At 43.0% G+C, this 144179-nt stretch overlaps 5 protein-coding genes across 10 annotated transcripts in view; 3 read left to right on the forward strand and 2 right to left on the reverse strand.

Moving 5' to 3' along the window:
* Window positions 1-3164, forward strand: part of slbp (stem-loop histone mRNA binding protein) — an 8093-nt gene extending 4929 nt beyond the window's left edge. For both annotated transcript variants that reach the window (XM_084430048.1, XM_084430049.1), the window contains exons 7-8: window positions 1-106; window positions 2689-3164. The exon at window positions 1-106 is cut by the window's left edge and continues 6 nt beyond it. In XM_084430048.1, the coding sequence (XP_084286174.1) occupies window positions 1-106; window positions 2689-2748 (166 nt within the window). In that variant the 3' untranslated portion in view covers window positions 2749-3164. The remainder of the gene's footprint in view (window positions 107-2688) is intronic.
* A 2187-nt stretch (window positions 3165-5351) lies between these two features.
* Window positions 5352-26340, forward strand: ccdc142 (coiled-coil domain containing 142). Of its 3 annotated transcripts, XM_084430012.1 has the most exons (14): window positions 5371-5681; window positions 5801-5829; window positions 5921-5977; window positions 11587-11645; window positions 11779-11842; window positions 13080-14516; window positions 17160-17246; window positions 17331-17474; window positions 19129-19292; window positions 20143-20262; window positions 21473-21587; window positions 23712-23889; window positions 24326-24537; window positions 25953-26340. In XM_084430012.1, the coding sequence occupies exons 3-14, from the start codon at window positions 5926-5928 to the stop codon at window positions 26207-26209; spliced, it is 2889 nt and encodes a 962-aa protein (XP_084286138.1). In that variant the 5' UTR covers window positions 5371-5681; window positions 5801-5829; window positions 5921-5925; the 3' UTR covers window positions 26210-26340. The 3 variants fall into 3 exon arrangements, with proteins under 3 accessions (XP_084286140.1, XP_084286138.1, XP_084286139.1); XM_084430014.1 differs by lacking the exon at window positions 5921-5977 and having other exon boundaries at window positions 5352-5681; XM_084430013.1 differs by lacking the exon at window positions 5801-5829.
* Window positions 26341-27159: 819 nt separating this feature from the next.
* Window positions 27160-88907, reverse strand: LOC311303499 (E3 ubiquitin-protein ligase TRIM35-like). 2 transcript variants are annotated; one of them, XM_084430018.1, is made up of 7 exons: window positions 88260-88900; window positions 73969-74064; window positions 73535-73765; window positions 50860-50882; window positions 50660-50778; window positions 36837-37377; window positions 27160-27711 (listed from the first exon to the last, which is right to left on the reverse strand). In XM_084430018.1, the coding sequence occupies exons 1-7, from the start codon at window positions 88653-88655 to the stop codon at window positions 27651-27653; spliced, it is 1467 nt and encodes a 488-aa protein (XP_084286144.1). In that variant the 5' UTR covers window positions 88656-88900; the 3' UTR covers window positions 27160-27650. The 2 variants fall into 2 exon arrangements, with proteins under 2 accessions (XP_084286144.1, XP_084286145.1); XM_084430019.1 differs by lacking the exons at window positions 27160-27711; window positions 36837-37377; window positions 50660-50778; window positions 50860-50882 and adding exons at window positions 70592-72813; window positions 73195-73313; window positions 73395-73417 and having other exon boundaries at window positions 88260-88907.
* A 5233-nt stretch (window positions 88908-94140) lies between these two features.
* Window positions 94141-105852, forward strand: LOC311303525 (coiled-coil domain-containing protein 142-like). 2 transcript variants are annotated; one of them, XM_084430053.1, is made up of 4 exons: window positions 94141-94270; window positions 100005-100182; window positions 100877-101088; window positions 105550-105852. In XM_084430053.1, the coding sequence occupies exons 2-4, from the start codon at window positions 100067-100069 to the stop codon at window positions 105804-105806; spliced, it is 585 nt and encodes a 194-aa protein (XP_084286179.1). In that variant the 5' UTR covers window positions 94141-94270; window positions 100005-100066; the 3' UTR covers window positions 105807-105852. The 2 variants fall into 2 exon arrangements, with proteins under 2 accessions (XP_084286179.1, XP_084286178.1); XM_084430052.1 differs by lacking the exon at window positions 94141-94270 and having other exon boundaries at window positions 99802-100182.
* Window positions 105853-128331: 22479 nt separating this feature from the next.
* LOC311303514 (zinc-binding protein A33-like) lies at window positions 128332-135369 on the reverse strand. The gene is made up of 6 exons (XM_084430036.1): window positions 134724-135369; window positions 130379-130474; window positions 129945-130175; window positions 129805-129827; window positions 129605-129723; window positions 128332-129224 (listed from the first exon to the last, which is right to left on the reverse strand). The coding sequence occupies exons 1-6, from the start codon at window positions 135114-135116 to the stop codon at window positions 128680-128682; spliced, it is 1407 nt and encodes a 468-aa protein (XP_084286162.1). The 5' UTR covers window positions 135117-135369; the 3' UTR covers window positions 128332-128679.
* Between the last annotated feature and the right edge of the window lie 8810 nt (window positions 135370-144179).

Raw genomic sequence — 144179 nt, forward strand, 5'->3', positions numbered from 1 at the left:
GATTGACTTGGGGGAAATCATGGACTTTGAGTTGGATGTGGAGTGTTCTGCGGATCCTGACTCCCAGTGTCCATCAGCCAACGCAGCGTCACTGTCTCTGACGGAGGTAAGATTCCCAGTCCAGTTCCCAACACTGAAGTACATCACATCACAGCCACCAGGAATACACTTTGGTGTGATTTAAAAAATGGTGGTAATTTCCAGGATTTGGTGAAAACCTCATTATATTGTGGCATACGACATTAACTGGGTTCCTATGGACGCTGGTTTCCGCCACAGGAAAATAAATAAAAAAGGTAATTGCGAGTTTTTGTATCGGGATATAAAGTCAGAATTGTGAGACATAAACTGGGAGATATAAACTCAGAATTGATTGATATGAATATAATCGTGATATTCAAAGCATGAAAGTGTTCAGATCACAGACTCAGCAACTATTGTATTTAATTGTACAGTATAATCATAACATAGTACAGACATTATCTCAATTCCATAATGTCCTTAAACATAATGATATTGCTGGCCATAAACTGAGAAAGTGCGTGTCCGGTGTGCAATACCTCGAGTTGTCATAGACGCGACGCGGATATTATTTTACTAGTCATCATGGAATGGGAAACGTGACATTAACTGTTAACAGGGGGTTTCTGTGTTCATATATTTAATAAAGGGTGATTATTAAGAACCCCGTTTTCTTTACTCCTCTTATTTTTGTATTTGTATTTGCACTTGATTTTTTTTTATTCAAATCTGCTATCTGCATGACTTTATTGGTGCCAGTGCAACTACAGGTTTAAAGGAGTCATAACCTAGTATTACATTGGATACCTACTGCTGTATTATAGTCTTTCAGGCCCTTCTAAAAAAGAAAAGTGGAAAAAAATAAACACAGACCTACTTTTACCCTTATTTCTGAAGGCATTATTGTCTCGCGAGATCAATGCGATGTTTTGGCTGTCGTGGACACTCATTTTAATAATGCAAATGAGGGGCGCGTTGATTGGTTGAAGGAAGGAGGGGGGTTGACACGCAGGTAACATCATTACAAACTGACATCATGGCGCAAGTGGTGAAAGAACCCGACTCGGCCGCGACCTACGGGATTCAACCCTACATGTTTGAGCCGGACTCTGAACCAGAGCTGGAAAGGGAAGATTTAGAGTTGTTGGATGGACGTCTACATGAAGATGTCTCTGAATGGTAAAGACAATCATTTTGACTGAGACATACATTAACATCAGTTCGAGCTAAATAAAACGTTTGTTGCTATTTTCTCCCACATAGGTTTACCTTTTATTTAATGTCGATTACATTAACGGAGATGTAGTCTACTTATTTTATCAGCTTACAGTGGTTATTGAGATGAGACGTTTACTATCATGATGGCACCTTTTCCCAAACGGAGCTTCGAGGCCAACTTCGCCTGATATTGCCCCAAATTTGTAAATGATTCAGCCATTCAGGTGTAAAATGTTTAGCGCACACACATAACGATACGCCAGTTGAAAGGGTTGTTGGGACAGCGTCATTACAAATGAATTTCATCCACTGGTCCCTGATAGTTTCGTCCGATTTTGGGAGATAAAACACATTTACATGTTTTTTATGGCAATCAACCACAGAGCAAGTCCGGTGTGCACTCGGTTTCTCCATCTTTCCCGACTGAACTGAATATGAGGGGGAGAGGGGAAGGGGGGGCTTCCTGCTGCGGTGTCCATATATGGTATATCCTACTACCTCATGACGTCAAGAGGGAGCTGAAATCAAAATCTCGTATTTGAGTGCGCGTGCACGCGCGCTGGTTTATTTACCCTGAGGTAAACAAACGCTTCACTTTTAAATATCGGCTTCCCGGCCAGTGTATAATCGTTAGTCGATCATAACATACATTGATTCTCGTGGAAAAGTGAAAATTGCAGGTTATGACTCCTTTAAGAGCTTTTCAGTTCTTCAGGAAACCTTCAGACAGTGTTTGGCTTCAGTTTGAAACCAGATAAACACCACATGCTTGTCTTCCTTCACAAAAATTTGCCATAGATTTTGCCCCCCCCCCCCCCCCCCCCCCCCCATAGATTCTATAGATATCGCGATATATCGATATCGTGAATTCTTTTGGCCACAATAACCGTGGTGTGAAAAATCTAACATCGTGACAGCCCTAATATATATATATATATATATATATATATATATATATATATATATATATATATATATAAAAAAAAATCTTAAATCAAGAGGTATTTACTACATGAGTAAAATGGCTAATTATATCTTGTTTTCTAAAAAAAAAAATGTGAAAAGTATGAAAAATGTGTATGAACCCTATGATGTATGACACTAGTTGTACAATAGTCATACATGAGAACTAAACGGAGAGAGCTTGTTTATTTTTTTTTCTCATTCATGCATTTGTTTCTTTATCACACCAGTGCACCTTTGAGTAGTACTGCACTATTTTGCAGTTAAATGCGAGTTATGCAGGATTGCAAAATGTGGCATTTGGTTGATTGTGTTGTGTGATCATGGCCTCAAACTAGAAAAGGTCAAAGCGTCACTAACATCTATAATGCGATCGTTAAACAAAAATGGCCATGTGATAGGCATGAGTACTCAGGAGAGACGTGTCATTACCAGTTTTAATTTGAGGTTTTGAGTTTTCTCTAAGCATGTGCTCTTGTCCTGCAGGACTCGCTCACAGGAACCCCTAAGAAGATGATGAAGATGGAGGACGCGGAGATGTCCTGAGATCCCGAGCATCTGAACCGTTTTAATGCACTGTTCGTCTCACTGTTCACTTGAGGATTACTGTCGAATGCTTCAGGTTCTGCTGTGTTCGTGATGCCACAGGGTTCGACAGCTTCTTGAAGAGGAGGTTTCGTCATCGTCACCGGATTCCTTTTCCTTTTTTGGGTCTTTGAAAAGAAAATGTAAATGTGTAAATGTTGGAGTTGTTTGGCTCTCTGTGGTGGTGATCCAGCGCTCAGTGAACCGTCTCTTGTATTTATCAGTTTGTTGAAACTCACAGCGAATTTCCAATGCTAAGTAGTTTGTGATTTTTAAATGTGTTTTTTTTTTAAAAAGAATTTCTTGTTTTGATTTGTTAATTTCTATTTTATTAAGAACCTTTTGAAAATAAATATTAAACTGGAATGAGGAAATAATATGTGAGTTATTTGTCTCGCTGTAATGAGGAGAATGTGTTCATATTTCCAGGGCAATCATGAGCCTGAGGCGTTATTACAGGAGAACCACTGAAGATGCTGGACTTTCTCAAGACCTTTTGAATGAAACTAAATGCAAGTCCACTGTTTGCAGGAACCCTGTGGATTCCAGTGTTTGTAAAGTAAACTAATGCTTTTACTGTCTAATGTGGGTGTCTTCAATCTTTAAGATCCCTAAATATGATTATCCTCATGAAAGGGACCCCATCCTAAATTTTAAAAGACTTTTATAGTTTTTAATTCAACTTAAATTTTAATTTTAATTAGTCTTGGATTTTAAAATTTCTTGTATAAAGATCATTGCTCAAAAATATTATTTTATGCAGTTACATCATTTGCACCTATTTTGTATTACTCAATATAATACTGTACTGTTACACTGCATGTATTTATTCACTCATTTACTTATTTTAATCTATTTCTTTTAATCAAAAAAACGAGATATTCTCCATTCATTTTAACCAATCAAAAATCGATTGAGATTCGGGAAGCTCTCTGATTGGTGGATCGTGGGTGAGTCCTAGCATGACGCTACAACATAACAACCTATCATAAAATCCTGTGCTCTGCGTTTTTGCATGATGATACATTGAATTTAAAGTAATTAGCTCCAAAATCATCAGGCAGAAACATAAATCGGCGCCTATGCTGGAACCTGATTGTCTTTATTATTCTGTCATAAAAGTTTAGGGGGGATGAGACGGGAGGAAAAAATAATAAGATTTCTGCGCTCGTTCGCAACATGTTTGCGTTTCCCCATAAAAACTTTGCCCTCCACCTAAAAATTTTGCGTTCCCCCGAAAAACTCGCAAAACTCTTTGCAAACGCGAGAGAGAAGCTACAGTTTTGGGGTGGAACCAGACCGATCTCACGCCTCACGGTAATGCGTAAGTATTTTACGAGGTGGCTATAATTCGTACGACTTTGTATTTGAAAAGTACGAAATATATATCCAACCCTAACACCGAAACTTGCCCGTCACGTGGGTCTATAAACAAATCGTACGAAAACGAGTGAGGGTGTACGAATTCGTACGAATTGACCACCTCGTAAAATACTTACTTTTCTTCACTATGTCACTTTAGAGGCTTCATAATATTCAACTCAATATTTGTAATATTAGGACACACTCAAGGTTCACATAAGGTGAAATTCCGCCAATATCGCTAAAAAAAAAAAAAATCCCGAAAATGAATAAAAACTATTTTTTAAATTATTTTTTTTATGATAATCTAAAAACTTACACCGTTAAAAAAACGACACCTAGTCCATTTATCAGAGTCAGACCTTTACCAAATTTTGCGCACATCAGTTCTAGCCTACTTCTATGCTGACAAAAAAAAAGAAAAAAAAAAGGTTATCAATAGAATTTCGATCTTAAACAGTTTAGGAGATACAGTTTTTATGTTTGTTAGGTGGTATGATGACCCATTATGACTATTGGGCTATATTTTTGTGTGCACAAAGTCTAACTCCTCAAAAACATCTGATAATAAGTCATTCTGAGCAAACACGCTTTAGTTTCATAAATTATGATGTGCGAGAGTTAAATAGCGAATTATACTACTTAATATTGTCTACTAGACTAGAGGGAGCCACAGGATCAGGGTTACCGAAGATTCACGCTGTAAAACCACATCATAAGACACATTTGAATAGATGACAGTTGTTGTTACTGTTCTTTCAAGCATTTAATAAAAAAATAAAACTAATAATAATAATACTAAAAAAAAAAAAGTCTTAAACAAAGATTCGATACAATTCGAATTCAATTTTATTTGAATTTAACACGGTTTCTCTCTACATTTCCACGGACCCGTAGCCTCTTCAACCACACTTTTAAACCCCCTGAAACCAAAGACTTTATATAAAATGACTTTATGAAGCCCGCTTTCTCTTCAGTGCTCCAGTTCAGTCCATCCGCTTTTTGTCTCAATCCTACGGATTCTCTTCTGTCTAGACAGTAGTGTACCCTCTCCTTGCTATCCAAGTCTAATGGGGAAAAAAGGTAACATTTTAGGTAGGCTACATCTGAATATTATTTACGTAAACAAAACTTTTTAGAAAACACTTCTGGGCATCAATAGTGTATTTTGGGCGTCATAAACGCTGCTGTCTAAGTAGGCAGCTCGCTAGGTAATGAGACAGTCAGAATCAGCGTTCTCTCCTCTCATTGGCTGATCTTCTCATGCTATGCTAAATTCGGGAAATGTGCTTAACTGAGGATTAACTAACCTGTTGCCACCAACATACCCCTCGAAATAGGCGTCTTCCTATAATAGGAGTTGAACTGAAGGTTTGTCGTGTGCACTGATTAGCGACTGTTACTATTAGCGGGCTGTACTGGCCAGTTAACTTCAGCTAGCCTGTTAGCATCAGTGTATTATAATGGAGGACTTTAAACCAAAACACTGGAATAAACCACGACCTGGAGCTTTACTGTGGGTTCAGTGACAGGTGTGTATCGACCTAGTCTTGTGTTGTTCCCGTGTAATGTTATTTATACTTAGCATGGCTGTGTGTTGAATCACTCTTCTGCTCAATATTAATAATTTGCCTTTATTTACGCGGACTAGAGATGAAAGATGCCCGTTGAGATGAACAGGTAAGCTGTCAGATGTACTGTTATTATGATTGTGTTGTTTCTGTGGTTTATTATGTGATATGTTTGTGTGTGTGTGTGTGTGTGTGTCCAGGAGAGATGGCTCAGTCGTCAGGAGGATCTCAGGAGGAACACACTCACACACACACAGGTGTGCCACCATCACCTTTTAATCTCTCTTATTGCCTTTAAAACTGGCACAGTCTCGCTAATACCAGCTTTATAGGGTGTACATGTAACCTGCCAAATTGCCTTGGATTTTCTTTGGCTAATGTTGACTTTTGATTGTTGCGTAAACTACTACCTGTCAAACGTCACCTACAATACCGGTCAAAAGTTTGGGGTTGGTAAGATTTTTTTAATGTTTTTGAAAAAAGTCTGACATATGAAATAATAGGCAGGCTTTTATGGTATAGTATAATAAAGCGTTTTTTTATCCAGAGACTCAAACTGAGCTAAACGCATGCATTTTGGTGCAGATGCGAATATTGATATGGACTAAAAGATTAAATTCCGATGGGACTGAACTATATAGGACCTTTAAAATGAATATTTTAAAAGTAAAGTTTATTAAGAATGAGAATCTAGAAGGATATCTTGAATACTTTTGGACTTACAAGCATGACAACAACTTTAGAAAATGAATATTTATGGGACTCGGACAGGAATGTTTTATGCAAGTGAGTTGATAGAAAAACACAAGATATACATTTCTAGTTTCAACATTGTGTTCTTTAGATATTCCTCTTTAAACGGAATAAGTATCTTCTGTATGAAAGTGACCCACATTTGGTATTTGACCACTGAAAATGTGTCAGATTTACTCACTGAGCCGCATTAAGATCTCCATATCTCTGGGATTGAACCATATAGGGCCTTTAAAATGAAGATACCTAAAGAAACGTCTGATAAAACCAGAATCTAAAAGGATGTTAAGGTATCTTTCATTTTTCTTGAGTTACAGGCGTCCAAACGTGAGCCAAAAAAAACACAAGAACTGTCACTGTTGGCATATAATGCAACAAAGATTGATAAAGTCAACAGATCCTACTAATAGATCTACCAATCTCTGTGTGAAAATGAAATAATGATGCCGCCATCTTTCTAAAGTAATTTTTACACCCCTGTAATTTGGCTCCAAATCTCAGGTTAAAATGGTCATTTTGACCCCTCTCTACAAAATAATGGATTACTCAGTAAAACTCAGTAAAGTCTGTGACTTTTAATATTTTGGCTTTCATCGCTATTTATATTTGTCTTTCTACCGAAAATATATAAACAAAATAAAAAATTTGAGCATAAAATGCATATAAATAACAATATCTGCCAATAATGTCTTAGTAAGATCATATTTAAATGATCAAAGCTCTGTAGTTTTAAAACATATAATGCAATACATTACAGTGATGATTGAGAGATGAACAAATAAACCTTCCTCAAGAGCCTGATGATCACATTTGACACACCAGGCGTTTATGGCTCATTTAGTCTGATATAGTGAGAAAACGGAGGAAAAAACAGCTCAATTTTATTCAGAGGCTCAAACTGATCAAAAATATGCAATTGTGCAGATGCTGTTTTATTTTTATTTTTTAATGGACAAAAAGTAAGATGAAATTCTGACGCTTGTAATGGAAATCAATGAGATCTTAAAATGCATATAAGTATCAGTCGTCACTCTGTATCTGCCTATAATAAGATGTTCTTGAAATGCTTAGTTTTATGATCAAAGCTCTGTAGTTTTAAAACATATAATGCAATGCAATACTGTGATGATTGAGAGATGAACAGATAAACATGCTAAACAGTGTGAGCTATCGGATAGATGACAGAAGGCTTGTGGAAGGGTTTTCTGCAAAGTTTGGATCATGTTGATCATTCAGTATCAACATGGATCAACATGATCAACATGATCATTGATGTTGGTACAGTTTTAAGGGTTAAGCTCACCAAAGCTGCATTTATTTGATCAAAATGCTGGAAAACTACAATTTATTACCATTTTAAAACATGAATATATAGTAAAGTGTAATTTATTCCTGTGAATATACTCTGAAGTATACTCTATAAGCTGAATTTTCAGCATCATTACTCCAGTCTTCAGTGTCACATAATCCTTCAGAAATCATTCTAATATGCTGATTTGATGATCTCGAAACATTATGAAAGAACACAAATGGAAGTAGTGACCAAAAATACAGCATTGAACGAGAAGGACACTGCTTTTCGTCTTGGAAGATTCTGATCAAAAGATTAAAAGTTCAGGGCTGGGTTTCCCGAAACCTTCTTAACGCTATGTTGTTCTTCTTAAGTTACACCTTAAAAGCTGTACCTTACCGTTTATGTGTTTCCCGAAACCTTCTTAACGCTATGTTGTTCTTCTTAAGTTACACCTTAAAAGCTGTACCTTACCGTTTATGTGTTTCCCGAAACCTTCTTAACGCTATGTTGTTCTTCTTAAGTTACACCTTAAGCTGTACCTTACCGTTTATGTGTTTCCCGAAACCTTCTTAACGCTATGTTGTTCTTCTTAAGTTACACCTTAAGCTGTACCTTACCGTTTATACGTGTTTCCTGAAACCTTCTTAATGCTATGTTGTTCTTCTTAAGTTACACCTTTAGCTGTACCTTACCGTTTATACGTGTTTCCTGAAACCTTCTTAACGCTATGTTGTTCTTCTTAAGTTACACCTTAAGCTGTACCTTACCGTTTATACGTGTTTCCCGAAACCTTCTTAACGCTGTTGTTCTTCTTAAGTTACACCTTAAGCTGTACCTTACCGTTTATACGTGTTTCCTGAAACCTTCTTAACGCTATGTTGTTCTTCTTAAGTTACACCTTAAGCTGTACCTTACCGTTTATATGTGTTTCCTGAAACCTTCTTAATGCTATGTTGTTCTTCTTAAGTTACACCTTAAGCTGTACCTTACCGTTTATACGTGTTTCCCGAAACCTTCTTAACGCTATGTTGTTCTTCTTAAGTTACACCTTAAGCTGTACCTTACCGTTTATACGTGTTTCCTGAAACCTTCTTAACGCTATGTTGTTCTTCTTAAGTTACACCTTAAGCTGTACCTTACCGTTTATACGTGTTTCCTGAAACCTTCTTAACGCTATGTTGTTCTTCTTAAGTTACACCTTAAGCTGTACCTTACCGTTTATACGTGTTTCCTGAAACCTTCTTAACGCTATGTTGTTCTTCTTAAGTTACACCTTAAGCTGTACCTTACCGTTTATATGTGTTTCCTGAAACCTTCTTAATGCTATGTTGTTCTTCTTAAGTTACACCTTAAGCTGTACCTTACCGTTTATACGTGTTTCCCGAAACCTTCTTAACGCTATGTTGTTCTTCTTAAGTTACACCTTAAGCTGTACCTTACCGTTTATATGTGTTTCCCGAAACCTTCTTAACGCTATGTTGTTCTTCTTAAGTTACACCTTAAGCTGTACCTTACCGTTTATATGTGTTTCCTGAAACCTTCTTAATGCTATGTTGTTCTTCTTAAGTTACACCTTAAGCTGTACCTTACCGTTTATACGTGTTTCCTGAAACCTTCTTAACGCTATGTTGTTCTTCTTAAGTTACACCTTAAGCTGTACCTTACCGTTTATACGTGTTTCCTGAAACCTTCTTAACGCTATGTTGTTCTTCTTAAGTTACACCTTAAGCTGTACCTTACCGTTTATACGTGTTTCCTGAAACCTTCTTAACGCTATGTTGTTCTTCTTAAGTTACACCTTAAGCTGTACCTTACCGTTTATATGTGTTTCCCGAAACCTTCTTAACGCTATGTTGTTCTTCTTAAGTTACACCTTAAGCTGTACCTTACCGTTTATACGTGTTTCCTGAAACCTTCTTAACGCTATGTTGTTCTTCTTAAGTTACACCTTAAGCTGTACCTTACCGTTTATATGTGTTTCCTGAAACCTTCTTAATGCTATGTTGTTCTTCTTAAGTTACACCTTAAGCTGTACCTTACCGTTTATACGTGTTTCCCGAAACCTTCTTAACGCTATGTTGTTCTTCTTAAGTTACACCTTAAGCTGTACCTTACCGTTTATACGTGTTTCCCGAAACCTTCTTAACGCTATGTTGTTCTTCTTAAGTTACACCTTAAGCTGTACCTTACCGTTTATATGTGTTTCCTGAAACCTTCTTAATGCTATGTTGTTCTTCTTAAGTTACACCTTAAGCTGTACCTTACCGTTTATACGTGTTTCCCGAAACCTTCTTAACGCTATGTTGTTCTTCTTAAGTTACACCTTAAGCTGTACCTTACCGTTTATACGTGTTTCCCGAAACCTTCTTAACGCTATGTTGTTCTTCTTAAGTTACACCTTAAGCTGTACCTTACCGTTTATACGTGTTTCCTGAAACCTTCTTAACGCTATGTTGTTCTTCTTAAGTTACACCTTAAGCTGTACCTTACCGTTTATACGTGTTTCCTGAAACGTTCTTAGTTAAGTACACCTTCTGTAAGTCATGCGTTCGTGAGGTTGGTCTGGACCACTCTTAGCTTCACCTTATCACTGTTGATCTCAGTCTATACGAATATAATTCTGAAGTTTTAACACACCCAGACAGTTTTCAATTAGTCTCATTCAAGTGTTTTCATGCAAAGAATAAAATTGTCATTACACTGATTGTTGTTAGATTTTTATTATATTATCCAAAGGTACATCAGCTGGCAAACCATTAAAGGCTTAATAGTCTATTTAAAGGGAATGATAGTGGTGGGGAGTTTGCTCAAACTATGGCAGCGATACAGTGAATAGTTGTGCTAAAAGACGGCGCTGTCCAATGAAAGCATAGGCTACTGTCAGTTAAGTCCTATTCGGACGGTTATTGTTTCTCATGGGCTCGTACGGTATTTTAAACATTTACAGGGTTGAGTCTATGATTTTAGTGCCGTCTGAATTCATAATATCAGTGTTTTTTTTTTCACCCAACCTGCGTAAAAATCCCTGTCCAAATGACCTACAGTTTTTTGACAAACAGGTCGTGTGGTGATTTAACTGCCGTCTGAATCCACATCTCTGAGTTTACAAGAAGAGATTCAAAATCCACTGTTTAAATCCTTTTTGATCACTGCCGAGCACCGTACGCAAGATGTACACTTTTATTACTGAAATGCTGGAAAGTATTTACAAGAGCAATATTTCATCGCAGCTCCACCTCAGCGAACAAACATGGGAAAGAGAAGAAAGCGTGTACAAATTTGAAATGGTTATTATGGCAGCAATATATGATACAATTTAAAAATATGTAGGCTAGGCTATTGTAGTTTGGATTATTTTTTATAATATCCCATGTCCTAATAAATGCAATTTCTGAAGTGCTTCTTGTATAAAGAGCACCGCTTTCTCACATAACGCAGTGAAACAGCCCCTGCGCGAGAGAATAACTGATTCTCGAGCCGTTGACATCAGCAGATTCGGCACCATCGCCACGGACAGCACCGGGAAACGTCGCACGCAAGACGGTGTATCTTAAGCAGCTTCCTGAGGTATGGTTTGGGGAACACGCCTGGAAATGGTATACCTTTAGTTAAGTTATACCTTAAGAGTCGTCGTAGCGCGCTAAGAGACAACGCTATCGGGAAACGCAGCCCTGATCATTCAGTCCAGTACTGAGAGTTGAAACCTTTGACCAGTGATGTCAGTTTATATTAAATGATCAAACCGGATCAGTAGAAGCCAGTCAGTACCATTGAAGTCTCAATATTTGCTTGTTTTCTGACTTTCCTGATCCCAAACAGACAAAACGGACAGCTGTGCTGCTGACAGTCCTGAAAACCAGCGTTCGGATCATGGACAGGTCAGACCCAACGCCTCTCAAACACACCTGTTCACATCATTCACAGCATAAATCTCTCTCGAGTTATAAACCAGCTGACAAGGCGTCCTCACTCATGTGTTTTTGATAATCATATCTCTGTGTGTTTTTACAGAGTAGGCCAAGTGACCTTTCAGAGATACTTCCAGAGGAGTACATATCAAATGACAAATATGATGGTAAGTGAGATGGTAAGCCTTCTTGCACATTCAGGAAATACAAATAGATTACAGAGGTAAATATCATTTGAATGCAGACTCATTATTACTCATTAATACTCAATAAGAGTGCATTAGCCCAACTTAAGCAGTTTTTCATTTCTCCCATAGGGGTTTAAAAAAAAGTCTTAGTCAAAGCGTTATAAGCCATGAACCAAACCAACCAGCTATGAGGAGAAGCATAACATTGCAAATTTTGATTTGAAAGCAAAAAAGTATTTGAAAATCAGACAAAAATACAAAGGTACAAGACTGATCTTAAAGGGTTAGTTCAGCCAAAAATGAAAGTTCTGTCAGTAATCACTCGCCCTCATGTTGTCCCAACCCCGTAAGACTTTCGTTCATCTTCGGACCACAAATTAAGATATTTGTGATGAAATCTGAGAGTTGTCTCACTCCAGAATTTCATTCTGCCGACCCAGAAAAGTTAGTAAAGACATCGTTAAAATAGTCCAAGTGACTACAGTGGCTCAACCTGAAGTTTATCAAGCGACGAGAATACTTTTTGTGACCTTTTGCAGGTTCGAGTCCTTGATTCTGATTGGTCAATAGCTGTGTTTTATTCACGATAAAAGGGTAAAACACACCCAACGGTTCTATGTATCACTACACAACAGCCCTAGCAACCACTCTTAACAACGTAAACAAGTGTGTTATCATTGATATTGTTCATTGAAGCTTATAGAGTAGAGTATTGTGAGAGATCGAGTGAGCTAGTGTACCTGCATTTACAGTAGATATAGCATTTTCCTTCAGGTCAGTCCTGTATTCGTACAGTCCGCTGCGATATCTTGTCCTTTTAACAGTTTTAAGGAGTTTTCCGTGCCCTGACATGCTAGTCATTTGTTAGTTTTCTTCTCCACGTTCACAACAGGTTTCAGTCCTTTCAATATAAAAGTCTCCTCTACTTGACAGACTCACTCATAAAGACAGTCTTTGCCGCCATTTAATGGAGAAATAATGTTCTTCTGTTGCTGTTCACGGTCAGGGACTATTTTTCCAGCGGAAGGAATGATTTTACCTCATAAAAGTTGCATTTATACATATTTTTTGGCTTTAATATTTGTGTTGTGTGGTAATACAATACTCCGCTTCGCGTCGTGCCTAACAACGCCCTTCAGCCGTGACTTATTCACGACACAGCACTAGCCTCTCGTACCTTATTGCTAACTTATTGTGCCTCTCTCTGTCCTCCCAGCTTCCTGGTACCAGGGTCCGTTCACCAGATCCCTCCAGAGGGCAGAGGCTCTGTTTCGCACCCGTTTAAACCCCAGCCTGAAGTGGCTCATGGGGCAGAAGAGCAGAGACGGCAGCTGGGACTCGGAGAGCGAGAGCTGTTCCTCCAGGAGTGTCCAGCGTTTGGGTCAGGCATTACAGAGCCTCGGCTCTCAGTGCCTCACGCTCCACGACCCGGCGTCAGGAGCCCGTCCCTTCGGCTGCGTCACAAACCTCTCTGTCTCCTCGTCCCCTGAGGAGTTTCTCCATCACCCTCAGGCTTCAGCCTTCACCCAGCATTACTGCCAGCTTCAGCACCTGATGGAGCAGAGAGCCCAGCTGCTGTTCCTCAGCGAATACGCCCGGAGAACACATCTCGCCTCTTGTTTTGTAACTCAACTAGGCTCGGTTTTAGAGCGGACTCGTCTCCTGTTAGCCGACAGAGAGCAACCGAACTCCACATGGAGCCTCAGCCTTAAAGCTTTATGTCTGGAACTGCAGGTTCACGTAAACCATTGGGATCTGCTCAGGACTAAAGCTCGAACTGATCGCAGTCTCCGGCGTGTGCTTTTCACCCGAGTCGAAACGCTCGCGTCAATGCGGCGAACGCTAAACCTGTTAGGCTCACAGGCGGTGTGGTTAATGGAGCAGTGCATTCACACGGCTCTCCGCGCCCTAGCCGAAGCCCAGCCGGATCGTGTGCCTCGGGACGCTCTAGTGGACCTGCTGTGTGCCGTCGAGCTCTTCAACCAGATCCTTCAGGACAAGAGGAGCTCAGGGCTCGACTTCGGCTCAGACTGGCTTCGAAACATCAGACCGTTCCCCGTCGAGCGGCTGATGATGGTTCTGGCCCGGAGTCAAGCGAAGAAAGCCGCCGAGCAACTTTACACATGGTCTTCCCATCAGAGTAACCTCCTGCATATCGCAAACAACCCTCGAGTTGTATCCTCACCCGCTATAAACACACACATCGAAGCTGCTGTTGACGAGGCGTCCCGAAAACCCGTTCACAGCCTCTGGTCCTCGAATCTTCCCTTCGCTTCCTTCATCTCTCGAGACCGAGAGTGTCTCGATACTCTCTTTCAAGTCCTAGTGACGTCCACCAATCTCTTAGCTCCGCATATTCCCAGGAAACCTGCGTTGGATCTGGAGGACTCTATGGTGATCTGTCGACGGGCCAGTGAAGGAGAGGAGCGGCATCTGAACCGGCCCAGAATGCCCTGCAGGACGGTCAGTGTGGATCTGGGGCAGATGAAGCTCTTCTCTCACTATAAGGAGCTGCTGTGGAGGGAGTTCGGGGAGGCAGTCGCACGACACTTTCGTTATCAGTCGTGCAACAGCGCTCTGGGAAGCCTCAACCTGTGGAACGATGAGGCGCTGGTGCTTTTGGTCTCGTGGCTCAGGCATTCGTGTGTGGAAGGTACTGATGGGGTTGAATGTGTGTCAATCAAATGTGTGTAATGTGTTTTGAGAAGATATGAAACGCTAATGGTTGAATCTTTTGCAAAGAAATGGCTGGGTCATATTTCACATCATAATTGGTTACACTTTATTTGGTAACACTTTGTTTTAAGGTGTCTGTGTTACAGTGTAATTATACATTTAACTACGGAGTAATATTAATTAACATGTACTTACTAAAGGTTTAGAGTAGGATTAGGATTTGGTTGAGGGTTAGTTGCATGTAATTATGCATAATTTACTATTATTACTATGGTAAGTACATGTAACATGTAACAAAGACACTGTAAAATAATGTTTTTACCTCAAAATCAAAAAAAAAAGAAAAGAAAAAAAGATGAGGTATATTTTTGCATAAACTACAAACAGTCATGAGTGTACACTACCGTTAAAAAGTTTGGGGTTTTGTAAGAGCTTTTTTAATGTTTTTGAAAGAACTCTTCTGCTCACCAATACTGCTTTCATTTGATCAACATACAGTAAAACAGCAATATTATGGTATATTATTACAATTTAAAATAGATGTTTTCTGTTTAATATATTTTAAATGTAACTGTTGAAAACTAAATATTTTTGTGAAAAACACATTTTTTCCCTCAGGATTCTTTGATGAATATAAAGTTCAAATGAACAGCATTTATTTAAAATAGAATATTTTTTGTCTCAGTAGTCTTTACTGTCACTAGCTACGTTTACATGGACACAGTCGGAATGAAATCAATCTGATTGATGAATCCGAACAAGGTGTTTACATGAACGATAAATAAAGTAATCTGGTTGATGTGCGCGTTTATATGTCACAAGTTTCAAATCGGATCTGATGTTTTGACATGCGCACACTGCACGAATATACAGAGTTTCCCGCTTTTCGCGCGTACATATTCTCATTGGTTCTTTATTTGTTTTAAACAGCAGACGTAATATTAATTCCTCTCTGATCATAATTTAGAGCATATTAACCGTTTTGCCGTCCTGCTTGATCACGCAGTAAGCCCCTCCCCGCGGCCAAAACCAGTCGTCTGTGGATGAGAATCCAAAACAAGGACTGGTGGGACGTTGTCCTGCTTCATTTCACAGACGCGCGAGTCAAATGATAATTTTAGAATGACGGGAAACTTATTAATATGACACTTTATTCAACAGGAAGAACAGCTCGTTCCGCGCGTCATACGTCATTACGCTATTTAACGTCATTGCACATGCGCAGTCCTTTCAGTTTCGGTTTTCAATCCGATCAAGTGTTTACATGTTCTCTCGATCGGATTACAAAAGGGATAAACCACCCCTTTCAATCCGATCGAAATTTCATTCGGATCGAGCTCAATCGGATCAATTGAGGTGTTTACATGAAGGTTTTTTAGTCCGATTGAGCCGTCAATCCGATTATAAGTGTCCATGTAAACGCAGCTAGTTTTGATCAATTTAATGCATCCTTGCTGAAGAAAAGGAATTTTTTTTTTTTTTTTTTTTTTTTTTTTTTTAATCATACTGACCCAAAACTTGCTACTGACCTATATATATATATTACATTTTTTATATATTTTTACTAGTGGGTGCATGACACTATAGTTCATTTATGTAGTTGAAGAAAGCTGTGACATATTATTCCCAAAAATTCTTCATACAGCGACTACCAGTAACATTTATAAAAAAATTGGGCCAAAAATGACTTTCAGACACAAAATAAAAATCAGACACTTTGAGCTGATCATGTTTTGCTGAAGTGTGTTTTCTCTTTAATAACTAATGCTCTTTTTACACACAGACTGAACACAATGAAGCATTGCTTGGTGATTGGTTGAGCTAAACTGGTATTATCTAATAGTGTAGTTAAATTTAACAGCTGACAGATATTCAACATAATTCATGTGTGAGACAGTCTAACAGAAGGACGGACAAAACCAGTCAAATATCAGCTGATCTGAGAACTTCTGCTCATATTTTATCACCATTATAGCGAATAAACTGTGATAATGTGAGAAATGTTGAAGGTGTCTGAATACATTTTGGTTTGACTATATATAATTACTTGATGTATATCTCAGTTTGTTTGTTGACATTTGGGGAGATTTGCTTTAATGTTCCTAAAAATTATGTCTAATGAAAAATCTACATTCTCATTGGCTTAATCTTCTTTACGCAAAATATTATGTGTTTCATTTTGATGGACATATTTGACAGTTTTTATGTGATTCTCTCAAAATTCAAATAATATTCATTTAATTTCATGTTGTTTCCTCAGGGATGCACTGATTTAAAGTTTTTTGCTGTGTGTTTTGTTATGGCCAATAACAGATATGATGTCTATGCTGTGTAACTTTTCTTACTTTTATAGATTGTGTTGTTTAAAATAACAGCCGTGTTCACGATTAATCTAGAACTGAACATGCTTCAAGTGAAACTGGCCATTAAAATATTTTAACATCCAGCAGAAAATATGCACAGCTGTTCTGAGACCCGCCATAGGAAGTATTAACTGACACTAATATAGTGACTGATACTGTATATTGTGCTCAACTTTTGACTTTTTTGTTATTCTGAAATCAAAGTTGTTGTCAGGGTTTGTTTAACATCTTTTTCCATTCCTTTTGTGTCTTTCTAGACCTTGTTCCAGGAGAATGTAAAGAAAGTTTGAGCAATTTCTGCTCTCATGTTTCGTCGACTGCCGCCTTCACACGGTGGGATGAGAGTGAGTAGTGTTCATCTTCACATTATGACCCCTCAGATGAGTCTTCGGAGGTGAGAGTGGTGTTGTTGTGTGGTTGTGTTGCAGTGATGTGTTTGTCGCTGGGCTCGGGACTGAAAGAGAAGTGTGTTCCTGCAGTAACGCATGAGAGATGTGCGGTGAGAACGGCCACTATGGATCTGATCCTCCAGCTCTTCCCTCCTCTACACACCGTCCTGAAGCTCCTGCCCGGTAACTTCACACACACACTCCTGTCATCTTCAGTCTGATCAATGTCTAGACTAGGGTTGTCATGATGCTACACTGTAAAAAGTTTAACTATTATTTTTACACATTTTTACATTTTTACACTCAAAAAAATGGAGTAAATTTTAAAGCTGTGAAATCAATGAAATATACTGAATGAATTGAGTAAATGCAAGTAAAAAAAAAAAAGTAAATCTGAGTAACTGCATCTGGTACATTAACACATAAAATTGAGTAGAAATAATTTAACATTTAAAAAAAATATTTATGAGTAATATTAACTGTTTTTATTTATGAGTAATATTAACTATTTTTATTTCCTCTAAACCTTTGTAAAATAGTATTCCATGTATACATTACATTGGCTTTTATTGTCGTTGAGTACAGCAATGCAGCATATTTTACACTGTTTTTAACATGTATACAATATTTCCTATTTAAACTCACTTAACAAACATTTTAGAAGTAAAAATTAAACATTTAAACATTCAGGTAGCCTAATTCAGGTGTAATCAATCGGTCTGTTATCCAATGTCCACCGGATCAGCGCTGGTTCTCGTGCCGGAGACGGACTCGCGCTCTGCGGGTGAACTTAGAACTTCATACCGCCGTCCTGCGTTTCACTCACAGCCGAAAGATACTGCGAGCGACTGACTCCATAACCTGCCAATAAACAAACAGTGACAGTTCTGAGGACATTTTATCATCCAAATTAATTATATTCATTATCATTAGGAAATTTATTCCAGTGATCAAAGCTGAATTTTCAGCATCATTACTTTTTCACGATTCTTTGTTGAGTAGAAAGTTTTCAAGAATAGCATTTATTTTAAATCTTTTGAACGTGTCATAATAAATGTCTTTACTGTCACTTTTGATCAATTTAATGCAACTTTGCTCAATGACAATATTAATTTCTTAAATAAATCTTACATATGCCAAACTTTTGAATGGTAGTGTACATCATAATTTCACAGCAAAAACTAAAATGGTATATAACTAAATAATATAAATATTATCAAATTACATTAAAATCAGTGCTGGGCAACGATTAATCGCATCCAAAATAAAAGTTTGTGTTTACATAATATGTGTGTGTACTGTGTATAATTATTTTTTATATATAAATACACACACATGCATATTTAAGACATTTTGCATATATACTTTATATATATTTATACATAATTTATTTTATATACAAATATAAATATTTTATATTTATATTGTATATAAATGCATGTATTTATATATACAAAATAATTACACATAGCACACACACATATTATGTAGACACAAACTTTTTATTTTGGACGTGATTAATCGTTGCCCAGCACTGATTAAAACATATTTTGATAAATTTTTCTATGAAACATTGCTTAGTTTTTCCAGATAATTATTTAACTATCATTAGTAAAATAAATACCAAAGAAACAAATTACAAGCAATAATACAAATAAAATAGATAGCAAAAAAAAATTGTGTATTGTGAAAATAATTTCCTATATTTTAATATATTATGATTTTAATATTGCTTCTGTAACGAAGTACCAGTATTGTTTCTATCCCTGGTTTGGCCAGTGTTGAAGGTGCATGAGATCCCCTGAGCTCATCCCGTTGGCACTGATGTGTTCCCCAGGTGAGCGTGGATCCAGGAGTCTTCGGGAGACTCATCTGGGGCTGTTGTGTCGGTCAGTCGTCACTGTCCAGGCCTCGACTGTCTGGGTCATGAGTAAAGCCTACCAGTTTCTGGCCTCCTGGTCCCTTGATAAGTTCCTGCTGATCACACAAGGAGATCTCAAGGTAAATGAAACACTCACCTCCATGCATTTATACCCATCTTTTTCTGATAAAGGATATACGTTTTAATCTAACATAAGTGTGTGAATTAAATAGTCACTGATTCTTATTAAAGCTATTGAAGTTATTCAGTCAAGATCAGTGAGTGATTTTCTCTGTCTTTTGTTGTTTGATTAACATTAATGACAGACGGCAGCATCTGTTTATTAGGCTGCTGTCACTTTAAGAGCGAATGCACTGATCTAATATACTGACACGCATCCGAACTGTTTCCATTCACTTAAAGGGATAGTTCACCCAAAAATGAAATTTCTGTCACTAATTAATCGCCCTCATGTCGTTCCAAACCCATAAGACCTTTGTTCATCTTCAGAACACAAATTAAGATATTTTTATACATAGATGCTCATCTGCGGTGATGTGTGTTGCAGTAGCGCCGTCATATCGGACTATAACATGACATTTAGCCTATAACACGCTCTCACACGTTTATTTTGTAGCATTTTTGGGAGGAGTACAATTTACTTGTGGTTTCAAAAACCAGATGCATTTACACTTGTACAGTTTCGTCTGGAAAGCGGCCCAGACCTCCTCCTGAAGTGGTTTGAGCGATCGGATTCAAATCCGTCCCGAATGCGTTTCGGAGGGCATTTACACCTGGTCTTTTCACGATCGGATAGCTATCCCATCACAGAAACACATGAAGTGGCCAGGTGTAAACAGCCCCAGTGTGTTTGGTCACAATTCTATAATCCCTCTTCAAAAGCAGATCGTGGAGACATTTTCATCGTTCACAATCTAAATCATCATCTCACACACCCCTAATGTAGCATGTGTTTGTGTTTGTGGTCAGGATCTGAAGGACTCGGTGGAGAGCCTGGTCCAGCTCGCTGGAGCCGTCGGTAGAGACTCAACTCAGCGTCTGATAGTTCAGCACACAGCCTCGCTCTCTCAGGCTCTCACACATCTACAGGTGAGGAAGTACAGCATCGGTACACAGTTCCTGCATAAAGGCCCGTGCACATCGGGACGATTATCGCGTGCGCTTTTCACCGACGTTTAACACCTCGTGACTAAACAAAGGGCGCCAATGTGAGTATGCACACTGACGCACAAAACGGCAGGTGTAAAAGCGTAATTTTTTTATTTAAGCTCCTTGGGTTTGTTTGACGCGCCACGTTAAAAACTGGTCAACCAATGAGATTAGAGCTTTTGTTCATGTGCCTGGAGCTGCTGAAGTTACAGTTCTTGGCATAGACGTAAATATTATGTCTATGGTACTTGGTGGAGCTCAAGCACAAAACAATCTTGCCGAGCACACACTGATAAAAGACGAAGAGGAAGATGCAACGAGGTCAGATGAATGTAGAGCTGCTGGTGTCTGAACACAAAGAACTTTATGACAAACGCCCCAGCGACTACAGAAACCTCGAGAAGAAGGAGATGTTATGGAGAGGAGTCGCAGATCAAATATGATTCAGAGAGTGAAGCATCACTCGGCGCATCGCCAGTGAAAATCGCTTGGGTGTGAACACAAAGACGCGCCGAAAAACATCTCGAAAAATGACAATTCTCACATCTTTCCAAACTTGTATGACTTTCTTTCCTCTTTGGAACATAAACAAAGATATTTTGAAGATTTTTTTTGTCCATACAATGAAAGTCATTGGTTAATAAAATTGTTTGGTTACCGTCATTTCTCAAAATATCTTATATGTTTCACAGAAGAAAGAAATTCATGCAGGTTTGGAAAGATGTGAGGGTGAGAAAGTGATGAAAGAAATTAAATTTTTGTATGAACGATCTATTGGTATCATGAGAAATTGAAACATGTAGGCCTGGTTTCACAGATGAGGCTTAGATTAAGTCAGGATTAGGCTTTAGTTCAATTAGGACATTTAGGAAGCTTTTATAAACACAATGCCTTAGAAAAAAATATCACTGGTGTGTATCTTGAGACAGAACAATGGCACTGACATTTAAGATATATCAGATCAAGTTGATTTCAGTTAAAACAGCTCGAACATACATTTTATTCTGGGATTATCTTCAGCCTTGTCCATGAAACTGGGGGCAAAATTGCACTACCATTCAAAAACAATCAAAAATTGATAAACGCATTTTAACAAAATGCCTTTTGAGAAAAATCTGTGCTTTCTGACTCAGTTTGTCTCGTATTGCAGGATTTCTCTGATCTCGTCCTGAGGAACTTTTCTATGGACTGTAAGAAAATGTCTGTGGAGATCTTCGAGCAAACCATGCCGTCAGCAAAACACTGGAGGATCAGTCACAGAATGGGTACAGACGCATGAGTGAATAGGGGCTTTCGCACCGGATAGTTCTAGGAACTTAGTTAAAGGAACGAGCCTCCAGGATGGCTCCCCGAGAACTAATGGTTTCCTTAGGAACGTTTTCCTGGTTGCGTTCGCACCGCCAGTAGGAGCTCTGGAGTGACATACAGGGTTCGTACGTTTTGAAAAAACCTGGAAAAGTTATGGAATTTGAAAAATGCAAATTCCAGGCCTGGAAAGGTTTTGAAAAAATAAAAAGACCCAGAAAGTTTTGGAAAAGTCATGGAATTTGTTTTTAACACAGCCTAATATGTGATTAATACAAAAACTGTTTAATAAAAAATATATTTCTCGTTGTCTTAACGTCCATATTCGGGCGGCATAACGTTCAGTTCACGTATACGAATCCGATTCACTCACTGGTTGCGATGTTGCCTGAGGCGAAGTCGGTGCTGACAGAAATTTTATTGAAATGCCAGGAAAGTGGCACGAGCATGCTAAAGTTTTGCAAGCACCGGTGGGTCGAGAATGTAGCGGAAAGCTCCGCATGTGAAACGATACGCAGTAGGCTATTTCAGCCTAACTTACGTCTGTCTCCTGCACGCGAGAGGAGGGAAGAAAACGAGTAAATGTCAGTTCAGTTGTAAGTTCATTCTTTATGTGCTTAGATGTGTGCGATATTGTCTATGAACTATGATGATATTGTAATCATTGTTTTAACTATGTACGAGGCACTGCGAGTGCGAGCTGACATCGCGTTTCTCTCATACTTGCTTTAACTGCGTGATGTGTCAGTGCAGTTATAGATGTGCCCAAATGAGTTTTTGTCTTATATTTATATCATATTATGTTGTTATATTAGAATATCACATGAGCAAGAGTGCCGTTTTCCTTTGCATATAATTGCAAATGTGCTATTTATTTTATACAACAGTTAAATTAACAATAAAGTTAACATTGTGAGTTACTTTTTGGACACAATATTGTCAATTCTCACTTTATATCGCCGACGAGAATTTCATAATGAAGCCGTAGTCCAACAGACAGCGATGATTTTTTTTATTTATTTAATGAAATCCGCGTTTTGAACGAATCAACGATTCAATGAACAATCACTTGTTTTTCTGAATGAATCAGCTGTTTGAACAAATCGGTTGAAATTACTCCAACAACTCGCTTATTAAGACAGTGACTTGCCGCCACCTACTGGTGGTTTTAGTTTCATATTTAAAGTATCTTTTAATTAAAACGTTGAAATTATAAATAATTTCATTTAAATATTGAATAGCTTTATTTATGCAATTGTAAATGAAGTGTAAATATAGTAGGCCAATGCCAGTTTGATGCGGCTTCTGTGTCAGCTCTAATGTCGACTGACATTTTCAGGAATACATAGTCATGGAAATGTGCCGAAAAGTCATGGAAAAATCATGGAAAAGTATTGGTTAAAATGTGTATGAACCCTGGACATAAGACACGCTCGTTGTTCTGACCTTTATATTGACGGCGCTGAGAACGGCAGAGTCTGAGCTCACAGCGCTCACATTCTCACATGATCTGTCTAACAGTCTAATACGTTATTAGCTAAACTGTTATACATAAGTAGACAGTGATGAAGAGTTATTAGCGTATGCCGTGTGCTTGATGTCCAGTGTTGCTGAGCAGAAACACATGATCATGTTTCTCTTGCTCTCCTCAAAGTCGCGTTGGGTTTTCTCCTCAGCGTAAAGGTTAAGAGGCTCATCTATCACTGTTTTACATGTAGTAGAGTTAGTTTCTGGAGTAAATATAGGCTATAGTCTGTGTGTTCACAGCCTTTTAAAAATGGCGGGTGCTGGTGTTTCAGTGCGTTCGGCCAATCAGCGAACACTGACATCACTGTAGTTCCTGTAGCGCTGGATTAGACCGACTCTGAAGGAGGAGTAAATTAGTTCCTCCTAAAGAGTTCCTAGAGCTAACATCATTCATAGTTCCTGCGGTGGGAACACGCCGACATCCGGGATCTTCTGCCAACAGTTCTAGGAACTATGAAGAGGTTCCTCCGGTGCGAAAGCCCCTCATGCCAGTCCTCAGTGTATTGTGTCTGTGCTTGTGAACCTTTAAATCCTCCTGTGTGTGTGGATGTCTTCAGAGTTTCCCAGCAGGCCGAGTGAGTACGCAGCGTGTGCGGCTCAGAGCGTGATCGGCCAGGTGATGGAGAGCATTCAGACCCTCCCCGATGAAGCTCGTGTTCCTGCTCTCGCCGAGGCCATGACCGCCTTCATGGAGGCCTGGATGGAGCACATACTCAAGCAGAAGATCAAGTTCAGGTGGGTGGACACACTGCCAAAAAAAGGTACACTTTATTTTGATGGTCCAACTACAAGTAACTACAGGTCAACTAGTATTAGTAGACTGTGAGGTTAGGTTTGACATGTACTCTGCGGTGTAAACATTGATATTTTCAACATTTGATGATTATCATAAATGTTTTTTGAGCATCAAATCATCAAAATCGATTTCTGAAGGATCATGTGACACTGAAGACTGGAGTAATGATGCTGAAAATTCAGATTTGATCACAGGAATTTTACATTTTTAATAAAATAAATGCAGCATTTGTGAGCAGAAGTGACGACTTTATAAACATAAAACATCTTACCGATCCCAAAGCTTTGACTGTCAGTGTGTGTGTGTGTGTGGTGGAGTAATGGACTGGATGCTAGCGCTTCACTGTGTGTTTACGTGATCTGATCCTTCGCACAGCATTCAGGGAGCTCTGCAGCTGAAGCAGGACTTCGACTCGATCCGAGACCTGGTTCGCTCAGAGGAGTACCGTCTCTCGGAGGAGCTGCTCCAGAAGCTTCTGTCCCTGCGTGTGTTTCATCAGGTGGATAATGCGATCGTGTGCCTGCTTCAGCAACCAGTGGCCAAACCCTACCTGCCCTCCCGCAGCTGGGAGCCCTTCAGGCACTGCTGTGAGTTCACTCACACAATCATCACTCAACACAGAATTAAACGGGTGGTTGATTATGATTTGACTTTTCTAACTTTAGTTAGTGTGTAATGTTGCTGTTTGAGCATAAACAACATCTGCAAAGTTACAACACTCAAAGTTCAAAGCAAAGGGAGATATTTTCTTTTATACAGAAATGGCTTTTTAAGGACTACAACAAACGGCTGGTAGAGACTACACAACATTCCTCCCGGGTTAGTGACATCACCAACCCTAGAATTTACATAAACCCGCCCCCGGGAACGCGATTTATAGCTTATCATGACAGAATATGCTAATCAATGACTAGAAGATAGTTAACTCCACATCGGCAACATAAATTCATCAGCTAACCATTCAGAAATGTCCTGTTGCTTCTACATTGTCACTTCTTCTTGAGTCTCTCCATCGTTGTCCGACTCAAATTTTCAGTGTGTGTCTGTGTGAGGTAATTGGAGCTGCTAACACACACACACACACACACAGACACACACAAGCTCTTGAAGCTCCGCCCTCTGTGCCGGGAGTAGCAGCTCATTTGCATTTAAAGGGACAGATACAAAAACGGTGCGTTTTTGCTCACCCTCAAAAAGTGACAATTTTAACATGCTATATGACAATATAACATGCCCCTTTAACATTCATAATTCACTCACCCTCCTGTCATTCCTAACCATGTGAGTTTGGTTCATCTTTCATCTTTGAAACCAAATCAATCTATTTTTAATGAAACTTGAGCAGTCTCTACTTTGAAAGTCCAGGGGTCTCATTTATAAAACCGTGCGAACGCCAGAACCTGCACAAAATTCCCTTTATAATCCCAGTCAGTGGAAGATTGTGGCAGATGCATCTCCTCCCAGAAATAATCATATATGAAGCTTACAATGCCTCGTTTTACTATGCATATCCTCATCTGCATATCATTTGCATATGCATATTCATCCACGTGATACCACGTTTAACGGTACAAGACATTAGGACAATAAGAGATACGGATGTGCGTCACATTATATTGATAAAAATAACTTGGTAGCCGATCCTTGCCTTGTTTTTGAATAAATAAATCAAATAGTATAAAATACATTTCAAAGAAAGTTTTTCTCACTCTTTTCCAAGGGCCAAATAGTATTTTTTATGGAAACAGATAGGCTTTATTGTGCATTATTGATCATTATTTGCACAAAAATATTTTCTCAGACCATTAATTCTGCTATTATCATGCGCTAAGCAAACATTAAAACACAGCATGCCACAGAAAAGGAGTGTTCAAAAGCACTACAACTATTTATTTATTAGATTGTTTTATATTAGAAATATATTACAGTTTAAAGTAATTACTGACAGAATTGTCATTTCTGGGTGAACTAACCCTTTAACCCCGTGTGCCGTGTCCCCCAGGCCCGAGCAGCGCTCAGGTGATGGATCAGGCGGCGGGAGGTCTCCATAATCTGGAGAGCATGGATGTGCAGGCGGCGTGGCACCAGGCCCTGACCCGAGCCGAGAGCTCGCTGACCCCAGACCTGCTGACCCCCCCGCCCGAGTCCTGCGAGCCCTACCTGGCCTCGGCGCAGCAGGAGTGGCTGGACCTGCGGATACACACCGGCTCCCGCTGGAGGCTCCCGGGCCTGCAGTGCTTTACTAGATCTGAGCCCTAGACAGGGGCACTGAGAGCGTGAGGGGAGCTCACACGTGGAGCGCTCGTCTTTACTGTGGAAAACTCAGAGAAACAATGTTACTGTTCATGCCTTTCTGAATAAAACATATTTCACATATATTCATTTTTATTTTATTTTATATTTTGTCCAATGCCAAAGTACCGAAAGGCTGAATAATTGTAATTGTAATATTTGATTAAGATTTTACTGATTTTTATTTTTTACACATTATTAGGGGTGTAACGATACCCTCATGTCATGATTCGATGCATATTACGATACTGAACTCACAATACTATATTATTGCGATACTCCAAGACATGATAGAAGATTAACAAAAAATGCACTGTTGATTAAAAAGCTAAATTTGTGTGTTTAAATGAATAGTCTTGGACTTGGTGCTGGAAACCCAAAGCACAGGACAATAGAGACGCCAGAATAACAATATTCATGATTCTGAAGATGAAAATACTGAATTATTGCAGATGAATATGCTTGAACTCTGTCACTGACTAGATATATTTAAAATAATGTCGGCCACTTTTACTGGTAACATCAGACATCTGGCATTATCAGGACACACCAAATATTCCCCCAGTGCATTATTATACATTATATGCAACATTATATATGACAAGATAAAGTATTGACACATTTTAGTAATCTTCTTCCCAGTGAAATCCTCATATGTTCATAAGTATATTATCCTATAACTCGAGCTCTGAAACATATAAATGCACTGAGGCAGGAGCTGTTTATATATTCATGTATAATGATTGACAGAGTAACAAGACAAACTACATACTTTCAAACCGTTACTTAAAACAGTTTAAATTTTTTGAAAATTGTAATCTTTTCTATACTTAATAAATATATATACACTCACCTAAAGGATTATTAGGAACACCTGTTCAATTTCTCATTAATGCAATTATCTAATCAACCAATCACATGGCAGTTGCTTCAATGCATTTAGGGGTGTGGTCCTGGTCAAGACAATCTCCTGAACTCCAAACTGAATGTCAGAATGGGAAAGAAAGGTGATTTAAGCAATTTTGAGCGTAGCATGGTTGTTGGTGCCAGACGGGCCGGTCTGAGTATTTCACAATCTGCTCAGTTACTGGGATTTTCACGCACAACCATTTCTAGGGTTTACAAAGAATGGCGTGAAAAGGGAAAAACATCCAGTATGCGGCAGTCCTGTGGGCAAAAATGCCTTGTTGATGCTAGAGGTCAGAGGAGAATGGGCCGACTGATTCAAGCTGATAGAAGAGCAACTTTGACTGAAATAACCACTCGTTACAACCGAGGTATGCAGCAAAGCATTTGTGAAGCCAAAACATGCACAACCTTGAGGCGGATGGGCTACAACAGCAGAAAACCCCACCGGTTACCACTCATCTACTACAAATAGGAAAAAGAGGCTACAATTTGCACAAGCTCACCAAAACTGGACAGTTGAAGACTGGAAAAATGTTGCCTGGTCTGATGAGTCTCGATTTCTGTTGAGACATTAAGATGGTAGAGTCAGAATTTGGCGTAAACAGAATGAGAACATGGATCCATCATGCCTTGTTACCACTGTGCAGGCTGGTGGTGGTGGTGTAATGGTGTGGGGGATGTTTTCTTGGCACACTTTAGGCCCCTTAGTGCCAATTGGGCATTGTTTAAATGCCACGGCCTACCTGAGCATTGTTTCTGACCATGTCCATCCCTTTATGACCACCATGTACCCATCCTCTGATGGCTACTTCCAGCAGGATAATGCACCATGTCACAAAGCTCGAATCATTTCAAATTGGTTTCTTGAACATGACAGTGAGTTCACTGTACTAAAATGGCCCCCACAGTCACCAGATCTCAACCCAATAGAGCATCTTTGGGATGTGGTGGAACGGGAGCTTCGTGCCCTGGATGTGCATCCCACAAATCTCCATCAACTGCAAGATGCTATCCTATCAATATGGGCCAACATTTCTAAAGAATGCTTTCAGCACCTTGTTGAATCAATGCCACGTAGAATTAAGGCAGTTCTGAAGGCGAAAGGGGGTCAAACACAGTATTAGTATGGTGTTCCTAATAATCCTTTAGGTGAGTATATATATATATATATATATATATATATATATATATATATATATATACTACACTTAATACTATTTATTACATGGCTTGGTTGAATTCTAATGTAGAATGTGATCTGTTATTTCTTGATAACAGACCACTGCTAAGGATAACACACCGTTGCTATGAAAAACGTCTCGGTTACTAACATAACCTCGGTTCCCTGAGATGAGGGAACGATATTGCGTAAGTAGCTTACGCTATGGGAAGACTCCTTTTCTCGAGAATATTGAAGCCAAAATTTTTAAACGCAGTGCAGCTGCACAGCATACACAGATAAACGGCGAGAGCGGTCATTGGCTGTGCTTTGCTGTGGGAACCTATGCCGGGGCCTGACGCGCCAGAGCCCTCCAGAATGGGCATGGCCTACGGCTATAATTGAGCCCATTGTCCGCCTGGGGCTTCAGATTAAATCGACTGAAGCGATCCCTTGATCAAAGCACAAGCACGGCGAGTTACGCAATACTCGTTCCCTCAGGGAACCAAGGTTACGTTAGTAACCAGGACGTTCCCTTTCGAGAGGTCTCTTCTATTGCGTAAGTAGCTTACGCTATGGGAACCCCCTTCAAAACGCTGTGCGTGCTTAACTTCACTCTAATATTAGCCCGAGGCAAGATACCTGAGGCTGTAAAGAGTAAAGTATGAACCCAATAAGCTGGTAAGTAACAGGCTTCATAAGAAAAAAAACAAGGAGTGGGCCTAATGAGGGCCAAACCCTAATAATGACATATATAATATGTATATATATGGGAACCGTAGTTCGTGTTAAAAACAGGACTGGATATGTATCGGGCCCAAGTTTTATGGGGGGTTTGTGCTTACACATTTCATATTGAAAGTACCCTTGAATGCAAAGCAGGGACTTGTAGGTTATAAAACCTGATAAATGTGGACGGTGAGGCCCAGCCAGACGCCGCACAGATATCTTCAATGGGTATTCCACTTGACCAAGCCCAAGACGAGGCCCTGATACGTAAGGGGCAATGAAGGCCCTTAGATTCATAAGCCAGCGCTATAGCATCAACTATCCAGTGCGATAATCTCTGCTTTGAGACAGTGAGCCCCTCGATGCGGCCGCCAAAGCACACAAAAAGCTGTTCTGACTGTCTGAATGAGGCAGAACGCTAAAACTCTAGATAAAACTCTGAGAGCCCTGACGGGACAGAGTAAACTCGCATCTCTTTCGTCTTTTGGTGAGGAAAGAGCTGCTAAGGAAATAACCTGTGCTCTGAATGGAGTCGAGAGCACTTTAGGAATATAACTATAATAATAATAATAATATATCGCAAGAGTAGGGGTCCAGGCTCCGTGCAGCGCACGAGCCAGAGAACACCCTCCATATCTGAGCGTAGAGGCGCCTAGTTGAGGGCGCTCTTGCTTCAGTGATGGGTTTCAGCACCCTATCCGGGAGACACCCGGGTACCCGTTGAGGTGCCATACATGAAGGCCCCACAAATCTGGACGGGGATGCCAGATTTTCCCGTTCGCCTGCTTGAGGAGATCTCTCCTCAGAGGCATTGGCCATGGGGCTATTTTCAGCAGTTGTGTCAAGTGGGAGAACCATAACTGGGTCTTCCAGAGAGGGGATATTAGTAGCACTACACACTTGCTTTCCCTGATCCGTTCAATGACCTGTGGTAGCATCGTGACCGGAGGAAATGCATACAGAGGGCGGCTCGGCCATTCGTGGGCAAGCGCGTCCCTGTTCTTTGAGAAAAATATTCGTCAATGAGCGTTGTCTTCTGAGGCAAAGAGGTCGACCTCTGCCTCGCCGAAGATGCTCCATATTAGCTGAACCGTTAGAGGGTGGAGAGACCATTCCCCTGGGGGAACATTGTCTCTGGACAGCATATCCGCACCCTGGTTCAGAATGCTTGCCACATGCGCTGCTTTCAGCAAGCTTTCCGAGCTGGAGTACTGCTGATGCTGAGGCCATGAGACCCAACATCCTCTGAGATCTTTTGAGGGGAGCACGGGTGCCCGCTCTGAAGATGCCGCTAGGCGTTGAATGGAGAGCGCGCGCTCTGATGAGAGGTGCGCCTTCATTTGTATAGAGTCTATCACTATACCCAGAAAAGAAATATTCTGGCTGGGAGATAGTGTGCTCTTGGAAATGTTGATCCTGAGACCCAGGCATTCTAGATGGCTGAGGAGCCAGGATCTGTGAGTTATCAACTGTGCCTCTGATTGAGCTATAACCAGCCAAGCTTCGAGGTAGTTTACTACTTGCACTCCCCGCTATCTCAGGGGGGTAAGTGCCGCATCCATACACTTCATAATGTACAATGTGCAAGCAATAGGCCGAACGGTAGTACTGTGTGCTGGTAAGCCTGCCCCTCAAGGCGAATCTCAGAAACGGCCTGTGATGAGGCGATATTTAGATATGAAAAAAAAGCATCTTTCAGATCCACTGAGAAAAACCAATCCCCTGGGCGAATTTGCGCGAGGATTTGTTTGGTTGTCAGTATTCTAAACGGGCGCTTCATCAGCGCTTTGTTCAGGTGTCTGAGATCTAGGATGGGCCGGAGGCCGCCATCCTTCTTTGGAATGAGGAAGTAGCGGCTGTAAAAGCCTGACTCGCTTTGTGAGGGGGGGACTGCTTCGACAGCTCCCTTTTCCAACAGCTTGAGCACCTCGGTGCAAAGAACGTGTGCAACGTCCTTTCTCATTCTCGTTTTGACCACAGATGAAAAGCGTGGTGGTCTACGAGCAAACTGTAGCGAGTAGCCTCGTTTTATTATGTTCAACACCCATTCTGATATACCGGGGATAGCTTCCCAGGCCTTGGCCCGTATAGCTAGGGGTTGAATAAAAGCTTGAGATGGGCCGCTGTGAGATAGGGACCCAGTCGTCCGGCCGTCTTGAGCTTTTAATGTCGTGTGAACAGCGCTCACGAGCGGGGGCGCGCACTTTCAGAGGGCACACCCGTTATCACGTCTCCAGCGTGAGCTAGAGATAAAACTAACTGGGAAACAGTGCTTGTGTGGGTGCGTACTTTGTAGTGGGCATGTAACCTACATATGACACAGACAGAAAAAAGCTCTTTTTGTACTTTATTTGCGTCGCTGTAAAACCGGCGTCTGTTTGCAGGTGAGCCCATTGACTGCAACATCGACATTTCCAGCCACCTGAGAAAAGGGGACTGGGGAATGTGGAACAGCTTATGTTTGCAGGGGCACATATATTGCTGGGATTACATGGCAGGCGGGGTCAAAGTTGAGCCCGACCAACCCGTCTTCGGACCCTGTGAGTCACGTGGGGACGGGGCCGGCGTGAGCGCGTTCACTTTGGTGAAAAGATTTAGCGCAGTCGAGATTCGAACTCGGGTCTCTGGCGCAAAAGTCTCAGATTCCACCACTGAGCCACAGAAGGGGTGTAAATAAGGACAGGAGAATAAAGTCTGTCTCTGTCAAATGTGAGTCACGTGGGGGCAGGGCCGGCATGGGCTCATATGTTTAAACGCTCATAAATACTTGAGCCCCGCCATGTGAACGGGAGGGCGCGAGGGGCGGGTTCGCTTTCTGTACGTAAGAAAGCTGGCCGCGAGCTCAGAGAAGAGAGTAGCATAATTTCTATCTGCTGCCAGAGCCGGGATTCGAACACGGGGCTTCTGGCGCGAAATCCTTAGATTTCGCCACTGAGCCACAGGGGGAAATGACATAAGCTTCCGGTTAGCGTGAGCAGATAAGAGAGCATCATGTTTTGTGTCGCTGTTTGTTTGCAGGTGTGCATGTTTTATAACAGGCTCATTTGCTGCAATATTGACATTTCCAGCCGCCCGAACTAAAGAGGGGACTGGGAAATGGAGGTTGGTCCGGCCTCGGCGGGACTAAAACACTCTCTTTCCTCCTTTGCCGGTGAGTGATGCAGATTTGAAAACTCACTCACTCATTGTCCATCTAGGTCATGCAGAGAGCTCGGATGACGCGCGAATGGGGCACGAGGGCGGGGTAGCTTTCTTGAACGTAAAGAGAGCTAGCCGCGGGCGCTGAACATTGCTCTTGACTGTCCGCTCTGACATCCTTTGTGCGCGGCGCATTTTGCGCGGCTCAAGCAAAGGGAGAGTGAGCGGGAAGCGGGGTCGTCATTGCCGAAATCAGCCAGTCGAGCCCGCAGGGTGGGGAGATCCATCTCGTCACACTCAGGGCAGCCGGCCTTAGCGAGTGCAGCTTCCGCGTGGTAACGGCCCAGACAGGAAGCGCAGAGGATGTGACGGTCTCCGCCGATTCGAGGCATTTGCAACAACGCCTCAAATTTGCTCTTTTAGAAAAAGTGTGACTCAACAGCGAACACACTAAAGCTTAAAAAGGATATATTGCGTGCCGGATGGCACAGCAGAACAGCGGATGAAGGCGGCGTCCAGTTGAAAAACCAGGAATGCCGGCGTCCTCAGAACTGCAAGGCAGGTGGCTTGTTCCACTGAAGGCTTTTCAACGGCGGCGAGAAGGCTTCTTATCCGGAGATTAGCGGAGTGGTGATTCGCTGAAGGAGATTAAATCTGAAGTCCCAGGCGGACACGAGCCGCCCCGCCATAGTTTTGTGCAGTTGCCGCAGCACAGCCAATGACCGCTCTCGCTGTTCATCTGTGTATGCTGTGCAGCTGCACTGCGTTTTAAAATTTTGGCTTCAATATTCTCGAGAAAAGGAGTTTTCCCATAGCGTAAGCTACTTACGCAATAGGAGAGACCTTTCGAAAGGGAACAGAGCGTTGCTATGGACGCAGGATTCTAACCGGAGAGACGGAACGGACTATTTTCTTTAGCGGAAGCAATACAATAGTTTTAAAATCAATAAACTCCTTTTTAAATCAATATTTTGTGTCAAATTATTGATTTATTTGGTAGGTAGCCATGTAATAAGCGGAATAATGTAGAGCGAGGCGGTTGTTATAGCGAATACAACCCCTTCAGGCTGATTCAAGCTCCGCTTTGCGTCGGGGTCCTGATCAGCCTGTCGGGGTTGTATTCGCTATAACAACCGCCTCGCTCTACATTATCCCTTACTTATTACATGGTTTGCTTGAATTCTAATGTAGAATGCGGTCTGTTATTTATTGATAACAGATCGCTGCTAAGGATAACACACCGTTGCCATGAAAAACAGAGCGTTGCTATGGATGCAGGATTCTAACCGTAGAGACGGAACAGACTGTTTTCTTTAGCGGAAGCAATACAATCGTTATTAAATCAATAAACTCCTTTTTAAATCAATATTTTGTGTCAAATTATTGTAGGTAGCCATGTAATAAGCGGAATAATGTAGAGCGAGGCGGCTGTAATAAGTGGGATAATGTAGAGCGAGGCAGTTGTTATAGCGAATACAACCCCTTCAGGCTGATTCAAGCTCCGCTTCGCGTCGGGGTCCTGATCAGCTTGTCGGGGTTGTATTCGCTATAACAACCGCCTCGCTCTACATTATCCCTTACTTACATAATGTAAACATGAATTTAAACATACTTTCATTATTGTATGACTTGTTTAATGGTTACTTAAGTATTGAATTTATAATATTAATAATTATGGATTTGAGATTTACAATACAATAATTTTTCTTTATCAGCTATTACATGCACAGATAAAAAAAAGTTTTACATATAAACAAACCTCACAGCAACACAAACACAATTATTACACAATAATTGATCCAACTGACTCTAATATGCAGACGCAGAAAACAGGAAAAAAGTGAGTATTCGCTTTATACAGTATACTGTAGGTGTAGCGTAAGGAGGCAAGATGTAGAGAACCCAAGTGCAACTTTAATACCAACATGATCAAACATAAAACAAAGGCATGAAAACTAGAAACAAGAACAAACAGCAGTTACCCAAAACAATACTAAAAGTCACAGGGCAAACATGAGGGCTTAAATACAAAAGACTAATGACCAAACAAGGGACACCTGTGAACAATGAACAAATAACATCATGACACATCAGACAAGGGAACACACGGCAGGATCACATGACAGACATTAAACATGACAAAGACATGAAACATGTAGTGGCAATAGGCCAAACCTGAGAAAACGGCACCATCTTGTAAAAATAAAAATAAAAATAATATTTAAAAGAAAAGGCCAACAGAAAAAAAGTCTGTTAACAAAGACTGAATCATTTTATAGTTAAATGGCCCTGGGATAAAAAGAAATTGGCAGTTTTAATGGGTTTCAATGGGGACATTTTTGTCCTTAAGGTCCTGAGTGTAAATATTTTGTGTATAATGTGGAAAGGAAAGAAAATTCAAATAAAAATACACACTTGTGCCAAAATTGATGCAGTTGGCATTAACACAGGAATAAAATATATATACAAAAAACCCTGAAAGAGACAAACATGTCCTTAAAGGAACACTCCACCGTTTTTTTAAATAGGGCTTATTCATATTCTTTCATACATTTAGATATGTGGGTAAATGCATTTTTGTCTCAGTGCATGCATTGTTTTAGTTTGACAGGGTCGGCGCTAGCTTAGCTTAGCACAATGAATGGAATCCTTTGTTGCCAGCTAGCATGTCCTGAGTAAAAGTGATAAAAAAATTTTTTTAAAACCCACGTAATTACTTCTTGTGGCCTGCGTATTCACAACGAGTACAAATAGCGATGCAGATTAACACTAGGTGATTTCTTAGGCAGATATTGACTTGGGACTATATTATGGGGAAGCACAGGCGAAGCACGGCTACTTAGGCGAAGCACTGCTACTTGGGCGCAGAGATATCACGCAACACATGAAATCCCACGACTTCTGTCAACACACCGGTGTGCAACGAGTCAAAACACAGAAGAACAACACGCGTGACCTGCACCGAGTGTCTTCGCTTTTGGATTTTTTTTTTTTTTGAGAAGTTACAGCTACAGTTACAGCAAACATGGTAATCTGCGTAGCAAAAGGTTGTGAGAACAAGCAAAGGACATACACGAATGTAATGTTTCACAGAATTCCATCGAATGTGGAACTGAGAAATAAATGGCTAGCTGCTCTGGAGATCTGTACTTCAACGCCTCTCTACAAAATCAAACAGTATCGTGTTTGCGAAGAGCATTTTGCACCGGAGGACTAAGTTACTTTGAAAAAATGGAATATGGGCCCAGAAAGACGGTACTACGTCTGAAACATATGGCTGTCCCATCCCATCTATTTTCAAAGCACAGGCAGAACAAAGTGCACATGTAAGTTGTCTTTTATTACTCTTCCTTATGTTAATCTGTGTCTTTATTCGGTTATAAGATAGATGCTGAGAAGCTGTATATAGACTACGGTTCAAATAACGTTAGCCTCCTCTAGTATAACCTCATGTTGAATTCAACCTGTTTAGCATGAACAACCAAACTAAAATAAAAATCGCTGTTATCGTTACCTGTAAAATGAAATGACTGAGGGCTAAGTTAGCTATATTTCTCTCACCGAGTTAGCCTGGTTCTTTTGACTCAGGAGTTTTAGTATAACTACTAGAGAGGAGAAGGCTACAAGCAGTTTACTATGTGTCATGTTTAAAATAATCACTTACTCTGTGGACAGCTGTCCATTTGGTCTATTCGGCGTGGGGCGTTTTTTCCAGTTCACTTTATCACACCGGAAAAAAAAACCGAGTACTGCCGGATGAATCAACGCCGTGAAATCCGCGGTAGCTGTGACACAACTGCGGGCACGCTCATCTTGATCTGACACGTTGAGCCTGGTTATCGATGGCAGAAACTTGTCCCACTCGCCACAGCACAGACACTCTATTTCAGTCGGTATATTCCCCCACATTCACACCACCAGTTCGTGTTGGCTCTCATCCTCACGTTCTCGGGCTGTTGAGCGATCGCAACCTCCTCCTGTCATTCTATTTCCACTCATTTTCTGTAAACTCTTGTATATTGGTATGGTTCTGGCTCACACAAAATCAGCCATGTTCATCGCCATTCATGTACTGTTGGGAAAATAGCCAGGCATCTACTTTTCACACCGGTATGTTGACGGAAGTCGTGGGATTTCATGTGTTGCGTGATATCTCTGCGCCCAAGTAGCAGTGCTTCGCCTAAGTAGCCGTGCTTCGCCTGTGCTTCCCCATAATATAGTCCCAAGTCAATATCTGCCTAAGAAATCACCTAGTGTTAATCTGCATCGCTATTTGTACTCGTTGTGAATACGCAGGCCACAAGAAGTAATTACGTGGGTTTTTAAAAAAAAATTATCACTTTTACTCAGGACATGCTAGCTGGCAACAAAGGATTCCATTCATTGTGCTAAGCTAAGCTAGCGCCGACCCTGTCAAACTAAAACAATGCATGCACTGAGACAAAAATGCATTTACCCACCTATCTAAATGTATGAAAGAATATGAATAAGCCCTATTTAAAAAAACGGTGGAGTGTTCCTTTAAGGAAACACAAGGGTTAATTTGGTTCTAAACTTTACATTGAAGTGTGATTGATCAACGAAACCCTTTGATTACAGTGTTATTATTGAAGCATAATTTACAAAACTGAATTAATCTAGAAGCATAATCAGATTTACCTGTGATTTTCTGCTGTAATAAACAGTTTAACTGGTAAGATCCTCAGAGGAGAAGTTGGGCAGCCATTACATAAGTATGGAAAGACAGTCTCTGTGAAGGATGTCCTGAATCTGCACAGACAGTCTTTAGTTACAGGATCAGAGAACGACACTGTTCCTCTGTCATAGTCCAGCTGAACTCTCACACGCTGAAGCTTCTGTTCAACAGTGAAGACAGTGTGGCGTTGCTCTGGGGATTGTGAGCCGTATTTGCTCTTCATGTACATCACATACCAGACATTAGATTTCAAGAAATCCAGTCCCTTCCTTTGGTTTGATGCTGTTGTTATTCCAAGACTCCAGCGTGTATTGTCTCCAACCTCCACATCCCAGCAGTGTGTTCCTGAGTTAAAGCCCTCAGATCCCAGGACACATGCACACCTTTCAAACCTCTCTGGATTATCAGGAAGAGTTTTATCTACATCACTGCCCGACACACTGGTCAGATCAGCAGAGAGTGTGAGCCGACGATCTACTGTGTTTGGATCCAGAGTCAACGGAGCTGCAAAGAGAATAACATCAGATTACAGGATGAAATATGATGTATTAGAAATGTTAATGTAAAACATTTCTGTTTTGTTGAAAGAGATCATAAATCATGCAATCATAACAATGGTCTCTCAGTTACTGTCAGAACGGATTGAGGCTTCAGGTTTAATATCAGTATTGTAAGAATTGAGAAATTAGGAAATGCCGGACAGTCTGTTTGAAGAGCGACCAGACCCTGAGAGAGGACGAAGGACCTCTCTGGAAATTAGCATTTAAACTCACCATTTGTGAGGCAAAGTCTCACCTCAGAACACATCTCTCCCCCTCTTCCTCACTCCCCCTCTCACATGCTGAGACCACATGTAAATCACCCAAGAAAATGTATAGTTTAATGTGAATGATTATCACAGAGTATTTTTCATGTTTGGTATCATTTAATAGTGCTACTGGTACAAATGTCTCATTTCCATATAGGTAAAACAAAAGGTAAAGGGATAGTTCACCCAAAAATGAAAATTCTGTCATCATTTACTCACCCTCAAGTTGTTTCAAACCTGTATGAATTTCTTTTTTTCTGCTGAACACAAAAGATATTTTGAAAAATGAAAAAAAACCAAACAGTTGATGGACCCCATTGACTTCCATAGTATTTTTTTTTTCCTACTATGGAAGTCAATGGGGTCCATCAATTGTTTGGTTACAGACATTTTTCAAAATATCTTCTTTTGTGTTCAGCAGAAAAAAAGAAATTCATACAGGTTTGAAACAACTTGAGGGTGAGTAAATGATGACAGAATTTTCATTTTTGGGTGAACTACCCCTTAATAAGTATAACGAGTATTTAACCCGTCTTGTAGGGGAAAATGTGCTAGCGCTGCCACGGAAGACTGAATAGCGAAAAGATCTTAGTCCCCGCTTCCAGTACTTTTAATCTCATTACACACTAAATGCATGTATGCTGTGTACTACTTTATTGGAATCTACAGACCGACGAGGGTAGGCTTCAGTTTGTGTAACGTCACCAGATGGCTTCCTGAAGTAAAGTAAATGTGTGAGACAGTCTAATATACTCCTCCCTCCCCTGGTCTAATAAAGTAGCTGAGATGCCCCTACTCCTTGACAGCTCTAAACAAAAAGGTACAATGCAGGTAAGTACGAAAATTAAACAATATTTATTCTTTGTGTACTTTTCTTTCTTGTAATTAAGTGTTAATTCAGGGTTGATAATAAAAATAAAATAAAAATAAAATGTAATGGTCTTTGTGTTTTCTTTTAGACTCACTACAACACAACCACTTTCAATGTAAAAGCTCTAAACCATTCAGTTGTACAATGGTAAATCTCACTTCAAAATGAAAAAAAAAATGAAAACACTTGTAAACACCACTTAGTCCTCAGTTTTCAAATGATCAAACAATCACATTTAAAAAACAACAACATCAACAATGGTATACACAATGAAATTTCACATCTGGAAGAGCACTTACGTGAAACGTCCCTTTATGTGTTCACTCACAGTTCACTTTAGGTTCTGTGACTCAACTGAACTCTCACAGTTCAATGTTCATCGGATCAAAATAATAAAAAAAAAAAAGATTGAAGAGTTGAGATGAGCTGTCTTGACGTAGCGTGCGTTGAAATTAACTTTCGTAGCAATATCACTCAAGCTCAATGAAATGTCCCCAATTTTTTTTATTAATGAATCAAAAATTAGTCAAAAAGCAAATGAGTCAAACTCAGATTCATGAATCAGAATGAAATGTATCAACTGGAATGTATCAAACGGAGATACACCAACTGAGATGTGTCAAATTAAGATGTCGTTGGATGGCAGGGTAATACAAAATAGTCTTAAACTCAAATCTTCTCTGAAAAACTATGTTCAGCACCAACTGCAAACAGCAGTTCCCATCTCACGTGCGACGACACGTGCCAAACACTCAGATACGCGTGACCAGTCTGGTTGAAACGTTAACGTTAGTTCGTAAGGGTGCTTCTCAATCAAGATGAAAGAAGTCCAAAAAAAAAAAAAAAAAAAAATCTCTTCAATCGTCACCAATCAAATGAAACTTGTACTTTAAATGCACTCACAGTTCGTGTAGCCTTCACAAAACATTTACTGCGTCACTCCAGCAGTCCAACGCAATGCGGTTCACGGATCAAAACTACACACAAAATTTCGGAAACTTGGGACACAGCTCACAAAAATCACTTGATGTCGTCCTTTACTCGACTAAAGCCCCGATTAACTTCCGTTTAAGTTACTTTATCGAACAAGCTTCTCGAACACGACACAACACTTTTTTCTTCTCTGCCACACTCTCATACACTCTACTCTTCTTCTCCTCTCGCCGCGCATACTCAACGCCGAAAACCAATCCACCCATCAAAATAAAAGTCCGCCAAAAATAATAATGATTTTTAGGTAATATACCCGTTACATTTCCCCCCTGCTAAACCCTGCCACTCCATCGACATCTCCAAACAGACCAGTTCCTATATGAAACAAACAAGGACAGTTAAATTGGATTCAATGACACAACATTTTCAACTTTTGCTTAGACATTCTCTTCGACATTACTCTTCTAACACATTCCTTGACATTTTCTTTACACCCAAATTACATAATGTAATCATCCTTATATCTTACAGGCAATCCACCCTGGGTTTCTCTCTTCGAACGTCTGAGATTAGGTACCCCACTAGTGTCAGCTTCTGAAATGTCAGAGTCTTCAGATTCCCCATCTTGACCTGTGTCTACTCTCTCACACCCAGCTACATTACCCTCCTCACGTACCACTCCACCCTCGACTTCCCCAAGTAAGCAGGTGTTTGGTAAGTGTGTAGTATATGGAATGTAGACAATGTCTTGTGAGTCTAAGTCTGACACTTCTATTTCCCTTCTTGCATGCGTAACCTGCCTTGTGGGTGAGGGGAAAGTACAATGTCTCAATTGATCCCTGTGAACGACCTTTGTGGAACCTCCCTGCTCAGGACGTACAGTAAAGACCGGTAAACCTGCGTGATTTTGTTGCACTACCAAATACGGTACAGACTCCCACTTATCTTGGATTTTGTTTCGTCCTCTAAACTTGTGGTTACGCAACAATACTCTGTCACCAGGTCTAATGAGCGCTCCTGAAGCCTTACGGTCATAGACCCTCTTCCTTCTTCTGGAAGCTTCTTGAGCAGTTACCTTCGCCGTCTCCACTGCAGTTCTCAGGCGTTCATGGTGATTCTTTACCCACTCATCTAGATCATCCGCCTCATCATCAGTTAGGTCTTTTCCTCCTAGGACATCCATGGGCAGCCTTGCGTCTCGTCCAAACATTAAATAAAATGGGGAGTAACCTGTCGATGAATGAACGTGGCTATTGTAGGCCATCACAAGTTCAGGCAGGTAAGTTTTCCAATCCTTCTTCTTTTCCGCAGGTAATGTTCGCAGCATGTCGTGCATAGTGCGATTGAACCTTTCGCACTGCGCATTCCCTTGCGGATGATAAGGACTGGTGCGGCTCTTGCTGATTCCATATAATTTGCAGAGTTCCTTTATTACGCTGGCTTCAAAACATCTGCCTTGATCCGAGTGCAATCGGGCAGGACACCCATAGCAAACAAACCAGTGTCGTACAAGGGCTTTGGCGGTGGTAAGTGCTGTCTGATTTTTCGTCGGGACTGCCACAGTAAATCTTGTAAACATGTCTGTAAGTACTAGAACATTCTCGTAACCTCCTGCTGACCTCTCAAGCACGGTGTAATCCATGGCAAGAACTTCTAGAGGTGCGGTTACGTTGGTGCAGGTCATAGGAGCATGAATCCTGGGGAATACATCCTTAGCTAGGGTACATCGTCCACACTGGTTTACCCATGTTTGTACGTCATTGGCCATTGAGGGCCAATAATAACTCTGTCGCATCTGCTCTAATGTACTCCTGCTGCCAAAATGTCCTCCATGCTCATGGACTCCCTTATACACTTTCTCCCGTAAAGACTCAGGCACTACCAACTGCCAAATCTCTTCCCCGTCTCTTGGGTCTGTAATTACTCGGAACAGCACTTCATGTTTTAATTTCAAACGCTCCAATTGTCTAGCTAGCTTCTTTTGCTGGGTTTCCATATCCCGGAAACTACGTGTCATTATCCTCCTGTTCTCAAGTACAGCATTGTACACAGGTGCTATACAAGGATCCTTCCTCTGTTGCTCTTTGATGGATGACCAGCTATAACCATCAACACGCTTCCTTATGGCTGCTTGTTTGGCAACTCGGACGACAGACTTGTCAACCCCTTCTTCTTTACCAGGCCACAGGCATGTTCGTACCTCGTCTGATGTCAACCGAATGAAGTCTTTTCCAGTGTCATCGTCTTCGGGTTCCATACCCCAGGGAATCCTAGAAAGAACGTCTGCATTGATGTTCTGTCTGCCGGGCTTGTAACAAACCTCAAAGTTGAACTCTGCTAACTGTGCAGACCAACGCTGTTCCACTGCTCCGAGATTGGCTGTCTCCAGGTAGCGAAGAGGGTTGTGGTCAGTAATAACCTGAAATTTTGCAAATATCAGGTATTCCTTAAATTTCTCAGTTACTGCCCATTTAAGGACTTGAGTATTGCTCCAAGTCCGTTGAGGCTCCCATCCGTCGTGAGTATGAACGGACACTGGAAATCAGGGTAAGCCAGAATCGGAGGTGACATGAGACAACTTTTCAGCTTGCTGAATGCGGAATGACACTCATCGCTCCAGACAAACGCTTCTGCTGACTTGCCTTTGTTACCTTTTCCCACCAGGGCATGTAGGGGCTTTGCCAGCTGTGCGAATCTTGGAACAAAACGACGATAATAACTCATAAATCCCAGCAGCTGTCTAACCTCCCTAACATTCGTCGGTGAAGGCCATGCATCCAAGCACTGAACCTTGTCCTTGTCCACCTGAACTCCCTTCGACGAAATTATGTGTCCCAGGAACCGGACCTCTGGCCTCAGGAGGAAACATTTACTCGGTTTCAGCTTCAGTCCATGCTAACGCAACCTTGAGAAAACAAGCTCCAACTTCTCACAATGACTCTTGAAATCCACAGAGAACACAATAATATCGTCAAGATAGATCAAGAGAATGTCAAAAGCCAGATCACCTAATGCTGCAGTCATCAATCGCTGAAAGGTGGCCGGAGCGTTGCATAAACCAAACGGCATCCGTGTCCACTCAAACAACCCGAACGGAGTTTTGACAGCAGTCTTCTCCCGATCTGATTCAGTTACCGCCACTTGAAAATAACCTGCCATGAGATCCAGTGTGGAAAACAACTGTGCATTCCCCAAAGCATCCAAGGATTCCTCCACACGCGGAAGGGGGTAGGCATCCTTGAATGTGACTTAGTTGAGTCTCCTGTAGTCGCAGCAGAAACGAACACCTCCGTCTTTCTTTATCACAATGATTGCAGGTGAGGCCCACGGACTGCGACTCTCGTTCAGTACACCTTGATTGACAAGATCCTGCACATGTCTCTTAAACTCTTGAAAAACGTGAGGTGGGACTCGTCGATGGCGTTGTTTTATTGGCTGTGCATCTCCGGTAGGTATGCTATGTGTCACTGTTGTTGTGTATCCATAGTCTGTGTCACTCTTGGAGAAAACATCACTGTAACGTGTCAGCAGAGCATTTAACTCCTCCCGTTGCATCTCAGACAATCCGTCCTGATTCATCTGAACAGGAATTGACAGTTGTTCAGGCTGGCTCTCAATCTTAATGCTGCACTGTACATGTCGTTTAACACGTAGCTCATCATCATCCTCTTCGAATTCCACCATTTGCTTTGGGACTACTTTTTGAGGCTTAGACACAACTGCAATCCTGGACCTCGGCATCAACCTGACGGTTTCTTGACATAGATTTAACACTCGCACCGGAACTTTACCCTTTTCTGGGCTTGCAAGCACATTGGCTACTAACAATCCTTTTGGAAGGGTAACAGAACCTGTGGATTCAACCAACACTTGATGCTTCACTTGATGAGGTATACTGCAGTGGCCTTCCACAATCTTCTCACTTAAGGGTGGGATTATCACAGCTTGCTTCCCAGACACCTTAACAAATCCTATCCTTCCTTCAGGGCCCAAGAGTCCTTCATCTTTTTTTACTTTTGCTATCACTCGTCTGACGTTAGCATCTGTACGTTGGCTCACTTTGCTCTCCTTATCCAAATCCTTTCCAGACAGTACAAGGTTTTTCAATTCACTAAGCACATTCATCCCCACGATTCCAGCCAATCCCTTCATCTCCTTCACGTCGGGGTTCGAGTCTGTGAGAACGAAAACACACTTCCCTGGAAGCAGAGTTCCCATGCACTCTATATCTGCCTGTATACATCCAAGAACAGGAATGTCTAGTCCGTTTGCAGCAGTGAGGCGCACCCAGTTAGCAGACGACAGCTGTATCTCTTGTCCTTCGAAATTATGTTTAAAGTGAGATTCTGAGATGGTGGTGACCTCTGAACCGGTGTCCAACAGGCATTTGGTGGGCACCCCTGCTATTTTTACATCCACTGTCAAACAGTCTCCAAAAGCACTATCCCTAAGTGTTTCTGGTGCTATATCTACATTCCAGTCAGCTGTATGGCTCCGGATTACTGAAGGACCATTGGTGCTTGCCAAGTCACCCGACGAAGGGGGGCACGAGTGGCTGCTTGCTGCTCCATTACTGTTCTGGCCAATGACAGGGCTTCTCGCTGTTCCATTCTAGCATGATCCAATGCCCCAGCTTGCTCCGCTAACCTCCTCTGCATTTCCGCGAACTCCTTCTTCAATTCTTCCAGTTCTGCCATTTTTCTTCTTGCTCACAGACCTGGGACAGAATAGTGCAACAACAACAACAAAACTAGGCTAAGTATGATCCTGTTCGTGACGCCACTTATATAACGAGTATTTAACCCGTCTTGTAGGGGAAAATGTGCTAGCGCTGCCACAGGAGACTGAATAGCGAAAAGATCTTAGTCCCCGCTTCCAGTACTTTTAATCTCATTACACACTAAATGTATGTATGCTGTGTACTACTTTATTGGAATCTACAGACCGATGAGGGTAGGCTTCAGTTTGTGTAACGTCACCAGATGGCTTCTTGAAGTAAAGTAAATGTGTGAGACAGTCTAATATACTCCTCCCTCCCCTGGTCTAATAAAGTAGCTGAGATGCCCCTACTCCTTGACAGCTCTAAACAAAAAGGTACAATGCAGGTAAGTACGAAAATTAAACAATATTTATTCTTTGTGTACTTTTCTTTCTTGTAATTAAGTGTTAATTCAGGGTTGATAATAAAAATAAAAATAAAATAAAAATAAAATGTAATGGTCTTTGTGTTTTCTTTTAAACTCACTACAACACAACCACTTTCAATGTAAAAGCTCTAAACCATTCAGTTGTACAATGGTAAATCTCACTTCAAAATGAAAAAAAAATGAAAACACTTGTAAACACCACTTAGTCCTCAGTTTTCAAATGATCAATTTCAAATGATCAAACAATCACATTTAAAAAACAACAACATCAACAATGGTATACACAATGAAATTTCACATCTGGAAGAGCACTTACGTGAAACGTCCCTTTATGTGTTCACTCACAGTTCACTTTAGGTTCTGTGACTCAACTGAACGTACTCGGTTACTAACGTAACCACGGTTCTCTCTAGAGAGGTTCTCTCGTACTGCGTAAGAACTTACGCTTGGGGGAAAGTCTCTTTCCGTGAGATATTGAAGCCAAAAATTATCCTTTAATTTTTATATAATGCAAAACGCGTTGCAGCAGCATACAGACATAGGCGAGGCACCTTTGCGCACCTATTGGCTGCTCTGCGGCAACTGCAGCAGCCTATCGAGAGAGGCCCTGTTGACGCCTGACCAATGGGGGTGCTTCGCGCCCATTTGCATAGCGTCCCGCCGAAATAGGCGTGGCCTAGGGCTATAAATATAGCGTCGAGAGGCTGGTTCACTGGTTTTCATCGCCGGAGCGAACCAGAGCGAACTGCAGGCACGGCAAGGATACGCAGTACTCGTTCCCTCTCTAGAGAGAACCGAGGTTACGTTAGTAACCGAGTACGTTCTCTTACGAGAGGTTCTCTCGTACTGCGTAAGAACTTACGCTTGGGGAACACAATGTAAAATGCTGTGCGTGCTTGAGATCCAATACCAAAGTTCCAAGGGCATGTGCCCGGGGCCCATATGGTACATGATCATCAGGGACTCACAGAGAGTTCAGGAAGAGAGGCTAAAGCATCATTCCTGAATAGGTAGCATCCCACCAGGGAGCATTATAACAGTAGTGTTCCACGCAGTCAGGGCAAAGTTATTGGCCTGATCTGATGAAAAATATGGGTCTTACAGTTGCCCTCAGGGCTGTATGATCGATCCGTGAGCATTGCTCGAACAGTTTCCAGCATCTGAGCCGACCTCGGGGCAGATAGTACTGGCTTATTAGACCGACAACAGCTTAGCTTGCAAAGCGGGATCTTCCAGGTTATAAAACCTGATAAATGTAGACAGGGAGGCCCAGCCTGCCGCCATACAGATATCATGTAGAGAAATCCCAATGGACCAAGCCCACGAAGAGGCCATGCCTCTTGTGGAGTGCGCCCTGACACCTAATGGGCACTGTAGGCCCTTAGAGATGTATGCCAGCGCTATGGCATCCACTATCCATCTGGATAGGGTCTGTTTCGTTACAGCTAGCCCCTTAGAGCGTCCGTAGAACAAAACGAATAGCTGCTCTGTCTGTCTGAAGGCAGACGAGCGAGACACATAAGCTCTTAATGCCCTGACAGGGCAGAGCAAAGCGGCGTCCTTCTCTTCCTCAGGGACCGGTAAGGCCGACAGGAAAATGACCTGGGACCTGAACGGTGTGTTGAGGGATTTAGGAACATACCCGTGTCTCGGTTTGAGCCTAACAATTGAGTCATTTGGCCCAAACTCCATACATGTCGCGCTTACTGAAAGCGCTTGTAAGTACCCCAAAAGCTTTACTGAAGCTAGAGCCAAAAGAAACGCTGTCTTTAAGGACAAGTGTTTGATATCCACAGATTGGATTGGCTCAAATGGGGCACCTTTCATGGCCTCCAAGGCCATGGAAAGGTCCCATATGGGAACTGAAGGGGGTCTGGGAGGGTTTAACCTCTTCGCTCCTCTTAGGAAGCGAATGACCAGATCGTTCTTCCCGAGTGACTGGCTTAGCGTTGGTTTAACAAACGCTGCTATAGCCGCCACATAGACCTTGAGCGTGGAAGGGGTTCTGCCCTTTTCCAGAAGCTCTTGTAGGAAGGAAAGAACGTTCGTCACCCCACAGTCCTGGGGTGACACACCACGGGCTGTGCACCAGCTAGAAAACACAGACCATTTTGAGGAGTAGAGCCGTCTCGTAGAGGGAGCTCTAGCCTGCGTGATCGTGTTTAGTACTCCTGAAGGGAGGTGAGCGGGTACCCATTGATGGCCCATACATGTAGGGCCCAAAGCTCCGGGCGAGGATGCCAAATCGAGCCCTTGGCCTGGGTGAGGAGGTCTCTCCTCAGAGGTATCGGCCATGGGGCAAAGCTCGCTAGTTGCATCAGAACTGGGAACCAGACCTGGTTTTTCCAGAACGGAGCTACTAGTAGCACCGAGCATCCACTTTCCCTGATCCGCTCTATTACCTGAAGTATGAGCGTAATAGGGGGAAAGGCATAAAGCGGGCAGCGGGGCCATACGTGGGCCAGCGCGTTCCTGCTCTTGGAGAAGTATATCGGGCAGTGAGCGTTTTCTTGAGATGCAAACAGGTCTACTTTCGCTTTGCCGAACTTCTTCCACAGCAATTGGACTGTCTGTGGGTGTAGGGACCATTCTCCTGCCGGAACATTGTTCCTGGACAGTCTGTCTGGTCCCAAATTCAAGTGGCCGGGCACATGAACTGCTCTCAGTGAGCGCGAATTGTGCTGGGCCCAAACCAGGAGGTGTTCCGTCAGCCTGTGAAGGATTCGGGATCTGAGGCCTCCCTGGTGATTTATAAAGGCCACCACCGCCATGTTGTCCGAACGGACTAGAACGTTGTGTCCTGCTATCTGGGGATAGAAGCGCCTGAGCGCATTGTCGACTGCCATCATTTCCAAGCAGTTGATGTGTAGGAGCTTTTCTCGTTCTGACCATAGGCCAAAGAACGGTCTGCCCTCGAGCAGCGCTCCCCATCCCGAGGTGGAGGCGTCTGTGGACACCACCTTCACACTCGAGGAAGTCCCCAGGCTTACTCCTGACCGGTACCAGTCGGTCGCCGTCCAAGGTTTCAGAGCTGAAATACATTTCTGATCGACCTTGAGGCGAAAAAGACCAGAAGTCCACGCTCGGCGCGGCACATGCGCTTGCAGCCAGAACTGAAGTGGGCGCATCCGAAGGAGCCCCAGCTGAAGTACTGGTGATGCTGCGGCCATGAGACCCAGCATCCTTTGAAACTGTTTGAGCGGGACCATAGCGCCGCGGCGGAAGCTTTCCGCCATGCGCTGAACGGCCAGTGTGCGTCGTGGCGATAACTGAGCTGTCATTGACAGCGAGTTCAGATCTGTGCCCAGAAAGGATATTTCCTGACTGGGAGACAGAGAGCTCTTCGCCCAATTGACTGTGAGACCTAATTTCTCGAGGTGCTCGAGCAAAATGGTCATGTGTTCTATAAGCTCTGTACGAGACTGAGCCAGAACTAGCCAATCGTCCAAGTAGTTCAAAACTCGCATTCCCCTTATTTTCAGGGGAGCGAGGGCCACGTCCATGCACTTCGTGAATGTACGGGGTGCTAAAGACAGGCCGAACGGTAGGACTGTATACTGATATGCCTGGCCCTCGAAGGCGAATCTCAAAAATCGCCTGTGACGAGACGCTATTTGTATCTGGAAATACGCGTCTTTCAGATCTATCGACGCAAACCAGTCCCCCTGGCGAACTTGCGAGAGGATTTGTCTGGTCGTGATCATTCTGAACGGGCGCTTTGAAAGCGCTTTGTTCAGCCGTCTTAGATCTAAGATGGGTCTGAGACCCCCGTCTTTCTTTGGCACCAGGAAATATCTGCTGTACAGGCCCCCTTCGCTCTGAGCTAGAGATAGGGGTTCTATGGCCCCTTTGCTCAGTAGTTTCGCTATTTCGGCTCGAAGTAGATGAGCTACTTCCGTTTTCACCGTAGTTTCGACTCGCGCCTCGCAGCGGCGAGGGCGTCGAGCAAACTGTAGCGAATAGCCTCTTTTTATAATGTTCAGCACCCATTCTGACACCCCGGGAAGCTGTGCCCATGCAGTCGCATGAATAGCTAGGGGTTGAATGAAGTCTGTGCTCTGGCCGTGAGAGTGTGGCGGCTGAAGAGTTTTTATGTGCTGAAACATAGATGCCGTGTTTGCGGCAGACGAGGCGGGGGGCGCGCTGATGACAGCGGGCAGCCTGCCCGTGCTCAACTCTGTTACAGCGGGTAGCTGAGAGGAGGCGAGTGGGCGCGACCCTTCGGGGTTTGACATGTCTGTGAGTGCATGAGGGCGCGCTACAGCGGGCGCATGGGAAGCACTGAACACAACCTGGGTCTGTGACCGTGTGTGTTTTGGTTTCGTTTTTACAGAAACCGTGAGACATGCAGTGTGCAGTGTATGTGGGCACTGGGCTGTGGGCACATCCACTACATTTAACGCGCAATCGACTTTATGTCGATTTTATGAGCGCGAGCTCTGTGTGAAGAGCTGTGTTTGTGTGTAGGAATGAGCACGTTATAGTGGGCATTTTTTCTACACTCGTGACACCATCGGCCGTGGCCGGAATACCAGAAATTACACTCTTTGAGGGATATATCTGGGTCGCCGTGACAACGGCGTTTGTAAGCAGGCAAGCGGGCCGTGTTACCGACTTGTTTACTGCTAAATAAGCTGGAACAGTCACATTTTCTGGAACTGAGCGAGCTGGTAGTTTTGGTGGAAGTCTGGCCGCAGCGGGACTTGAACACCGTCGTTTTCCTAGAAGGGCTAGGACGACTTCGAGGCCTCGGGCTTGATGTCAATCTTTGGCCGGGGACCACGTTGAGGGCGGCGGGCAGCAGAGCGAGAGCGCGGTCTCGAGCTTCGGACCTGCTTCCTCTGTGAGGCGGCGGCGGCGGGCGGTGGCTGCGGCTGTGAGCTTCGAGCAGACGGCTGTTTAGAGCGACCTGTCGCGGAGCTAGCGCGCTTAGGCAGGAAATGTTTCATGGCCTGCGATGTCTTCTGTACCTCAGCGAATCTGTCCGCAAAATCCTTGACGGAAGATCCAAAGAGCCCAGCAGATGAGATGGGACCGTCGAGGAACGCGGCGCGCTCCGAGTCCGGCATCTCAGACAGTGTTAGCCACAAATGTCTCTCAGCAACGGTGAGAGAGGCCATAATTCGCCCCACGGCCTGTGCAGCGGATTTTGTAGCCCGAAGAGCGAGGTCTGTGGCGCTTCTAAAAATTCGAGACGCTTACAGCTTCCAGTCCTTCCTCGTCAAGTTTGCAGAGAAGGTTGGCTTGGAAAACTTGTAGCGTGGCCATTGTATGCAACGCAGCTGCAGCCTGTCCAGCGGCGGTGTAAGCGCGGCCGTGCAGTGCTGAGGTGGTGCGGCAGGCTTTAGAAGGAAGTGCAGCCTTAGCGCGCCGTCCAGCGGAGGGCGGGCAAAGATGATCCGCAACAGCTTCCTCTACAACCGGAAGGGACTGGTATCCTCTGTTTTTAGCATCATCAACAACGGAGAATGCAGCAGAAACAGAAGTTTTTACGCAGGCTAAAAAGGGTGCAGACCAGGATTTCACGAGTTCTTCGTGAAGCTCAGGAAGAAAAGGCGCGGGTCTAGACGGTGTAGCAACACGGTCCCCTTTTAGAAAACAGCCATCCAGTCGGTTGCGTGCTGGCTCTATGGGCGTCGACCACTCGAGGCCGAGGCTCTCAACGGCCTGAGAGAGCAGACGCGTCAGCTCTGACTCAATGCTGGCCCGTTTCCCAGACGTTTCGCGAGCAGGGGGTGCGAGATCAACAGAGCTCGGATAATCCTCACTGCCTGACGCTAGGATAGAGCAGCTGTCCTCCTCCGCTATTTCCACATCATAAACACTATTGTATCCTAAATACATAAACATAAACCATGAGGAATAGACTTTTCATTATGAGTTCGCTGTATGATCTGATGATTTTCTGAAATACAGTTCAGATTCACTTAGAAATTCAAGTGATTATTAAATATATTTCTATCAAATATAAAGTTTGTTTATATGTGAACTATCTTCTGCACTGGTGTCAAATCTGCTGAGACTCACTGTGTTGGACAGTTTCCAGCATCTTCTTCCAGACTCTGAACGGCAGGTTACCCAGATAACGCGACACATGAATCAAAGCTCCAGAACTCATCCGTGGATCCGGCTGTGAGATCTGGACTCTGAGGAACATTCAGGAGTCAGAACTGCAGTGAATTTGAGTTCAGATCCACTGAGAGAAGAGATACGAGCAGCTCACTCACCTTTCCATTGAGGCCTTAAAGTTCTGGAAAATATAGAGTTTGAAAACATTTTAATATCTTATCAAACACTCTCAGTGTCAGTGAGTCTCTCTATACAAGTTGTTTTCTGCAAAAAGAATGAAGCCAGATTTGTCACCTTTAGAAACGAGACGTCATTGTCTTTCATCATTTCCTCCATGTCTCTGATTGTGTGTGAAAGAGCTGAGATGTGTGTGTTCATCTCCTCCAGCTTCTCCTTCATCCTCTGCTTCTTCTGCTCCTCTTCCTCTCTCAGTGCAGTGATTGTAGCTTCTTCTTCGTCTCTGAGAAACTGATGAAGCTTCTCAAACTCTTCTTTAATCTGACGCTCTGTGTGCTCAGCTTGAGACTGAAATCAAATCACATTCACTTCAATCATCTCAATCAACACAAATCTCGGATACCCGACATATAACGGATCCAGAAGCAGCAGCTGCTCGTCATTTACAGAAATAATCAACTGGAATCCATTATATTAAGTATATCAATTTATAACGGTATAAAGTGATCCTCCAGCTGTAATAAAAATGACTCTTGATTCTGTTTCCTCACATTGATGTGTTGAGCTGTTTTCTCAAACACTCTTTTCTTCTTTTTATTGTGTTGAAGTTTCTGTTGTAAGGACTTCAGTGCTGTATTGAGCTCCTCCTAGAATTGAACACAAATACATTAAACGCCAGATTACAGTGAAGAGAAGAAAATACAGTGATATGATCATACAATTCTATGCAAAAGTATTCACCCCCACCCTGATTTCTTCAGTTTTTGTGTACATCTCATACTAAATTGATTCATAAATTAAAACTTACCATAAAACAAAGGCAACCTGAGTGAACACAAAGTACAGTTTGTAAATGACAATGTTATTTACTGAAGTAAAAAAAAAAAATCCAATACTAACTGTGCCTGCGTGATAATGTATTTGGCCCCATAGTTACTAATTCCTCAAATCTCTGAAACTGTATTTATAATGTTATTCAGCTGGACTAAACACAGCCAGTCCTGATCACTGCAGCCCTGTTCAATCAAATACACACTTAAATAAGACTTTTCAACAGCATGAAGTTGGTTAAAAGGTCTTAAACAGTAACACACTATTGACAAAGTTTAAAGAAACCACAGCGAGAGCCATTATATCCAAATGGAAAAAACTCGGCACAGTAAAACCTTCCCAGAAGAAGAACAACATCGTAGGAGCTGAATTTTCTTATTTTCTATCAGAAAATGCTAAAGCACAATATCCTATCTTTAGTCTGCAAACTGAAGCTCAAGCAACAAGACAATGATTCAAAGAATTAAGTAAATCAACCTCTGAACGGCTCAAAAAAGCACAATTACAAAGTTGTCTGCTTGAAAACCCTCCAATGAGGCTGAACTAAAGTTGTCCGCTCAATTGTGCTCAAATTTTATTTTTTTATTATTTTTTTGTGCAAAATAATGATATCTATGAAAAAGGCGCCACTATTTAGTATGAGACACAAAAACATAAGAAATCAGGAAGGGCAAATACTTTTACAGCACAGTAAATGTCATATAAAGTTGAGTAAAATGACATTGAAATAGTAATGCATGAATGTGATGATATCTACAGTATGTTTATGACTAATTATTGTTCTTTACATGTGAAACATTAAACATTTGTCTTACCTTGTAAGATGAAAGCACTTCACCGATGGGTCTGAATTTATGATTGTCATGTTTTTGTGAATTAATACACACTAAACACACCGGCTGTTTGTCCTCCAGACAGAAGAGTTTGAGTTTCTCACTGTGTAAACTGCAGATCTCCTCAGATCCTGATGAACGTTTCTCATTTCTCTCCTTCAGGAACGACTCACACAAGTTTTTTAATGTGAGATTAACTGGAGGATCATCTCTTGAGGATCTCCTCCTGCAGAGAGGACACTCCTGAGTTTCCTTAATTTTCCAGAACTGTTGTAGACACTCTTTACAAAAACTGTGACTACAGGACAGAAAAACAGGAACCTTGAAGATTTCATAGCAAACAGGACAAATATAATCATCTTCAGCTGCTGAAGCCATTTTCACCGTTTGAGTCTCGCAAACTAAACTCTACTTTCACTTTCTGAACGATGGTTTTCAAAAATGAATCACAATGTGAATCAAAGATCTGCTGTCACAAAAGTCCTTCTGTAAAGTTTTTCTCTTTGTTCTCCATTGATTGCTAATTCTTTATTGCTTTTGTTGAGCCAAAGTCGGTGTGACAGAAAGGAGAAATAACAAGTCAGTCTCTTCCTGGTTAGTGTTGTAAGAGGGAGGAGTTTATGATCACTGCAAAAAATGCTTTTTTTACTTTAGTATTTTTGTCTGGTTTCCAGTCCAAATATAAAAAAATAATTCTTAATTATCTTAATCTTAATTCTAAGTAAAATTAGATAAGATATTATGTCTTGTTTTCTGGGGAAATAAATCAAATTAAGTGAGTTTTTGCTTAAAATAAGCAAAATTATCTGTCCATGGGGTAAGAAAAATAATCTTAATTCAAGGGCCAGATTGTTATGGCGAGGTGACTGGGTCAGAGTATCTCTGAAACTCAAGGTTTGTGTGTCGCTCCCGGTTAGCAGTGGTGAGGATTTACCAACAGTGTCCGAGGAGGGACGAACACACACCGGCGACAAGGTGTTGGACACCCAAGACTCATCGGTGGACGAGGGCAATGAAGGCGATCCCGTCTGGTCCGAGCCAACAGAAGGTCTAGTGTGGCATAAGTCACACACAACTTTACTGATGTTATGGGAAGAAGAAGAAGTTTTATTTATATAGCGCCTTTCCATAGCTCTAGCTTTACATGGGAGGAATGAGTCACAACACACAGTGCATCACATTCTGCTGCGGATGAGGCCAAAGACCAATCAGAGTGCCTATGATGACCCCTGTCCACCTTCAACGATAATTGAGACAATATATTGTTCCCTTTCGTTGTCACTCCGAGTTACGTCGGATGACGACGAATGGGGTTTCGCTTAGAAATCCTATCATCTTCGAGTATTAAAACACGAGCCAATGGCAAAGAAATGCCATGGGTCTGCGGAATTTGCATAGCGTAACTCCGCCCCACCCTGGGGGTATAAAGGAAGTCGCGAGCAACATGCAGATATGTTTTCGCTTCGGAGCCAAGTTCAGTACTTCACTCCACAAGCCTTTTGAGTGTCATCTCAAATCTCTTCGAGACGAGCGGCTCTTCAGTGTGTTTGTGTGACGCCGCTTTCCAGCGAGATCGCATTTCCTGCTGCTGATTTGTGCAGTAATCTGCCGACAGTGAGTGTGTTTCTCCCTGGGCGCTTCAGCACTCTGCTGAGCTTTTCCACTCTCTAAAAGAGCTGCACGCGGCACGTCTTTTTCAAGACGGTTCGCCCGTGTATTTTCTGGATGTGTGTGCGCACTGTGCGGTCATCTGCCTAACGGTCGCGAGCGCTGTTTTGTGTGTTGGGTTTAATCACGCTTGGCAGCGCTCGTTGATGAGTCATGTTTTCATTGCGGGAACATGGCCATCGCGATGTTTATAGATCAAGACTCAATGATCTCCATGTGAGTAGAGTCCCCTCTGCCACACCCCAATTTATCTCTTCCTCGAGAAGGGATACTTTGGCTGGTGGCCAGGGTGATCTGAGGGTTTGGTGTGGCACAACAACCGACGAGTCAATTCCTCGGGCCACACCCCCCTCCACATCGCAGACCATGCACTCACAGCATCACAAGGCGGGCTTGATTCCTCTGGAAATGAAGTTTCGACTGCGTTGCCTCCCACGGGAGTGCCATCGTTGCCGGGACCGATCCAGAGCTGTCAGCCATGCTTTCCCGGGCAGCTGAAAGCATCGGCTGGAGTGGCCCCGCCCTCCCCCCGAGCGCTGTAAGCTTCTCCCGGACGTGCATCAGGACGCCTGCGCTGCGCGAGACTCCACGTGACTTTCGCGGCTCGCGGGTGTCCTCCGCCTTCGCTGCTTTCGATCGCACGGTGATCATGGTCTGTATGTTCCCTGTCACTATCGTGGCACGGTCATGCAGTACTGTGTGTCGCCTGCGCCTTCGATGCAGTGCTGTCCCGGGAGTTCTGTCGAACCGGCCGCAGTGGAACGCTAGTCCTTCCCTGGCCAACCCTGGCAGAACGCGGAAAATTTTAACCACGCCCCTATGCTGGGACGCTATGCCTCCCATGCCCGGCCTGGTTGTTCCGCCGCGCACACTACTGACCTCGCTCTCGGGCGACATCGGTACCTGCGTGATCCTGGGTCAGGTGATGTCCACTATGTGGTCCAGACATTGGCTTAGCCAGGTTGATGTGGTAGGGTCTGAGAATTAATTTTCTCAGCTCCCCCATGTCCCAGGCTGAGCTCTTTGGCGGTGTGGCTTCGGCCACCTGAAGCAGACTCAGGTTCTGTACCGATGGTCATCCATCCGTGCGGTCTCCTTAGTCTTCTTCCCGCCAAGGCCCCCTCCATGCGGCTGCTCCCCTCGGGCCTTCACCAGCTCTGAGTAGGAGGAAGTCGCAGGAGGGTGGCGCTGCCCGTCTCCGCCCCTTAGACTGCCACGTCAGCCTAAGCAGCACCCTTGAGGCGGGCAGCCTGGTCGGCGGTGTGGTTGAGGACTGCGCCCAACAGTCTTCGATCACTCCAGAAGCGGACTGAGGCTCTGCACTGACGGTCATCCGTTGGTGTGGTCTGCTTAGTTCGCTTCCCGCCGACGCCACCTCCATGCGGCTCCTTCCCTCGAGCCTTCACCGGTCCGAGCACGAGGAGGTCGCTGGAGGCTGGCACCGCCTGTCTCTGCCCCTTAGCCGGCTAACACCTGGCTAAGCAGCACTCCTGAGATGGGCAGCTTGGAGTTAGGGCTCAGTTCTTCGGGGAGTTGGGAGCAGGACCACTCCTTCCCCCAGTGGAGGGCTGGGGGAGAATCTTGTTCTAAAAGAACTGATGCTCTTTCTCTGAGCTTTAAGAGGCACTGGATGACAGCACGCGCCGCCCACGGGCCACGCTCCTCTCAACCCCCCTCTGTCGCCAGACCCCTGCCAGAGCACGCCCCCGTGGGACGCTGGTCCTCCCCTGGCCTCCTCTGGCAGGATGCGGCTAATGACCGTGCCCCCGCACCGGGCCGCTATGCCACCCACGCCTGGGTCGGTCATTCCGCCTCGCTGCACCCCCGACGGTACGTCTGTGGTTCGTATGACCCCGCTGGTGCACTTTCTGGAAGCCTGGCTAGAGCTTCCCAGACCGTCCCGCTGGGTCGCGAGAACCATCAGGCTCGGCTACGCGATTCAGTTCGCGCGATCTCCTCCCCGCTACAGCGGAGTCCGCTTCACTATGGTCGGTGGCAATGCCCCGGTCATGAGAGCGGAGGTCGCCACCCTACTGGCGAAGGGTGCGATCGAGATTGTCCCTCCAGCCGAAATGAGGTCTGGCTTCTACAGCCCTTACTTCATTGTTCCGAAGAAATCGGGTGGGTTACGACCGATCTTGGACCTGCGCGTCCTGAACCGCTCCCTGCACAGGCTGCCGTTCAGGATGCTCACGGCCAAACGCATTTTCGAGTGTGTGCGGCCACAAGATTGGTTTGCAGCGATCGACCTGAAGGACGCCTACTTCCATGTCTCCATTTTACCTCGACACAGACCGTTTCTACGGTTTGCTTTCGAGGGGCAGGCATACCAGTACGCGGTTCTCCCTTTCGGGCTAGCCCTGTCTCCTCGCGTCTTCACGAAGGTCGTCGAGGCAGCCCTTGTTCCCCTCCGGGAACACGGGGTTCGCATCCTGAACTATCTCGACGACTGGCTGATCCTAGCTCACTCTCGAGACCAGGTTTGCGAACACAGGGACCTAGTGCTCCGGCACCTAGCTCGTCTGGGCCTTCGGGTCAAATGGGAGAAGAGCAAACTCTGCCCCGCGCAGTGGATCTCTTTTCTCGGTATGGATATCGACTCGGTCGCCATGTGCGCGCAGCTTACGAGCGAGCGCGCGCAGTCACTGCTGACTTGTCTTCGTCAGTTCGAGGGCAAGAGTGCGGTTCCACTGAAACTTTTTCAGAGGCTCCTGGGGCATATGGCATCCGCAGCCGCAGTAACGCCGCTCGGATTGCTTCATATGAGACCGCTTCAGCTTTGGCTTCGCGATCGAGTCCCGAGGTGGGCATGGCAACACGGCAAGCTCCGGGTACCAGTGACTCCGACCTGCCGTCAGACCTTCACCCCGTGGTCGAACCTCAGCTTTCTACGGGCCGGAGTGCCCCTGGAACGAGTTTCCCGGCATGTTGTTGTCTCAACAGATGCCTCCACCACGGGCTGGGGCGCCATGTGCAATGGACATGCTGCCGCGGGCTCCTGGACAGGACCCCAGCGCCTATGGCATGTCAATTGCCTCGAGTTGCTGGCTGTACGTCTCGCCCCTGCACCGCTTCCATGCGCTGCTCAGGGGTCAGCACGTATTAATCCGATCAGACAATACCGCGACAGTAGCGTACATCAACCATCAAGGTGGTCTGCGCTCCCGCCGTATGTCACAACTCGCCCGCCACCTCCTCATATGGAGTCAGAAGCATCTGAGGTCGCTTCGAGCCATTTATATCCCGGGACACCTGAACCAGGCGGCCGACGAGCTGTCTCGAGTTCGGCCTCTCTCTGAAGAATGGCGACTCCATCCCCAGACGGTCCAGCTGATTTGGGATCAGTTCGGCGACGCACAGGTAGACCTGTTTGCCTCCCACGACTCGTCCCATTGCGACCTGTTTTATTCCCTGACCGAGGGCACGCTCGGCACGGATGCACTGGCGCACAGCTGGCCGCGGGGCCTCCGCAAGTATGCGTTTCCCCCAGTGAGCCTTCTTGCGCGGACCCTGCGCAAGATCAGGGAGGACGAGGAGCAGGTCATATTGGTTGCCCCATACTGGCCCAACCACACCTGGTTCTCAGAACTCTTACTCCTTGCGACAGCACCTCCCTGGCCAATTCCTCTGAGGAAGGACCTCCTTTCTCAGGGACGGGGTACCCTGTGGCACCCTCGTCCCGGTCTTTGGAACCTCCACGTGTGGCTCCTGGACGGGACGAGGCAGGTTTGAGTACCCTACCACCAGCGGTGGTGGCTACCATCACTTCCGCTAGAGCATCGTCCACCAGACATGTCTATGCGTTGAAGTGGAACCTCTTCGTCAACTGGTGTTCTTCTAAACAGCAAGAACCCACGAAATGCCCGATCAGTGTCGTGCTTTCCTTCCTGCAAGAAGGGTTGGAGTGAAGGCTGTCTCCCTCCACCCTGAAAGTGTATGTTGCCGCCATTGCCGCACATCACGACGCAGTTGATGGTAAGTCCTTGGGAAAGCACGACCTGATCGTCAGGTTCCTGAGGGGAGCCAGGAGATTAAATCCTCCTCGTCCTCCCCTCGTACCCTCTTGGGACCTCTCAGTGGTTCTAACTGCCCTGCAGAGTGCTCCCTTTGAGCCTCTGCAATCAGTGGAGCTTAAGTTCCTGTCAATGAAGACAGCGCTCCTGGTTGCATTGGCCTCCATCAAGAGGGTAGGGGACCTGCAGGCATTTTCGGTTGACGAAGCGTGCCTGGAATTCGGGCCGGCTAACTCTCACGTGATCCTGAGACCCCGGCTTGGATACGTGCCCAAGGTTCCTACCACACCCTTTCGAGACCAGGTAGTGAACCTGCAAGCGCTGCCCTTGGAGGAGGCAGACCCAGCCTTGGCACTGCTCTGTCCAGTACGCGCCCTTCGTGCTTACGTAGACAGAACGCGGTGTTTCAGGACCTCAGACCAGCTCTTTGTCTGTTATGGTGGGAAGCTGAAGGGAAAGGCTCTCTCCAAGCAAAGGTTGTCTCACTGGATAGTGGACGCCATTGCTTTGGCTTACCAGCAGCAAGGTCGACCGTGCCCCCTTGGTGTGACGGCCCACTCCACTCGGAGTGTGGCATCCTCTTGGGCTCTAGCGCATGGCGCCTCGCTAACAGACATCTGCAGAGCTGCAGGCTGGGCGACACCTAACACATTCGCGAGATTCTACAATCTCCGAGTAGAGCCAGTTTCTTCTCATGTACTCGCTTCAACTAGCCGGTACTAGATTCTGCTCAGGTGTCTTCGCTTGCTCGCCATTCCTCTCTACGGACGGGATACGTGCGATATTCTCCTCAGGTGAGCCTAGTAAGCCCTGAGTCTCCTCCAGCACTGACGACGTCAACGCCAGAGTTATGCCACTGGCAGCTTTCGCGCTTGGCTAGGTGCCTCCATGTGCATGGTTCCCTTCGGGCGACCCCCACATGTGTATTCCACTGTAAGCCTCTTTGAGCATGTGTCTTTCCCTTGGCAAGCCACCTTGCCACCCCTGGGGTTGAAATATTCCACCTGCGGCTGGACACCCCAGTGTTGCTCCGTATGCAGCCCTTCGGGGTCATATGTGTATTCCAAGTCCCCCCCTTCGGGTTGGGCATGATTGCATATTTCCACTGGATATGCTTCCCAGTGTACCTTGGTATTCCTGTGTTAAGTAGGACTCCTTCGTCCGTGCTAGTCTCACGACAGGGAGCTCAGACTTACGCAGGGCACTGGAAGACAGTCGAGAGGTGGCGTGATTATACGGGAACCCCATTCGTCGTCATCCGACGTAACTCGGAGTGACAACGAAAGGGAACGTCTCGGTTACGTATGTAACCCTCGTTCCCTGAGTAGGGAACGGAGACGTTACGTCTCCCTGCCACTTCCGCTGTACCGCTGGAACGCCTGAGTTCAGTCTCGACTCCTCAGCGAAGACATATCTGCATGTTGCTCGCGACTTCCTTTATACCCCCAGGGTGGGGCGGAGTTACGCTATGCAAATTCCGCAGACCCATGGCATTTCTTTGCCATTGGCTCGTGTTTTAATACTCGAAGATGATAGGATTTCTAAGCGAAACCCCATTCGTCGTCATCCGACGTAACCTCTCCGTTCCCTACTCAGGGAACGAGGGTTACATACGTAACCGAGACGTTACACCCTGTTATGGGAAAATTTATATTTTCTCTATATTTTATTTTCAATGATTTAACAAAAGAATGCCATGCGTTCTTTTGCTGTATTTTGAGTTTTGTGATGTTGATACAGCTGCAGGGTGTGTGTGTGTGGGACTTCAGAGGTGAGAGGATTCCCGGGGTCAAGGGGGGTCCCTTTTGTTCCTTGTGTTTGGGGTGGGTGACAGGAGATAGCTTTGAAAAGAACACTATAAAGAAGCTGGCCAACCCCTGCTCTGAGTATCACTCCGCCTGCAGCTGGACTGTGGATGGACTGGGAACATTCTTGCAAGAATAAATATATTTTAAGGACAGTTTGAATCATTGATGTCTCTTATGCCTGATGCTGTTTTGTTAGTTATTTGTTTTTGCCTCAACAGTATCAAAGAGCACACCCAGGTTCCTAACCGACGACGAAGACTCGACAGAGCAGCCATCAAGTGTTAGACAGTATTCTAGGTTATTACGTGAGGAAGTTTTTTGTCCAATAATTAGAATCTCTGTTTTTTCAGAATTAAGTAGTAGAAAATTACGAGTCATCCAATTTTTTATATCAGCTATGCATTCCATTAATTTTGTGAATTGGTAAGTTTCGTTAGGTTTTGAAGAAATATACAGCTGAGTATCGTCGGCATAACAGTGAAAGCTAATGCCATGCTTCCTAATGATATCTCCTAATGGTAGCATGTACAGAGTGAACAGCAACGGTCCTAATACTGAGCCTTGTGGTACGCCATACTGAACTTGTGATCGATGAGACATCTCTTCATTTACTGCTACAAACTGATAACGGTCAGATAAGTATGATTTAAACCATGCTAGTGCAATTCCACTAATGCCAACATAGTTTTCTAGTCTATTTAAAAGAATGTTGTGGTCGATGGTGTCAAATGCAGCACTAAGATCGAGTAACACTAATAGAGAGACACAACCACGATCGGATGATAAGAGCAAATCATTTGTGACTCTAACAAAAGCTGTCTCGGTACTATGGTACGGTCTGAATCCTGACTGAAAATCCTCGCAGATATAATTTCTTTCAAGAAAGGAACACAGTTGTGAAGACACTGCTTTTTCTAATATCTTTGACAGAAAAGGTAGATTTGAGATCGGCCTGTAATTGACTAATTCTGTAGGATTAAGTTGCGTTTTTTTAACAAGCGGTTTAATCATAGCCAGCTTAAAGGTTTTTGGTACGTATCCTAGAGACAAAGATGAATTAATGATATTAAGAAGAGGATCTATGACCTCTGGAAGTATCTCTTTCAGTAGCTTAGTCGGTATAGGGTCTAACATACATGTTGTAGATTTAGATGATTTAACGAGTTTAGTAGGGCTGTACCAGAATATTCGAGTATTCGAATATTCGTTCGGTGGGTTGGTATTCGATTTTCAAATTTGACAATCGAATATTCGTTTTAATTAATTTATTTTTTTTCACACCTGGCATCCCCCTAGAAACTGTTCCCATTCGCGCTTGAATGGGGCTGTCATGCATTTTCTCAGATCGGATAGTTCTCTCTGATTTATCAATATGAACAATGAACACATAAATGTGTTTTTGCAAAACGGATATGAATCCGAACTTCAAATCCCGCGCTATAGGCAGATGTGATGGAGTGCACGTCACTAGCAACAAATAAGCTGCATTTTACTGATCGTCAGCTAAAATTTCTAGATCAAAGACCGCAATATGAGAGCGGCAACAGCCCTGGTAAGATCATTTCGATTCTTTACTTTTCATGAAGTTGATTGTGTGTTAAAGCATCTGCGACCCACTTTCACTTTGATTTGCGATAGTTTGCACGTTGGCTTTATGAATAGATGCTGATCTGCGGTGACGCGTGCTGTAGGCTAAGTATCATCGTCATATCTGGCTATAACATGATATAGCCTAAAACACCCTCTCACACGGTTATTGTTTTAGTATTTTTGGGCGAAATACAATACTCTTATTTTAGAGCGCAGAACAGCGGAGTTTGTATGGGCAAAAGTGGATGCCTGAGCTTGTAACGTTAGTCTATAAGCTGCGTTGCTTTGACATTGTGGAAATAGAATAGAAACAATATATTAGCCTACCCTTTACTGTGTCAGTAATTACTGTGCTGCTGATTTCTGATTTGAGAGTTATTTGTTACTCAGAAAAATATTAGGCTGTGTTTTGTATCAAGTGCAGTGTTGCGCGTGAGGCGCGCGCGCGCTTCCCGCTCGCGCTGTTCTGTATTAAAAGTTTATTAATTCTGAACGTGTCACGTCTCGCGTGTCTATATTGCACCAAATGTGACACTGCACTCGTGAAGTCGATTGGATGAACGGTTCTAAATGCAAGATAAATAATCTAAATGCAAACAGACAGACGCATAGAGATTCCTGCCTTTATTAGAGAGAAGAATATGTTCAGCCCCCTCCCTCCGAAGCTTCGAATATTCGATGTTAATTCCTGTCGAAGCTTCGAAGCTCAAAAAATGGTATTCGGACCAGCCCTAGAGTTTAGTAAATTCTTCCTCTCCTATAGCAACGAATGAATCAAATTTTCCCTCAGGGAGACTACAATGCACTGCCTGATGCGATACTGTAGTAGACGGTTGCATAGTTATAATTTTCTCCCTGATATTATCAATCTTATAAGTGAAGAAGTTCATAAAGTCATTACTGCTGTGTTGCTTGGAAACTTCTGGGCTTTCTTTTTCGTTAGTTTAGCCACCGTTTCAAATAAATACCTAGGATTATGTTTATTTTCTTCTAATAGGTTTGAAAAATAAGCAGATCTAGCAGCTTTTAAAGCCTCTCTGTATGCAATCGAGCTCTCTTTCCACGAAATGCGAAATACCTCTAGTTTTGTTTTCTTCCAGTTGCGCTCCATTTTTCTGGCAGCTCTCTTAAGGGCCTGAGTGTGCTCGTTGTACCACGGCGTTGGACTATTTTCTTTAATCTTCTTTAAGCGCAACGGAGCAACTGTGTCTAAAGTGCTGGAAAAGAGAGAGTTAAAAGTTTCTGTTGCAATATCGAGTTCTTCTAAGCTATCTGGGATGCTGAGATGATGAAACTGATCAGGAAGATTATTGATAAAGCAATCTTTTGTGGCAGAAGTGATAGGTCTAACATATTTGAAACTCGGAGTCGGCTTTGCAGCCTTGGCTAAATGAAGTTTTCACGAGACTAGATAATGATCTGAGATGTCATCGCTCTGCTGCAGAATTTCAACGGCATCAACATCGATTCCGTGTGATAATATTAGATCTAGAGTATGATTACGACGATGAGTAGGTCCTGACACGTGTTGTCTAACTCCAATAGAGTTTACAATGTCTTTAAATGCCAATCCCAATGCATCTTTTTCATTATCGATGTGTATATTAAAATCACCAACAATTAGTACTTTATCTGCAGTCAATATTAATTCTGATAGAAAACCGCAAATTCTTTGATAAAATCTTTATGGTGCCCTGGTGGCCTGTATACAGTAGCCAGCACAAATCTCAAACGTGATTTATCGTTTACGCTATATATTTTTACATTAAGTACTAACACTTCAAAAGAATTAAATTTAAAACTTGATTTCTTAGTGGTTTTGAAAAAAATACTATAAATTACAGCAACTCCTCCCCCTTTGCGTTTCAGACGAGACTCATGTTTATAACAGTAATCTTGCGGGGTGGACTCATTTAAAGTAATGTAATCGTTTGGTTTTAGCCAGGTTTCTGTCACACACAGCACATCTAGGTTATTATCTGAAATCATATCATTAACAATGAGTGCTTTTGAAGTAAGCGATCGAATATTCAGCAACCCAAGCTTTAGCATTTGCTCATCTGTATTATAGCTGTTTTTTATTTGTTGAACATCAATTACATTTTTAACCTTAGATGGGTTAAAATGTTTTTTGGATTTCCAAATTCGGGGAACAGACACAGTCTCTATATGATGATAGCTAGGTGAAAGAGGCTCTATGTGATGGGATTTATCTGACCTGGGTGACGCGAGGCCGCTAGCAGACGGTTGGTTTAGCCAGTCTGTCTGCTTCCTGACCTGAGCCCCAGATTGTCATGTTTGAGTTCTAAGACTATGTGCCATATTACTAGAGAGAAGAGCAGCACCATCCCAGGAGGGATGAATACCATCTCTTTTTAACAGGTCATGTTTGCCCCAAAAACTTTTCCAATTGTCTATAAATTCTATATTATTTTGCGGACACCACTTAGACAGCCAACCATTAAGAGAACACAATCTACTGACTATCTCATCACTCCTGCGAACAGGAAGGGGGCCAGAGCAAATTACAGTGCCTGACATCGTACTTGCGAGTTCACACACCTCTTTAATATTAATTTTGGTGATCTCCGACTGGCGGAGTCGAACATCATTAGTGCCGACGTGAATAATGATCTTAGAGAATTTACGATTAGCATTAGCCAGCACTTTTAAATTTGCTTTGATGTCAGGCGCTCTGGCTCCCGGCAAACATGTGACTATGGTGGTTGGTGTCTCTATTTTCACGTTCCGTGTAATAGAATCGCCAATAACTAGGGCACAATCAACAGAACTCTCAGTGGGTGTTTCACTGAGCGGGGCAAATCGATTTGTTATGGTAATCGGAACGGAAGAGTGGTTTTTTGATCCGCGACTAGAGCGATCCCTCACTGTCACCCATTTGCCTGGCTGCGCAGGCACTAATTCAGCTGGAACTGAATCATGTAAAGAGTTCACTATGCTAGGCGCATCCAAAATAGTATCTAAAGCTCTAGCACTCTTACTATCCTCAATTAAAGTTTGGATGCGTGTTTCTAGTTCTGAAATCTTCTCTGTCAGCCTAACTGTCTCCTTGCATTTATCACATATAAATCCTATATTGCCAACAGAGAAGGCTATGCTAAACGTGACATGAAGTGCAGGTGACAATAACAGGACAAGACATTACTCACCGTGTTTGTTGAGTGATTCTTACTCACCTGAGCTTTTTATGAATTCAAAGGCGCGGCAGCGCGAGAGGAAAAAAATAAATAAATAGCGGAGCGCACGGTTGGCGCGTTAACAGGCTAGCGAGTTTAGAGTAAACTCGCGTCTCTTTCGTCTTTTGGTGAGGAAAGAGCTGCTAAGGAAATAACCTGTGCTCTGAATGGAGTCGAGAGCACTTTTGGAATATAACCATTCCTTAGCTTAAGGACGGCTCTGGAGTTGTTAGGCCCAAACTCAAGGCAGGACTCGCTTGATGACAGCGTGTGTAAATCGCCCACTCTTTTAACTGAAGCGAGTGCCAGTAAAAGAGCGGTTTTGAGCGAGAGGTGCTTCAGGTCTGCAGACTGAAGCGGCTCAAACGGGGCACCCCCTCAATGCTTCTAGGACCATGGAGAGGTCCCAGATTGGCACAGAGGGAGGTCGCGGAGTATGCCCCTTTAAGGAAGCGGACGACGAGGCCGCTTCTTCCTAGTGATTGTCTGGCCACAAGAACGTGGAATGCTGTTATGGCTGCCACATATACTTTGAGCGTGGAGGGGGTGTGAACCGCGTCCATGAGCTCTTGTAAAAAGGCGAGTATACTTGGTACCTCGCAAGAGTAGGGGTCCAGGCTCCGTGCAGCGCACCAGCCAGGGAACACCCTCCATATCTGAGCGTAGAGGTGCCTAGTTGAGGGCGCTCTTGCTTCAGTGATGATTTTCAGGCCCAACATATCTGGACGGGGATGCAAGATTTTCTCTAGACAGTTTATGTGTAGGCGCTTCTCCGGGCTTGACCAAAGGCCATAGACGGGCCTGCCCTCGTAGAGGGCTCCCCAACCTAGGTTGGAGGCATCTGTCGAGATCACTTTTCTCCTCGAAACCACACCCAAACTCACGCCAGACTGGTACCAGTCGATAGCTTTCCAGGGAGCCAGGGCTTTGACGCAGCCGTGACTCGCTCTGATTAGTAAGTGGCCAGATCGCCATGCGTGAGCTTGGACACGCAGTAGTCCGAGCTGGAGTACTGCTGATGCTGAGACCATGAGACCCAACATTCACTGAGATCTTTCGAGGGGAGCGCGGGCACCCGCTCTGAAGATGCTGCTAGGCGTCGAATGGAGAGCGCGTGCTCTGATGAGAGGCGCGCCTTCATTTGTATAGTCTATCACTATACCCAGAAAAGAAATATTCTGGCTGGGAGATAGTGTGCTCTTGGAAATGTTGATCCTGAGACCTAGGCATTCTAGATGGCTGAGGAGCCAGGATCTGTGAGTTATCAACTGTGCCTCTGATTGAGCTATAACCAGCTAATCGTCGAGGTAGTTTAGTACTCACACTCCCCGCTGTGTCAGGGGGGTAAGTGGCGCATCCATACACTTCGTAATGTACGAGGTGCCAGCGATAGGCCGAACGGTAGTACTGTGTGCTGGTAAGCCTGCCCCTCAAGGCGAATCTCAGAAACGGCCTGTGATGAGGCGATATTTGGATATGAAAAAAAAAGCATCTTTCAGATCCACTGAGAAAAACCAATCCCCTGGGCGAATTTGCGTGAGGATTTGTTTGATTGTCAGCATTCTGAACGGGCGCTTCATCAGCGCTTTGTTCAGTTGTCTGAGATCTAGGATAGGCCGGAGGCTGCCATCCTTCTTCGGAGCGAGGAAGTAGTGGCTGTAAAAGCCTGACTCGCTTTGTTAGGGGGGGGGACTGCTTTGACAGCTCCCTTTTTCCAACAGTTTGAGCACCTCGTGCGAAGAACGTGTGCAACGTCCTTTCTCATTCTCGTTTCGTTTAATACAGTGTTGGCAGTGTTTGTGTGTAGGGGTGCATGTTGTACAGCAGGCACACGTGCTACTTTTATTAAACTTCCAGCGTGAGCTGGGGGAAAGTTTGAGACTGTAGAAACAGTGTTTGAGTGTAGGGTGCATACATCACAGTAGGCACACGTGCTACGTTTATTAAACTTCCAGCGTGAGCTGGGGAAAAGTTTGCAACTGTGGGAACAGTACTTGTGTGTAGGGGTGCGTACTTTGTAGTGGGCACGTAATGACACAGACAGAAAAGACTGTAAAACCGGCGTCTGTTTGCAGGTGAGCGTGTTTTGTAACAGGCCCATTGACTGCAACATCGACAAGAGGGGGACTGGGGAATGTGGAACAGCTTATATTTGCAGGGGCGCATATATTGCTGGGATTACATGGGAGGTGGGGTCAAAGTTGAGCCCGACCAACCCCGTCTTCGGGCTCTGTGAGTCACGCGGGGGCGTGGCCGGCGTGAGCTTGTTAACTTTGGTGAAAAGATTCAGCGCAGCCGAGATTCGAACTTGGGTCTCTGGCGCGAAAGTCTCAGATTCCACCACTGAGCCACAGAAGGAGTGTGAGTAAGCACAGGAGAATAAAGTCTGTCTCTGTCAAATGTGAGTCACGCGGGGGGGGCAGGACCGGCGTGGGCTCATATGTTTAAACGCTCATAAATACTTGAGCCCCGCCATGTGAACGGGAGGGCGCAAGGGGCGGGTTCGCTTTCTGTATGTAAGAAAGCTGGCCGAGAGCTCAGAGAAGAGAGTAGAATAATTTTTATCTGCCACCAGAGCCGGGATTCGAACACTCGCAAGAGCACGTCTCTGGTGCAAGAGCCTTAGGTTTCGCCACAGGGGGAAATTACATAAGTTTCCAGTTAGCATGAGCAGATGAGAGAGCATCATGTTTTGTGTAGGCGTTTGTTTGCAGGTGTGCATGTTTTATAACAGGCTCATTTGCTGCAATATTGACATTTCCAGCCGCCCGAACTAAAGAGGGGACTGAGAAATGGAGGTTGGTCCGGCCTCGGCGGGACTAAAACACTCTCTTTCCTCCTTTCGCCCGTGAGTGACGCAGATTTGAAAACTCACTCAGTGTCCGTCTAGGCAGTGTTCGAATTGTGTCAAAGCTCTTCATCAAAGGCATTTGTTTGTATCATTAATCTGGTGCACTTTGAGTCCCCCGAATCTGCTGTTAAAAATAAATAATCCACCCGCCAACCTCCCGAACCTATATGATATTCTCTGATTTAGATATCTGCATGTGATCATCACATTTCAATTATTCAAATTCTCAGTGTTAAGCATGATAATATGATAAAATATCACACTGAAGTAGGCTGATTTAAAATTAAGATTTATTTAAAATAAAAGTTCTTCTTTTGTCAAAATTACATTTCCAGCCTAAACAGAGGCTTTACTCCCTTCAAACTTAAATTGTCAATGTTTCCAACATCACTGTTGGAAAACACTCTTATCAGAATCATTTTTTTAGCTTTATAAAGGGCATTTCTTTCCCTAATTTTTACTCTCTATACGTTAGTAACCGAGTACGTTATTTCTTATTTTATTTTTTTGATATTGAAAATTGTTTTAATCAGGGCATTTGTCCGGTTGAGCAAGTACAATTCTCTTTCACTTAAAACACACGCATGTGTCCCGGACAAGCGTTAATGTCGAAATTCTATTCAGATTAGTAAATTACCAAACAATCATAAAAGAAAGAAATATTATCTTACCGTCATCGTGAGGTGAAAATGAGGATCCACTCTGCCAGACTCTCGTGAAAGTGCTTATCTATGGCACGATATTTATTTCTCGTACCATTTATTCGCCAAAAATTGTTTTTGCGTGCATATGATACGCACTTTATGGCATGTAATACGCCACACCCCTAATCCTACCCAAGGGGTTTGCAGTGCATATCATTTACACGAAAAAAATATATATATTTCGCCGTATAAATGGCACGATAAATAAAATGTATCTGTTTATAAATTCAACAGTCTGTAAATTCCTTGAACAGAAAACAGCTTGTGGCGCACTTGAGAGCGTCTTTTAATTTGAATTACTTTCTAATGGGAGTGGCAGCGGAATACTTTGATTAAAAAATATATATATATTACCTAATAATTTATGTTTCTATTATTTTAGTTTTAATGAAAAACCAGGGGACCCCCCGAGGTAATTTTTTTGGGCCTTATGGGGGGTCCCTTGATGCTTATGGGGGGTCCCGGACCCCCCCGCCCCCCCTTAATTTGAACACTGCGTCTAGGTCATGCAGAGAGTTCGAGAGCGGGGTAGCTTTCTTGAACATAAAGAGAGCTGGGCCCTGAACATTGCTCGTGACCGTCCGCTCTGACATCCTTTGTGCGCGGCGCAGTTTTGCGGGGCTCAAGCAAAGGGAGAGAGAGCGGGAAGTGGGGTCGTCATCGCCGAAATCAGCCAGTCAAGCCCGCAGGGTGGGGAGATCCATCTCGTCACACTCAGGGCAGCCGCCCTTAGCGAGTGCAGCTTCCGCGTGGTAACGGCCCAGACAGGAAGCGCAGAGGATGTGACGGTCTCCACCGATTCGAGGCATTTGCAACAACGCCTCAAATTTGCTCTTTTAGAAAAAGTGTGACGCAACGGCGAACACACTAAAGCGTTAAAAGGATATATTGCGTGCCGGATGGCACAGCAGAACAGCGGCTGAAGGCGGCGTCCAGTTGAAAAACCAGGAATGCCGGTGTCCTCAGAACTGCAAGGCAGGTGGCTTGTTCCACTGAAGGCTTTTCAACGGCGGCGAGAAGGCTTCTTATCTGGAGATCAGCGAAGTGGTGATTCGCTGAAGGAGATTAAATCTGAAGTCCCCGGCGGACAATGGTCTCAATTATAGCCGTAGGCCACGCCCATTCTGGCGGGCTCTGACGCGCTCACGAGCCGCCCCGCCATAGGTTTGTGCAGTTGCCGCAGCACAGCCAATGACCGCTCTCGCCATTCATCTGTGTATGCTGTGCAGCTGCACTGCGTTTTAAAATTTTGGCTTCAATATTCTCGAGAAAAGGAGTTTTCCCATAGGAGAGACCTCTCGAAAGGGAACAGAGCGTTGCTATGGACGCAGGATTCTAACCGTAGAGACGGAACGGACTATTGTCTTTAGCGGAAGCAATACAATCGTTTTTAAATCAATAAACTCCTTTTTAAATCAATATTTTGTGTCAAATTATTGATTTATTTGGTAGGTAGCCATGTAATAAGCGGGATAATGTAGAGCGAGGCGGTTTTAGTGAATATAACCCCTTCAGGCTGATTCAAGACTCCTCCGCTTCGGGATCCTGATCAGCCTGTCGGGGTTGTATTCGCTATAACAACCGCCTCGCTCTACATTATCTCTTACTTACATATTGTAAACATTGTATGACTTGTTTAATGGTTACTTAAGTATTGAATTTATAATATTAATAATTACTTTGGGATTTGAGATTTACAATACAATAATTTTTCTTTATCAACTATTACATGCACAGATAAAAAATTTAGTTTTTTAAACTAACAAACCTCACAGCAACACAAATACAATTACACAATAATTTATCCAACTGACTCTAATATGCAGAAGCAGAAAACAGGAAAAAAAGTGAGTATTCGCTTTATATGTGTAACGTAAGGAGGCAAGATGTAAAGAACCCAAGTGCAACTTTAATACCAACGTGATCAAACATAAAACAAAGGCATGAAAACAAACAGCAGTTACCCAAAACAATACTAAACAAAGACACAGGGCAAACATGAGGGCTTAAATACACAAGACTAATGACTAAACAAGGGATACCTGTGAACAATGAAACAATAACATCATGACACATCAGACAAGGGAACACACGGCAGGATCACATGACTTTGAACAGGGGATCACATGACAAAGACATGAAACGTGACCAAGACAAGATCAAATCGTGACAATAGGCCAAACCTGAGAAAACGTATAATATATATATATATATATATATATATATATATATATATATATATAGACACACTCACCTAAAGGATTATTAGGAACTTCATACTAATACTGTGTTTGACCCCCTTTCGCCTTCAGAACTGCCTTAATTCTACATGGCATTGATTCAACAAGGTGCTGAAAGCATTCTTTAGAAATGTTGGCCCATATTGATAGGATAGCATCTTACAGTTGATGAAGATTTGTGGGATGCACATCCAGGGCACAAAGCTCCCGTTCCACCACATCCGAAAGATGCTCTATTGGGTTGAGATCTGGTGACTGTGGGGGCCATTTTAGTACAGTGAACTCATTGTCATGTTCAAGAAACCAATTTGAAATGATTCGAGCTTTGTGACATGGTGCATTATCCTGCTGGAAGTAGCCATCAGAGGATGGGTACATGGTGGTCATAAAGGGATGGACATGGTCAGAAACAATGCTCAGGTAGGCCGTGGCATTTAAACGATGCCCAATTGGCACTAAGGGGCCTAAAGTGTGCCAAGAAAACATCCCCCACACCATTACACCACCACCACCAGCCTGCACAGTGGTAACAAGGCATGACGGATCCATGTTCTCATTCTGTTTACGCCAAATTCTGACTCTACCATCTGAATGTCTCAACAGAAATCGAGACTCATCAGACCAGGCAACATTTTTCCAGTCTTCAACTGTCCAATTTTGGTGAGCTCGTGCAAATTGTAGCCTCTTTTTCCTATTTGTAGTGGAGATGAGTGGTACCCGGTGGGGTCTTCTGCTGTTGTAGCCCATCCGCCTCAAGGTTGTGCATGTTGTGGCTTCACAAATGCTTTGCTGCATACCTCGGTTGCAACGAGTGGTTATTTCAGTCAAAGTTGCTCTTCTATCAGCTTGAATCAGTCGGCCCATTCTCCTCTGACCTCTAGCATCAACAAGGCATTTTCGCCCACAGGACTGCCACATACTGGATGTTTTTCCCTTTTCACACCATTCTTTGTAAACCCTAGAAATGGTTGTGCGTGAAAATCCCAGTAACTGAGCAGATTGTGAAATACTCAGACCGGCCCGTCTGGCACCAACAACCATGCCACGCTCAAAATTGCTTAAATCACCTTTCTTTCCCATTCTGACATTCAGTTTGGAGTTCAGGAGATTGTCTTGACCAGGACCACACCCCTAAATGCATTGAAGCAACTGCCATGTGATTGGTTGATTAGATAATTGCATTAATGAGAAATTGAACAGGTGTTCCTAATAATCCTTTAGGTGAGTGTATATATATATTATATTATATTTAAAAGAAAAGGCCAACAGAACAAAAGTCTGTTAGCAAAGACTGCATCATTTTATAGTTAAATGGCCCTGGGATAAAAATTAATTGGCAGTTTTAATGGGTTTTAATGTGGAAAGTTTTGTCCTTAAGGTCCTGCTTGTAAATATTTTGTGTACAATGTGGAAAGGAAAGAAGAAAATTCAAATAGAAATACACACTTGTGCCAAAATTGATGCAGTTGGCATTAACACAGGACCTTTTTTTTTTTTTTACTGAAAGAGACAAACATGTCCTTAAGGAAACACAAGGGTTAATTTGGTTCTAAACTTTACATTGAAGTGTGATTGATCAACGAGACCCTTTGATTACAGTGTTATTATTGAAGCATAATTTGCAAAACTGTATTAATCTAGAAGCAGAATCAGATTTAACTGTGATTTTCTGCTGTAATAAACAGTTTAACTGGTAAGATCTTCAGAGGAGAAGTTGTGCAGCCATTAGATAAGAATGGAAAGACAGTATCTGTGAAGGATGTCCTGAATCTGCACAGACAGTCTTTAGTTACAGGATCAGAGAATGACACTGTTTCTCTGTCATAGTCCAGCTGAACTCTCACACGCTGAAGCTTCTGCTTAACAGTGAAGTAAGTGGCGCGTTGCTCTGGGGAATGTGAGATGTATTTGCTGTTCCAGTACCGCACATACCAGACATTAGACTCAAAGAAATCCTCTCCCTTCTTTTGGTGTGATGCTGTGGTTATTCCAAGACCCCAGAGTGTATTGTCTCCAACCTCCACATCCCAGCAGTGTGTTCCTGAGTTAAAGCCCTCAGATCCCAGGACACAGGGATACTCATCAAACCTCTCTGGATTATCAGGAAGTGTTTTATATACATCACTGACCGACACACTGGTCAGATCAGCAGAGAGTGTGAGACGAGGATGTGCTGTGTTTGGATCCAGAGTCAACGGAGCTGCAAAGAGAATAACATCAGATTACAGGATGAAATATGAAGTATTAGAAATTTAAATGTAAAACATTTTTCTTTTGTTGTAAGAGAGCATAAATCATGCTATCATAACAATGGTCTCTCAGTTACTGTCAGAATGGATAGAGGCTTCAGGTTTAATATCAGTATTACAACACTATTGTATCCTAATATATAAACATAAACCATGAGGAATAGACTTTTCATTATGAGTTTCGCTGCATGATCTGATGATTTTCTGAAATGCAGTTTAGATTCACTTGGTAATTCAAGTGATTATTAAATCTATTTCTATCAAATGTTGATGTTGTGTGTGTTTATATGTGAACTATCTTCTGCACTGGTGTCAAATCTGCTGAGACTCACTGTGTTGGACAGTTTCCAGCATCTTCTTCCAGACTCTGAACGGCAGGTTACCCAGATAACGCGACACATGAATCAAAGCTCCAGAACTCATCCGTGGATCCGGCTGTGAGATCTGGACTCTGAGGAACATTCAGGAGTCAGAACTGCAGTGAATTTGAGTTCAGATCCACTGAGAGAAGAGATACGAGCAGCTCACTCACCTTTCCATTGAGGCGTTAAAGTTCTGGAAAATATAGAGTTTGAAAACATTTTAATATCTTATCAAACACTCTCATTGTCAATGAGTCTCTCTATACAAGTTGTTTTATGCTCAAAGAATGAAGCCAGATTGATTTGTCACCTTTAGAAACGAGATGTCATTGTCTTTCATCATCTCCTCCATGTCTCTGATTGTGTGTGAAAGAGCTGAGATGTGTGTGTTCATCTCCTCCAGCTTCTCCTTCATCCTCTGCTTCTTCTGCTCCTCTTCCTCTCTCAGTGCAGTGATTGTAGCTTCTTCTTCGTCTCTGAGAAACTGATGAAGCTTCTCAAACTCTTCTTTAATCTGACGCTCTGTGTGCTCAGCTTGAGACTGAAATCAAATCACATTCACTTCAATCATCTCAATCAACACAAATCTCGGATACCCGACATATAACGGATCCAGAAGCAGAAGCTGCTCGTCATTTACAGAAATAATCAACTGGAATACATTATATTAAATATATCAATTCATAACAGTATAAAGTGATCCTCCAGCTGTAATGAAAATGACTCTTTATTCTGTTTCCTCACATTGATGTGTTGAGCTGTTTTCTCAAACTCTCCTTTCTTCTCTTCATTGTGTTGAAGTTTCTGTTGTAAGGACTTCAGTGCTGTATTGAGCTCCTCCTAGAATTGAACACAAATACATTAAACACCAGATTACAGTGAAGAGAAGAAAATACAGTGATATGATCATACAATTCTGTGCAAAAGTATTCACCCCCACCCTGATTTCTTCTGTTTTTGTGTAAATCTCATACTAAACTGATTCAGAAATGAAAACTTACCATAAAACAAAGGCAGTCTGAGTGAACACAAAGTACAGTTTGTAAATGACAATGTTATTTACTGAAGCAAAAATAGTTATTCAATACTAACTGGGCCTGCGTGATAATGTATTTGGCCTCATAGTTACTAATTCCTCAAATCTCTGAAACTGTATTTATAATGTTGTTCAGCTGGACTAAACACAGCCAGTCCTGATCACTGCAGCCCTGTTCAATCAAATAAACACTTAAATAGGAGTTTTTCAACAGCATGAAGTTGGTTAAAAGGTCTTAAACAGTAACACACTATTGACAACGGTGAAAGAAACTCCATGAATTTCCAGCCTGTCAAGAAGTATGTTATGATCGACAGTGTCAAATGCAGCACTGAGGTCGAGTAGTAGGGGAGCGCGGGGCACAACCTAACGCGGGGTTAGTTGTAACACGCTTGTTTTAAATACTTCCGCACATGCTTGGATGACGAAACTTTGTGTATTTACTAGTTGCCATATCAACACTATATAGAAAAAAAAAATCCGCCGAAATTATTTATTTTTTGGAAGATATCCATAGACATTTATTAAACCATAGCAAAAGTAAATTTCTTACTTAAGTTAATTTTTCATCTCTATTTTTTGTGATTATTTAAAATAAGACAAATCTGATATTATTTTAATCTCCAAGATGTTATTTAACAGTTGAGCTAGTTCTTTAATGCTTCGCTAACTAGCAGAAGACACGAGCAGGGTTTAAATCCCAGTTGTGCAGATGGGGCATGTTGTCACACTGCGTTACAATGTGCCCCTATTAGAAATATGCTATTATATTCTATACTTTTATTAATTTTATTGAGAAAACATGAGAAAAAGGTGAATAAAGACTGAGAGTCGATGTTCAGAAATTACTAATTATTTATTTGTTTTGAACTATGTTGTATAGCTGTGTTTTCATGTGTTCGTAGTCAAAACTCAAAAATAAGTTTATATTTAATTATTAAAAATTGCCATTATTTTATATGAAAAAGTTTTTAAATTGTATTTTATTTAGAAAATATTTTAGTTTGTTTTGTATATATTTTTTATTAGATCAGATAATGTTTTAAGCTGTCATATGGTCATGTTACAGTGTGCCCCTCACATGTTACAATGAACCCCACCTATGGGGCATGTTGTCACATTTCACTTCCATTCTTTCGGGGTTTGTCAAGAAAAAAGTATATACTGTATTGATAAAACAAAAACACATAATTGTACTAGACATGTGGGAAATGAATGTGGGAAAAAATAAATACTCTGAACCATAAGTAGGTTTACACAAACTGAGAAAGTCAAAAAGCGTTACTTTGTGCCCCGCTCTCCCCTACCAGCACTGATAATTTTCCTGAATCAGTATTTAAGCGAATATCATTTATTATCTTTATGAGCGCTGTCTCTGTGCTGTGGTGCGGTCGGAAACCAGATTGAAAATGGTCAAAGGCATTGGCGGATTTAGCAAATTGGGGGCCCAAGGCGAAAGTATGTATGGGGCCCCCCCATTCGATCTTTAAAAGAGAACGAAAAATTTTTTTACAGACTGAATGGTGGATAGGCAGGTAAAGCTAATCTACAGGGAAGTAAAGGTTGGAGAGGAAAAAAAAAACTTTCCCTTTAAATCCTGCATACATTTTCTTTAATCCAAAAAGCAGAGAACACACAAAGTGTAGCACTACACAAACTACTAGTCACAATGGCGCCCAACAGAGAATACGGTTTCAGATAACACCAGAACAATCTAGCATCACAATAAGTGTATTGTGATATCAAAACATTTTAGTAACTAAACAGAAACATGTTACAATGTTTACATGGTACAATTTCTGGTAAGCTACGGGTTTTTTTTTTTATTGCTTGACACAAATGTCACGATTTCAATTCAATTCTTGTGATTTGATTCAATATTGACTCATTTGGATAAATATTAGGTACGCAAGATAGGCGTTAATGTACTATATCTTTCAACATTGTTCATTCGTGTTTATTCACTATTAGCTAGTAGAGAGGATCGATTCGGTTCACCTGCTGCTAGTGATCTGTCACGTCACATTTACAAGCGGCAAAACGGTATTTATAGTAAGGGGGTAACATAAGAGGGGCGAACTTGGGAGAGGTGATGTTGCATTTTGCTCCAAGCAAATCCACGTATATCCATGTGAGTGTGTTAACATTATTCTCACCTAGCGCCACTTCACAGCTAACGTTAAGTTAGATGCTGCTGCTGTAGAGGCATGTTCAACGCTTTGGACGTTGTTGTTCCTGTCTGTATCCCCAACAGTAGCCGTAAAAAAATTGTCATCTTTGGCAGCGTTGCCAAATACTTATCTGCGTCTCTTCGCTTTTTTCTTTTATTTGAGCTGCTTGGGTAACTTCGTTTCATCTTCACGTTTAGACTCGTTTTATATCGTCTCTGTTTGTGTACGTCCCAGTCCTCCTGTCACTGCGTGTTTATCTTTCGCGCCGCGCACCGTTACGGACTAGTCCATTTCATTGTGAAAGTCGGGGGTGTATGTGTAGAGACGGATAACCATGAAGGCATGAACTGAACATTTTAACTACTACTTCAACGTTTCAACCTATTTCTTAAGAATATTAATACAATTTACCATGCTTTTGAAGCGTTCATGATGATAAGATGCTTTTTTTTTTTTTTTGAGGTTGGTTGGGGGCCCCTCTACTACGACTGCTGGTAGGGGGCCCCAAGCCGCCGCCTACCTATGCCTCTATGTTAAGACCGCCACTGGTCAAAGGATCCACTCAAGCTCAAGAATTTGTTCAGCTGATTGAAGACAACTTTTTCAATGATCTTGCCTATGAAAGGAAGATTTGAGATCGGTCTATAGTTGCTTAATAGTTGCTTAATATGGTCTTATGGTGAAGCACGACTTCACCATCCAGCTTGATTCATCATCAATCACCCCATCAAGGTCGGTCAGAAATCTGGGAGTAACGTTTCATGACCAGCTGACCTTCACAGATCACATTTCAAAGACAGCTCGATCATGCAGGTTTGCATTGCACAACATCAGGAAGATCAGGCCTTTCCTAACTGAGCACGCAACACAACTCCTCGTCCAGGCCCTGGTCATTTCTAGGCTTGACTACTGCAATGCTCTTCTGGCCGGACTTCCAGCATGTGCTACCAAACCTCTTCAGATGATCCAGAATGCTGCAGCTCGTCTTGTCTTCAACGAGCCCAAGAGGGCCCACGTCACCCCTCTGTTAATCTCTCTGCACTGGCTACCTCTCGCTGCTCGCATCAAGTTCAAGGCATTGACGCTTGCTTACAGATCTATCACAGGCTCAGCTCCCTCCTACCTTCACTCACTCCTACGAGCCTACATCCCCACCAGACGCCTACGATCAATCAACAAGCGACGTCTCGTGGTTCCATCACAGAAAGCCACAAAATCACTTTCCAGATCATTCTCATTCACAGTTCCATGCTGGTGGAACACTCTCCCCACCCTTATCCGGAATGCTGAATCCCTGACAACATTCAAAAAACAGCTGAAAACCCATCTCTTCCATGAGCACCTTAACTCATAAAAAAAAAAAAAAAAAAAAAACCTTTCCCTTAAAATCCCACCTATCATGCTTATGCTACTCTGAATAATGCCTGAACTTCGTATTCTGAACACTTCTTGCGTTGTTGTTGCCTTTTGCCTCTTCATGATGACTCGCTTAATTTAGTCCTGATTTGTAAGTCGCTTTGGATAAAAGCGTCTGCTAAATGACTAAATGTAAATGTAAATGTTATCCAGATTGCTCTTTTTCAGGAGGGGCTTGACAACTGCAGTTTTCAGGGAGTTTGGAAAACTCCCAGAGAGAAGTGAAGCATTTACCACTTCTAGAAGATCTGCTTCTAAACTGTTTAACACACTTTTGAAAAAAGATGTGGGAAGTGTGTCAAGAGCGCAGGTTGATGTTTTAAGGTGCTGTACGGTTTCTTCCAAAATGTTGCCATTAATTTCTTTGAAGTCAGACATAGTAACTACTTTCTCAGGTGGTCTGATCTGTCTGACCCCAGTGCAAGTCAAGGATGTGCTGATCATCTTTCTGATATTATTGATTTTCTCAGAGAAGAAAGAAGCAAACTCACTGCACTTGTTGTCTGAGAGCATTTCACTGGGAATCTGGCTTGGGGGGTTTGTCAGTCTCTCTACAGTAGCAAAAAGAGTGCGTGTGTTGTTTAAATTGCTGTTTATAATATTTGAGAAGAAAGTCTGTCTAGCTTTGCCTAGTTCCATATTGAAAGCATGAAGGCTGTCTTTGTAGATGTTATAATGTACTACAAGTTTTGTCTTCCGCCACATGCGCTCTGCTTTTCTGCATTGTCTTTTCATATTTTGCACTGTTGTTGAGTTTCTCCAAGGTGCTTTTTGTCTGCCACTCTTCTCCCTGAGTTTAACAGGAGCAATATCATCAATTACACCTTTAACTTTTGAGTTAAAAGAATCAAGGAGAAAATCAACAGAGTCTGCAGATATGCTTGGTGTTAAGGATATAGCCTTCATAAATAGTACACTAGTGTTCTCATTTAAGCATCTCTTCTTGACAGACACAGATCTAGCTTCAATGGCAGGAGAGATCAATATATCAAAGAAAATACAGAAATGATCAGACAGTGCTACATCCTTAGTAACAATCGATGAAATGTTTAGACCCTTACTGATAAGTAAATCTAGAGTGTGTCCACGATTGTGTGTGGGTCCATGTACATGCTGAGTCAGATCAAAAGTTTTTAAAACAGTTTTGATTTCTTTTGCCATATTGTTTTCTGCATTATCTATGTGGATGTTAAAATCTCCAGCAATGGCAAAACAGTCAAACTCTGAGGTAATTGTTGATAACAGTTCTGTAAAGTCCTCAGCAAAGGCTGGAGAGTATTTTGGAGGCCTGTAAATAATGATGAGTAAAATGCGTGGAGCACCTTTTAACACAATACCCAGATATTTGAAAGAAGGGTAATTCCCAAATGATATTTGCTTACATTGATAGATATCTTTAAAAAGAGCAGCTAGATCCCCACCTCTTTTAACAGCTCTGCAGACACTCATAAAAGTAAAGTTAGGAGGGGCTGCTTCATTGAGGATTGTTGCACTGCAGCTGTCTTCTAGCCAGGTTTCATTTAGAAGCATAAAATCTAGGTTGTTTGTGGTTATTAAGTCGTTAACTAGAAGTGATTTATTTTTAAGTGAATGAATGTTTAAAAGTGCTAACTTAACAGTCGTACTTTTTGTCCCCACATCAATCTTACTTTCACATGTAATAGGCACCAGATTAGATGGGTTTGCTGTACGGCTATTGAAGGCCTTAGACTTTCTATCTTGTAATAGAACAGCAATAGAGAAAGATACAGGCACACTGGGTTCCCGCTTGTTTTGTAAACATTTGAGAAAGTTACTGTTATCAGAGCGGGGACCCGACACATATCACTGAGAGCTGGTATCAGTTGTTTTTGGTTCACCTCGAGCAGATGGAGGAGGGTGTGGGCCCTGGCGTTGTGGCAGAGGCCGAAGAGCTCTCACAGGAGGAGGGGGAGGGCGAGCTGGGCCCGCAGACTTTGGTGGCAGCGGTGCCTGTCGTTTTTTGGTTGTTATCTGGGGGCTTGCAGCAAAAAAGTGGGATAGTTTGGTTCCAGCATACACCAGTTCTTCCATTTTCTGTGAGAAGCACAGAAGTGGCGATGCTGGGGAGAGGGAAAAGGTGTCTGGTGAAAGGGGCTGTTCCTCTGGTGTTAAAGGAGGCTGTGATATGCTGTCCTGGCTTCCCTGGCTGTTTTGCAGGAAGTCGTCCTTGGGTGCTGAATCTTCAAGCAGTTCTGATATGGCTGTCTGTGGTGAGCTCTGTGGGCAGGGTTCAGCTGAGATTGTGTCCGTGAGCAGAGGTTGTTGTGGCGGAGTGGTGTTATCATTGTCCTTGTGTGATATGTCAACCGCATGTCCATTATGCTGCTGAAGTGAAGTCCTGTGGTCATTCATACTGTGTCCAGGTGTGTGTGTGTGCCATTCAGATTGAGTGGATTGGCACACATTGCAGAAGGATGATTGAGGGAGAAGTAGAAATTGTCCTTTAACACTCTTGAACCAAGTTTGTTTGGGTGATGGCCATCCCGATGAAAAAGTTGTCTCTGACTCCAGAAAAGATTTAAATTGTCAATGAAGTTTACTCCTTTTATATTGCAGGTTTTTTGCAGCCATGTATTTAGCCCAAGCAACCGTGAAAACCTGTTTGTTCCTCTTACTGGGAGTGGTCCACTGATGAATGTTTGAACTTTCAGTCTTTTAAGTGTTTCAAAAAGTTCATTGAAATCCTTCTTAAGGAGTTCTGACTGCTCTTTATGAATATCATTCTTCCCCACATGAATGATGAGTCGATTTGCAGTCTTATGTTTCATCAGAATGTTCTGAAGTTCCCTGTTTATATCAGTTGTTGTTGCTTGTGAAAGACAGCACGTAGTTGTATCCCTGCCGCTAATGTTTCTGATTATGGAGTCTCCCACTATCAGAGTCCTGGGCCCGGCTGCGCTCTGAGCTGAGTGCCGCTGTCTGCTCGACCTTGAGCGCCAGTTAGCATCAGTGTTAGCTACTGGCCCATTCAGTCTGTTTTCGATCACATTCATCACATTTGTGGATTCCTCATTTACATTCATTAGTACTTCAAATCTGTTCTCAAGATGTATAGGCGGTGGTAGCAGACCAGTGTTTGCAATCCTTGTCAGAGCTGTATCTGGGGTAGAGCATGCTACTGCGGCAATATGTGATGCTCGTGACAATCTGATGTCTCGAGTGCCTTTGGGTCTCGCTCCCTGTTTGTGCCATCGATTTGTAAGTCGATCGGCTTGTTTCTCTACCTGTCGAGGAGCACTAGTTTCATGGGACTCACCGGCTGTATGCTGAGGCTGTCCATGACGAAGCTCTGTTGTGTGCTCCGTCTGGTTTGGTGGTCCCGTAAGTAACTTTGTTTCAAGAACTGCAATCCTTTGTAAAAGTCTGTGGCAGTTAGTGCAGCAAGTAGATTCTTGAACCTGAAGAGGCATTTTCTCTCTTATCCTTATGAATGTAGGCAGTTGTGTTTTCCTTTCCCGGAATGTAAGCTGGTCGGGTAAAAGAATTCTGCGTTTTTGTAGTAATCCAAACTTTGTTGTCTGAGCACTGTGCTGTTTGCTGAAGATAAAATTAGGTGATAAAAGGAAATAAAATATAAAAATATAGGAGATAAAATGTAAAAGCGATAGAGCAAAGCGCGGAGCAGTAAACAAGAGCGTCCGAACAGTAGCTGAGCAGGAAGCCTAGAGCCTTGAACACAAAGTACAGTTTGTAAATGACAATGTTATTTACTGAAGCAAAAAAGTTATTCAATACTAACTGGGCCTGCGTGATAATGTATTTGGCCTCATAGTAACTAATTCCTCAAATCTCTGAAACTGTATTTATAATGTTGTTCAGCTGGACTAAACACAGCCAGTCCTGATCACTGCAGCCCTGTTCAATCAAATAAACACTTAAATAGGACTTTTTCAACAGCATGAAGTTGGTTAAAAGGTCTTAAACAGTAACACACTATTGACAACGGTGAAAGAAACTCCAGGAATAATGATGAAGACGGTGATCGAGAGCCATTGGGACCCAGGAATAGACTTTTGTCCACTGTCCACATCAGGACTTAAATCATGTTTATCAGGCATTTTGGGAGACACCACAAGTGAATATGGAAATAAATTATACATCAATATTCCTATGAAATATTAGATATTATTATTAAAATGTTGCCAATTATTACTCCAATTATTACACTTCTTTTTTCATTAAATGTTGCTCCAAGAACACATTAATGTGCACATTAGATACAGTGTATAGACACATTGCATTGAATGGAAATATTAATTTATGGCCATTTTACCCACATATTGCATAAAGTAAAATGGTTTATCAATTCATTCCATTATAGCTTTCATAACATAGTTGAGAATCATATTTATACAAATTTTGGTAAAAAAAAATCCTGCAACCCCAAAATTTATTGGTGATTGAAGAAAAAATCCCATTGTTTTTGCCTATACATATAATTTCATGTCATTTTATTTTTAAAACAACTTCGTCCTGGTGTTCCCTACAGAGGACATAGCATGACGTATGAATACAATATTATTTTTCAAAAATGTTTTTTTTTTTAACCATTTGTTTCTTATGCTCTAACAGATAAGAAAATCCCGCACACTATTGTAACTTGCAATTTAAAAATAATATTTATTAACACACAACGTTTCGGTCACACGACCTTCATCAGGAGTGATGAAGGTCGTGTGACCGAAGCGTTGTGTGTTAATAAATATTATTTTTAAATTGCAAGTTACAATAGTGTGCAGGATTTTCTTATCTGTTGAAACGACCCACCTGATTGGTCTTATTATCCTACGCACCTATCACTTGCAGGTGTGCGATGGAGTTTGTTCACTAATTTCTTATGCTCTAAACAATGCGATGACATGAAAAAAACTGGGGTCTCAGGAGGATATTAGGGATGGGCAAATGAAGCATCATGAAGCACTGCCACTGAGGCTTTCCCCTGAATGTTTCGGGAAAAGATTCGAAACCAGCGCCACCTTGTGGCAGGTCAAATTTATAGCAGCCATGTTTATGAGCAGCTGAGTGCGCAGCGCCGTTGTTTTATCCATTAAGCACAAATAAAAGCCTGACAATGCTAAATGTTCAGTTTTCTGATAATATAATTCACATATTAAAGTGTGGAAATAAATTAAATGTAACAATTGTACATTATATCCAAATGGCAAACCTTCCCAGAAGTGGCTCAAAGTCACCAAAGGGCCAAGAACAACATCGTAGGAACTGAATTTTCTTATTTTCTATCAGAAAATGCTAAAGCACAATATCCTATCTTTAGTCTGCAAACTGAAGCTCAAGCAACAAGACAATGATTCAAAGAATAGTGAGTAAATCCACCTCTGAACGGCTCAAAAAAGCACAATTACAGTTTTGGAGTGGCCTTGTCAAAGGCCTGACTTGAAATCAATTGAGATGATGTGGCAGGACCTTAAACAGGGAGTTCATGCTTGAAAACCCTCCAGTGAGGCTGAACTAAAGTTGTCCGCTCAAATTGTAGTGGTGGGCAGATTGAGGCTTCGTGAAGCAATGAAACAGTTGAACCAAATGGGCCATATTGTTTCGAGGCTTCGAATCAATCCGACACCCGTCTCAACGGGGACACCTAGTGGTCACTTGCAGGTGTTGATCTGAAACAACCTTGACGAGCCATTAAAAAAAATGTGTTGTTTTTTTATTATTGTATTTTACGGTGACGCATTGCTGCCACATACATATTATTTTTTCTTCCCAATTATGTCGTAATAACAAGATCTTATGTCGTTAAAACGACATCTTTTTCTCGTAATAACGAGATCTTATGTCGTTAAAACGACATCTTTTTCTCGTAATAACGAGATGTTATGTCGTTAAAACAACATCTTTTTTTGCCCTTATAAGGACATGTGTAGTCATGTACTAAATATGCCTTTATCCACATAAAATTGACAGCCTATCGCGCCTTTATCACACGTTCAAAAAGCTAAAGCAAATATAGCAGCCCCCAATCATGCAAAATTAATCAATGAGGTCCTTTTTTGAAAATATATTTTATATAGGCTAGGATTTTTTATATTTTATATTTTATATATAAGTTTTTTTTTAATATGATATATTATATAGGCCTAATAATATTTATTTTTGTTAATATACTATATCTTCATTACCTAGAGATATAATTAAACAAAAAGTAGTCAAAACACATCTAACAGAACATAGCCTAAGTTGTTTATTTTTTACAACATTGTGTTCTTATTTTGTTTAATTAACGAAATGTCAATCTTCGTCTTTATAACAGAAGATACAATACAATACAAAAATCTTCAAGATAACGGATTGTCACCTTATTAACAGTCATATTTTAATGGAATAATACACCCTTATAATAAAGAAAAAGCTTCAGTGATAAAGAATATGAACGCAATGCATTTAATTATACGTTAAGCGTTTTCCTTCCATAGAAACCCTTTATTATAAAGAAAATAGGTGGCTCTTAACGTGTCTTTCTATGGGAGGATGGCATAGCGGTGCAAAGCAAATATTCAATGCATTCAATGCAAATATTCAATGGTATTCAATGCAAAACAAAAATGAAAAATACAAGTAGCCAATAAAATAAACAAATTATTGTGGCATTAATTAGCCCATAAACAATATTTATTTTAAAGCCTAAACAAATTTGTTTAAAGAAAAACACCAGCGTTGGGCGTTTATCTGTATAGGCTAAAGTGTTTCAGCCGCCCTTTTCAAACTGGCGCAATAAAATGCAACAGAATTTGATTAGTTAAACATGAAGAGGATTATCCGTCTGTCATGGCCGCTCGCTCTAACGTTAACCTAGATAAATGTTTGCTATTATGAAGCGCATATCCAAGTGTTTGTGCAGAGTGTGGAGCGCGCACTATGACATGGATGGAGGCGCCGGTGCCATCACTCGCATTTTCCTATCAACAGTGGAAACAACTTAAAATACTCCATCATTTCTGGTCATACAGAAAATAATAATACATCAGTCGCAACTACTTTTATTTGTGTAAACTCACAACAACAAGAAAACGGTGTGCTTTTGTAAAATAAAATAAAACAAACAGGGCGCGCTTTCATGATCTCTGAATTGGAGCGCGTCTCAAAAATGAACTGACAAACAGTGTAAAGACAAGCCTCACAGACATGAGAAATATAACTATAACGTTTAAAAAAAAAAATGTCCACCAACGAAAAACAAATCCAATCGAAAGCAAATACGGTACCATCTGATAATGTAATCCTGTCTGTATGAAAGGCGCATCTAGGCTACATTACAGCGGAGATGTATGGAGATACAGTGCAGGCAGCCTACACTGAAAAGACTAGTTCATTAATAAACAATTAAAATGCTTCGTTATTTTTTTCAGATACATTTATTATATCATTAGCCTACTTTTGCCGGCGCTTTGCGGCAAGTTTAATGCTTGCGCTTGAGCGCGGAATATAGCCTACATGCACCCAGCATTGAATATAAACGTGCGATTAGTCCTAATTGCTTAAATGAATGACTACTAGTCTAGAAAAATCCTTTGTTTAGTCTATGGCAACTCTAATCAATAGCCTACAGTTAATATTTGACATTATTTCATTAGTAATTAGTATCCATCTCTTCACATTTAATTAGTTGAGCTAGCATAATTAATGAACTAATAAAATAATAAAATAAAATTTTAATTAAGATACTAACCATATATTTCTATATAGCATTGCTTATTCCACCACACAAAGGACTGTTTATAAGGTGACGTGAAGATTGTAGGCTGTATCTTGAAGATTTTTGTATTTATTGTATTGTATCTTCTGTTATAAAGACGACATTTCGTTAATTAAACAAAATAAGAACACAATGTTGTAAAATTTTCTGTTTTGTGTTTTGACTACTTTTTGGTTAATTATATCTCTAGGTAATGAATGAAGATATAGCCTATTAACAAAAATAAATCTTATATATAATATATTATATATAAAAAAAAACTTATAGGCCTATTTAAAATATTTTCCAAAAAGGGCCTCATTGATTAATTTTGCATGATTGGGGGCTGCTATATTTGCTTAAGCTTTTTGAACGTGTGATAAAAGGCGCGATAGGCTGTCAATTTTATGTGGATAAAGACATATTTTGTACATGACTACACATGTCCTTATAAGGGCAAAAAAAGATGTCGTTTTAACGACATAACATCTCGTTATTACGAGAAAAAGATGTCGTTTTAAGGACATAAGATCTCGTTATTACGAGAAAAGATGTCATTAAAACGACACAAGATCTCGTTATTACGAGAAAAGATGTCGTTAAAACGACATAAGATCTCGTTATTACGACATAATTGATGGGAAAAAATAATATGTATGTGGCAGCAATGCGTCACCGTAGTATTTTTCTAATATGTGAAGCTTGTAACCTATAGGCTCCTCACTGTGCATAATGTTATTTTGGTCCTGCAAAATGAATATTAATAAAATAAATCAAGCCACAATGTCTCACTTTTTTAGAGATTTTTATTCAAAAATATTAATTTCTCTGCTGTGGAAGGACTTAGCCTACTATGTCACTATATCACCAAAAATCCGCTATCTCAAAATCAAACTCCTCTCACAAAAACCCATGAGGTCAATATGCGTTGATTTCACTTTTATACAGATGTGCGACTGTGTGGTCTGTTCCCGACCGTGTCAATAAAATACTGATTCGGCGGACCACACCTGATGAAACATTAGGCTTGTTCGACTTCATGCAGCTCTGCACAGACCGATCGGCGGCTGACTTGAAGCAGTGCATTTTGTCCGACTTGATACCGCGCCGACGCCACGTGACTGTGACGTATGCCATCAAAGTACCGCGAGAGCGATTCGAGAGTAGCCGGAGAACTCAGCCAGCGCAGCTTCTCAAGAGCGGCTGCACTGGGCTGCACGAGGGCTGATGACGACACAGCTGTTCCACGATTGGCCGGATTCACCGCATGACAACGATCACGTGTGTTTCGTGTTTATTCGATCACCTTTAGTTCCTCTAAAACTCACAAATCAGTTTTTTTATAACAGTAGCCTATACACTCTTTTCATGTAGTTGCGATGTTATATTGTGTCATGTTTATCAAATTAAAACTGATTAAAAAACGTAGACTCCACTTCATTGATAGTAGCTTATGTTGAACTTTATTCTTGTTCAAACAGACGCTGTATGAAGCAGTACATAAAGTATTGAATGAAAATGTCTCTGAAACATCTGTGTATTATTTGGCAAATATTGCATTTATTTCACTTCTGCTGTGGTAAAGTATGCAAACACCACGTGAGCGGTCACTGCGGGAACCAGAAAGTGTCCGACTTCACGTCTCCGTTTGCAGCTCCTCCCCGCCTGCACGCGGCTACTCTCGCCGATCGGTTACATCCAGCCGCAGCCGATGTCGAACACACCTTTAAAGGTGCATTGCGCAAGTCTCTGAGTTTTTGCAGAACTATGCCCCCTTCTGGCGACATGCGAAACTGCGACCAGAGTTGTGCACGCGGTTACGTGGAGTTTGCGTTGGGGTTTGGGATGAACTAGAAGCCGGTCTCTTTGAATCCATCTTCTACTTTTGCAAAAGTCGCTTGAGTTGTCTTCGCTGATGCGGATAATGGCGGCGAATACACAAACCTGCCAGACATAGCCAGGTGAGTGTGAACGCGCATGACGTCACGCCCAGTCGATTCCGACCCGAATCCCTCTTATTTATTTTACTGTACAGGATTATAGAGGCAATCGCAGTGATCATAGAAGGGCTCATTCAGCCCATCAGGCAATTGTTTAAGCATGTATGGGTTAGAAAAACGGGTATTTTTAACATGAAATGTTGCGCAATGCACCTTTAAGGCTTGTTCGACTTGAACCGGCGCTGCACAGACCGATCGGTGAATGACAACAAAGTACCGCGAGAGCGAATAGAAAGTAGACGGCTCCTATATGCTTTTAAATTGCTCTCGCGGTACTTTGATGTCATAAACCGATCGGTCTGTGCAGCGCCGGTTCAAGTCGAACAAGCCTTTAGTGAAACACTTCGAGGCTTCGTTTGGACATAGTCACGTGACATGGGTGTTTTGAATCGCGCTTCGGATCAGTGTTTCGAAACATCTGCGCTTCGGGATCTCGCAAAGCTTCGGAACGAACGCCTTTTTTTTTTTTTTTTTTTTTTTGTAAAGTAATGATATCTATAATAAATTCCCCACTATTTAGTATGAGACACAAAAACATAAGAAATCAGGATGGGCAAATACTTTTACAGCACAGTAAATGTCATATAAAGTGGAGTAAAATTACATTGAAATAGTAGGCTAATGCATGAATGTGATGATATCTATGTTTATGACTAATTATTGTTCTTTACATGTGAAACAAGAAACATTAGTCTTACCTTATATAATGAAAGCACTTCACTGATGGGTCTGAATTTATGATTGTCATGTTTTTGTGAATTAATACACACTAAACACACCGGCTGTTTGTCCTCCAGACAGAAGAGTTTGAGTTTCTCACTGTGTAAACTGCAGATCTCCTCAGATCCTGATGAACGTTTCTCATTTCTCTCCTTCAGGAACGACTCACACAAGTTTTTTAATGTGAGATTAACTGGAGGATCAATTTTTGAGGATCTTCTCCTGCAGACAGGACACTCCTGAGTTTTCTTAATTTTCCAGAACTGTTGTAGACACTCTTTACAAATACTGTGACTACAGGACAGAAAAACAGGAACATTGAAGATTTCATAGCAAACAGGACAAATATAATCATCTTCAGCTGCTGAAGCCATTTTCACCGTTTGAGTCTCGCAAACTAAACTTTACTTTCACTTTCTGAACGACGGTTTTCAAAAATGAATCACAATGAGAATCAAAGATCTGCTGTCGGTTCAGAAATGAACATCACAAAAGTCCTTCTGTAAAGTTTTTCTCTTTGTTCTCCATTGATTGCTTATTCTTTATTGCTTTTGTTGAGACAAAGTCGGTGTGACAGAAAGGAGAAATAACAAGTCAGTCTCTTCCTGGTTAGTGTTGTAAGAGGGAGGAGTTTATGATCACCTTTGGGTTTACAAACAGGTCAAACAGGAACGTCAGGATTTCTTCAGGTAAAAATGTATTCAAAATGGACCTGCACTGAAATGTTAAAAAATAATGCTGTAAAACCTTGAATAAAACACAAAAGAACAATTAAAATACAAATACTATTAATTATAAACTATCTCAAAATGCTTATACATGTTTTATTTATTGCTTCTTTGTGTTGTAAGAGGGAGGAATTTATGATCACTGCAAAAAATGCTTTTCTTACTTAGTATTTTGGTCTGGTTTCCAGTCCAAATATCAAACAAAAAAAATAAAAATAAAAACTTCTACATCAAGATGCATTTACTAGATAAGTGAAATTAGATAAGATATTATTGTCACATGTCTGTCTTGTCTTGTTCTGCACTTGGGTGTTTGTTATGTTGTGCCATGTGCTTGTGTCTTTGTTTCCCCCCGTGTTATGTCTTGAGGTTTTGTCTGCCTTGTTTTTCCCCCACGAGGGAGTTTTGGTTTTCAGTCTGTTTTGTTTGTAATTCATTAAAATCTCCTTTTGCACTTGATTCCTCGCTTCACCTTTTTGACTTCCCATGACAGAACGATCCACCCAGTATGAGGAGTCAGCAAGAGGATTCATGCCCTCACCTGGAGAGTATCATGAAACTCAGCGGGTTGGTTTCCCTCCGACAGCAGGGGACCAGGGTGAAGGATTTCGCCCGGAAATTCAGCGCGGCTGCAGAGGGACTCGGGCTTGGGGATATAGTCCTCAAAGACATATTTAATCTTTGTTTGGATGTTCCCTTGCCTCAGTGGGAGATGAAGGGGCTGGAGATTTTAGATTTCCCGGGTTTCGCTAAGTATCTCCACCATCGTGCTCGGTGGGATACATGGGACCCGCCTGCATCCCCGCTGCCCAGCCCAGAGAATGCATCGCCGCTGCCCAGCCCAGAGAATGCATCGCCGCTGCCCAGCCCAGAGAATGCATCGCCGCTGCCCAGCCCAGAGAATGCATCGCCGCTGCCCAGCCCAGAGAATGCATCGCCGCTGCCCAGCCCAGAGAATGCATCGCCGCTGCCCAGCCCAGAGAATGCATCGCCGCTGCCCAGCCCAGAGAACGCATCGCCGCTGCCCAGCCCAGAGAACGCATCGCTGCTGCCCAGCCCAGAGAACGCATCGCCGCTGCCCAACCCAGAGAACGCATCGCTGCTGCCCAGCCCAGAGCTCCAGCCACCATTAACTCCGTCCAGACCTGAACCTGCACCTCACCATCGAAGACGGCGAAGGAGGAGGAAGACCTCCGGCCTCTCCAATGTCCCGGAGGATTCCGTTGCGGAGGAGCCAGAGACTGTTCACGTCACGTCTGCCCAGCCAGAGACTGTTCACGTCACGTCTGCCCAGCCAGAGACTGTTCAAGTCACGTCTGCCCAGCCCGAGACTGTTCACCTCACGTCTGCCCAGCCCGAGACTGTTCACGTCACGTCTGCCCAGCCCGAGACTGTTCACGTCACGTCTGCCCAGCCCGAGACTGTTCACGTCACGTCTGCCCAGCCAGAGACTGTTCATGTCACGTCTGCCCAGCCAGAGACTGTTCACGTCACGTCTGCCCAGCCAGAGACTGTTCACGTCACGTCTGCCCAGCCCGAGACTGTTCACGTCACGTCTGCCCAGTCAGAGACTGTTCACGTCACGTCTGCCCAGTCAGAGACTGTTCACGTCACGTCTGCCCAGTCAGAGACTGTTCCAGTCACGTCTGCCCAGTCAGAGACTGTTCATGTCAAGTCTGCCGAGCCGGTGTCTTCGGACAGGATGGCCGCCGCCGAGGGTGTTCCCGTCACATCTGCTGAGCCTGTGTCTTCGGACAAGATGGCCATTGCTGAACCTGTTTACGTTACGCCTGTCGAGCCTGTGTCTTCGGACAGGATGGCCGCCGCCGAGAGTGTTCCCGTCACGTCTGCCAAGCCTATGTCTTCGGACAAGAAGGTCACCACTGAACCTGTTCACGTTACGCCTGTCGAGCCTGTGTCTTCGGACAAGAAGGTCACTACCAAGACTGGGTCTTCGGACAAGATGGCCGCCGTCGAGCCTGTGTCTGAGCCGGTGGTGTCTGTTCCTGAGCCGGTGATGTCTGTTCCTGTTCCTGAGTCGGAGCCAGTGTCTGTTCCTGAGCCAGAGCCAGTGTATGTCCCGGAGCCCGTGTCTGTCCCTGAGTCGGAGCCCGTGTCTGTTCCTGAGCCCTCAGTGACCGCGACACTGGCCATTATGGCCACAGCCATGTGGTGTGTGTGGGCTACACACACACTTGAGCCGATGGTGTCTGTTCCTGAGCCGGTGGTGTCCGTTCCTGAGCCGGTGATATCTGTTCCTGTTCCTGAGCCGGAGCCCGTGTCTGTTCCTGAGCCAGAGCCAGTGTCAGTCCCTGAGTCGGAGCCCGTGTCTGTCCCTGAGCCGGAGCCCGTGTCTGTCCCTGAGCCAGAGCCAGTGTCTGTTCCTGAGCCAGAGCCAGTGTCAGTCCCTGAGTCGGAGCCCGTGTCTGTCCCTGAGCCGGAGCCCGTGTCTGTCCCTGAGCCGGAGCCCGTGTCTGTCCCTGAGCCAGAGCCAGTGTCTGTTCCTGAGCCGGAGCCCGTGTCTGTTCCTGAGCCGGAGCCCGTGTCTGTCCCTGAGCCGGAGCCCGTGTCTGTCCCTGAGCCGGAGCCCGTGTCTGTCCCTGAGCCAGAGCCCGTGTCTGTCCCTGAGCCGGAGCCCGTGTCTGTCCCTGAGCCGGAGCCCGTGTCTGTCCTTGAGCCGGAGCCCGTGTCTGTTCCTGAACAGGAGCCAGTGTCTGTTCCAGTGTCTGTTCCAGTGTCTGTTCCAGTGTCTGTTCCAGTGTCTGTTCCAGTGTCTGTTCCAGTGCCTATTCCAGTGCCTGAGCCGGTGGTGCCTATTCCAGTGCCTGAGCCGGTGGTGCCAGTTCCAGGGCCTGAGCCGGTGGTGCCAGTCCCAGTGCCTGAGCCGGTGGTGTTTGTTCCAGTGCCTGAGCCGGTGGTGTTGGTTCCAGTTCCTGCGCCCTGGCCGCCCGAGGGGTCTTCACCGCCCTGGCCGCCCGAGGGGTCTTCACCGCCCTGGCCGCCCGAGGGGTCTTCACCGCCGTGGCCGCCCGAGGGGTCTTCACCGCCGTGGCCACCCGAGGGGTCTTCACCGCCCTGGCCGCCCGAGGGGTCTTCACCGCCCTGGCCGCCCGAGGGGTCTTCACCGCCGTGGCCGCCCGAGGGCTCTTCACCACCGTGGCCGCCCGAGGGGTCTTCTCCACCCTGGCCGCCCGAGGGAAAGTCTCCGTACTGGCCACCCGAGGGGAAGTCTCCGCCCTGGCCGCCTGATGGACTGTTTGTGTCTTCCGTCCCGCCCTGTTCTGTCCCTCCCGTCCCGCCCTGGTCTGTTCCTCCCGTCCCGCCCTGGTCGGTTTCTCCAGTCCCGCCCTGTTCTGTCCCTCCCGTCCCGCCCTGGTCTGTCCCTCCCGTCCCGCCCTGGCCTGTCCCTCCGTCCCGCCCTGGTCTGTCCCCCCCGTTCTAGTGGAGTGTCTGGAAGCCACTCCTTTAGGAGGGGGTTATGTCACATGTCTGTCTTGTCTTGTTCTGCACTTGGGTGTTTGTTATGTTGTGCCATGTGCTTGTGTCTTTGTTTCCCCCCGTGTTATGTCTTGAGGTTTTGTCTGCCTTGTTTTTCCCCCACGAGGGAGTTTTGGTTTTCAGTCTGTTTTGTTTGTAATTCATTAAAATCTCCTTTTGCACTTGATTCCTCGCTTCACCTTTTTGACTTCCCATGACAATTATGTCTTGTTTTCTGGGGAAATAAATCAAATTAAGTGAGTTTTTGGTTAAAATAAGCAAAATGATCTGTCCATGGGGTAAGAAAAATAATCTTAATTCAAACAGAAACAAGCGACTTTCAATAGCTCAAGGTTGCTTTACATGGGAGGAATGAGTCACAACACACAGTGCATCACATTCTGCTGTGTATGGGGCCAAAGACCAATCAGAGTGCCTATGATGACCCCTGTCCACCTTCAACGATAATTGAGACAATATATTGTTACAATATTGTCACAAATGCATGATATACATGATGTATTATAAGGATAATGACGGCAAATGTTTTTTATAAGCTGTAATAAATTGTCATTTGATCTGTTTATTATTTTGCTCTGAAATGTAAAAAAAAAAAAAAGTGTATGGTTTATTTGAGGAATTGGAGTCTGTTAATACTGAACTTTTTTTTGCCTCATTTATTGCCTTTTCCCCTATCACATTAATAATCATAAATTAGGTGTAATTCGAAAACTGAAAACTGTTTTGAAAATTGACATTGTGTAACACTAAACTTAAACTTGTATATTTATTTTTACACTCCTTTTTGAAGCTCTTTTTTGAACATCTTGGGAAAATGTTATGGGCTTTCTCATCAAAATATGACTTTCTGTCACAGAACAGGACATTGATTCATACATGTCCACCGTACAGACACCAGGACTCACAGCATGTTCATCACACAACAAGTGAAATTATAGATCAATATTCCTATAACATATTAGATATTATTATGAAAATATTGCCAATTATTACTCCCATTATTACACTTTATTTCCCATTACATGTTTCCCCAAGAACACATTACTATGCAAATGAAATAGTGTATAGATATGTTGAATTGAACGGGACTACACATTTATGGCCATTTTACTCAAATATTGTATGAAGTAAAATGGTGTATCAATTCATACTATTATATTTTTTATTACATTGTTGAGAATCATCTTTATTCAAAGTTTGTTATATCTAAAAACTCCCAAAATAAAATTTAAAATAAAATAAATTATATATATATATAAAATAAACATACAAAATACCATTCATATTGAATGTCATTAATGTATATTTTTTTAAACAACTGAGTCCTGGTGTCACTAGAAGACACAGCATGAGATATGAATAAAATATCTTGTTTAAAAATGTTAAAATAAAAATGTTTCTTATGATCTAAACAATTTAATGACATGTAAAAATACTAAATTCAAAAGGGCTTTTTTTCTGGGTCTCAGGAGAATATCGCAGAAGTCTGACAGAACATATATCAAGCATTTTTAATGAGTTTCAGGAGCTTTATGAAGGGCAGTGTAATCTCACATGACCAGAAGATGGCGACAAAACATCATGAAAACACACGGTCAGCTGTGGAGCATTACAATAATCTCTGAACGTACGATATTTAACACACACACACAAACACACTCTCTTGTTGACTCCTTTACCTGTTTATATTTGGTGTTCATTTATGACAAAATGACAGGAATGATCGAGAACTTGGAGCAGAAATACCAACATTTGTACCAGATGTAAGTTTATACTGTTTATGCTAATTTACTTACGATTTATAATATCTAATTATTTTCTAGTTGCCAATTTACTCAAGTATTTTTATGAAGTATATAATGGCTTAGTATGTCAAATTATGAACAAATATAATTTTCCCACCAAACATTTAGCAGTTTGTAGCATACATGCTACAACAGAGATGCTAGTTTGACATATAGCTATATTGTTTGCTTAAGCCTTAATACAGATCATAACATCTGGGAATAAATGTGGCAAATCAAACCTGATGAGAAGTGTCCTCACTTCATTATGGTCTTGCGTGAAAACTAATTACAAGTCCTTAACGAACCCCTGCTGAAAAAAAACAATAGAAACAAGTACATAATTGCTAATGGTTTTAATGGTTATAAATAGAACTGTATTTGTTTTAATGAGAACTGTAATGGTCCTAGTGGGTCTCTATTGGTGATTTGCTTTCTTCTATTGGTGGCATGTTTTTTCTATTGGATACCATTAAGGACCAATAGAACACCTTTGGCAACTTATAGGTTACATGTTGGTATCTACTGGACACCAGTATGAACCATTAAGTCTCCAATAAATGTAGTATTTTCTTTGGTTTGATGATATTAATATATCATTTGTTTGTCACTGATTTCCTGGACTCTTCAAATTCAAATTCAAATTCAAATTTATTTGTATAGCGCTTTTCACAATACATATTGTTTCAAAGCAGCTTTACAGAAAGTGCATTTCAGAAATGTACATAGAGAAATACAGTTAGTTAATCATGTATTGATTTAGGGCATAAACATCGCCCGCGTCGAGTCGTCTCAACTGTAGTATAAAATGTAAGTATTATGTGAATGCCTGGCTGAAGAGATGCGTCTTTAATCTAGTTTTAAACTGGGACAGCGAGTCTGAGCCTCGAACAATATCAGGAAGGCCATTCCAGAGTTTAGGAGCTAAATGTGAAAAAGCTCTCCCTCCTGTAGTGGACTTAGATATCCTAGGAATGACCAGAAGCCTCGAATTTAGTGATCTTAAAGAGCGCGATGGATTGTAGGGCGATAGAAGTTCCGTTAAATACACGGGAGCTAAACCATTTAGGGCTTTATAGGTCAGTAGCAATACTTTGTAATTGATACGGAACTTTATAGGTAACCAATGTAGAGACGACAGAATTGGTGTTATATGATCGTATTTTCTTGATCTAGTAAGAACTCTAGCGGCGGCATTTTGGACTAACTGTAGCTTGTTTATTGAGGATGCAGGACAACCAGCTAATAAAGCATTACAGTAATCTAGTCTCGAGGTCATGAATGCATGAACTAACTTTTCTGCATCAGAAACAGATAGCATGTTACGTAGCTTAGCAATGTTTCTAAGGTGGAAAAAGGCTGTTCTTGTAACATATGAAATATGATTTTCAAAAGACAAGTTGCGGTCTAATATAACACCCAGGTCTTTTACTGTAGAGGATAAAGTAACAGGACATCCTACGATGTTAAAGTTGTATTGTAAGAGGTTTTGTGGGCAGTTTTTTGGACTAATAAGTAATACCTCCGTTTTATCTGAATTTAATAGCAGAAAATTACATGTCATCCAGTATTTTATATCTTTAACACACTCTGTTAATTTAGATAATTTAGCGTTTTCATCTGGTCGTGATGAAATATATAATTGAGTGTCATCAGCATAACAGTGGAAATTAATTCCATGTTTTCTTATAATATTACCAAGTGGCAGCATATATATTGAGAATAGCAGAGGGCCTAACACAGATCCTTGCGGTACACCGTAGTTTACTGACGTTATCTTCGATTTTTCCCCATTTACGCAGACAAAATGGTAACGGTCTGATAAGTACGATCTAAACCAGTTTAATGCCTGTCCCTGAACACCAGTGTAGTTTTGTAGTCGGTCTAAGAGTATTGTGTGATCTATAGTATCGAACGCAGCACTAAGATCAAGTAAAATCTTCCTATGTTTAAGTGACAACTTTCCCAGTAGAACTGAAATTCTACTTCCTCACAACTGGTTTTAAACTCTCTGTTGAAAAGATACTTGGATCGAGGTACAACCTCTTGCCCAAACAATTTATTTATCAACTGCAGTAAATCATGTAACTGGCAACCAGTTATTTTATGCTTTGCTGCATGGCTCATAATCATGAGCATTGCCTCAGCTTGTGTGGTAGTTCCTGTGGCAGTCAAAGCAGTGTCCATGTCAGGCTGTAGGTCAATCACTGACAGGGGATCAGGAGTGTTCTGCTTCATGCTGCCTGTCCGGTGGTCTATCTCAGACTCTGACACTGTTCCACTGCATGCCTTTAAAAAAGCAGCATCTCTGTTTAAGGTATAGTTGTGTGTCGGTCTGCTCATACACATATTCATGTAGGTTCATAGTTATTTAAAAAAAAAAAACCTCCAAAATGAATAATTAATCAAATACTTTGTTCAATTTATAATTCAAAACTTAAAGAAGTGTGTACCTGACAGAGAAAAAAAAAAAAAAAAAATGATCAGAACAATCTAAACTAGTACTCACATGTGTTTCTGAAGGTCTACTTGAGCCTGGTGCAACGTCTACCTCACTACTGTACTCATCTGTCATCAGTTCAGCCGTTTTGCTTTGACCATTCCGACAATAATGTTAGTTATGTTACAATTATGACATCTATGTTACAATTATGTTACAATCATGGTATATATGTTACAATTATTTTACAATCATTACAATTATGATACAATCATGCCATCTATGTTACAATTATGTTACAATCATGACATATGTCTTACAATTATGGTACAATAGTGACATATATGTTACAATTATGTTACAATAATGGCATATATGTTACAATTATTGTACAATAGTGACATATATGTTACAATTATGTTACAATCATTACAGTTATGTTACAATCATGGTATATATGTTACAATTATTTTACAATCATTACAATTATGATACAATCATGCCATCTATGTTACAATTACATTACAATCATGCCATCTATGTTACAATTACATTACAATCATGACACGTCTTACAATTATGTTACAATCATGCCATCTATGTTACTATTACGTTACAATCATGACATGTCTTACAATTATGGTACAATAGTGACATATGTTACAATTATGTTACAATAATGGCATATATGTTACAATTATTTTACAATCCTTACAATTATGATACAATCATGCCATATATGTTACAATTATGTTACAATCATGACATCTTTACAGAAACTGTGAGACTCAGTTTCACTACATGCCTTATAAATAGCAATATTGACATGAAAATTATAGCTGTGAGCTGGCTTATTGATAATGTGCTTTGTAGGTTTATAGATATTTCCGTAACACTTTACAATATGGTTTCATTAGTTAACTACTTTAGTTAACAAGTACTAAGAATGAACAATACTTCTACAGCATTTATTTGTCTTATTTAATGTAAATTTCAACATTTACTAATACATTATTAAAATCAAATGTCGTGTTTAACATTAGTTAATGCACTGTGAACTGACATGAACAAACAAAGAACAGTTGTATTTTTATAAACTTATGTTGAGAAAGATTAATAAATACTGTAACAAATGTATTGCTTATTGTTAGTTCATGTTAATACATTATTTAATGTTAACAAATGAGACCTTATTGTAAAGTGTTACTGCTATTTCTTTTAAAACATTTTTAAAGACCCTCCATATGACTAATTATTGCTCTCCATATGACCCTCCAAGACTAATTAATTAATAAAATATTTTGTTCAATACATAAATGAAATACTCAAACAGTAAAGTTTTGAAACATTTAATTATTATTATTAATACACGTTAAGAATAGTAAAATCCTTTCACATAAAAAAATTCACAGTGCATTAATTAATGTTAACAAATATAACATTTGATTTTAATAATGTATTTGTGTAACGGTCACCAGCTGGAGTGCCCTTGAGAGCCACCAGAGGGCACTCCACATAAGACTATTATCACTCACAAACTACATTTCCCATAACTCACTGCCCGGACTCATCATCACTTATCACTGATCACATTCACCTGTACCTCATTCACTGATTGCATTCACCTGTGTCTCATTATCCTGTTAGTCTCAGTCTATTTATACCATGTTCATTCATTCACTCACCGCGAAGTCTTGTTTAAGTGTTACACTGCAATTCCGAGCGTTTTCCCTGGTTTCTTGTCTTTTGGTTTATTTGGATTTCTTGCCCTGTTCCCTGGATTACCCTTTTGCCTTTTGCCTTTGTTGGTTTGTTTGGACTGCCTACCTGTAGTGATGGCCAAATGAAGCGTTTCGAAGCATTATTGCTTTCTGATACAATTGTGTCGAAAATGGTTCATTACTCGAAGCTTCATTCAGATAGAAATTGCAGCACCATCTCCTGGTGAAGTAAATGTAATGCAACAAAGCTGACAACCATAAAATGCAAGTAACGCCCCGTTTATTACGTGTTTTTACCGAGGCGATCAAAGCTGAAACAGTGTTAGTGCTGTGAAACTCAGTTATGTCTCGCTGTTCTGAATGCTGTCTCTCTCACTCTCTCTGTGCTGTTTGTCTCACTCCCTGCCTCTGAGAGCATATCTATTAAAAATACCATAAGCAACAAGAAAAAAACAAGCTAAAGAAATCTATAATACAAATATATATATATACATATATCACAAATAATGTATTTTATAATATTTAAATGTTTCTTTGAACACTAGGCTACTGTTTAATAACAGTACACGATATGTAGCACACTGCTACAAGCTATTCAAAATGCTTTTCTTAGTTTTTAAATAACCTTTTAAAAATAGACTCTACAAAAAATATGAAATTTATGACCACTATCTCATCTGTTTCACTGTAATACTTTTATTTAACAGGTATATGTTGTGTGAAGACTTTTATTTTGATATCCGATGAGAATTCTTCTCCTTTTCTCTGGGTTTTTATTTATTTGCTTGTCTATTCAAAATCAAAAGTTATTCTTCAGTAAGTATGTCAGACTTTGCTGGATCTCCTCCGCTGTATGTAGGCTACTAAAGTTTTTCTTTTTTAATAATCAAATTTATTAAAATAATCGGGACAATCCTACTGGATAATAAGCTGGATAGCCTAACGTTACCCGTTTCATTGGCTGTTTGGCTCTCTTCCTCGTCAACATCAACACCTGGCCTCCCTGCTGGAAAATCCAGCTTAGCTGAAGCTGGAAGTAGCTGGTCTCCCAGCCTGGCCAAGCTGATGAACGTCTTACCTTATATACATATATATATGTTGCTGAGCAGAAACACATGATCATGTTTCTCTTGCTCTCCTCAAAGTAGCGTTGGGTTTTCTCCTCAGTGTAAAGGTTAAGAGGCTCATCTATCACTGTTTTACATGTTCGTAGAGTTCGTTTCTGGAGTAAATATATAGACTATAATCTGTGTGTTCACAGCCTTTTTAAAAATGTCCAATCAGCGAACACTGACATCACTGTAGTTCCTGTAGCGCTGGATTAGACCGACTCTGAAGGAGGAGTAAATTAGTTCCTCCAAAAGAGTTCCTAGAGCTAACATCGTTCCTAGTTCCTGCGGTGCGAACACGCCGACATCCGGGAACTTCCACCAACAGTTCTAGGAACTATGAAGAGGTTCCTCCGGTGCGAAAGCCTCTCATGCCAGTCCTCAGTGTATTGTGTCTTTGCTTGTGAACCTTTAAATCCTCCTGTGTGTGTGGATGTCTTCAGAGTTTCCCAGCAGGCCGAGTGAGTACGCAGCGTGTGCGGCTCAGAGCGTGATCGGCCAGGTGATGGAGAGCATTCAGACCCTCCCCGATGAAGCTCGTGTTCCTGCTCTCGCCAAGGCCATGACCGCCTTCATGGAGGCCTGGATGGAGCACATACTCAAGCAGAAGATCAAGTTCAGGTGGGTGGACACACTGCCAACAAAAGATGCACTTTATTTTGATGCTCCAACCACAAGTAACTACAGGTCAACTAACTCTCAGTAGAGTATTAGTAGACTATGAGTTTAGGGTTGACATGTACACTGCGGTTCAAACCTTTGGGGTCGGTACGATTTTTAATGTTTTTAAAAGAAGTCTCTTCTGCTCACCAAAGCTGCATTTATTTAATTAAAAATATGGAAAAAACAGTAATATTGTGAAATATAATGACAATTTAAAACATCTGTTTTCTATGTGAATATCTAGTAAAGTGTAATTTATTCCTGTGATCAAAGCTGAATTTTCAGCATCATTACTCCATTCTTCAGTGTCACATGATCCTTCAGAAATCAGTATAATATGATGATTTGATGCTTAAGAAACATTTATTATTATTATTAATGTAGAAAACAGTTGTGTACATTTGTTTTTTGTTTTTTTTCAGGATTCTTTAATGAATTGAAAGTTCAAAAGAACAGCATTTATCAAATAATCCTGAAATAAAAAAATTGTACATAACTGTTTTCAACATTAATAATAATCATAAATGTTTCTTAAGCATCAAATCATCATATTAGAATGATTTCTGAAGGATCATGAGACACTGAAGACTGGAGTAATGGACTGGACGCTAGCGCTTCACTGTGTGTTTACGTGATCTGATCCTTCGCACAGCATTCAGGGAGCGCTGCAGCTGAAGCAGGACTTCGACTCGATCCGAGACCTCGTTCGCTCAGAGGAGTACCGTCTCTCGGAGGAGCTGCTCCAGAAGCTGCTGTACCTGCGTGTGTTTCATCAGGTGGATAATGCGATCGTGTGCCTGCTTCAGCAACCAGTGGCCAAACCCTACCTGCCCTCCCGCAGCTGGGAGCCCTTCAGGCACTGCTGTGAGTTCACTCACACAATCATCACTCAACACAGAATTAAACGGGTGGTTGATTATGATTTGACTTTTCTAACTTTAGTTAGTGTGTAATGTTGCTGTTTGAGCATAAACAACATCTGCAAAGTTACAACACTCAAAGTTCAAAGCAAAGGGAGATATTTTCTTTTATACAGAAATCGCTTTTTAAGGACTACAACAAACGGTAGAGACTACACGAGCTTCCTCCCGGGTTAGTGACATCACCAACCCTAGAATTTACATAAACCCCGCCCCCGGGAACGCAATTTATAGCTTATCGTGACAGAATATGCTAATCAGTGACTAGAAGACAGTTAACTCCACATCGGCAACATAATTTCATCAACTAACCATTCAGAAATGTCCTGTTGCTTCTACATTGTCACTTCTTGAGTCTCTCCATTATTGTCTGAATCCGGTTTGAACATAAAAGGCTAAACGGTTTTGAAATTCTCAGTGTGTCTGTGTGAGGTAATTGGAGCTGCTAACACACACACACACACACACACACACACACACACACACACACACACACACAAGCTCTTGAAGCTCCGCCCTCTGTGCCGGGAGCAGCAGCTCATTTGCATTTAAAGGGACAGACACAAAAACGGTGTGTTTTTGCTCACCCTCAAAAAGTGACAACTTTAACATGCTATATAAAAATATATGTGGGGCATCCATCCATCCATCCATCTTCTTCCGCTTATCCGGGGCCGGGGCCGGGGCCGGGTCGCGGGGGCAGCAGTCTAAGCAGAGATCCCCAGACTTCCCTCTCCCTAGACACTTCCTCCAGCTCTTCCGGGGGGACACCGAGGCGTTCCCAGGCCAGCCGGGAGACATAGTCATAGACATAGAGGTCTCCTCCCAGTGGGACGCGCCTGGAACACCTTCCCGGGAAGGCGTCCAGGAGGCATCCGGAACAGATGCCCGAGCCACCTCAGCTGACCCCTCTCGATGTGGAGAAGCAGCGGCTCTACTCTGAGCTCCTCCCGAGTGACCGAGCTTCTCACCCTATCTCTAAGGGATCGCCCAGCCACCCTGCGGAGAAAGCTCATTTCGGCCGTCTGTATCCGGGATCTTGTCCTTTCGGTCATGACCCAAAGCTCATGACCATAGGTGAGAGTAGGAACGTAGATTGACCGGTAAATCGAGAGCTTCGCCTTGAGGCTCAGCTCTTTCTTTACCACGACAGACCGGTACATCGACCGCATTACTGCAGAAGCTGCACCGATCCGTCTGTCAATCTCCCGTTCCATCCTTCCCTCACTCGTGAACAGGGACGGATTGACAATCTGTGCGTTCTGGAAAAGTCCAGAACGGCCGTCCAACCGAGGGCCGTCGGCACAAAAAAAAAAAAAAAAGTCTAATAAAGCAGTATTAACAGCCAACAGCAGGGGCACTAATATGATCACTTATGCTACGTTTAAAAAACAACAACTGAGGAAGAAGAGTCGGCCTATAGCCACTGACATTTTATAAGGCTGCACTTTTAAATTTGCTTACATTATATTTGAATAGCTGTGGTCTCCAACGTGGTGCCTGTGAGTTGCCCGCTAAACACATTCTATAAATAGCCCCAACTTGCCGTCGGGGTTCCAGACTTCGAATAAATGGTATAATTTTGCGACCTTTTCAACTAAAGTTACAATTTGAACTTTTGCCTCTACAAAATTACCCAACTCTCTTTGATTGTACGCTGTCATTTGCGTTGCGTATGAGAAACATCAAATGGCAAACGCTTAAAAAGCGGAACAAAACTTGTTTGATCTGAGCAGCGCATTATCAGCTCGGCCCAAAAAACAGCGATCGCGGACAAAGCTGATCTCGATCACGCGAACATTATTACACAGAGCTGCGCGATCCACTGAGAAGCATTTCAATTCAGCGCAGAATTCTCTATCTCTATTATAAACCACATGACTATGTGATTTAAGCTTGTAAAAAGCCAGATGAAACAGCGCTGATATTCTCAACATATTGATGCAAAAAAACAAAAACAGGCGAAACATTGTTCCGAGAACAAACCAGTTAGAAGACATTACACACCAAAACCTATGAATTAACTATTAAAAATGCTGTTATATTAATACAGTTATGTATAAATGTATTAAATGTAATGCAGTAATGTTTTTGTTTAGAAGTTATGGCAGTTTATTATTTTTTTTTCATTTTTTTTTTCATTTATATTTATACTAAATGTTTGGGCTACTGTTTTTGATAACACGTACAATAGGTTTATAGAAAATCAACAAAAAAAAAACTAAAAAAACTAAACTAAAAAATTAATTTTCATAAGTTTTCAGGATTTTTTTTAAACGCTTTTAAGTCTGAACCAGAATATAAAGATATTTTATTATTTCCCATATGATGGTGAAAAGTAAAAAAGCTTCACCATGTTATGTATAATAAATATTGGAGTATAACAAATAAAAATTCCTTCTAGATGTAGCCCTTGCACACAAAAAGGTTGGAGATCCCTGGTATACAGTAGCCTAACTATATGTTTTATAATTATAAGTTTGTGTAATTTGGGTTACTGTAGCCAGTGACATTTCATTATTTGTATTTTATGGCATTGTACATTTTTTGTTTTTATTTGAAGGCTGAGGCTTCATTAATAAACACAACCCCAATTATCATCATTGGTTTTGAGATGTTACTTGCTGTGAATACCTTGTCTGATAGGCTACAGTATTGTGGCATAGTATCAGGACATCCTGGCTAGTGTCTGTCCCACACGGCTAGAGGCGAATGGCCGGATGATGGGCCTATTTGGGAGAAAGTCCAGGGCTGTTTTTTAGCCCCAGTCCGTCCCTGCTCGTGAACAAAACCCCAAGATACTTGAACTCCTCCACTTGAGGCAGGAACTCTCCACCAACCTGAAGTGGGCAAGCCACCCTTTTCCGACTGAGGACCATGGCCTCGGATTTGGAGGTGCTGATTCTCATCCCAGTCGCTTCACACTCGGCTGCAAACCGTCCCAGTGCATGCTGAAGTTCCTGGTTTGATGAGGCCAACACGACAACATCATCTGCAAAGAGCAGAGACGAAATTGTGTTGTCACCAAACCTGATACCCTCCGGCCCCTGGCTGCGCCTAGAAATTCTGTCCATAAAAATTATGAACAGAACCGGCAACAAAGGGCAGCCCTGCTGGAGTCCAACACGCACCGGGAACAAGTCTGACTTAATGCCGGCAATGCGAACCAAGCTCCTGCTTCGGTCGTACAGGGACCGGACAGCCCTTGGTAAAGGACCCCGGACCCCATACTCCCGGAGCACCCTCCACAGGCTGCCGCGAGGGACACAGTCGAATGCCTTCTCCAAATCCACAAAGCACATGTGGACTGGTTGGGCAAACTCCCATGAACCCTCCAGCACCCTGTAGAGAGTATAGAGCTGGTCCAGTGTTCCATGGCCTGGACGAAAACCACACTGTTCCTCCTGAATCCGAGGTTCTACTATCGGCCGTATTCTCCTCTCCAGTACCCTGGCATAGACTTTCCCAGGGAGGCTGAGAAGTGTGATCCCCCTATAGTTGGAACACACTCTCCGGTCCCCCTTCTTGGGTGGGGCATTTTAAGCTAAAACTTCACATACACACTCTGGGGACATCAGAGACTTATTTTACATCTTGTGAAAGGGCATTATACCACCCCTTTAACATTCATCATTCACTTACCCTCCTGTCATTCCTAACCATGTGAGTTTGGTTCATCTTTCATCTTTGAAACTAAATCAATCAATCTAATTTTAATGAAACTTGAGCAGTCTCTCCTTTGAAAGTCCAGGGGTCTCATTTATAAAACCGTGCGAACGCCAGAACCTGCACAAAATTCCCTTTATAATCGCAGTCAGAGGAAGATTGTGGCACGTGCGTCTCCTCCTAGAAATAACCATATATTGAGCTTAAAATGCCTCGTTTTACTATGCATATCCTCATCTGCATATCATTTGTATATACATATTCATCCACGTGATACCACGTTTAACAGTACAAGACATTAGGAAAATATGAGATACGGATGTGCATCACATTACATTGATAAAAATAATTTAGTAGCCGATCCTTGCCTTGTTTTTGAATAAATAAATTAAATAGTATAAAATACATTTCAACAAAAGTTTTTCTTAATCTTTTCCAATGGCCAAATAGTATTTTTAATTGCTTTATATTTTTTATGGAAACAGATAGGCCTTATTGTGCATTATTGATCATTATTTGCACAAAAATATTAACCCAGACCATTAATTCTGCTATTATCATGCGCTAAGCAAACATTAAAACACAGCATGCCACAGAAAAGGAGTGTTCAAAAGCACTACAAATATTTATTTATTAGATTGTTTTATATTAGAAATATATTATAGTTTAAAGTAATTACTGACAGAATTGTCATTTCTGGGTGAACTAACCCTTTAACCCCGTGTGCCGTGTCCCCCAGGCCCGAGCAGCGCTCAGGTGATGGATCAGGCGGCGGGAGGTCTCCATAATCTGGAGAGCATGGATGTGCAGGCGGCGTGGCACCAGGCCCTGACCCGAGCCGAGAGCTCGCTGACCCCAGACCTGCTGACCCCCCCACCCGAGTCCTGCGAGCCCTACCTGGCCTCGGCGCAGCAGGAGTGGCTGGACCTGCGGATACACACCGGCTCCCGCTGGAGGCTCCCGGGCCTGCAGTGCTTCACCAGATCTGAGCCCTAGACAGGGGCACTGAGGGCGTGAGGGGGTTCTGGACTGAGAGCGTGAGGGGGTCCTGGACTGAGAGCGTGAGGGGGTCCTGGACTGAGAGCGTGAGGGGGTCCTGCACTGAGAGCGTGAGGGGGTCCTGGACTGAGAGCGTGAGGGGGTCCTGCACTGAGAGCGTGAGGGGGTCCTGGACTGAGAGCGTGAGGGGTCCTGCACTGAGAGCGTGAGGGGGTCCTGGACTGAGAGCGTGAGGGGTCCTGCACTGAGAGCGTGAGGGGGTCCTGGACTGAGAGCGTGAGGGGGTCCTGGACTGAGAGCGTGAGGGGGTCCTGGACTGAGAGCGTGAGGGGGTCCTGGACTGAGAGCGTGAGGGGGTCCTGGACTGAGAGCGTGAGGGGGTCCTGCACTGAGAGCGTGAGGGGGTCCTGGACTGAGAGCGTGAGGGGGTCCTGCACTGAGAGCGTGAGGGGGTCCTGCACTGAGAGCGTGAGGGGGTCCTGGACTGAGAGCGTGAGGGGTCCTGCACTGAGAGCGTGAGGGGGTCCTGGACTGAGAGCGTGAGGGGTCCTGCACTGAGAGCGTGAGGGGGTCCTGGACTGAGAGCGTGAGGGGGTCCTGGACTGAGAGCGTGAGGGGGTCCTGGACTGAGAGCGTGAGGGGGTCCTGGACTGAGAGCGTGAGGGGGTCCTGCACTGAGAGCGTGAGGGGGTCCTGCACTGAGAGCGTGAGGGGGTCCTGCACTGAGAGCGTGAGGGGGTTCTGGACTGAGAGCGTGAGGGGGTCCTGGACTGAGAGCGTGAGGGGGTCCTGGACTGAGAGCGTGAGGGGGTCCTGGACTGAGAGCGTGAGGGGGTCCTGGACTGAGAGCGTGAGGGGGTCCTGCACTGAGAGCGTGAGGGGGTCCTGCACTGAGAGCGTGAGGGGGTCCTGCACTGAGAGCGTGAGGGGGTCCTGGACTGAGAGCGTGAGGGGGTTCGTGAGGGGGTCCTGGACTGAGAGCGTGAGGGGGTTCTGGACTGAGAGCGTGAGGGGGTCCTGGACTGAGAGCGTGAGGGGGTCCTGCACTGAGAGCGTGAGGGGGTCCTGCACTGAGAGCGTGAGGGGGTCCTGGACTGAGAGCGTGAGGGGGTCCTGCACTGAGAGCGTGAGGGGGTCCTGCACTGAGAGCGTGAGGGGGTCCTGCACTGAGAGCGTGAGGGGGTCCTGGACTGAGAGCGTGAGGGGGTCCTGGACTGAGAGCGTGAGGGGGTCCTGGACTGAGAGCGTGAGGGGGTCCTGGACTGAGAGCGTGAGGGGGTCCCGGACTGAGAGCGTGAGGGGGTCCCGGACTGAGAGCGTGAGGGGGTCCCGGACTGAGAGCGTGAGGGGGTCCCGGACTGAGAGCGTGAGGGGGTCCTGGACTGAGCTCACACGTGGAGCGCTCGTCTTTACTGTGGAAAACTCAGAGAAACAATGTTACTGTTCATGCCTTTCTGAATAAAACATATTTCACATTCATTTTTATTTTATTTTATATTTTGTCCATTGCCAAAGTACCGAAATGCTGAATAATTTTAATTGTAATATTTGATCAAGATTTTACTGATTTTTATTTTTTACACATTATTAGGGGTGTAACGATACCCTCATGTCATGATTCGATGCATATCACGATACTGAACTCAAGATACAATATTATTGCGATACTCCAAGACATGATAGAAGATTAACACAAAATGCACTGTTGATTAAAAAGCTAAATTTGTGTGTAAAAATGAATAGTCTTGGACTTGGTGCTGGAAACCCAAAGCACAGGACAATAGAGACACCAGAATAACAATATTCATGATTCTGAATCTGAAAATACAGAGTTATTTTAGACGATTATGCTTGAACTCTTTCACTGACTAGATAAATAATGTCGGCCACTTTTACTGGTAACATCCAAGCATGCCGCACAAGCCCTGAAAAGTGAAGCCAAAGCACCTCGATCGCCCCCCGGTGACTGGTCCTAGTATAGGTCATAAGACCAACTAAACAATTAAATCACACTTCAAATATCTTTTTTCCAAAGGTGGTTTCTTTCATTTGCTGTCGTTTTTATCACGCTGATGTTCAAGTGTTCAAGTTCAAGTGTCTGTTTTTTTAAATAAGTTGTTTTTTAGTTAGTTACGTGATGCTATAAAAACGGTGGTGTAACGCCATGATTGACAGCTGTGATTGACAGGTTCTCTGAGCGAAGTAGTCACTGAAGCACCAACGGACATTTTTTTCGGGATCTTCGGAGGACTGAGGAGATTGTATTTACTTTATTTTAATAAGCCTCTTGTCATTCTGCGAGAGTGAGGAGGCGGAGCGTTGATTTCGCGGCTTTACTTCCTGCTCACTACTGCGCAGGTCTGGTCCCGAGATCGCTACTGCGCAGGTCTGGTCCCGAGATCGCTACTGCGCAGGTCTGGTCCTGAGATCGCTACTGCGCAGGTCTGGTCCCGAGATCGCTACTGCGCAGGTCTGGTCCCGAGATCGCTACTGCGCAGGTCTGGTCCCGAGATCGCTACTGCGCAGGTCTGGTCCCGAGATCGCTACTGCGCAGGTCTGGTCCCGAGATCGCTACTGCGCAGGTCTGGTCCTGAGATCGCTACTGCGCAGGTCTGGTCCCGAGATCGCTACTGCGCAGGTCTGGTCCTGAGATCGCTACTGCGCAGGTCTGGTCCCGAGATCGCTACTGCGCAGGTCTGGTCCCGAGATCGCTACTGCGCAGGTCTGGTCCCGAGATCGCTACTGCGCAGGTCTGGTCCTGAGATCGCTACTGCGCAGGTCTGGTCCCGAGATCGCTACTGCGCAGACTCAAGCCCTAAGATGTCAGCGCCATATCGGGACCATAGACTGTAAAAAAATATCGGGACACTAGCGGCTTCAGTTCTCACCAATGGAAGAGAGTGAAGGGGCGTCGTCCATCTTTTTTTACAGTCTATGGTAACATCAGACATCTGGCATTATCAGGTCACACAAATATTCCCCCAGCGCATTATTATACATTATATGCAACATTATATATGTGAGATAATGTAGAGCGAGGCGGTTGTTATAGCGAATACAACCAGATCAGCCTGAAGGGGTTGTATTCGCTATAACAACCGCCTCGCTCTACATTATCCGCTTATTACATGACTTCCTACCAAATAAATCAATAATTTGACAAAATATTGATTTAAAAAGGAGTTTATTGATTTAAAAACGATTGTATTGCTTCCGCTAAAGAAAATAGTCCATCTCTACGGTTAGAATCCTGCGTCCATAGCAACGCTCTGTTTTTCATGGCAACGGCATACTTATGAACATATGAGGATTTCACAGGCAAGAAGATTACTAAAATGTGTCAATACTTTATCTTGTCTTACATATTGTAAACATGAATTTAAACATACTTTCATTATTGTATGACTTGTTTAATGGTCACTTAAGTATTGAATTTATAATATTAATAATTACTTAGGGATTTACAATACAATAATTTTTCTTTATCAACTATTACATGCACAGATACATTTTTTAGTACATATAAACAAACCTCACAGCAACACAAACACAATTATTACACAATTTATCCAACTGACTCTAATATGCAGAAGCAGAAAACAGGGAAAAAGTGAGTATTCGCTTTATAGGTGTAACGTAAGGAGGCAAGATGTAAAGAACCCAAGTGCAACTTTAATACCAACATGATCAAACATAAAACAAAGGCATGAAAACTTGAAACAAGAACAAACAGCAGTTACCCAAAACCATACTAAACAAAGACACAGGGCAAACATGAGGGCTTAAATACACAAGACTAATGACTAAACAAGGGACACCTGTGAACAATGAACCAATAACATCATGACACATCAGACAAGGGAACACATGGCAGGATCACATGACTTTGAACAGGGGATCACATGACAGACATGAAGCATGACCAAAGGCTTGTTCGACTTGAACCGGCGCTGCACAGACCAATCGGTGAATGACATCAAAGTACCGCGAGAGCGAATAGAAAGTAGACGGCTCCTATATGCTTTTGAGTTGCTCTCGCAGTACTTTGATGTCATAAACCGATCGGTCTGTACAGCGCCGGTTCAAGTCGAACAAGCCTCAAGACATGAAACGTGACCAAGACAAGATCAAATCGTGATAATAGGCCAAACCTGAGAAAACGGCACCATCTTGTAAAAAAAAAATATATATATATATATATATATATATATATATATATATATATATATATATATATATATATTTAAAAGAAAAGGCCAACAGAACAAAAGTCTGTTAACAAAGACTGCATCATTTTATAGTTAAATAGCCCTGGGATAAAAAGAAATTGGCAGTTTTAATAGGTTTCAATGTGGAAAGTTTTGTCCTACTCAAAAAAATATTTAGGCTAACCCCAAAAGTTAAAACTTATGTATTTCAATTACATGTCAATTTTCCATCCAATTTAATCACATAAATCCAACGTAAAAGTTAACATTTTATTTAAGCTTCACCATCACGTTCAGTTGACGTGAATTAATTAAATAATGGTTATGTGAACTAATGAATTGTGATTCAAGATTGTGTATTAATTAAACTTTACTCATTTCAAATAAATAGTTATTACTTGCTTTATATAACTATCTTACATTTCATTAATTCTATTGAATAAACGTACTCGGTTACTAACGTAACCTCGGTTCTCTCTAGAAGAGGGAACGAGTACTGCGTTTTTGTAAAAACGCTACGGGAAAAGTCTCTTTTCACGAAATACTGAAGCAAAAAATTATCCTTAATTTTCATAAATGTAAAACGCGTTGCGGCAGTGCTTAGCTATGGCGAGACGGCTTGCTCGCTCATTGGCTGCTCTGCAGCAACTGCATAAGCCTATCGAGCGAGGCCTGAGGTGACGTCAGGCCAATGAGGACGCTTCGCGCCCTCCTAGCCATTTCCCGCCGAGACGGGTGTGGCTAACCTCTATATAAAGAGCTCGAGAAGGCTGATTCACTTGATTTTAATCGCCGAAGCGAACCAGAGTGAACCGTACGCACGGCAGAGAACGCAGTACTCGTTCCCTCTTCTAGAGAGAACCGAGGTTACGTTAGTAACCGAGTACGTTCTCTTACGAGAGTCCTCTCGTACTGCGTTTTTGTAAAAACGCTACGGGAACCCCTTGTAAAACGCCGTGCGTGCTGGGATAAAGACACCGATCACTGGAAGCTAACCAGGTGTACAGTGCATAATCACCAGATAGACTCAAAGAGCCTGGGATTAAGGGAGGGGAACCTTAATTCCCTATATTGTAACGTCCGCAGACGTAAAACATGACCTCACAGAGAGAGTCTAGAGACAAGAGGGGATTCCTCTGTCCTTATATGGTTGCGTCAGCAGACGCGAATATGACATCACATAGACAGGGTGGGGGAACCTGAACTAAATGTGGGAAATGTGGGTCTTACACAGTTCTGCCCATAAGACAGTCGGCAGCGCGTTGCGCATGCGATTTCAGTGTTCTAGTTAGACAGCTGAATCGGCTATACCGATAGTAGCTTAGCCTGTAAGGCGGGAACCTCTAGGTTGTAAAACCTGATAAATGTAGACGGCGAGGCCCAGCCCGCCGCCGTACATATATCCTGTAAGGAAATCCCGCTGGACCAAGCCCACGAGGAGGCAACGCCCCTCGTGGAGTGCGCTCTAACTCCCAACGGGCACTGGAGGCCCTTGGCAGTATAAGCCAGCGCTATGGCGTCAACTATCCATCTGGATAAGCTCTGTTTTGACACAGCCATTCCCTTGGAACGTCCACTGAACGAGACAAAGAGCTGCTCAGTCTGTCTGAAGACAGCCGAGCGGGACACGTAAGCTCTTAGAGCCCGAATGGGGCAAAGAAAACTTGAGTCCCCTTCCTCACTTGATCCCGGCAGGGCAGACAGGGAGATAACCTGAGCCCGAAATGGTGTGTTGAGGGACTTTGGCACATAGCCATGCTTAGGTTTGAGTATGACTTTAGAGTCGTTAGGTCCAAACTCCAAGCACGCTGGGCTCACAGAGAGCGCGTGCAGGTCGCCTATGCGCTTCACCGAAACGAGAGCCATCAAGAACACTGTTTTGAAAGACAAATGTTTGAGGCTAATAGATTGGATAGGCTCGAAAGGGGCACCTTTCATGGCCGCCAAAACCGTAGAAAGGTCCCACATAGGGACTGAAGGAGGCCTGGGAGGATTTAGCCTCCTAGCTCCCCTGAGGAAGCGGATGACTAAATCGTTCCTTCCTAGAGACTGCCCCAGCGTTGTTCCAGAAAACGCTGTAATAGCCGCCACATAAACTTTGAGCGTGGAAGGGGATCTGCCCTTATCCAACAGCTCCTGTAGGAAGGAGAGAACCTCCGTCACCTCACAATCGAGAGGTGATAGGCTCCGAGCTGTACACCAGCCGGAGAAAACCGACCACTTCGAGGCATAAAGCCGCCGAGTTGACGGCGCCCTGGCCTGAGTGATGGTATTTATCACTCCCTCTGCGAGGTCAACGGATAACCGTTGAGCGCCCACACGTGAAGGGACCACAGCTCCGGGTGTGGGTGCCAAATTGAGCCCCTGGCCTGCGAGAGGAGATCTCTCCTCAATGGCACTGGCCATGGAGCGATGTCTGCTAGCTGCATCAGGACTGGGAACCATGCTTGGTTCTTCCAGAGCGGTGCTACAAGCAGCACTGAGCATTTCGTTTCCTTGACCCGCTCTAACACCTGTGGCAGGAGGGAGACGGGGGGAAAGGCATAAAGCGGGCAGCGCGGCCACACGTGGGACAGCGCGCTGTCGTTTCTGGAAAAGAACACGGGGCAATGAGCGTTTTCGCGGGACGCGAATAGGTCCACTTCCGCTCTGCCGAATCTTTCCCACAACGGCAGGACTGTTTGCGGGTGTAGAGACCATTCGCCCAGGGGAATGTTGTTCCTGGACAGCCTGTCTGGGCCCACATTCTGGAGCCCAGGCACATGCACTGCTCTCAGCGAGCGCAAATTGTGCTGAGCCCATATTAGGAGGCGTTTCGCCAGCCTGTATAGGGCTGTGGATCTCAGACCGCCCTGGCGATTTATATAGGACACCACGGCCGTGTTGTCCGAACGGACTACGACGTGTTGGTCCTTGATTTGGGGACAAAAACGCGTCAGCGCATTGTGCACTGCCAGCATCTCCAGGCAGTTGATGTGTTGGAGCTTTTCTCGTTTCGACCACAGGCCGAAGAACGGTCTGCCCTCGAGCAGCGCTCCCCATCCCGAGGTGGATGCGTCTGTCGACACCATCCTCACTCCCGAGGAAGTCCCCAGGCTTACACCTGATCGGTACCAGTCGCCCGCCAACCAAGGTATTAGGGCTGCCACACAGCTCTGATTGACCTTGAGACGTAACCGGCCGGACACCCACGCTCCGCGCGGAACTCGCACTTTCAACCAGAACTGCAGAGGGCGCATGCGGAGCAAGCCCAGCTGAAGAACCGGTGATGCTGAGGCCATGAGACCTAGCATCCTCTGAAACGTCCTGAGCGGGGTAGTCGCGCCGCAGCGGAAAGATCTCGCTGCGCGCTGAATGTGCAGCACGCGCTGTGGCGACAGCCGCGCTGTCATAGACTGTGAGTCCAGAATGGTACCCAGAAACGAAATCGTTTGACTGGGGTTCAGTGAACTCTTCGTCCAATTGACTGTGATACCAAGATTCTCGAGGTGATCGAGTAAAATGGTTCTGTGCTCCACGAGCTGTGATCGTGATTGAGCTAGGATCAGCCAGTCGTCCAAATAGTTCAGCACTCGCATGCCTCTGAGTCTGAGAGGAGCGAGCGCTGCGTCCATGCACTTCGTAAATGTACGAGGTGCCAGGGACAAGCCGAACGGCAGGACTGTATACTGGTATGTCTGACCCTCGAAGGCGAATCTCAAGTATTGCCTGTGATGTGACGCTATTTGTATTTGAAAATACGCGTCCTTCAGATCTATCGACATGAACCAGTCTCCTCGGCGAACATGCGCGAGGATTTTCCTGGTCGTGAGCATTTTGAAACTGCGTTTCACTAATGCTTTGTTCAGCCGTCTTAGATCCAGTATGGGTCTGATACCACCGTCCTTTTTGGGGACTAGAAAGTATCTGCTGTATAGCCCCCCTTTGCTTTGAGCTAGGGGTACATGCTCTATCGCCCCTTTGCTTATCAGTTTTGATATTTCGGCGCGAAGTAGGTGTGCTACTTCTAAATTCACCGAAGTTTCGACGCGCGCTGTGAAGCGGGGGGGGCGTCGACAAAACTGTAGCGAGAAGCCTCTCTTTATAATGCCTAGCACCCAGTCCGAAACCCCTGGGAGCGCTGCCCATGCTACTGCATGGCTGGCTAAGGGCTGGATGCGAAGCACGCTCTGTTCGTGTGACAGAGGTGCTTCGGGGTGCGATAACATAGGCGTTATGCCTGTGGCATTCGAGGCGGGGGGCGCGCTTATTACAGCGGGCAGAGCGCTCGTCCTCGACCTTACTACAGTGCTTAACTGAGTGAGGGAGGGCTGAGCGAGTTTCGCGGGACTCATGTCTGCGGGTAAATGTGGGCGGGACGCGGGCACATTCACTGCTTTGGACGCGCTGTCTGCCTGAGCAGAGCGAGCGCACACAGGTCTCGTTTTTACAGAGAGCCTGTGGTCTGTGAGACATAGTGTATGTGGGCACTGGGAAGTGGGCACTTTCACTACATTTGAAGCGCAATCGATCTGAGTCGATTTTATGTGCGCGAGCCCTAAGTGTAGGGCTGTGCTTATGTGTAGGGATGGGCACTGAGGAGTGGGCATCGACAATACATTTATAGCACCATCGGCCGTGGCCGGGACACCAGAAATACCGTGAGTAAGTGTGGGCGCGGGAGAGCGGGAACAGTTACTGCAATGAGTGCACTGTCTGTCTGAGCAGAGTGAATGCACACAGGTTTCGTCTTTACAGAAACCACAAGGCATGCAGAACATAGTGTTTGTGGGCACTAGGCAGTGGGCACGTTCACTATGTTGCGTGCGTGATCGACCCGAGTCGAATATATGAGCGCGGGCCCTGTGTGAAGGGCTGTGCTAGTGTGTAGGGATGGGCACTAGCAGTGGGCATCTTCTCTACACATATAGCATCATCGGCCGTGCTCGTGGGCAGCAAAAAACACGTCTGCAGTTGCCTCTCGGGGAACAAACAGAGTGATTTGCATTCGGCGGCATAAATATTTTCTGCCGGCCGGCCTGGGGTTCGAACCTCCGACCCCCCGCGCGCAGGTCTAAGAATCTACCACTGGACCACAGTGAAGATACATTGACAAAGTCAGCGCGAGTATTATCCGCACTGGCGTTTGCTTGTCAGGCATGTACCACGTGCTTGTGGGCAGCAAAAAAAACACGTCTGCAGTTGCCTCTCGGGGAACAAACAGAGTGATTTGCATTCGGCGGCATATATATTTTCTGCCGGCCAGCCTGGGGTTCGAACCTCCGATCGCCCGCGTGCAAGTCTAAGAATCTACCACTGGACCACAGTGAAGATACATAGACGGCATGTACCACGTGCTCGTGGCCAGCAAAAAACACGTCTGCAGTTGCCTCTCGGGGAACAAACAGAGTGATTTGCATTCGGCGGCATAAATATTTTCTGCCGGCCGGCCTGGGGTTCGAACCTCCGATCGCCCGCGCGCAAGTCTAACAATCTACCACTGGACCACAGTGAAGATGCATAGAGAAAGTCAGCGCGAGTATTATCCACACTGGCGTTTGCTTGCAGGCCTGTACCACGTACTCGTGGGCAGCAAAAAACACGTCTGCAGTTGCCTCTCGGGGAACAGACAGAGTGATTTGCATTTTCAGAACGCCTGCAAATGTGAGAAGAGTGGAAATCGCCCAGATTCAGCGGGGCTGAAAACACTCCATTCTCTTTCGCCAGTGACGCGCGGGAACCGTAGAAACGGTGTTCGGTTGTAGGCAAGCGGGTACTACGCGCTCGCTGGCTGCAAAATGCATCTCTGCAGTCGCCTTCAGGGGACTTACAGAGCAAAGCATTGGCGGCATAAATATATATGCCGCTAGACCGGGATCCGAACCCCGGTCTCCCGCATGGAGACACTATAATTCCACCACTGAGCCACAGGGGGATACAGGCTTTGAAAGCGGCGTCAACATGTATTCTTCGGCGTTTGCTGGCAGGCAAGCGTGTAACAGACTCACTTTCTGCAATAATATTTCCAGTCGCCGAACAGGGAACTGAGAAATGTGAGAGAAAAGAGTTCAGACCGACCAACGGTGGGACTAAGAACACTCTTTTTTCCTTCGCCGGTGAATGACGCGTGCAGAGGCAGGGTAGCTTTTCTTGTAACGTAAAGAAAAACTAATCCCGCCGTCCGCTTCCAGGAAGGGCAGCCTCGGAAAGGATGCCTGGCGAGTCCTCAGAGTCACCGTAGGCAATTGGCTCGGAGCGAGCGCGAGCGCTGCCTGAGAAGGCGTCTTGAAAAAGACGCAGCTCTTTTAGGGGTGAGTGTTGCAGCGAACACACACACACACACAGAAAACAGAGCAATAGCAATAAAGGATATAGGCGTCGGAAAGCGCAGCAGGTACGGCTGCCTGTAGAAGGCGGCGTTGGCCAGCGGCTTCGAGGGCTCGTCCCGCTGAAGTGCTTGCTTCGAACGACGCTTGCTTCCGTGATCCAGTGATCCAGCGATGCGTGCGCTTCGCTGAAGAGATTAAAATCAAGTGAATCAGCCTTCTCGAGCTCCTTATATAGAGGTTAGCCACACCCGTCTCGGCGGGAAATGGCTAGGAGGGCGCGAAGCGTCCTCATTGGCCTGACGTCACCTCAGGCCTCGCTCGATAGGCTTATGCAGTTGCTGCAGAGCAGCCAATGAGCGAGCAAGCCGTCTCGCCATAGCTAAGCACTGCCGCAACGCGTTTTACATTTATGAAAATTAAGGATAATTTTTTGCTTCAGTATTTCGTGAAAAGAGACTTTTCCCGTAGCGTTTTTACAAAAACGCAGTACGAGAGGACTCTCGTAAGAGAACGGTCAAACACGTTCAATTTTCAAACATTTATTGTGTGCAATTTGAATCCGTGTATCATTCGTTCAGTCGTTTTTTTATTTAATATTGAAAGTAGAAAAATGAGAAAACAGTTCCTTTTTCGATTTTCATTTTTTCCAAAAAAACGAAAAACAAGAATTCAGCTTGATTTTTCGTTTTTCGTTCTGAGGTAGAAAAATGTATAAACAGCTGGAATATTCGAATTTTACACGTGGGTGGGAATGAAACGCCCCTTTCCTTTGATTTGTCAGCCGAAGATCAAACTGTCCCGTCATCAGTTCTTCCTCAGTTCTGCACTGCAGAATAAAAGTCCTCGCGTTGTGATTCCTAACACGTTTTTTGCAACTACATTTCATCTTTTTTTCCCATCAAATAACCAGACTAACATGGCTCGACACAACCCGTACTGGGAAAAACACTAGACAGGGCTTTCTTCTGTGTAGATATAAATTCACCTACACTTTGCATCAGCTGGGTATGCCTAAATGACGGCTGTTAGCCTACATGGTCGCCCTCGCCCAGTATTTTTTTTTTTTAAATAATAAATGAAGATATAAATCAATATAATTAGTTGTAAATTTAATATTTTTAACACTAATACAAAAAGAAAAGAATAATGCATTGACAATATAATATTTCTATATTAACGTAAACGCATGACATTCAGACTGACTATCTAACAACCGGAGAACAGAGAACAACAGAGATATTAAAATACACACTCTTCTGACTGAGTTTTATGATGTAGGCCTTGTGTTTTATTAAAATTTATTAATTTATATCTCAAAGATGTGCGCTTGTACGCAGCGCACCGGGTCATGTTGAGAGGGAAACAAACGCATTTTATTATTAGCCTATTCAGAAATAGTGTAAAAGATCGGTAAATAAAATGCAACATTAACATTATAAACACTATTAATAACATATAGGCTATGTCTATGCGTATTTTACTTCCCCTTACTGTAGCCTATGTCAAATCCTTAAATGAATGGTAGGCCTATTCAGAAAACAACAAGAATGAAAAATAAGTAGCCACGTATAATAAAAATATAGCCTAATAGCTTATAAAAATAGCCTATTTTGTCCTTTATTATAAACAACATTTATAAACAACACAATACATTCATTACAAATGTAACTTTAAGTTAAACGTGTATTTAAACTACACCTGGGGAAACTCACTTCACCTTCAGAGGCTCTGGGGCAGCTCAGTCTCTCCAGTCGGGTTGCAAGACACTGCGTACAGATGCACTGTGGAGGCTGCCCTGCTGCCACTGGTGAAATTTCATTTTCGCGGGGGTCGCTGCCTTGCTAGTGATGGGTGAAACCATTGTGAGGGGGAGGGGATTCTAAATCGGCGATTTCTGTTTGAGAGGAGTTTGTTGCGGGTCTCCCTGGCCTTCAACGTGTAGGCTATGAACATAAAATATACTTAAAAAATATTATCTGATTTATAAATGGGGTGGCAACAGGGGTGGCAAGACTGTATCCCAGGGGTGGCAGCTGCCACCCTTTGCCACCCCGTAGATCCGCCACTGCCTGAACCTCACCCCAAAATGTCCATGTTTAAGCTTAGAATGTTTCAATAACTCATACCTACTGGATAATTCTGTGCCACACACTTTACATTGCCACATTTCCAAAACTCACATATCTGAAATTCAAAAAGAGAGAGAAAACAACAGACATCACACTTTTGCAAAGCAATTAAACGTCAAGTATAAATTATTACAAAGAAAAAAAAACACATACCGTAATTGGGTGATTATGCCAAACCAGAGCCAGAAATGTTGGAATAGTGTCACATCGATGAGGACTCTGAAAAAGCAAAGACATAAGTTACAGTTTTATTTTTTTGTAATGAAACTACAACTCAGCATGGAAAAAATAAGCATTTTCCACTTAATTGAATCCTATAAACCTTTGCATGTAGATAACTTTCATATACAGTCGATTAAGTATGTTTGTGCAACGGTTTGGCATGTTCAAAGGATTTTTCAAGCAAAGTAAAATTTAGGCCTAACTAACTTACGTCGAGATGAATAAGTTACACGTTGTTATTAAAAATGACATATTGTCATTCGACCGTAGGCCTATAAATGAACAAAGTTACACATATTTTTTAAGATATTTGTTTTAACGAGAAATCCTATACAATTTTACCTGAAAACCTTCATTTGGGCCCAACGTTACATTCGATTGACTGTGTTTGTGCAACGCAAATATCATACGCGTAATCTGCCTATATGCAAAAATGATGCACATACAGGTAACAGTTAGTCAGTCGACAAAAAAATCTTAAAAAAGATAATTTAACGTTACTCTTTATATAACTGGAAAGGCCGAAAAAATTCATTCGTCTGAAGTGCAGTCACGGCAAAACTAAGATATTAATTAAATCAGATCGATCACATTTAAAAAATAATAGTTGATGTTGAAGTCTAAATCATTTATAAATATTGAAAATATCTTACCTTGTTGAATATTCGACATCTGTTAACGCAAATCGCTGACGCTGAGTCTTGTATCGCACCTCCAACACCTGTTGCCGCCTGCGCCTTCACGCATCACGCCGGTTTCACACCGCAAGCGTCAGCGGCGCGTGAGCAGCGCGTATTTCTTTCGGCGTCCATGTTATTCAATGAGTGCATTCACACCGCACGCAGAAGCAGCGCGGCAGCGCGTAGCAGGAGCAGAGCAGGAACAGCAGTGCAGCGATAGTTTCGGCGCCCAGTCTATTTTTAACGCGCCGCTTACGCTGAATTAAAGTGACAATGCATTGATCATGGGCAAAATACACCAGTGTGTTATCCAAAAAGTGCATTGATGATATCTATTGTGTTTTAAACAGTCAATCAAATGATCAACAGCAATTTAAAAATAAAATAAATGTCCAAAAACAAACTTGTTGCCCGAACAATAAAAACAAAGATGAACCAAAAGTTATATAATTAAATTATTAATAAAATAAGCTAGTAAAGCTAGTATAAGCTAATAAAACTCTAGTGCATCTGAATCTGCGCCACATCTGAATCTGCTCCTTACAGCAACAAATCAAGTATAGTGTATGTAATTTGATCAGTTTGGACTTGGATCCATTACATTCATGTTGTGTAACGCCCGTTTCACACATACTCCGTTTGCAGTGCGTATGCGGTGCGTATTTTTTTCCGTACCCATGTTAACAAGTTAGAGCTTCCACACTGCACGCGGTTGCAGTCCGTCGATCCGTTCCAGTTGCGGTGCGTATACAGCAGTGCAGAGATCGTTTCCGCACCAAGTCTATTTTTGCTGTGCTGCAAACGCTGAATTAAAGTGACAGCGCATGTTTCATGGTCAAAATGAACACAGATTGACCTAAAAATGTAGTAATTTCACCATAAATGCGATTAATTAAATAAAATGTAGTAATCTTAACATAAATGTATTTAATTAAATACTATTTTCACTTTAAGACCGGGGTAAAGCAAGGAAAACGTACTCGGTTACTAACGTAACCTCGGTTCTCTCTAGTAGAGGGAACGAGTACTGCGTCTTAGCTAAGACGCTGCGGGAAAAGTCTCTTTTCACGAATATTGAAGCAAAAAATTATCCTTAATTTTAATATTTGTAAAACGCATTTGCAGCAGTATGCAGCCATAGGCAAGACGGCTCGTTTGCTCATTGGCTGTTCTACTAGCAAATGCATAAGCCTATCGAGCGCAGGCTGATGCAACATCAGACCAATGAGGCCACTTCCTGCCGACGCGGGCGTGGCCTAGCCCTATAAAGGTAGCTCGAAAAGGCTGACTCACTTGATTTATTTCATCGAAGAAGCGAACCAAAGTGAATCGTACGCACGGCAAGGAACGCAGTACTCGTTCCCTCTACTAGAGAGAACCGAGGTTACGTTAGTAACCGAGTACGTTCTCTTACGAGAGTTCTCTCGTACTGCGTCTTAGCTAAGACGCTGCGGGAACCCAATGTAAGACGCCGTGCGTGCAGGGATTAACAACCATAAACCTGGAGGCGAACCCAGGATTTACAGTGCACAATCACCAAAGGGACTCACAGAGAGTCCTAGAACAGGAGGAGGATCTCTCCGTTCTGATATGTGGCTGCATCCGCAGACGCAATATATGACATCACTTAGACAAGACACCCTTGACTAAAGTGGGAATATGGGTCTTACGTAATACTGCCCGTAAGATAGTAGTAACGCACTGCGCTTGTATTCTCAGTGTTCAATTACACCGATAACAGCTTAGCCTGCAAAGCGGGAACCTCAAGGTTATAAAACCTGATAAATGTAGACGGCGAGGCCCAGCCTGCCGCCATACAAATATCCTGTAAAGATATCCCACTAGACCAGGCCCACGAAGAGGCAACGCCTCTCGTGGAGTGCGCTCTGACACCCAGTGGGCACTGAAGACCTCTGGAGGTGTATGCTAACGCTATGGCGTCAACTATCCATCTGGATAGGCTTTGTTTCGAAACAGCCATTCCCTTGGAACGTCCACTGAACGAGACAAATAGTTGCTCAGTCTGTCTAAAGACAGCAGAGCGAGACACATAGGCTCTTAAAGCCCTGACAGGGCAGAGAGAGCTCAAGTCTCCTTCCTCTTCTAACACCGGCAGGGCGGACAGGGATATAACCTGAGCCTGAAACGGCGTGTTGAGGGATTTCGGCACATAGCCGTGCCTAGGTTTGAGTATGACTCTCGAGTCATTAGGCCCAAACTCCGGACACGACGGGCTCACCGAGAGCACGTGCAGGTCCCCTATGCGCTTCACTGAAGCAAGGGCCAGCAAAAACACTGTCTTAAATGACAGATGTTTGAGACTAATCGTCTGGATGGGCTCGAAAGGGGAACCTTTCATGGTCTCCAGAACCGTAGAGAGGTCCCAAACAGGAACCGACGGGGGTCTGGGAGGGTTCAGTCTCCTAGCTCCCCTGAGGAAGCGGATGACCAAATCGTTCCTTCCTATCGACTGACCGAGCGTTGTCTCAGTGAACGCTGCGATAGCCGCCACATATACTTTGAGCGTGGATGGGGCTCTGCCCTGATCCAACAGCTCTTGAAGGAAGGAGAGAACCTCCGTTACCTCACAGTCGAGGGGTGAGCATCCCCGAGCCACACACCAACTGGAGAATACCGACCACTTTGAGGCATAGAGCCGTCGAGTCGACAGTGCTCTAGCCTGAGTGATAGTATTTAGCACTCCTACTGAGAAATCAGCGGGTAACCGTTGAGAGCCCACACGTGTAGGGCCCACAACTTTGGTTGAGGGTGCCAAATCGAGCCCCTGGCCTGCGAGAGAAGGTCCCTTCTCAATGGCACCGGCCATGGGGCAGTGTCTGCTAACTGCATCAGCTCTGGAAACCAAGGTTGGTTCCTCCAGAGTGGTGCTACAAGCAGCACTGAGCATTTCGTTTCCCTCACTCGTTCTATCACCTCTGGAAGGAGGGAGACGGGGGGAAAGGCATAGAGCGGGCAGCGCGGCCACCTCTGGGACAGCGCGCTTTCGCTCTTGGAAAAGAACGCGGGGCAGTGAGCGTTTTCGCTGGACGCGAAGAGGTCCACTTCCGCTCTGCCAAATCTCTCCCACAGCAGCTGGACTGTTTGTGGGTGTAGAGACCATTCGCCCGCGGGAATGTTGTTCCTGGACAGCCTGTCTGGACCCACATTCTGTATCCCAGGCACATGAGCTGCTTTCAGCGAGCGCAAGTTGTGCTGAGCCCATACCAGGAGGCGTTCCGCCAACCTGTACAGATCTCGGGATCTGAGACCGCCCTGGCGATTTATGTAGGACACCACAGACATGTTGTCCGAACGGACTAAGACATGATGGCCCTTGATATGGGGACGAAAACGTATCAGCGCGTTTTCTACTGCCAGCATTTCCAGACAGTTGATGTGTCGGAGCTTCTCCCGTTCTGACCACAGGCCATATAACGGTCTGCCCTCGAGCAGCGCTCCCCATCCCGAGGTGGAGGCGTCCGTAGACACCACTCTCACTCTCGAGGTAGTCCCCAGGCTTGCACCTGTTTGGTACCAGCCGTTCACTGTCCAAGGTTCTAGAGCTGTAACACAGCTCTGGTTGACCTTGAAGCGCAGTCGACCAGAAGTCCACGCTCTGCGTGGTACCCGCGCTTTCAGCCAGAACTGTAGGGGGCGCATGCGGAGCAGGCCCAGCTGAAGAACTGGCGATGCTGAGGCCATGAGACCTAGCATCTTCTGAAACGTCTTGAGCGGGAAGGACGCGTCGCAGCGGAGAGATCTCGCTGCGCGCTGAATGCCGAGCGCGCGCTGTGACGACAGCCGCGCCGTCATAGACTTTGAGTCCAGAACTATGCCCAAAACGAAATCGTTTGACTGGGGTTCAGTGAACTCTTCGTCCAATTGACTCTGAGACCGAGTTTCTCGAGGTGATCAAGTAACATGGTCCTGTGCTCCACGAGCTCTGATCGTGAATGAGCCAGAATCAGCCAGTCGTCCAAATAGTTCAGCACTCGCATGCCTCTGAGTCTGAGAGGGGCGAGCGCTGCGTCCATGCACTTCGTAAATGTGCGAGGTGCCAGGGACAGACCGAATGGCAGGACTGTATACTATGCGCGAGGATTTTCCTGGTCGTAAGCATTCTGAAACTGCGTTTCACTAATGCTTTGTTCAGCTGTCTCAGATCCAGTATGGGTCTGCAGCCCCCGTCTTTTTTGGGAACCAGAAAGTATCTGCTGTACAGCCCCCGTTCGCTTTGAGCATGAGATACAGGCTCTAAGCCCCTTTGCTCATCAGTTTTGAAATTTCGGCTCGGAGTAGGTGTGCTACTTCCGAATTCACCGTAGTTTCGACACGCGCCGTAAGCGGGGAGGGCGTCGATAAAACTGTAGCGAGTAGCCTCTCTTTATAATGCTTAGCACCCATTCCGAAACCCCTGGAAGCGCTGCCCATGCATCTGCATGGATGGCTAAGGGTTGGATGCGAAGCGCACTCTGTTGGCTGAGCAACGGAGGCGCTTCGATGTGCTGTAACACAGGCGTTATGTCTGTGGCATTCGAGGCGTGGGGCGCGCTGATGACAGCGGGCAGAGCGCTCGTCCTCGACCCCGCTATGGCGCTTAGCCGAGTGAGGGAGGGCTGAGCGAGTCCCGTGGGACTCGTATCGTCTGTGAGTAAATGTGGGCTGGAAGCGCGCACCTTTACTACTTTGGCGCGTTGTCTGTCTGAGCAGAACGAACGTGCACGGGTTTCGTTTTTTAGAAACCATCAGACGTGCGTGACATAGTGTTCGTGTGCACTGAGGAGTGGGCACGTTTACTATGCAGTGCGCACGATCGACTTGAGTCGATTTTATGGGCGCGAGCCCTGTGTGAAGGGCTGTGCTTGCATGTACGGATGGGCACTGAATAGTGGGCATCAGCACTACATTTATAGCACCATCGGCCGTGGCCGGGTGTAGCCGTGAAACGGCCTTTGTGTGCAGGCAAACAGGCACGGGTTGTACCACGTGGTTGCCTGCTGCAAAATACATGTCTGCAGTCGCCTCTCAGGGAACTGGCAGAGCGATTTGTATTTGGCGGCATAAAAACTTTTTGCCATCTGAGCGGGGATCGAACACAGGTCGCCCGCACGAAAGCCTTAGAATCTACCACTGGACCACAGTGGAAGACACATTGACTTTCTGTTAACGCGAGTGTTTGTTTGCAAGCATGCGGGTAGCATGACATGCAATATCAACATTCTCAGACGCACTCGACCTCGCCGCGGTGTTTAACCGAGTGAGGGAGGGCTGGGCGAGTCCCGTAGGACATGCAATGTCTGTGAGTGAATGTGGGCTCGGAAGAGCGGGCACATTTACTGCATTGAGCGCGCTGTCTGCCTGAGCAGAGCGAGTGCGGAAAGGTCTCTTAGCAGTAGAACGGTTTTTGCGCCTTCCAGGGGACTGACAGAGCAAATTGTATGCGACGGCATAAATTTTTCAGCCGGCGGACCCGGGTACCGAACCCGGGTCGACTGCGCGATAGGCTATGAATCTACCACTGGACCACAGGGGAAGATACATAGACTTCCAGTTATCGCGAGTATTAAGCACACTTACTGCATTGAGCGCGCTGTCTGCCTGAGCAGAGCGAGTGCGGAAAGGCCTCTTTAGCAGTAGAACGGTTTTTGTGTGCAGGCGAACGGGCACGGGTTATACCACGTGCTCGTCGGCTGCAAAAATTCACATCTGCAGTCGCCTTCCAGGGGACTGACAGAGCAAACTCGTCGGCTGCAAAAATTCACATCTGCAGTCGCCTTCCAGGGGACTGACAGAGCAAATTGTATGCGACGGCATAAATTTTTCAGCCGGCGGACCCGGGAACCAAACCCGGGTCGACTGCGCGATAGGCTATGAATCTACCACTAGACCACAGGGGAAGATACATAGACTTACAGTTATCGCGAGTATTAAACACACTAGCGTTCATTTGCAGGTATGCGTGTAGCACAACATGCAATACTGACATTTTCAGACGCCTGAAAAGTGCCAGAATGTGAGAAGAGAGGATAACGCCCGGTCTCAGCGGGGCTAAAGCACTCCATTCTCTTTTCGCCAGTGACGCACGGGAACCGTAGAAACGGTGTTCGGTTGCAGGCAAGCGGGTACCACGCGCTTGCTGGCTGCAAAAATGCACCTCTGCAGTCGCCCTCAGGGGAGTGACAGAGCGAAGCATTAGCGGCATAATTATATGCGGCCAGACCGGGAATCGAACCACAGTCATCCGTGCGAAAAACCTAACACTCCACCACTGAGCCACAGGGGAATACAGGTTTTTGCATGCGTTGAGCGTCAACATTCTTCAGCGTTTGCTAGCAGGCGTACGCTTGCTGCAAATGACATTTCCAGTCGCCGACAGGGAACTGGGAAATGTAAGAGAAAAGAGGCCAGTACACAACGAACACACTTTTCTCCTTTCGCCGGTGAATGACGCGCAGAGGCAGGGTAGTTTTTCTTGTAACGTAAAGAAAAACTAACCCCGACCGTCCGCTTTCAGGAGGAGCAGCCTCGGAGAAGGATGCCAGGTGAGTCCTCAGAGTCACCATAGACAATTGGCTCGGAGTGGGGGCAGTCGCCGCCAGCGAGCGCGAGAGCTGCGAGATCCTCTAGGAAAGGGAGGGCGTCTTGAAAAAGACGCGAGCTCTTTTACGAGTGTGTGTCGCGGGGCGAACACACACACACACACAGAGGAACAGAAAAGGATATGAGCGCTGGAAAGCGCAGCAGGTACGGCAGTGGAAGGCGGCGAAGGCCAGCGACTTCAGATGGCTCGTCCCGCTGATGTGCTTGCACTCAGACGACGCTTGCTTCTATCCGAGATCCAGCGATGTGAGAGGTTCGCTGAAGAGATGAAAAATCAAGTGAGTCAGCCTTTTCGAGCTACCTTTATAGGGCTAGGCCACGCCCGCGTCGGCGGGAAGTGGCCTCATTGGTCTGATGTTGCATCAGCCTGCGCTCGATAGGCTTATGCATTTGCTAGTAGAACAGCCAATGAGCAAACGAGCCGTCTTGCCTATGGCTGCATACTGCTGCAAATGCGTTTTACAAATATTAAAATTAAGGATAATTTTTTGCTTCAATATTCGTGAAAAGAGACTTTTCCCGCAGCGTCTTAGCTAAGACGCAGTACGAGAGAACTCTCGTAAGAGAACTACAATTTACCTCAACAAGGTGAACGACACTCGTGGAGGTGGAAAAACAAATTCTTTGTGACATGCAAGATTTATTGTTTTAATTTAAATGCAAAAGAAAAGGCATGAGAGTCGGCTGTTTTTTATATAGCCTAAGTAGGCTACATGGTTAAATATTTGACCTCTTGCTTGATGAACTTAATATAAGTAGAAGTAATGCATTGAATAATAGCCAGGGGCGTAATTTGTGGGGGGGTTGGGGGGGAGATAACCCCCCCCCCAATATTTAAATCTATGCATTACAACCCCCCCCAATATTTATACCATGATCACATGAAAAGGAGGCATACCCAAACTTCAACCCCCCCAATGTTCAAACCAAATCTACGCCCTTGATAATAGCCTACGTTGTTTAAATTGTGTTTAAATGTGCATACGTTAGAGTGTATGTGTACAAAGAGAATCGCAATGCTGAGACGTTAAGACCAGGGTAAATCAAGGGAAAATACATATTTCAACAACGCAACATAATCAACAACACTCGTCTCATTCGTGGAGGTGGAAAAACAAATTCTTTGTGACATGCAAGATTTATTGTATAAAGATTTAAATTATGCAAAAGAAAGAGTAGCCTAGCCTATATGAGTCTGCTGTTTTTGTCAATTTTAAGTTTTAATTTAAAATGTAGTCTATGCGATTTTAATATAAGTACATGGTTAAATATTTTGCCACTTGCTTGAGCAACTTAATATAGGGGAGAGCGGGGCACAAAGTAACGCTTTTTGACTTTCTCAGTTTGTGTAAATCTACTTATGGTTCAGAGTATTTCCCTGTTATCTGATCTAATAAAAAATATATACAAAACAAACTAAAATATTTTCTAAATAAAATACAATTAAAAACCTTTTTCATATAAAATAATGGCAATTTTTGAGTTTTGACTACGAACACATGAAAACACAGCTATACAACATAGTTCAAAACAAATAAATAATTAGTCATTTCTGAACATTGACTCTCAGTCTTTATTTACCTTTTTTTCTCACGTTTTCTCAATAAAATTAATACAAGTATAGAATTGAATAGCATATTTCTAATAGGGGCACATTGTAACGCAGTGTTACAACATGCCTCCGCCTGCACAACTGGGATTTAAACCCTGCTAGTGTCTTCTGCTACAGTAGTTAGCGAAGCATTAAATAACTATCTCAACTGTTAAATAACATCTTGGAGATTAAAATAATATCAGATTTGTCTTATTTTAAATAAACACAAAAAATAGAGATGAAAAATTAACTTAAGTAAGAAATTTACTTTTGCTATGGTTTATTAAATGTCTATGGATATCTTCCAAAAAAAAAAAATATTTTAGCGGATTTTTTTTTTCTATAATAGTGTTGATATGGCAACTAGTAAATACACAAAGTTTCGTCATCCAAGCATGTGCGGAAGTATTTAAAACAAGCGCGTTACAACTAACCCCGCGTTAGGTTGTGCCCCGCGCTCCCCTATAATTACATAGAAGTAATGCAATGAAGTTTGTTTAAATTGTGTTTAAACGTGAATACGTCTATTAAAGAGTATATGTGTACAAAGAGAATCGCAATGCTGACAAATAACTTTTTTTTTTATATAAAATTTGCTGATAACTTATGGATTTGAAATACAATTTGTTTGTGGTACAGCCGGACTGCAAACGCAGCTTATGTGAAAGCACTTTAGCGCGTGCTGCTCCTGCACCGCATACGCACTGCAACACGCACCGCACACGCACTGCACACGGAGTATGTGTGAAACGGGCGTAAGAGTAATTCGCAACAATAATGATTATTTTATACATTTTTAAATATATTTTAGTTAAATTGTTTGCTTAAATTCAATTAGTGGCAAGAATCATATTTTGTGTACAATGTGGAAAGAAGAAAATTCTAATAAAATACACACTTGTGCCAAAACTGATGCAGTTTGCATTAACACAGGAATAAAATATTTAAAGAAAATCCTGAAAGAGACAAACATCTCCTTAAGGGTTAATTTGGTTATTTGGGTTAATTAACACACGGGTTAATTTGGTTCTAAACTTTACATTGAAGTGTGATTGATCAATGAGACCCTTTGATTACAGTGTTATTATTGAAGCATAATTTGCAAAACTGTATTAATCTAGAAGCAGATTTAACTGTGATTTTCTGCTGTAATAAACAGTTTAACTGGTAAGATCCTCAGAGGAGAAATTGTGCAGAGATTATCTAAGTATGGAAAGACAGTCTCTGTGAAGGATGTCCTGAATTTACACAGACAGTCTTTAGTTACAGGATCAGAGAATGACACTGTTCCTCTGTCATAGTCCAGCTGAACTCTCACACGCTGAAGCTTTTGTTTAACAGTGAAGTAAGTGCTGCCTTGCTCTGGGGATTGTGAGATGTATTTGCTGTCTATGTAATCCACACACCAGATATTAGAGTCAAAGAAATCCTTTCCCTTCCTTCGGTTTGATGCTGTGGTTATTCCAAGACTCCAGAGTGTATTGTCTCCAACCTCCACATCCCAGCAGTGTGTTCCTGAGTTAAAGCCCTCAGATCCCAGGACACATGTATACTCATCAAACCTCTCTGGATTATCAGGAAGTGTTTTATCTCCATCACTGAGCGACACACTGGTCAGATCAGCAGAGAGTGTGAGACGAGGATTTGCTGTGTTTGGATCCAGAGTCAACGGAGCTGCAAAGAGAATAACATCAGATTACAGGATGAATGATGTATTAGAAATGTAAATGTTAAACAATTTTCCTTTGTTTAAAGAGATCATAAATCATGCTATCATAACAGTGGTCTCTCAGTTACTGTCAGAATGGATTGAGGCTTCAGGTTTAATATCAGTATTCAATAAACACTATTGTATCCTAATACATAACCATAAACCATGAGGAATAGACTTTTCATTATGAGTTCGCTGTATGATCTGATGATTTTATGAAATACAGCTTACATTCACTTAGAAATTCAAGTGATTATTAAATATATTTCTATCAAATGTTAATGTTGTGTGTGTTTATATGTGAACTATCTTCTGCACTGGTGTCAAATCTGCTGAGACTCACTGTGTTGGACAGTTTCCAGCATCTTCTTCCAGACTCTGAACGGCAGGTTACCCAGATAACGCGACACATGAATCAAAGCTCCAGAACTCATCCGTGGATCCGGCTGTGAGATCTGGACTCTGAGGAACATTCAGGAGTCAGAACTGCAGTGAATTTGAGTTCAGATCCACTGAGAGAAGAGATACGAGCAGCTCACTTACCTTTCCATTGAGGCCTTAAAGTTCTGGAAAATATAGAGTTTGAAAACATTTTAATATCTTATCAAACACTCTCAGTGTCAGTGAGTCTCTCTATACAAGTTGTTTTATGCACAGAGAATGAAGCCAGATTGATTTGTCACCTTTAGAAATGAGACGTCATTGTCTTTCATCATCTCCTCCATGTCTCTGATTGAGTGTGAAAGAGCTGAGATGTGTGTGTTCATCTCCTCCAGCTTCTCCTTCATCCTCTGCTTCTTCTGCTCCTCTTCCTCTCTCAGTGCAGTGATTGTAGCTTCTTCTTCGTCTCTGAGAAACTGATGAAGCTTCTCAAACTCTTCTTTAATCTGACGCTCTGTGTGCTCAGCTTGAGACTGGAATCAAATCACATTCACTTCAATCATCTCAATCAACACAAATCTCGGATACCCGACATATAACGGATCCAGAAGCAGAAGCTGCTCGTCATTTACAGAAATAATCAACTGGAATCCATTATATTAAATATATAAATTTATAACAATATAAAGTGATCCTCCAGCTGTAATGAAAATGACTCTTGATTCTGTTTCCTCACATTGATGTGTTGAGCTGTTTTCTCAAACTCTCCTTTCTTCTCTTCATTGTGTTGAAGTTTCTGTTGTAAGGGCTTCAGTGCTGTATTGAGCTCCTCCTAGAATTGAACAACAAATACATTAAACACCAGATTACAGTGAAGAGAAGAAAATACAGTGATATGATCATACAATTCTGTGCAAAAGTATTCACCCCCACCCTGATTTCTTCTGTTTTTGTGTAAATCTCATACTAAATTAATTCAGAAATGAAAACTTACCATAAAACAAAGGCAGTCTGAGTGAACACAAAGTACAGTTTGTAAATGACAATGTTATTTACTGAAGCAAAAATAGTTATTCAATACTAACTGGGCCTGCGTGATAATGTATTTGGCCTCATAGTTACTAATTCCTCAAATCTCTGAAACTGTATTTATAATGTTGTTCAGCTGGACTAAACACAGCCAGTCCTGATCACTGCAGCCCTGTTCAATCAAATAAACACTTAAATACGACTTTTTCAACAGCATGAAGTTGGTTAAAAGGTCTTAAACAGTAACACACTATTGACAAAGGTGAAAGAAACTCCAGGAATAATGATGAAGACGGTGATTGAAATACATCCGTCTGTTATGGATTACAAAGCTATTTCAAAGGCTCTTGGACTCAAAGAACCACAGCGAGAGCCATTATATCCAAATGGAAAAATCTTGGCACAGTAAAACCTTCCCAGAAGTGGCTTAAAGTCACCAAAGGGGCAAGAACAACATCGTAGGAACTGAATTTTCTTATTTTCTATCAGAAAATGCTAAAGCACAATATCCCATCTTTAGTCTGCAAACTGAAGCTCAAGCAACAAGACAATGATTCAAAGAATAGTGAGTAAATCCACCTCTGAACGGCTCAAAAAAGCACAATTACAGTTTTGGAGTGGCCTTGTCAAAGGCCTGACTTGAAATCAATTGAGATGATGTGGCAGGACCTTAAACAGGGAGTTCATGCTTGAAAACCCTCCAATGAGGCTGAACTAAAGTTGTCCGCTCAATTGTGCTGTCTTTTTTTTTTTTTTTTTACAAAATAATGATATCTATGAAAAAGGCCCCACTATTTAGTATGAGACACAAAAACATAAGAAATCAGGATGGGCAAACACTTTTACAGTACAGTAAATGTCATATAAAGTTGAGCAAAATGACATTGAAATAGTAATGCATGAATGTGATGATATCGTATTCGGTTACTATCGTAACCTTGGTTCCCTGAGAGTTAGGGAACGAGTATTGCGTAGCTATTCGCAGTGGGGGAAACTGCTTTTCCTCAAAATTCTGAAGCCTAAAATATAAAACGCATTCTGCAGCTGCACAGCTAGCACAGTGAGTGTCTGGCTCGCTCATTGGCTGTGCTGCGGCAACTGCACATCCAATGGCGCGGGCGAGGGGCCCGCCAAGGGGGTGTGACCGAGTCTATATTAGCCCCCAAAACAGCCATTATAGCATGTTACATCGACTGAATATACTGCCATGTTACTGGTGCGAGGCTCGCCCTCGTGCAACGCTCCTCAACCTTGGTTGGATGCATCTGTGAAAACCACTTTCCAAGTGGAAATCACCCCCAAGCTCACACCCTTGAGGTACCAGTCTTGAGCCTGCCAGGGAATCAGAGTCTGTAGACAACCGTGATTCACCATGACATATAGGCTGCCTGACTGCCACGCATGGGCTGGCACACGGCGCTTGAGCCAGTGTTGCAGTGGGCGCATACGCAGTAATCCCAAACGGAGTACAGACGATGCGGTTGCCATGAGACCAAGAAGTTTCTGAAACTTTTTCAAGCATGAGCACTCACCTGCCTTAAACGAGGCTGCGAGACGCTGAATAGAGAAGCGCGCGCTCCGCTGTGAGGCGCGCCCTCATAGTTGTAGAGTCAATAACTGTGCCCAGAAAGATCATATTCTGGCTGGGACTCAGTTTGCTCTTGGATACATTGATTTTGAGACCCAGACATTGCAAATGGCTGAGAATCAGAGCTCTGTGTTGTAACAGTTCGGTTCTTGACTGAGCTAGAACCAGCCAATCGTTCGAGATAACGGTAACGGCAGGCTCTATCGCCCCTTTTGCTAACAGATTCTCTATTTCGGAACGAAGCACGTGACACACGCTGCTTCTCACCGAAGTCTCTACAACCGCCTGAAACTTTGGGGGTCTGTGAGCGAATTGGAGCGAGTAGCCTCGCTTTATTGTGTTTATAACCCAACTCAACACACCGGGAATGGCTTGCCAGGCCAGGGCTCGTGTGGCTAGGGTTTGACACATGTTTTGGGACGGGCCGCCTAACGCAGGGGGACCTGATACCCTTGTATTGTGATTTGTGCACATACTGAGTGTTGGGCTGACTATAAAGGCTTTCGCCTGGGGTAAAGTCAGGGAAGCAACTGGGAGGGGGCCGCCTAATGAAGGGGGACCGTGAACCTGTGTGTTGTGTGCTTGAAACATACTCTTTTTGTGCTTTATTTGGGTCACCGTGAAAGCGGTGTTTGTTTGCAAAGGCGCGCGCAGTGTAGCGGGCCTGTTTACAGTAGTAAAATCTCCAGCCGCCCGAACTAAACAGGGAGCTGTGAGAAGTATCCTGGGCCTTTTCGAGGGTGGTCCGGCTAGAGCGAGACACGAGCCCTCCCTTTTTCCCCCCGATGCTAGGAGGTAGCCGGAGGCCTGGGGTCGGACGTGCCGCTGGGACGAGGGCCCTGGCGCCGGGGCAGCGGGTAGCATTTAGCCGGTCTTGATTGACGGCGGGCATGAGAGGCCTGCTTGGCTGGTTTCGTTGGCTGCAGAGAGGGCGCGGTCTTGGGCCTGCTCGAGGCCGAGCTGGAGCGCTTAGGCAGGAAGTGTCGCATAGCCTGGGACGACTGGGAACACCGTTCTATCCGCGTCCTTGATCTCAGTCAAAGTTAGCCAAACATGGCGCTCGAGCACGACGAGGTTAGACATACTCCTCCCGATAGCCTGCGCAGTAGCTTTGGTAGCGCGCAGAACTAAGTCCGTAGCGCTCCTTAAATCGTGGAAAGACTCGGGTTTCGGGCCAGCCTCGTCCAAGGATTGGAGGAGTTTGGCCTGGTAGACCTGCAACACTTCCATAGTGTGCAGGGCCGAAGCAGCTTGACCGGAGGCGGCGTAGGCATGTCCAGCGAGAGCTGACGTGTTGCGGCACAGCTTGACAGGGTGCGCCGCTCTAGTTCTCCAACTAGCAGCGGTGTTCGGGCAGAGATGAGCGGCCACAGCCTCTTTGAGGGGTGGCAAAGACTCGTAGCCCTTTTCCACCACGGAGGGGAGCAGGGAGTGCGCCATGTTTTAGATAGTTCTTGGTGTACCTCGGGGAAGAACGGTGCTGGTCTATGACGAGGGGCCTGTTGGCGCCCCGGCAGGAACCAGCCATCCAGCCGACTCCGCGGGAAAGCTCCTTGGGCAAGGACCACTCGAGCCTGAGGTCCGCGACGGCCTTAGTAAGGATTCGCAGCATCTCCGCGTCAGAATTAGTTCTGGTAGCTGCGGTGGGGGCTGGCGCCTGACTGAGAAGCGATAGTGGGGTCGACCGAGCCCGACCAATCTTCCTCAGAAGCAGCAATGGAGAGGCTGTCATCGCGGTCGTCGATAGATCCACCGAAGGAGACTAGGCCCACCACATAGGCCTCGCCGTCTTGCGAGAGAGCTAGCCTCGAGACAGGCATGCCTTCACAGAACGAGCATCCCCCGGCGGAAAGTTCAGCTTCAGCGTGGGCGGTTCCCAGACATGACATGCACTTAGCATGTCCGTCATCCTCGTGCAGGAGAGAGCCGCACATGGCACAGGAAGAGCGAGGCATTTAGAACAACGCTCGCGTTTTCTAAAGCAAAACAGAATATATAAAGGATATATTGCGTTGGTCGCCGGATAGCGACAGCAGAGCTGCAACAGGGGAAGACGACTTCTGGGTTGAAGGCGAAATCCGCTGTAGGGCTGCACACTCTAACTGTAGGGCTTGATTCAACGGCGAAGGCTTGCAGAGGACTCAGAGACGTGAAGTATGTCGCTGAAGGAGATGAAATATGCTATAATGGCTGTTTCGGGGGCTAATATAGTCTCTAATATAGAGGCGCCCGCGCCATTGGATGTGCAGTTGCCGCAGCACAGCCAATGAGTGAGCCAGACACTCACTGTGCTAGCTGTGCAGCTGCTAAATGCGTTTTACATTTTAGGCTTCAGAATTTTGAGGAAAAGGAGTTTCCCCCACTGCATATAGCTACGCAATACGAAGTGACCGTTCTTGAAAGGGAACTATGTTTATGACTAATTATTGTTCTTTACATGTGAAACAAGAAACATTTGTCTTACCTTGTAAGATGAGAGCACTTCACTGATGAGTCTGAATTTATGATTGTCATGTTTTTGTGAATTAATACACACTAAACACACCGGCTGTTTGTCCTCCAGACAGAAGAGTTTGAGTTTCTCACTGTGTAAACTGCAGATCTCCTCAGATCCTGAACGTTTCTCATTTCTCTCCTTCAGGAACGACTCACACAAGTTTTTTAATGTGAGATTAACTGGAGGAAATTCTCTTGAGGATCTTCTCCTGCAGACAGGACACTCCTGAGTTTCCTTAGTTTTCCAGAACTGTTGTAGACACTCTTTACAAATACTGTGACTACAGGACAGAAAAACAGGAACATTGAAGATTTCATAGCAAACAGGACAAATATAATCATCTTCAGCTGCTGAAGCCATTTTCACCGTTTGAGTCTCGCAAACTAAACTTTACTTTCACTTTCTGAACGACGGTTTTCAAAAATGAATCACAATGAGAATCAAAGATCTGCTGTCGGTTCAGAAATGAACATCACAAAAGTCCTTCTGTAAAGTTTTTCTCTGTGTTCTCCATTGATTGCTTATTCTTTATTGCTTTTGTTGAGACAAAGTCGGTGTGACAGAAAGGAGAAAAAACAAGTCAGTCTCTTCCTGGTTAGTGTTGTAAGAGGGAGGAGTTTATGATCACCTTTGGGTTTACAAACAGGAACGTCAGGATTTCTTCAGGTAAAATGTATTTAAAATGGACCTGCACTGAAATGTTAAAAAATAAGGCTGTAAAACCTTGAATAAAACACAAAAGAACAATTAAAATACAAAACTATTAATTATAAACTATCTCAAAATGCTTATACATGTTTTATTTATTGCTTCTTTGTGTTGTAAGAGGGAGGAATTTATGATCACTGCAAAAAATGCTTTTCTTACTTAGTATTTTGGTCTGGTTTCCAGTCCAAATATATATAAAAAAATATATAAAAAAATTCTTACATCAAGATGCATTTACTAGATAAGTGAAATTAGATAAGATATTATGTCTTGTTTTCCGGGGAACTAAATCAAATTAAGTGAGTTTTTGGTTAAAATAAGCAAAATGATCTGTCCATGGGGTAAGAAAAATAATCTTAATTCAAACAGAAACAAGCGACTCTCCATCGCTCAAGGTTGCTTTACATGGGAGGAATGAGTCACAACACACAGTGCATCACATTCTGCTGTGTATGGGGCCAAAGACCAATCAGAGTGCCTATGATGACCCCTGTCCACCTTCAACCATAATTGAAACAATATATTGTTACAATATTGTCACAAATGCATGATATACATGATATATTATAAGGATAATGACAGCAAATATTTTCTATAAGCTGTAATAAATTGTCATTTGATCTGTTTATTATTTTGCTATGAAATGTAAAAAAAAAAAAAAAAAAAAGTGTATGGTTTATTTGAGGAATTGGAGTCTGTTAATACTGAACTTTTTTTTGCCTTATTTATTGCCTTTTCCCCTATCACATTAATAATCATAAATTAGGTGTAATTCGAAAACTGAAAACTGTTTTGAAAATTGACATTGTGTAACACTAAACTTAAACTTGTATATTTATCTTTACATCTTTTTGAAGCTCTTTTTTTGAACATCTTGGGAAAATGTTATGGGCTTTCTCATCAAAATATGACTTTCTGTCACAGAACAGGACATTGATTCATACATGTCCACCGTACAGACTCCAGGACCCACAGCATGTTCATCAAACAACAAGTGAAATTGTAGATCAATATTCCTATAACATATTAGATATTATTATGAAAATATTGCCAATTATTACTCCCATTATTACACTTTATTTTCCATTACATGTTTCCCCAAGAACATATTAATATGCAAATGAAATAGTGTATAGATATGTTGAATTGAATGGGACTACACATTTATGGCCATTTTACCCAAATATTGTATGAAGTAAAATGGTGTATCAATTCATACTATTATATTTTTTATTACATTGTTGAGAATCATCTTTATTCAAAGTTTGTTTGAAAATCTAAAAACTCCCAAAATAAAATTATAATAAAATAAATTATATATATATAAAAAATAAACATACAAAATACCATTCATATTGAATGTCATTAATGTATATTTTTTTAAACAACTGAGTCCTGGTGTCACTAGAAGACATAGCATGAGATATGAATAAAATAACTTGTTTAAAAATGTTAAAATAAAAATGTTTCTTATGATCTAAACAATGTAATGACATGTAAAAATACTAAATTCAAAAGGGCTTTTTTTCTGGGTCTCAGGAGAATATCGCAGAAGTCTGACAGAACATATATCAAGCATGTTTAATGAGTTTCAGGAGCTTTATGAAGGGCAGTGTAATCTCACATGACCGGAAGATGGCGACAAAACATCATGAAAACACACGGTCAGCTGTGGAGCATTACAATAATCTCTGAACGTACGATATTTAACACACACACACACACACACACACACACACACACAGTTGACTGTGTTGACTCCTTTACCTGTTTATATTTGGTGTTCATTTATGACAAAATGACAGGAATGATCGAGAACTTGGTGCAGAAATACCAACATTTGTACCAGATGTAAGTTTATACTGTTTATGCTAATTTACTTACGATTTATAATATCTAATTATTTTCTATTTACTCAAGTATTTTTATGAAGTATATAATGGCTTAGTTTGTCAAATTATGAACAAATATAATTTTCCCACCAAACATTTAGCAGTTTGTAGCATATATGCTACAACAGAGATGCTAGTTTGACGTATAGCTATATTGTTTGCTTAAGCCTTAATACAGATCATAACATCTGGGAATAAATGTAGCAAATCAAACCTGATGAGAAGTGTCCTCACTTCATTATAGTCTTGCGTGAAAACGAATTAAAAGTCATTAACAGACATTATGATCACTACATCATTAACCCAAAAATGAAAAGATGTCATCATTTATTTACTCACCTTCATGTTGTTTCAAACCTGTATGAGTTTCTTTCTTCTGCTGAACACAAAAGAAGATATTTTAAAGAATATGGGTATTCAGACAGTTACTGACTTCCAAAGTAGGACAAATACTATGGAAGTCAACGGGGTCCATCAACTGTCTGGTTTACCAATATTCTTGTTCTTGTTCAGCAAAAGATTCATACAGGTTTGAAACAACTTGAGGGTGAGTAAATGATGACAGAAATGTCATTTTTGGGTGAACTGTCCTGATTAAAGTCAATGTGACGTCCCAACAATGGAAGACACAAGATCTCCGCGGCTTCATCTGGCTTTAGCTCCGTGAATGACTGACCCGTCCCACTAGTAATTAATTTAAATTGACCATTACGGCTGCGAGGGAGACTTGTGATGAATTTTCCCAATATCACCGGCTCCCCAGAAGGCCCGTCGCACACCTGGGAAATGTATGATAAAGCCTGATTGGCCGTGGAGGAGCTCCCTTCCCAGCATGCACTGCGGCTGAGTTATGGCCGCGCGGGCCACCTCACTGTTTGCTGGCATGTAATTTGAATACAGATTAGTCGGCCCCGGTGTTCCAGTGCTCTGGCATTACCATTACAGGGGACAGTAATTTGAGTGATGAACACACGGGTTATCACAAGGTCATCACCTTCAGCGAGGTACGGGTGTGTGTGTGTGTGTGCCAGCCAAAACACTCCTGGAGCCACCAGCCAAGGCCTTCGATAGCATAATTAGTTCCTTTAATTAAGAGGTGAGCCAGCTGATTGAATAAATCCGCTGCTAATGGAGCATCCGATTCCCCGTCCCAATAGCTCGCGTGTGCTTCTCTCCGGCCCTCGCGGGGAGTCGGGAAAATGTTTGCGGATTTCCTTTAAACTTGCAAACTCAGTCCATCCTAACCTTTAAAATCTCGTCTGAAGACGTTTTTGATTTCTATGGCTTTTTAAGATTTCATTTAAAAAAAAAGAAGTGATAGTTGTATGATGATTTGACTGTGTATTGCTATTGTGCATCTGTTGATTTCATTGCATTGTTCAGTCCTTTGCTCTAGTTACAAACGTAACAAACTCTAACAAATGTCGTTTCTTTGCAGAATGGGCAGATTTTCAACAGATTCGTACAGACAGGCTGTGAATGAAACGCTTCACTGTGAAGGTGAGTTAGAGAAATATGTGTAATTTGATGTGTCTCAGCTCCACTATTAATAATAATGATGTGATTTTAGTCGCTCTATAAACATGTGTGTCTGTCCTCATCATCTTTTATCTTAAGTCTTAATATATTGGATAAAATATATAAAAATATGGTAACAGGGTTCAGTTCTCACTATTACCATAACTAGTTGCTTATTATCGTGCAGATTACTAGAATATTGGCTGTTTATTAGTACTTAGTACTTATAAAGCAGATATGAATGCCTTATTCTGCATGACCATATTCTACATCCCTTAACAACTACCTTACTAACAATTAATAAGAAGTAATTACGAGTTTGAGGCAAAATACATAGTTTAATAGTGAGAATTGGACCCTAAACTAAAGTGTGACCAAAAATAAATTAAACTTTTTAAGAAAAATTATATTTTTAATATTATCAATAACATTTATAATTTGATATATATTAACGTAAATTGTAAGTACTGTATTAGTTGCCTTTAATCACAATTTAGTGAGCACACGGGTGAATTTAAATCGTTTCACTTTGGTTTGAGTGGATGTTTCTTAAGATCAATTCTTCTCAAATATTGTCTTAAGAACTTTTTCTTTCTTCTTAAGAAGAAAATGGTTTTGGTGTTATTCTTGCTGATCGACTCAATTGCAACATCTTTTTGCAGATTACCATAATAATCATAATAACAATCTAATGCTTAATATTTGAACTGAGCTGATAAATTGATTAAACATCTAACCTTTGAGGATCTGAGATAAGTCTGAGGTGATACGGATGTTTACAATGATTTTTAAAAACATTATTTTCAGGAATTCAAATTATTCTTACAGAAAAATATGTAGAAAAACGATAAGAACATTCCTTAAGAAAATGTTTTGGGAATGCAAAATATTCTTACCTTTATTCTTTAGATAGAAAATAAGAATAAAATAGTAGTTTATACTTTTGTGCATCTGGCATCTTTTTCTAATTTAAATATTTCAAACAAAACTTGTTCTTGGGAATATCGTCTTAAAGTCCCCCTGCAGTCAATCATTTAATCCCCTAAAATATTGACATTTTTAAACACTTTCTCCCTGTGGAAAAGTCTTCAAGCCTTAAAATAGCCTGAATGTAACTTGACACCCTTGCTTCATTTAGTATACACAGACTCATGAATATGCAAACGAGCCTGGAATTGGTCACATGTTTGCAGGAAACAGGGGCGTGTGTTTGAGACTGTCTTTGGTTCACTGCAGTTTTAAGGAGAAAATACTCAGCAATGGTGTCGCCTTATGAATTTACACATGGTTTGTCTTAAAGCACATTAAAAACACCACAAAGACACATAAACAACAGTAAAAGCTGGATTTTCACCACAGGGGGACTTTAATTGATAATCAATTTATAGTGTTGTTGTCCTTTACATGTGTGTCCTTCCTGTTCGACTTTAAAAAAAAGCCAGTTTCTCAATGGCATCACCTTCCAGGAAGTGACATCACTTTGGAGGGAAAACAACCATGCAAACATCAGTCAGTGGAATTGATGAATTATGTGATGATTTTGTCAAAACATTCCATTCTGTTTAATTATTATTATTATTATTATTATTATTATTATTATTATTTTTATTTTTTTTTATTTTTTTTAATCTAAATTAATTTCAGCCCGCTGTCAATCCCTTACTGAGTGAGCCACTGGCTAAATTTAATTTAACCTTCATATCTTTGTTGTGTGCCTGAGCTTGAATAGAGCATGTTTCTGCTATGGCCTTTTTATACACTCTTCCTGAAACTGCATATTGGATTAATCCTGGGGTTCATAAGGCACTGCTGAACAGGGATGACCCCGCACTGAAGCTCATACTGTAGCCGGAGCTCATGCCCTCGATTACGCGTCGAGTGCATATCTCGCCTCATCATTTCTGCATTTTATGGTGGTTAACACACCTCTTGACTCCTGTGATCTTTTAATCCCTGTGGGCTATTATTATTGCCATGAGCCTCTCCCCCCCCCCCCCCCCCCCCCCCCCCCCTCCACCCCTTATTCCATCATTGGCTTTATCTGTTTAAAGGCTACATGCAACTGTGCTTAATAGATATGCACGAATACGGCATTCTCAACACATTTTTTTCTGGCTTCCCTTTGAGTGTTCTTATGCTTCGGTTCGGCTGAAGATTAAATATGTTGAAAGACGAAAGAACATTACAATATTTTGAACAGCAGCCGCGCGCGCGTGCTGGAATGGGACTTATCTTTTTGATATCCTTTCTAGCCTTCTCACCGGGAGATAACAGCATGTTATCTACTCCAAAATCCACCCGACATAATTAAACAGCAATGATCAACTGATAGTTATAAAAAAATAAAAGTGTCCTCCTTCAGCAGTCCTTCAGTGCCAGTGAAGCGAGACTCGATCTCCTCGACACTTCACACAAAATCACACATCTTCAGGAAGGGTTTTCACCAAGTGCTTTTAAGATTGTGTGCCACACTAAACAGAAGTTCTGGGATAAAAGTTTATAGTTCAGATAAAAACACTGATGTCTACAGTAGCGATTAAAATAGTTACACCCATTGAAAGTAACTTGACGCTTCAAATAAAGATTGTATCAGTTACATAATTACACCAGTAGGTGGCGACAAGTGACTGTTAACCCTCTGGTGCTCTTCTCGCAAAATGACCATAATATAATCCATTTATTCACTTTTTGAGCATAGACCTGAACATTTAATTTCCAACTTAAACTGAAGTGAAAAAAAGTGAACTTAAAAAAAAGCTACAGAATATTACGTTTATTGTTATGAAAAATGCACAAAAATACTATTTTAATTTTTTATATGAAATATATATTTTTCAAAAACATATTTTACTCTAAAACCGCAAGAAAATCAAAGCCATAAATCTAAACAAGCTCCAAATTTGAACCTGATATCTCAAAAAAATGAGCTTTCAGTGAGATGTTGTTTGGCCGCAGTACCAAAACTTTCCACTAGATGAAATTCGTCTCCCATTCATTTCCAATGCGCTCATGTTTGACCATGAACTGTATGAGTGTGACTAGTCTTTTCTGGACCATTTCATGTTTTTGAATCCTGTACATTTTTTTTTGTGTGTGTTCACGCAGCAAGTGCCAAAGCCTTTACAGAGTTTCGTACCATTTCGATGAAGTAAAAAATTCAAAACAATTTTCACAGAGGAAACTTTTTGCTGCAGAAATTCTATTTTTGCCACAATTTTGTTAATTTTCTTAAAGGTGTGTAAAAGTCTGTTCTGCAACACCAGTGACTCTCAAACAGGGACATCTCAGGATGACATACAATTATTCAAATTAATATATTATTAATCATAAAATTAATATTAATAGATATGAAACGATAAAAAATTAACTCTTTCCCTGCCATTGCTTGGGGAAAAAAAAGTTACCAACCACCGGCAGCATTTTTTATCATTTTCACTGAACTTTTGTTGAACTGTGTTTTGATCCGGAGATTCAGTCCTCTTTCAGAAGATGTGTAATAGCGCCCCCTACTATATAACAGTGAAAACACGGAAAGCCAGAAAATTCCGTAAATGGCGGGGAAAGATAGCCTGGTTAAAACCAGACCATTCTCAGTAGTAACTGAGTTACGGTCTGGCAAAGCTTCATTAATAACTCATTTCCAAAGGGGCGTCACCAACGGACGTCGCTCAAATGCCTCTGGGCGCAATTGGATAGACCTAAAACCAATCGGAGCGATTGTCATCGTGTAAAGCCCGCCCCAACGTTTCTGATTGGTGCCGCGATTTGGACGGATTAGAAATGGGCTTGAATGAGCTCTTTGACAGACTACTTGCAGAGCAAATCTAAATTTGCCGGAAGTTGTCTGGGTTTTCCCAGGCTAGGGGAAAGAGTTAATTACTTAATAAAAATAGCTTAAAAATAAATGTAAAATATAAACTTAATTAAAAATAAATAAATAAATACATAAAATGAAGAAATCATATTTATTTTTTACCCCCCAAATAAATATTGTTTCTATTTGTTTTTCCAGTTTCTGACTATAAGCCCCCCCCCCCCCCCAAAAAAAAACAAGCATTTAACCCAATGCATTGGGTTAAAATACCCCAAAGTTGGGAAGGTGCTACACCACCACATAGTTGGGTTACTCGCTGGGTTATTTTTAACCCAACATTATTAAGTGAGCATGCATTTGCTTGAATATGAAATACTTCCTCTGAATCTACAACTGTAGTAATTAAAAACCTCTTCAATCCAACCGTACTCTCTATACAGATCCGCTTTGTAATAGATCATTTGTACATAATTTGCACGAAGCCTCAAACGTTCATATAAGCGAGAAGCGTTTGGCACCACTGCAGGCAAATGGCCATCAGCAAGTGTTGAACCTAAAGATTGAGAGACGTTCATAAGAGTTATGCTCCTTCTCTCTGACTGTGTAAAATGCATATGTGATTTATTTAACAGCTCTCTTATTGTGTTGAAAATCTCATTTCAATCACACATGGCAGTGCATGATTTAAGAATGCATTGTTTAATGGGCTTGCCATTCCCAAATTTAAACTAATTCAATTAATCAGCAAAGCATTCAGTGTGCCTGATGTCTGAAACTCACTTAGGCAAACAAAGGCCTTTTAATATAAATTTTCCACAAGATTTCTTTATTGATTTGGTGCAAAATGATTTGTGTGATACATTCACGCCAATCAATAAAGGCCCAGTCAATAGTGTTTATAAAAAATCATAGCGCCATAGATGAAGTGTCAAGCAGCTTCAGCTTAGCATTGACCCGCAGCGTATACTACATTGGAAAATACACTCATAAAAATCCACTTGGCACATCATTTCCCGAATGACCTGTTTGATGGGTCTGACCAATACATTGCATTTATTGGTTAACTGATAAAGCAAACTTTTTATACCTGTAATGATTATGGCAGTAAAGTTATAAAAACTTCAGATGCACAGTGGAAGTAGCAAAAGTTTGTGTTGTAAGAAGAGCAGTCCTGTGTTTTTTTATTTGTTTTGGCAAAAGTGTTTTCTCTACGAGTTCCTGTGTGCATGTGGATCAGCGGTTATTAATCAGGGACCCACGACAGAGCCTCAGCAAACATACGAGAGGGGATGACTTAAAACTATTCAAATTAATATAATATTGATATAATTAATATTGAAGTCCCCCTGTAGTCAATAATTGTATCCCTTAAAACTCATCTTTGATCACCAACGGTTTTTTATTGAAAACAAATGTCTTCCTGCCTTAAAATATCTTGAATGTAACTCGACACCCTTGCCTCATTTTAGTCATTTAGTATGCGCGGTTCTA

This window comes from Rutilus rutilus (assembly GCF_951802725.1).
Source record: "Rutilus rutilus genome assembly, chromosome: 14".
In the NCBI taxonomy this organism is placed as follows: domain Eukaryota; kingdom Metazoa; phylum Chordata; class Actinopteri; order Cypriniformes; family Leuciscidae; genus Rutilus; species Rutilus rutilus.

What these genes read in the sequence shown, in the direction of transcription:
- ccdc142 (XM_084430012.1), top strand. Translation starts at nt 5,926, where the DNA reads ATGGCTCAGTCGTCAGGAGGATCTCAGGAGGAACACACTCACACACAC. An exon ending in AGCGTTCGGATCATGGACAG is followed by an intron (nt 11,646 to 11,778) that starts GTCAGACCCAAC and finishes GTGTTTTTACAG; the next exon opens with AGTAGGCCAAGTGACCTTTC. An exon ending in GAGGATCAGTCACAGAATGG is followed by an intron (nt 21,588 to 23,711) that starts GTACAGACGCAT and finishes GGATGTCTTCAG; the next exon opens with AGTTTCCCAGCAGGCCGAGT.
- LOC311303499 (XM_084430018.1), bottom strand. Translation starts at nt 88,655, where the DNA reads ATGGCTTCAGCAGCTGAAGATGATTATATTTGTCCTGTTTGCTATGAA. An exon ending in AAGTGCTTTCATTATATAAG is followed by an intron (nt 74,065 to 88,259) that starts GTAAGACTAATG and finishes GTTCAATTCTAG; the next exon opens with GAGGAGCTCAATACAGCACT. An exon ending in ATTACAGCAGAAAATCACAG is followed by an intron (nt 27,712 to 36,836) that starts GTAAATCTGATT and finishes ATGTCTCAACAG; the next exon opens with AAATCGAGACTCATCAGACC.
- LOC311303525 (XM_084430052.1), top strand. Translation starts at nt 99,995, where the DNA reads ATGTCTTCAGAGTTTCCCAGCAGGCCGAGTGAGTACGCAGCGTGTGCG. An exon ending in AAGCAGAAGATCAAGTTCAG is followed by an intron (nt 100,183 to 100,876) that starts GTGGGTGGACAC and finishes TCCTTCGCACAG; the next exon opens with CATTCAGGGAGCGCTGCAGC. An exon ending in GGAGCCCTTCAGGCACTGCT is followed by an intron (nt 101,089 to 105,549) that starts GTGAGTTCACTC and finishes CGTGTCCCCCAG; the next exon opens with GCCCGAGCAGCGCTCAGGTG.
- LOC311303514 (XM_084430036.1), bottom strand. Translation starts at nt 135,116, where the DNA reads ATGGCTTCAGCAGCTGAAGATGATTATATTTGTCCTGTTTGCTATGAA. An exon ending in TTTAAGGCCTCAATGGAAAG is followed by an intron (nt 129,724 to 129,804) that starts GTAAGTGAGCTG and finishes AATGTTCCTCAG; the next exon opens with AGTCCAGATCTCACAGCCGG. An exon ending in GCTGGAAACTGTCCAACACA is followed by an intron (nt 129,225 to 129,604) that starts GTGAGTCTCAGC and finishes TTCTCTTTGCAG; the next exon opens with CTCCGTTGACTCTGGATCCA.